Source organism: Dermacentor albipictus, chromosome 3, assembly GCF_038994185.2.
Source record: "Dermacentor albipictus isolate Rhodes 1998 colony chromosome 3, USDA_Dalb.pri_finalv2, whole genome shotgun sequence".
In the NCBI taxonomy this organism is placed as follows: Eukaryota; Metazoa; Arthropoda; class Arachnida; order Ixodida; family Ixodidae; genus Dermacentor; species Dermacentor albipictus.
In genome coordinates this window covers 146,225,245-146,332,091 of record NC_091823.1, presented here as the reverse complement: position 1 = coordinate 146,332,091, position 106,847 = coordinate 146,225,245, and the positions used below count along the sequence as shown (strand labels likewise).

Here is a 106,847-nt window from a genome sequence, read left to right as displayed (position 1 = left end):
CCTGTCGTTCAGAATCAAATTCACTGCCACAATATATAGCGAATTCTAAACACCTGAAAAGCTGCGCTCTAAATTCATATTAGCGAGTATGGTAATCATCGGTGAACTTGTTTTTCTGAAAGCGAGAAGACATACCTCATTGCTAACGGGAATGAATGTCTTGTATTATATTTTTTGCTCATTTGCTGTAACCCAGACCCCTCATTATTGCCTTTGGTCCTGAGGGTAATTACTAATAAATAAAGTATTTTTAATTTTTGAATTGGACCGGCCAGTAGCCTTCGCAGCTATCGGCACAAACAGTTTTTTGCAAAGAATTCATTTTTTTATTCAATGAAGGTTCAAATGAAATATAAATCCCTCCTCATGGGTACGTGCCATATTTTCAAATATATGGAAAATATTTTAAAAGCCGAAACAATGATTTCGTGCCCACTTAGTGCCACCCGAAACACACTCTAAATTGGCTTATCGTTCGCAGAGTGCAGGGACAGACCAAGAATTAGGCATTTCTCTCAGTTTTTATTGAAGACAGCATAGTAATTCTCCTCCTCCTCATCATCGTCGTCGCCATAATCATGTGCGTGGAAGAAGAAGACTGGCAACGGCTGGCAAGCAGTTACTGACGCCAAGCGTCAAGAGCCCTTCTCCGTCTTTCTTAAACCGAGGCCATGGCGATCAACGTCCCTGGCCTGGTGGCCATTGTGTTTTTCTACCTGGTCATCCTTGTCGTAGGCATCTGGGCAGGACGCAAAGGTGGCGGCCCGGAAAAGGACTCACAGAATGTCACCATTGGCGACCAGTCTAATATCATGCTCGCCGGAAGAAACATCGGCCTCTTTGTCGGCGTCTTCACAATGACAGGTGCGAATGAGCGATGCAGTGCTGCGATTTCGCAGCGTTGATTTGCGCTCGATTCTGCGCCACTCTTATCAGCCACCGTTCAAGGCCGGCATATCCGCCTGATAACACGGTCGGAAAATCGTTCTGATCACTGAAGAATAGCATAAACCGGGAAAAGCAATAGCGTCAGAAAAGGGATCGCTACAGAATCGCAACCACGCATCCTATATTTCAGCCCTTCCAAACTGTGACGTGTTTCAGTCACCTGAAACGATGCTTCCTTTTGCTGTTATCTAAAACCATCTGGCAGTATTGCATAGAGCGTGATGATGACCAAGGAAGCTTGCCGCTTACTGTCTACGTTCTGTACTAAAATAAGTAAAAGAAGTCTAATGTCTACGTATTCGCGGAATTGTGCCATGTTGCATTCAAGTAACCAGTAAACATATAGCGTTTTTTTCTGATTAAGATGCCTTGCTATTCTCAGGCCTAAAATCACTCGAACTTGAGTGGCTTTGACAACGCGCCTGTAGCAGACGAATAACACGGCGCGCGTGATGTGGAGGCATATAAATAATTAGCTATGCACAGTTACAAATAAAATCTTTCTGTAATTTTGCATACTGAAATTTTTTTCAAGGCACTACCTTCAAAGAAAAAGCAAAACAAAAAAAGCTTCTGCGCCCTCCACAACAAAAGTTAAACAAGGCAGGCTCGCTCTTTTGATCAGTCGCAACGCGCGTATTCGAATAAGCTTTGGTCACGTGATTGTTCCTCATTTCATGAGGAACAATTACGTGAGCACCATGCAAAAGATAAACATGATTTCTATGTGCTTCGATCATCTCTGTAAGACGCTGTATTTGTGGATGCGGTGTATGGAAATCGTAGACACATTCTTCTCTGCATGCTTGCGAATATATCGGGTCTAAAATCTCGCTGTCTCATTCAATGTGTCGCATCACATCGCTTCCCCCAGTCCCCAGCAGCTGCAAAGCAACTGACCACGGCGGCGGTCAGATCTGCGACGCAGCAGAGGGTGCTAAGAATCACTGGCTCCGCACAGGCGGCCGTTGGAATATGAACCTGGCAACGTTTAACGCTAGAACGTTATCTAGTGAGGCGAGTCTAGCAGTGCTATTGGAGGAATTAGAAGGCAGTAAATGGGATATAATAGGGCTCAGTGAAGTTAGGAGGCCAAAAGAAGCATATACAGTGCTAAATAGCGGGCACGTCCTGTGCTACCAGGGCTTAGCGGAGAGAAGAGAACTGGGAGTCGGATTCCCGGTTAATAAGAATATAGCTGGTAACATACAGGAATTCTATAGCATTAACGAGAGGGTGGCAGGTCTTGTTGTGAAACTTAATAAGAGGTACAAAAGGAAGATTGTACAGGTCTACGCCCCTACATCCAGTCATGATGACCAGGAAGTCGAAAGCTTCTATGAGGACGTGGAATCGGCGATGGGTAGAGTGAAAACTAAATACTCTATACTAATGGGCGACTTTAATGCCAAGGTAGGCAAGAAGCAGGCTGGAGACAAGGCAGTGGGCGAATATGGCATAGGCACGAGGAATAGCAGGGTAGAGTTATTAGTAGAGTTTGCGGAACAGAATAATTTGAGGATAATGAATACCTTCTTCCGCAAGCGGGATAGCCGAAAGTGGACGTGGAGGAGCCCGAACGGCGAGACTAGAAATGAAATAGACTTCATACTCTGCGCTAACCCTGGCATCATACAAGATGTGGACGTGCTCGGCAAGGTGCGCTGCAGTGACCACAGGATGGTAAGAACTCGAATTAGCCTAGACCTGAGGAGGGAACGGAAGAAACTGGTACATAAGAAGCCGATTAATCAGTTAGCGGTAAGAGGGAAAATAGAGGAATTCCAGATCAAGCTACAGAACAGGTATTCAGCTTTAACTCAGAAAGAGGGCCTTAGTGTTGAAGTATGAACGACAATCTTGCGGGCATCATTAAGGAGTGTGCAATGGAAGTTGGTGGTAACTCCGTTAGGCAGGGTACCAGCAAACAATCGCAGGAGACGAAAGATCTGATCAAGAAACGCCAATGTATGAAAGCATATAACCCTACAGCTAATATAGAACTGGCAGAACTTTCGAAGTTAATCAACAAGCGTAAGACAGCTGACATAAGGAAGTACAATATGGATAGAATTCAACATGCTCTCAGGAACGGAGGAAGCCTAAAAACAGTGAAGAAGAAACTAGGAATTGGCAAGAATCAGATGTATGCGTTAAGAGACAAAGCGGGCAATATCATTACTAATATGGATGAGATAGTTCAAGTGGCTGAGGAGTTCTATAGAGATTTATACAGTACCAGTGGCACCCACGACGATAATGGAAGAGAAAATAGTCTAGAGGAATTCGAAATCCCGAAGGTAACGCCGGAAGAAGTAAAGAAAGCCTTAGGAGATATGCAAAGGGGGAAGCCAGCTGGGGAGGGTCAGGTAGCAGCAGATTTGTTGAAGGATGGTGGACAGATTGCTCTAGAGAAACTGGCCACCCTGTATACACAATGCCTCATGACCTCGAGCGTACCGGAATCATGGAAGAACACTAACATAATCCTAATCCATAAGAAAGGGGACGCCAAAGACTTGAAAAATTATAGACCGATCAGCTTATTGTCCGTTGCCTACAAAGTATTTACTAAGGTAATTGCAAATAGAATCAGGAACACCTTAGACTTCTGTCAACCAAAGGACCAGGCAGGATTCCGTAAAGGCTACTCAACAATACACCATATTCACACTATCAATCAAGTGATAGAGAAATGTGCAGAATATAACCAACCCTTATATATAGCTTTCATTGATTACGAGAAAGCGTTTGCATCAGTCGAAACCTCAGCAGTCATGGAGGCATTACGGAATCAGGGTGTAGATGAGCCATATGTAAAAATACTGGAAGATATCTATAGCGGCTCCACAGCCACCGTAGTCCTCCATAAAGCAAGCAACAAAATCCCAATAAAGAAAGGCGTCAGGCAGGGAGATACGATATCTCCAATGCTATTGACAGCGTGTTTACAGGAGGTATTCAGAGACCTGGATTGGGAAGAATTGGGGATAAAAGTTAATGGAGAATACCTTAGTAACTTGCGATTCGCTGATGATATTGCCTTGCTTAGTAACTCAGGGGACCAATTGCAATTCATGCTCACTGACCTGGAGAGGCAAAGCAGAAGAGTGGGTCTAAAAACTAATCTGCAGAAAACTAAATTAATGCTTAACAGTCTCGGGAGAGAACAGCAATTTACAATAGGCAGCGAGGCACTGGAAGTCGTAAGGGAATACATCTACTTAGGGCAGGTAGTGACGGCGGATCCGGATCATGAGACGGAAATAATCAGAAGAATAATAATGGACTGGGGTGCGTTTGGCAGGCATTCCCAAATCATGAACAGCAGGTTGCCATTATCCCTCAAGAGAAAAGTATTTAATAGCTGTGTCTTACCAGTACTCACCTACGGGGCAGAAACCTGGAGGCTTACGAAAAGGGTTCTACTCAAATTGAGGACGACACAACGAGCTATGGAAAGAAGAATGATAGGTGTAACGTTAAGGGATAAGAAAAGAGCAGATTGGGTGAGGGAACAAACGCGAGTTAATGATATCTTAGTTGAAATCAAGAAAAAGAAATGGGCGTGGGCAGGACATGTAATAAGGAGGGAAGATAACCGATGGTCATTAAGGGTTACGGACTGGATCCCAAGGGAAGGGAAGCGTAGCAGCGGACGGCAGAAAGTTAGGTGGGCGGATGAGATTAAGAAGTTTGCAGGCACGGCACGGCCACAATTAGTACATGACCGGGGTTGTTGGAGAAGCATGGGAGAGGCCTTTGCCCTGCAGTGGGCGCAACCAGGCTGATGATGATGATGGTGATGATCACATCGCTTTATTTTCTTAAAGACCCCTCTAGGGGATATTACATAAAAGCGGGCTCACAATATAGCCACTTGCTGCCAATCGGAAAGAAAATCGGTTACGCTCTTCAAGAAGGTTGATGAACAAGTGATTGTTGCGATGTGGTGGGAAAGGTCGTTTCATTCGGGTGCTGCGCGTTAAAAAAAAAGATGAATACGAAAATGTAACTGGTGCGGGCACATGGGCGTGACGCTTGTGTATAAATATTTTTTGTGCACCTTAAAATTTTAGTAAGCAGATTTTGCTTTGCTTATTTGCTGCTAGCAATTTGACGTTTTGCGCACATGTAACATGTCGCAGGCGATTATGCATAGCCTGCACTGAGCTATACATAGGTCCACATTTCCTTCAATACAGCTAATGAAAAACATTTGCCAGCGAATGTCCACCTTACATATTTTAGAATTATGGATGCACACGTAAATGCCTTTGCGCCTAATCATATTTGTGCCGGCACAAAGCTGTGGCGTGCGGCGAACGTCTGACGTGACGACAACACAATCCTAGATATCCAGTTGTCCTTACAGTTGAATGAATGTCGCCACAGCTTGAATATTGGTAAGGAAAGTGCGACGTGTTGTGCTGCTAACATTTTATGTTTTGCGCAGCCACCTGGGTAGGCGGAGGGTACATCAATGGCACCGCCGAGATAATCTACGTGAGCGGCCTCGCCTGGTGCCAGGCTCCCTTCGGCTACGCCATCAGCCTTGCCATCGGTGAGGGAACCTCCATGTGTGTGGGCTCAGTGTGCGCAGAGAGACAGAGAGAGAGAGGGAGAGAGAAAGAAGGAGCAACCGTAGCACTCGCAATGAAAAGAAGAAGCGCTAGGGACCCTTTAGGCATTTATTTTACGCTGCATCTTCATAGAAACATTAAAAAGGGCAGGGGCGATCAAATATGCGCGCATAAAATTATGCAGGCAAGTAAGAGATTAAAACAGTAAGGTGGCCTTAGACAATCAGTATGTCGAAAAATACACCAATTACATAGAAACACATGCAACAATACGAGAACAGCACTGGAGAATGATGATTCACCATTTAATAAGAGATATTTATTATTGCGGTTTTGAAATGCTGGATAACCCTGAATGCTCGCGAAAGACTTTGGAAGCTGGTTGTATAGAAATGAGAACAGACACGAACTTCATTGTGTGTTTAAAATTGTATGCCTGACACAAATGGCTAACGGAAATAACGTTCACAAGCATGTTGTGGGTAAAATATTTGTACTTCCTGCTCAAAATATGCAGAAAATATTACGCTAGAAGTTCGTAATTAAGCCTCCCTAATCAAGCTTAGGAATAGAGCCGTACTGTTGCCAAGGCTCACATAACGAAGTAATTGCAAAAATAAACATACGGGGTATGCATCGTACACAGCTATATGTAGGTGAACTTCAGAGAATATTTTGATGCATATGACTTGAGGAGACGAGATTGCAAACATAACCAAAACTTTAGCTTACAGTTGAATCCAACCATACCGAACCCGGATCAATAGCATTATTCTCTATGCAGAACACTAGAACCTACTGCGCGATACTGATGTAAAATAACTCCATTATAATTAACTGGACATTGGATATGTCGAACTCTCCAGTGGCGCGCAGTGCCAGCAGCATCGAGGCGATGAATATCAGCTGCTGTTGCTAGTTATTTTTTTAATGATGGCCAGAAATACGATCTGATTTTGAGGTAGGCCGTAGTGGGAGACTCCTGATATTTAGACGACCCTATGTTCTTTAACGTGCACATAAACCTAAGCGCAGGGGTGTTTCCTAGTTTCGCCGTGATCGAAATGCGGCCACCATGACCGGCATGCGATCCCGCGACCTAGTGCTTAGCAGCTCAGCCGCATAGCTACTAAGCAACCACGATGGGTGCCATTTCTAGTCGAAACATGTTATTTTGTTCTTCAGCTAGTGGGTTTATCACAGCTGCAAACGGGGGGCGGGGAGGAGATGTTGCCAGAGAACACGAGCAACAACCAAGGAGTGCGAGACCATCGCAAGGCGCACTGACAACTGAAAGGTCACTTCCTGATCACACGCAGCACAGAACTTCTTGATTTCGTCGTATGATTGTTCTTTTTCTTGATACCCGTATAATTCCTGTCGGTGGTGGTGAAGAAGAAGAAGAAGAAGATGATGATGATGATGATGATGATGATGATGATGACGACGACGACGGCGACGACGACGACGACGATGATGATTTATTGCCATTCCCTTTGCACGGCGGTGGTGACGAACAGTCACTCGGCTTGCTTGAGTTTATCGGATATGCCATACAGCCATCGCGAGCGCACCACCCCAAGTCGCCAGAAAGCCAAGCGGACTCCTGAGAAAACCCCGGCCTCCCACACACGAGCGGAGACGCAGCAGTAAACCCAACGGCACCGCTAAGTCAGCCCGCCAGCATAATAATGTAATGCAAAGCAGTCTTCATTACTGGTTACTGGCCGCGACTACCACATGAAGGCAGCGGTGGGATAACCAAGGTAACAAGGTGCCCACGAGTACAGCCATCTCGACGTAGTAAGCCGCACACCGAAACGGGCGCCATGCAACAACGGCGTTTGACCCGCTTGCCGCAGACCTGCCGACAAAGCTCCACTTCCGCAAGCATGAAGATTGTACTCAATGGCATCGTAGGCGGGAAGGTTACTGTCTTTTTAAATATTCGGTCTCAAGAGCCCGGGCTAGATGACACAAACCAACACATTTATTTATTTATTTATTTATTTATTTATTTATTTATTTATTTATTTATTTACAAATAATGCTGTCTCAAAATTGAGACATAGCAGGAGTGGGTGAGTACATCAAGATAACATACAATCAACATGTCACATGTAAACGAACTTCGTCCACGAAACGCTCAAGTGACAATTCTCGTAGATTAGTATGTAGCGTGTTCCACAATTCAATGGTTAATGGCAAGAAAGAAAATTTAAAGCTATCTATGTGAGCTCTAAAGGGAACAATAATCAAGGGATTGGCTCTTCGCGTTACACGTGCCGAGGAGCCAACAAATGTCAAGTACGTCGACAGTGACAGAAGCATGTACAATTTTGTGCAACAATATAATCCTTTCACACGTGCGCCTATGTGCCAATGGCTCAAGTGATAGCAGGCCAGCATGCAGAGAAGGGGAGAAATTGCGATCGTATCGATTGTAAATAAATCTAATAGCTTTCTTCTGCACAGCCTCAATCTTTGATACATCATATACGCAGTTGGGTTACCAGACGACAGATGCATATTCTAGAGTGGGCCTCACGAGGGATCTGTAAGCTGCTAGTTTGCATTCCTTGGTTGCTGGTTTTAGTGTGCTTTTTAAATATGCAAGTCGTTTTAGAGCCCTGGAACAAATGAAGTCGACGTGTTTGTGCCATTTTAAGTTGTAAGAAAAAATTACACCAAGATATTTGAACTCGGTGACGGAAGTCAAAGTCTTCTCATCATTACTATAGGCAAACTTCAGGGGTTCCTTTTTGTTTGAAAAGGTCATTGATACTGTTTTATCGAAGTTGATTTCCATTTACCAGGTCTTGCTCCAGTTGCAGAAGGCATTGAACGTGTTATTCAGCAGCTCCTGAGAACTGGCGCTGGCGATGTTGCAGTACAAGACACAGTCGTCTGCGTACAAACGGACCTTAGCAGCAGAGTTAGTAACAACACTCTCGACATCATTAAGGTAAATAATGAATAAAAGTGGTCCCAGTACGGAGCCCTGTGGGACGCCGGAAGAAATACCTACTGAGGATGATTGCGCCTGATTAAATGAGACAAACTGGGACCGCAGATGCAAGTAGTCTCTTACCCAGCCAAGTAAGTGATTGCCGTGTATGCCTCTGAATAAAGAGTCAAGCTTCATGAGTAACTTAGCATGACATACCTTGTCAAACGCTTTGGAGTAGTCAACAAATATGGCGTCAATCTGGCCACGATTGTTAAGTGTAGTAGCAACGTCGTGAGTGAATTCAATTAGTTGCGTAACCGTGGAAAAACCCGATCTAAAATCATGCTGATGATGTGAAAGAATGTTGTTATTATTTAGGTACTGTATAATGTGTTTATGAATTATGTGTTCTAGTAGTTTACAACAAGTAGATAATAACGAGATTGGTCTATAATTGGAAATTGATTGCCTAATGCCAGATTTGTGTATCGGTACAATTTGAGCAACTTTCCAGACACGGGGAACAGTTTGCGATTCTACAGATTTTTGAAATATGATAGTGAGATACCGCGCACAGTATTCTGAGTATCTTTTTAAAAACGTGTTTGGAATGTTATCTGGTCCAGCACTTTTACTAGTATCAATATTTAACAAGAGGGCGTGAACTCTGCTAATCGTTAACTGAAGTTTTGGAAAACATGCTGAAGCACTATCACAGTGAAACTTAGGGATAATGCCGTTATCTTCAACAAAAACCGATTTAAAATATCTATTGAACGCTTCAGAGATCATAACAGCATTTGAACACGACTGTCTTTTGATGACCATAGAAGTTGAGTTGGGCACAGGAGGAACAATTGTTTTCCAGAATTTGGATGGGTTGTCTTTTAGGAATGTTGTTAGAGTGTTGTTATAGTAGTAGTCTCTAGCGTGCTGCATTTTAGTCTTAAGAGTTTGTCTAAGCGATGTTAGCACTGAGTTTTCTCGGACATTCCGAGTGCGAGAGCCACGGCGGAAGCGCTTTATCCGGCGAATCAACTGAATAATCTCTCTAGTGTACCAAGGGTGTTTCGAGTTTCGCTTTACACATTTTTTGGTACAAAATTAGCTACGCACTCTTTGACAATTTTCTGAAACATTTCAACTAACAAGTCAACACTTAAGGCATCACTCGAAAACATAAACTCATCAAAGTGTGATGCAAGCGAGGCGACGATAGAATTGTCGTCAGCTCGAGAAAAGTCATGGACAGTACTATACGTTGGTTTATTGGGCTCTAGAGCAATATCTAGGTGCACAATTACCGCCTTGTGATCGGAGATGCCCTCCACAACGTCACATTCGCTACACAGGAGCCCATCACTAAGCAAGACCAAATCCAAAATAGCAGATTCTCGGGTGCACGAGCTAACGACCTGTGTTAAATCATACGACACAGCAAGATTGATTAGAGCATCGCAGATCGGTCGATCACGTCCAGTAGAAGAAAGAGAACGCCAGTCAATGTAGGGGGCAATAAAATCGCCACATAATATTAACTGGCTTTTCTGTAGCCTGTTCACTGCAATATAATCCGAGACAGCATGGATAGAATTGACATCATTTGGCGGTCGGTATACAGCGCCAATCACAGTAGTAAAGCCACTAGCTAAGGTCAATCTTGCACCAAACCGATTCGCTGTCATGAAGCTTCGGCAGCAAAACGTATTTAATATCTTTAGAAATAAAAAGTGCTACGCCACCACCACGACCAACAGTCCTGTCATTTCTCAACACTGAGTAACCAGGTGGCAAAAATTCATTCTCAGAAATGGAGTCATTTAGCCAAGTCTCAGTAACACATATTATTGATGGTTTGTGACATTCTACAAGCCAGTTGAAACAAACATATTTGTTAACCAAGCTGCGCGCATTAAAGTTCAGAAGTGTCAGTTTCCTTTTATGTGGAAGTCAGTTGGTATTCCTGGGAGCGGTGTAATCAGCCGCCCTAACAACGCACTTTCTGGCGTCGCTCCACTCGTATCGAACACTGTCGATAATCAGGTGCTCTTGTTGTAACGGTACCTTCTTTGCAACTTTTCTGAGTTCCATTGAATTCTGCCATAGGCTTCTGCGCACCTGTCGCACGCGTGCAGAAAAGTCTTCACTGACGTAAATGTTCGAACCCTTCAGTTTGCGTGCGTTAGCTAAGATATCTATTTTAGTTCGAAAATCCAACAGTTTGATAATTATTGGTCTATCTTTACCTGTCCTTTTTTGCCCAAGTCTGTGGCAACGCTCGATGTTATCACACGTTACGTCAAGCTTTGACGTTAGCATGCTTAGTACTGAAGTAAGAACTGCCTCAGGTGTCTCATTCAGTGTTTCAGATAAACCATGAATAACCAAGTTATTCCGTCGCGACCGATTTTCAAGGTCGTCATTCTTACGCTCCAGCTTTTGGATCATATCTGAGAGACCAGAAACAGTATTTTCTAGTTCCTGCACGCGCTCACCGACATCTTTGGCCTTGGCGACAAATGACTCTAGTTTAGAGAGACGATCATCGAAACAGGCAATTTTAGAGGTTAGTGCAGATATTTCGTAGCTTATGCGAGCCTGTCCTGACAGCAATTCGGCGAACATTTTTTCAGTGACGGGACCCGGCTTAGTTTCTATGTCTCCTGAAAGAATCAACAGGCCTTTCAACATGTGCACAAGAGATACCACTTTTCGGGAAAAAGAACGTGGGAGGGTCCGGCAGCAGCAACAAGAAGCGATCATCATTTCTATAACATTTACAACCATACCAATTGCATACCTGTAAGTAGAAGTAGGCAAATTTGCAGCGCATGTTTGCGATGCTGCCACCAGACCCACTGAAGTGGAACCGCAGAGGCGTTCATCCTTTATCCTGTTGCGAGCCCGTAGATGTCGCCGAGGTGCCGGAGCATGCGCAGTACCGCCAGGTTAGTGCTGGCCAGCAGGGGAGGAAGCAGTCCACGCCGGCTGACACGTTTGCGTTTAGTGCCTTCATTGGCAACGGACTCGTGAAGCTTCCTGAGCAAGCGTCGCCCGTCCGGTGGGGCAGACCGACGAGCCGGTAATCCGAAGGATCACAACATTGAAGATTGTGGAAAAAGGTACTTGCAGCAATCTGTAACTAGAAGTAGGCAAATTTTCAGCGCATGTTTGCGATGCTGCCACCGGACCCACATTGTTCTGCACCTCGGGTGAAGAAGAGGTGGACCTGCTCATCTCCATGAAACTGACTGGCGAACAGATGCCATCGTATAATGTCGCAGTGAATGCTTTTGAAAAGTATTTTCTGTCCTGCAATAATTTCATACGAGCGAGCGAGATTCAAATCTCGGAAATGAGAGCCACATGAAAGCGCCGATGCGTTCGTTACTGAGCGTTTTGCAGAAAACTACGACTATATACGCAACTCTCAAAGACGAATTGATTCGGGATAGGCTCGTGGTTGGCTTGCATGACGAGAAAGTCAGTGAGAAGCTGCAGCTTGACGCAGAACTCACTCTGTAGAAAGCGATTATACAGCTGCCCGCAATTCAGAGGCCGCGAAACCTGAACGCAAAGAAATGCACTCCATTTAACAGCCGGCTCCTTGCGTAGAAGTGCGCGGCTAGGCCAGCAGTAAAGCCCACCGCAAGGTAAAAAAAGGCCCTTTCAGGCCGTCGTGCCCACGACGCGAAATGAAGCTGTAAGATGAACGCTGCACGTGGTGTGGCAGCGTGCGCGACCACACGAAGGCACAGTGCCCTACGGCGAACAAGACACGTAACCATTGTGGGACGAAAGGCCACTACGATTCCGCGCGCCTGTTGAACCCCAAAGGTGGAACCTCAGGCTCAGAAAACCAATAAGTTGTCTATAACTACATTTAGTGCACCCACATCCACCGTTACCCACTTGTGCAGATGCTGAAAAGGATGCTTAACATGGATGTCATCCAGAAAGTAGAGCGAACAACCCAATAGTGTTTTCCGATGGTCGTCGGAAGGAAAAAGAACGAGCTTCACATCTGCGTTGATATGCCCAGCTCATTCAGCAGATAATTCATGATCGCTTGCTTATGGCGACGAGTGTCTCGCAAAACTGGCATGTGTAACAGTGTTTAACCGCCTAGTTGGATACACGAGCAGGATACTGGCACGTTCTATTGCCCAAAAATTGTCGCGAATACACAACTCTCATCAGACCTATCGCAAGGTTTTATTTCTGGAGACTATTATTCGGAAATTCCACGGCAGCAGAGTTCTACCAACGCGACATGCTCCGAGCGCTGGAAGGACTAGCCGACGTGAGTTTTCTGCAAGAACACAGCATTCTGTCAAACGACAATTGAAGACCCGGATGCTAATCTACGGCGTGGGCTAAAGAAGCTGGTTGGTACAGCTGTTACCCTGAACATTGGCAAGCACATTTCGTCAAACCGAAGCCGCATTTCTAAGGAATGTGGTATCCACAACAGAAGTCAGTGCCAACACAGGGAAGGTCAAGGCCATGACAAAGCTTGCCTCACCTCTCTTGTCCGGTACAACTCAAGAGCAATTCATGTTTTGCCCTTGCAGCCACTGGTGTCACTGTGTCAACATGACGTCGCGGCCGACCGCCTTCGCGCCGCAGTCGTGAAAGGAAACAAAAACCGCATTCATCCGTGCTTACGGACTTTTGCGAAATGGGCTCCTCCACTCCTCGCGTCCAATTATCGGCGTCGTCAGTGAGACCGTGCTCTCTCAAGGTGCCTCCAGCAGTGTCGCGCAACATGCCCACCTAAAGAGGCCGTGAAACACATTGGGCGATTATCCAGCTTCCTCCACTCAGAAAGGTGGCGGCATCGGGAGTAAGAGCTCCTTTCTCGAAGAGACTTGCGGAATGTGGTTGGTGTTTCGAACACGAATAGATCAGACAGAGGGTAGTTCCAAATCAGCGACCTTCTGTGGAACCACAGCTTGAACGAAAGAAATCATACCCTTGTTGGCAGTCGAGACAATGGAGCTGGTGACATTACTTCTATTTCACGATGAACGATGCTTGTCAATGTGTCAGAAGCCGGCGATAGTGGGTGAGGACTCAGCAATGTAGACAGGATGCTGAACCGTCTTTTCTTTTTCACACAGCTTCTTGCCTGCCTCGGTCATCCGGTCCCACACGAGCATTCCGTGCAGAATTCGTTTTCTTATCTGGCAGCTGCCGCATCTTCGACTACCACAGTACATGCGCACATTTCGGATCCCTTGTGCAAAAGAACGCTTGTATCACCAGCGAATGGTAATCTTGGTTTGCTGGTCAGCCTGTCTGCCAAAAACCTGATGAACGAAAATGGACATGACGTTCACGTTTGTGACGTCAGCCACGAGCCTTTGTGTATAAAGGCGCCGGCAGCACATTCCTTTTTCAGTGGGCATGGCAGCAGCAACGTACGCGTGATAGACGCGATACGAAGAGCGCGTGGCGGCCGGCACTGCTTTCTGGCGCAATAAGTGCTGGAAGACACGCCACACCAAACCAACCACCCGTGGAAACGATGGCAGCACCCGGATCTCCAGTGGTGGGCCTCGCGCCCAATTTACGCTGCTTTGCATTAGTGATTCCATACGTTCGATTTCAGCTACAAATATGAGAATACCACGAGAATTGCGTATTCCTCAGGGAAAAGCTGCCTACCGCGAGCGTCAGTGAGAGTTGGCTCGTTAATGGACTCGTCATCGTAGGGCCGACGTCTTGCTGCGCGCCAGAGACGCATAGTTTAAACGGCAGTGCTGGGAGGCCGATCCCGAAGTGCGCGCGGGATACGTGGGAAAGAATGGTAAAATATTTGCAATATAGACTGCTTGTGAAGTTTGACTTGCATGATGTAACACTCGGTGCCAGTAACACCACATACCGAGGTGATGCCACCCTCTTTTTAAGAAGAAAGGATCACCTCCGGCGCCGCACACGTGCTCTCGTACCTCCGTGTGCGGTAACTCTCCCGCGGTGGTCTTACGCGTGAGAGGAGGCTGTGCTTCAGAGGATACGCGTCGGGGTTGCCCTCACTCCTGTCATGACTCGGAAGTGGCAGCGCTTTCACCAGTTATATCCACGCCCTAGGCGTCCGGTCTGCAAGTCACGCAGTGCCGAAGCCGACATGCCCCACATGCTGTGAGTTTGCCCTGCCTTGAAACTGACCATGCTCCGGCACCTCGCAGCAGCGGGACTTTCGCCGCATAATCCTAGCGACTGCACTGCTGGGACGCAGGGTCCGCATTATCGATCCCTCCTGAACTTCAATAGATCCACAAATCTTTTTTTATTCATTTACTCATAATTTTATTCATTATTCATTCGCCCGCACCCTATAAGCCTGTATGCCCTGAGGCATTAACCCTCACAAAAAAAAAAAAACTAGCACCGCTTCGCTCTTCCACCATCTTCACGAAGTGGAAGGGGCGGTGACTTTTACTTATGTCCTATTGCACTAAATTGCTTCAGCGATGTCTTTTTAATCGGGGCTATTGGACTAAATGCAGGCCCTCGCAATACTGCCAACAGTACGCGTCCTGGAAGTAACCTGAACCCCAATCAAACGAATGTCGCAGGAACAGGTTCTCTGAATGTTGATTGCTCTGCAGATAGCGTCATACTTTACATGCTGATAGATTGGCGAGGCTAATTGCTGACCAGGAACAAATGTCTTTTGATATTAAGTTACTCGGACAGCCTGTTAATTCGCCTCTCGAGGCGCTGGAATCTTGTGTGAATGCCATTGAATCTGCTCTGTCAGTAAAGCGTTGTGGGCAAATGGGAAATTGAACGTGTACTTTGACTGAGAAAGTTAACACTACCGTCTGAAGCATAAATGCTAAAGACAGCAGTTTCAGGATCACTTTACTGACACAGTTGGTTAGCTCGTTTTGAGCGTTGATTATTTCGAAAATAGTCGCGTAGAAATAAAGTGGTCTGGCATGGATTACCTGAAGTACAAGACTAAAACGACGACGTACTACTTTCGAGTGTATCCTTGTGGTTATCGGATGTGCTTAAAATGCAGTTCGCTAGCATTGAAAGATTTCACTATATAATACTGCATTGACCATTTTGTTCCTGTTAAAACGCAGTAAACAATAACTTGGATAAAGTATGGATGATAAGATATACTTTACTCTTGTTGCGACGTGTCAATAACTACGGCGCTCAGAGCTGAGTTGTGATCCCGCTAAATCAGCAATGTTCAACGAAGTTAAGGAGGAACTGCGAGCTAAACTTTAATCGGCCAAGGACTTCCATTTCAGAGTAACACTGCCTCGGCTTTTAAACAGCAATTCCAAAAAAATTGGCAATCCATTATACCTTGTCCAACTGATAATACCACTTTAGGTATTATAGGTGTTGCCTGCAGAACTAATGCACGTCCTGTGTTCATTAACTTCCTGGATTTGAATGAGAAAATACAGGTACTCAGGAATTCAAGCACAAAGACACTTGCTAAAGCATTCGGCAGGATTTTTCTAACCGAATATGTAAGCATCTATGGGATGCTACCACATGCTTTCGTTACACTGGGCCTTCTGTAAGGATACGCTTTGATAATAGGTTCGTCGATAACGTATGCTATAACTGGCATAAATACACCAATGATCTTGTCGAAGCATTCAACCGCAGGTCAGGCGCTGCCGCACACAATCCCGCCCATAAAACTAGATGAAATTATCTTACTTCACATAGTAACCTACAAGTTCTGAAAGTCAATGCCACGAACTTGCTTAACAAATTTAGTCACTTTTTCACACTCATTACTTGTCACGATGCTTGTATTATAGGCGTCACAGGGACGTGGCTACACGGTGATATATATGATGAAATAGCACCACCTGATGTCAACTTTGTTAGAGTTGACAGGCAACACGGCCGAGGAGGTGGTGCAGTCCTTTTCCTGAAATGTGACCATTATGTAATCCAAGCTCTGATCAAACTAGGGTCTGCTTGGCGTAAGGTATACCTTGAAAATAGATCAGTAATAATTGGCATCCTATATTGCTGCCCCGTTCACCTCATGGCGGCTTATCTAGTCTGAATATGTTTTCGCACGAGTGCAACATCCTATCTTCACACATACTGCTTATGGGGCATTTTAATGCTCCAGGTATATCAATGGTCGTCATTAGCCCTGCCTCGTCATGAGTTTCGCTCATCGAAGGAGTTTTCGGGAGCTGTCACAGTCGACTGGTCTTAAACAACAGCCAGCCTACCAGAAGTGAAGACCTTCTAGATCTAGACTTTCTCAGCGAATGCCTCGTGGAAGGCAGTTTTGAATGCGCAGTGACTAAAGATATTTGCGATTTCGGGTAGTTGCAGGTTGTATTGCTTTGCAGGCAAAAAAGCCACACATTTTGCACTCCTCGCTTCCCAACGTTTAATAATGTTTCCATTATTGAAACCCTGAGTGAAAATGTCAATAACTGTTTAAATGAGTGCCGATGATGATGTTAATCATTTAGTTTCTGTTTTCGAAAACCTTATTCCCTCATACATTCACCGTTTTGTCGCTCTTACAACGCAGTAAACCAACACTTAGCTGAAACATGGCTGACGAGAGGTGCTTTGCACTTGTCACGATGTGTCACGAGACCAAGTCGCTCAAAGCTGAGTAGTGATCCGGCTAAAACTGTAATGTTTAACGAAGTGAAGCAGGAACTTCGAGGTAAACTCAAATCGGGCAAAGATTTATATTTCAGAGTTATATTTCCTCAGCTTCTGAAAACCAATTTCCAAGAAATTTTTGCAGTCTATCTTGCCTTGCGCAAATTATATTACTACTTTTGTAATTATTGGGAAGCCTTCTAGTAACTCCAATAAAATGGCATCTGCCTTCAACTAATATTTTCAATTCGTTTCGATTTAAGACCACCTGAAACTCCCTGCTTTTCAATATTATATAGCTTCAACAATTAGTAACCTCTCTGTATTACTGTAAACTCGACAGTAAAAGGTCCTGTGGTCCTGGCGGCATTTGTAATGCTTTCATTGTTATTTACTTCCTTTGGTATAATAGTTATCTCACTGTTATGTTTAACAAATCATTAGCAACTGCCCTTGTTCCTTCTTCGTGGCGACGTGTTAAATGTCTGGTTTTTCACAAATCTGGCAATAAGATGATGACAACTAGCTACTGACCAATCTGCCTAACCTGTAATTCTGGCACACTACTCGAACATATAGTTTACAATATATCGTAGATTGCCTAGAATCCATTAACGTACTGATTGATTGCCAGCATGGTTTTCGTCGCGGTGTTTGCACCCGTAACTCATCTGGTTGAATTCATGCATGACATTGCTAAAGCACAAGACCATGGTGCACAGGTTGACGAAATTTTCATAGATCTGTCCACAGCGTCCGACACTGTGGTTCAGCATAATCTACTAGTTAAACTCAGCCTCATCCTAAATAATCCTAACTGCGTAGACTGGATTGCCAGTTTTCTGTCCGACTGTTCCCATTTTGCACGCTACAATACTTCTGACCCGCCTATTGATCATGTCTCCTCTGGCGCCCCGCAGGTGCATTGCCCGGTCCAATTCTGTTGCTATTTTACATAACTGACTTGCCACAAAACATAATTAACATGCGTCTCTATGCTGATGATTGCATCCTCTACCGCAATATTAACTCCCCTCAAGATGATACTGCTCTTAATTAGCATTCTTACACTTCTACGGATAGTGTAACACCTGGCAGATGAGTGTGAACTTCACCAAAGCCGTTTCATTCACATTCACTAGGCTTTTAACTGCTTCGTTTCTCTAGTACTTTTTCAGTGACTCCTTTCGTACCAAGAATACCCGAATATAAGTAATACGAACTCTTATTCAACCACAACTTAACTTGGAGCAAGCCTGCTGAAGTAATATATACTAATTCATCGAAAACATCGGCCATCTCCAACGCTCCCTTCGTGTGACTCCTCAAGAAAGCAAACTGGTAGCATACAAAACACTAATCTACCCTATCTTTCAATATGCATATATAGTTTGGAACCCTCTTGATAAAAAAATGATATTAGCAAGATTGAGTCCTTACAAACGAAATCTGTTCGTTTTATCTACTGTCGCTACGACAGGGATTTTTCACCTTCCTCTAACCTCACAGTGGAATACTCTCTTGACTCGTTTCGGCATCAGCCTGGGTGCGTGACACACAAGAGGCTGTGGCGCCCTCTTTTGACTAGTTTTGGTACCTACACCTAAGATACAAAAACATCAAGACGGCTTGGATTCGGAAATACACGTCCCTAGACACGAAATACAGCGAAAATTCAAAACAACACGACACCAAGACGGAGGCAGATTGGCGCAAGGCAGTCATCAAGGAAATCAATGAGGCTGAAAAAACGATCTGGCGCACGACAGTGGCAAAAAAGCAAAGCCTGGCACTATATTACCACCACAAGCCGGAACCATGCCCATCACCAGACTACCGAGGAGATAGAGGCAGCGCCCTGCTGTTTCAAGCCCGCACTGGCGCTCTCCTCACAAACCAACGCCGACACGAACTATTCGGCGTGGATCCGACGTGCCGCTTGTGCGGTGCACCAGAAGAAACCCTTCTTCACGTGCTACAACAATGTCCTAGACTTCCCGCAGTTCCCCGGCCGTGCCCCCTGGCTGAGAGCCTGGCGCTGACTGGTCTCACCGAGGAGGACCGAACTGCACGCGTCGAGACTACGAAGATCCGGCTAGAACAGTGGGAACGACTGAGCAGGCGAGCCGAATAGGTGAAGGAAACCCGCAGACAGACATCGCCCGGCTAGAGCCGCCCAGTCACAGCGAGTGGCCGCTGATGCCGACCACCTCAGCTACAAGAGCTCCTAAGAGAAACGGCAAACGAGGTAGCGACGCAGCTGGGACGCACTGACTTGAACCGGTATGGCTGGCGGATTGGATTGTTGTCGCTTTGGTGAAATCCGAGGCGACTGGAGCCTAGAATACAACAAACCGGACCAGCCAGACGGACTCGCAGACAGTGACAGTGACAAACCTGTGTTTTATGTTCTTTCTCTCCTTTCTTTCTTTCCTTCTTGTCCTCTGAACATCTCCTGTGGCGTTGACAAACGCCTGGCCTGAGTCAAAAGGGATCAGGACCACTTACTTACTTACTTACTTACCAGCCTAGGTGCTGTGGCGCCCGCTCCTGACTAGTTTCGGTACCAGCTTAGGTGCTGTGGCGCCCTGTCCTGACTAGTTTCGGTATCACCCTAGGTGCTGTGGCTCCTGACTGATGCTGTGGCTCTTGATTCGTTTCGGCATCAGCCTAGGTGCGTGACGCCCAAGACGCTGTGGCGCCCTCTCTTGACTAGTTACGGTATCGGCCTTGGTGCGCGACACCCAAGGACATTGGACGGACGATTTCCCGGATTCTGAAGTACTCCGCACTTAAAATGTGGCGCAAGAAACCTACATTTACAAATATTTACCAGAAACGCGAGTAGCCCAGGCGTAAGAACCGCCAAGACGGCGAAGACCAACCTCTACCTCTTATTCATCGGTGCCGGCTTAATGCTGCAGTCGTCTTCTCGCCCGCGAAAATTTGTTTATTTATTTATTTACAAGTACCTTACAGCCTTCGAGACGGCTTTGTGCTAAGGGGAAAATACAGTACCACATTCGTATAGGAATAGCGGAGAAAAAGCGGAAAATTATTACGATATTGCACATACAGCATGAAGACCAATAACAAAAAACAATAACATAACATACGAGCATTATAAATGTTTTTGCATGTATACAGTAATAGATACTGTAAGAAATGCAACAAATTAGAAGAACGCAAGACATGTTTGATTGTTGAAATGGCATACTGATTAATTATGAGATTGTGAAATGTCCTATGTATCAATTGGAAAGCGATGTTATTTGCGAGAGCGTTTCCTAAACGGACCGCACGGGGTAAAAGCTGAAAAATTGAAAGCGCGTGTGTTGCTGTAAATTCAAGTGTGGCTGAACTGATTGTTCAGTCGTTGTGACATCGAGGATCGTTTCTTCAGGTTGGATAAGGATAGGCCAACTATGTGAATGAATCTATAGAACAATAATAGAAGGGAAATATCGCGGTGAGTGGTTAGTGGATGCAACGAAAGTTCGACTTCTATTTGGGTTGCATTTGGCTGGTTACGATAACGTTTTCAAATGAAACGGCTCGCTCTATTCCGGATGTTCTCCAGGAGTTCGATAACGTATTTTGATGAAGTAACGATATACAAGAGGCGTGCTCAATTTGCAGCCGTAGAAAAGTTATTTAAGCTAGTGTTCGTAGGGGTGAAGGCGCAGTTAGGTTGCGGCTCAGAAATCCTAATGGTCTGGAGGCGTTAGCTGAAATAAAGGTGATGTGACGAAGTGATAATATATATATATATATATATATATATATATATATATATATATATATATATATATATGACTTTTCTTATTTGGCCTCTAACACAGTTGACCACAACACTGGATATAAGTACTTAGGAGTGCTCCTTGCAGAAAGACTTTCATGGATTAATCGCGTTACCTAACTAACGCCTCCAGATCATTAGGATTTCTGCGCCGAAACTTAAGATCTGCGCCTTCACCAGACCTATCTGCATAGGTATATGCGGCGATACTACCCCACACACATACAACACATCTGCATACTGACGCAGGTGGCAACCTCTTTGCGGTGAAGATGCGTAAAGCCGGCTACAAGACTATGCTGGACCCTTTCCAGAAGCATTTCGGAACCCGCATGGGTGGCCTGCTCTTCCTGCCGGCGCTCTGTGGCGAGGTGTTCTGGTCAGCCGCCATCTTAGCCGCCTTGGGTGAGCGATAAATTGCGCGTTGGGTAACATGGACGGTCGGGCGCATGCCGAGACGGAACTCTTACGTAGAGAGAAGGGGAAGTCATATGACAACGTTCTAGCCTCATGTTTGCAGACGTCGTAAGACTAGTGACTAATCATTAATGATTATGATGACACTTGCGTACAGTGTAATCTATTGGTAAAAAGGGACATGATCATATCCCGTGTGGATGTTTCCCGTTAGCGTTGTACAATTGCACTGATTTGCTGCAGATGCCTTGTGGCTGGCGGTGGCACCTTCCTACGCGGCTGTGTAGTGCATTGGCGCTTATTCATCCAGAATTTGCATCTAGCTCCTGCAAACTAACAATCACAAATTGTAGTTTTACCTTTAACAGGGAACCGCAGTCTACATGGTTACTCCGCACTATTGCAATTCTTAATGATATATTTTTAATGCTTTCTTTTTGAAACCGGTCGTTCGGCAGTTTCGTGTGCAGTACCACGCTCAGTATCATTGGGATATTTGTCTGTTGAAGATAGTGCTGTCGATAATAAAACATTCGGGAGGAATCACGTTTCACATTCTTAACTGGGAGTGTCCAGAACACATTTCCGACATGTGTATTGTTACGGGGAGATTATAATTAACAAAACACTTTTAAACATACTGTTAGTATGACAGCACCCGCACAGGGTGTGCGCCAAGACAGTGTCATCATCTTCACCGTGACACAAATCGCCCGACACACGAACCCCGACAGCAAATGCAGCGTCCTGGTTCATTCTACGGTAGATATCACGCAGTGGAGTACGTCTTGAGGCGGGAAACGTTTGCACTTTCAGCTGAATGGATTTCTATGGTTATGACATGCTCAAACTACGATTTGTCTATGAGGCTATGAGGCTATGAGGCATTGTGTATCGGGGGATAATGTATTAATATTGGCCACTAAAGGACAGTTAACGTGCTCCTAATGGAAGGACAAGGACATTTGTGCATTTGGCCTCCATCGAAATGAGAGCCCGCGTTTGAGTTTGCGACCGCGTAATCAGCAGCGCAGTACCATAGCCGCTATACCACTGCGGCGGGCGCAATTTCAGCTGCCGGTTCCGCAGATTCTGTGGAAGCCAGGAAGAAGAGTTCATATGTCACGTCCATGCCTTGCACAAGCAATTCGTGACACAGCAAATTGGTAAAATATGGTATCGCCCTGTTTTGCCTCCGTTTCGCCATAACAAAATCTTGTCAGCACTGCTTGCTGGATGCGGCTATGGATCAAGTCACCAGGCTAACCATGGCTGGTTATCCTGAACACATATTCAGGCTCACAGCGAAAAACTGGCGAAATTGTTAAAAAGCAGAGAAAGAGCTAGCGATCGAAGTGACATTGGTCATCGCAAAAGGCCAGCACTTATTGCTTATATACATAGGCTGGCACATGGCCTAAACAACGTCGGGAATCGTTATGGTTTCAAGAATTATTTCTATTTCCAAATAAATTATCCACTCTGTGCCAGTCTGTGTAAGCACGAGCAAAAGTGTCAGATTTAGTTGCGCACAATTCATGTAAAGCACAGACCTGAATTCGTGACTTGCTGCAATAATGTTGCGTACGAGATTACCTTGTCATGTGGCTCTTGTTACATCCGCCAAACGGGCAGGTGTATAAACAAAAGGTTGCAAGAACATTCTTACAGAATGAAGAACGCTGGTCTATTACATTTGAGCACCCATTGCACAGCTTGCAGTTGCAAGGCCATTTTTGAACGCACAAGTGTAATCTGGACAAACAAAAATGAAAAATACCCGCCTCATTTGAGAGGCCAACCTAATCAATAAATGTGGTGACAGGTGCGTAAGGCAGGCGTCACTCGCAATACAGAAGGAAAACTATTTTTAGAAGCATCTAATCGGGCAGGTTCACGTTGCAGCTCGGCCTCCTCTTTATAGAATTTGTCGAGCGATCAAATACATTGATAATAGCTGCATGTGATGACCCTAATATGGGGCAAAGGTTCGTGTACTCAATGGTTCGGTTCGTTCTCTAAGGCGGAGCCTCCGAGAACCCAATTGAGGACAAAGCCGTTGGTTTGAACACACACACAAAGATTTTTAATCAAACTAAAAAGAGGCATAAAGCAAATAGAAGGAAATATAAAGCATGCCTAACATAAACACTCAAGCAGACATTGCGGCAAGGAACACACATAGGGCTTGCATGAGGTTAACGAGTGCGTGAGTCCGGGTTGCAACGAGGGCAGTCTCGACGCTGCGACACGGCGACAAGCTGGCGAAAGGCGTGGCGCCGGGCTCACCATAGGTCGCGGCGTAAGCTGGCCGACCGGGCGACCGGAGCGCGCCAGCTCTGGCTAGGCGAGGTAAAGCGCGCGGCTTGGTGGCACGAGCAGACGGCGGCGGCGTTCTGGCCGGGTAGATGGGCATAGAGCTCGGGCCCGTAGCCCAACTGCTCTCGTCTGGCCCTCGGGCGCAGAAGCTCGAACGCCGGCCTAAGGCAGCAAGCGGCACGACAGACGGGGTGGCGTTTTGGACGGGCAGCTGGCGTAGAACTCGGGCCCGTAGCCCGACTTTTCTCGTCCTGCGCACTGGCGCTGAAGCTCACCGGCGTTGAGGAGGTGACGGCACGCTCGGGTAGACGGGCGACGCACAGGAACAGGATGGCAGGAGGCCCCGGTCGGGTGAAGTCCTGGTGGGTTCGGGTCCGGAACCCGACGGCCCGTCTTCAACGCCCGCTCCGGTGGTTGACCTCCTCCTGCCGTCGCTTCCTGGGACTCTCCTGGCGTCTCCCCTGCGTCTCCTCTGCGTCTCCTTGCGTGTCCCTTCCGTTCTGCCAGCGCACCACGCTTTTTCTTCTGGTCTCGCCGATTTCGCATTCTCGGATTGGCTGCCTGACGCCCCGTGGTCTTTTCTATTTGGTTGCTTTTCTTCTTTTTGTTGTTTTTCATGCGCTGCGCGTTCTCGCACCGGACGCTTTTCGGCGTCGTTGTCTTCGTTCTTCCACCTCGGCGCGCGTGCACTCAGCGTCGTCTGCTCCTGACCTTCCCGACCACCGCACCATGTCGCGCACCACACATCACACTGAATTACCACTGCCAAAAAATGCTACAAACGAATTATTGAACGCTACGCACTCTCAAGACAAGTAAAATATGTATTTTTTCATAAACGAATATACAAGCATGTCTCAAAAAATTGTGCCCGAAATAGCTGATATCAATGCTTCCATGTTTTCTGCCTTTTTAAAGGACGTATCACACGTAAAGGACGTATCACACGAAATTTGGAACTATATCAGTTGGAAACCAACAAAGCAGTGCATGCCACTTATATGAAAAATGCAAGGCCATGTATTGAGCAAGTTGAGGGCAAATATTTTAGTGCAGCTTTGCTAACCTCCCTGTCTTTCTCTCATTTGCATTTCTCTCTCTGTCATTGAAGAACCTTGTTTACATTTTTCGTACATAAGCAACAACCATGAAAAATCTCAATGACGCTATCCTTTGTTACAATGTATTGCGCAGGAGCAACTGGCACCGGTCGTGTATTGTGAGCAATTGCACCGAAATTATAGTGGCGACAGGAAGCACATATAAAAAGCAGGAGTTCTGCAAAATTTACGAGGGCGAGACAAATGAAAGTGAGCCACTACGAATATAATACAGATGGGGTACTTTATTCAAAGGTAGTCTCCATGAGCATTTAGGCACTTGTCCCACTGACTAACCTGTCGCGTGATTCCCGTATGATAAAAACTCCTTGGGTTGCTGTTTCAAAAAATTTACAACTCACTTTTTCACGTCATCGTCTGACACGAATCTAATTCCCTTGACCTGCTCTTTTTTTTCAAATGCACCAAAATGTGTAAGTTGCAAGGTGACAGGTCTGGGCTGTATGGAGGGCGTTGCAGCGTTTTTCATTTGAACCTTGCCAGTTTTGTATTAAACAAATCACCAAAGGGGGGACGGGCATTGTCGTGGATCAAGATGACCCCATTCCTCAATTCTCGATGTCATTTGTTTTTTATTGCGACATGCAGCCGATCCGACGTTTCGCAATATCGTGAGCGATTAATAGACTCTCCAGGTTTAGGAAATTTGATCAATAATGGCCCCTGACGATAAAAAAAAGTCAACAACACATTTCCGGCAGAAATGACTGCCTTTGCTTTCCTTTCGGTGGTGAATTCACATGTTTCCACTGTAAGTTTTGTCGTCCTGCTTCAGGCTAGTAGTAGCGGCACCATGTTTTGTCCCCGGTCACAATTGCAGACAAAAAAGTCGTCACCTTCATTGTTATGCTGGATTAGATGAGTCAAGGCAGGGCCAAACCTGTCGTTCTTGTGGTGGTGGTTCAAAGTGCTGGCCGTCCATCGCGCACACAAGAGCCGATAACGGAGATGTTCATGAATTATGGCGTGACCCGAACTTATCCTCCGTTCTTGTCTAGTCAGCCTTTGCAGTCGTGCTGGGCGTGAAAGCACGGTGGCTATGGCCCGGTCTCGGATCGTCTTTGCAACTTTCACGTCCTTATTTGAACCGTTTGTTACAATGGTTCACAGTGGCCAATTAAATGCAATGTTCAACGTACACGGCAGCCATACAGCGACTAATTTCTTTATGGGAAAGATCTTCAGCTGTCGAAATCTTCACGACACAATGCTGTTCAATTTTTTGAGAGTCTAATACGTCCCGCAGCCATGTTCAACCCACGGTATGAGAGCATTACAGACCCTTTATCGTCACACCTGCGTGTCACTTTTGTGAATGAGAGATGCCTCAGTGCTTCGCGCATACTTCGCACATAATGAACTGAACCATTCTTGCGTGGGGTATTTTGGTTCACTCTCATTTGACTCGCCCTCGTACATTAGAAATCCGAAGATAGACTGGAATATACAAATGTGAAGATACACCTTCGTAAAGGGCAAGAAAGTGTCACTGGAAACAAAGTTCACTGCGCGTATATACAAAACTTCGCAAGAAGATATCTAAATATATGTGTAAGTCTTTAATAAATGCGCTAATTTAAGAAAAAGTTACTTTATGTATTGCGTCAAACAAGGCAAATAAAAATGTTGCGCATCCACAAATTCACAGACCACAGAACCCTTTCTCTCTACTCCCCCTAGTGTATCGTGCAAGACAGGAAGCCGGGCACTATCTCCTCGCTTTTCTCCCTTGCGCACACATAACTGAGCCACCATCGTGGGCTCACCCGTGCCACGCCCCCCCCCCCCTATACTTTCACTCGCACATACGGCACGCAGCGCGCGGTCACCATGTTATCACCCTTGGATTTTATACGGAACGTGAGGGTGACAGCGACGGCAAGAACGCGCCTGGAGTGTCTACATAACTAATATGTGTCTATAGTGTCTATATAACTAACTAGTAGCAGTAATATAATCAAGGTATCTGGCAACTGAAGCGTCCCGCGGCCCACTACTTTCCGCAGAAGAAGAACAAGTACCAAAATCGAACTTTCACCATGCGAGAATTTGCTGCGCCTCAAGAATGTATGTTATTCTTTTGTGGGGCCGGTGCACGGAAATGAAAAAAAGCGGTAGGGAAAGCATGTCGGCCACAATGGAATGCCTACTTTCGGCACCTAATGTGGCTACTGAAGGAATATCGAAGAAAGCGTGAGATGCTTGGTGCACAGTGAACCATACGCATGCTGCTCGGTATCCTACACCGGCGGGACAAAATTTTCCGCAGACGTTGCGCGTAAGCGAACGCGTTGCAATTCGTCGAGTCCCCGAGTGATGGCAGCTAGCGACAACGCGTTGTTTCTTTTTCTTGTCTGCTAGCCAGAAAGCATCCAAACCTCTGCCAGACCAAGATCATCTCGGCCAGAGAAAAATGAACGCACACCGAAGTGCGCCGCGCGGTGGGCGTGGGCAGCGCGAGAAAAACGCATGCGCTCTGGCTGGTTCCAGCAGCCCGCGGGTAGCGAGAAAAAAAATGAATAGAATCAATGTGTCTTCGCGTATAAAAGTCAAAGTATAAAAATAAATGAGAACGTCATTACCCTTGCTGGTTTTAGTGTCTCGACATGAATGCTTTGACGCAAGTGCAAATAAAATGTTGACATTCTTTTCTGTTACATGACAGCACAAATGAACCACCACAATGCTTCAACTCATCGGACCTCGCTGCGTGGTTTGTCAAATTTCTGACAGAACGTTGATTTGGCTTGTCTCGTTGTATGGTCCGATGCACGACTTTAGAAAAGTCAATGCACATTTGGCGTGAAATGCAGACACACAGAATAGGACATCTGCTCGCCGTAATTTCGTTGCACAGGTCTAGAAACTCAATCGTGGCTTTATCGCCTGCAGTTTATTATTTGTTTCTGTGTCCCACATGCGTTGCCGGTGGTTTCACATTTTCTTTCGTAAGAAAGGCTTCAGATCTGTGACAGGGGCAGCAGCAGTAGGATTAACAGCATGTGATGCGATTGATGTGGCCATCTGGTCTGCCAGGACATAGCCTCGATTCCCCTACGGCCCGGTACCCAGAATATAATGATATGATGGCTAGCTAGATAAGCTTTACACAGCTCGGAATAGAGCTGAATAAGTACGGGATATTTATGCTTACGGATTGACATCAAGGCTTTCAGGACACTTCGACAGTCTGTATATCCTACTGCTTTTTGGAGTTTTGATTTCTTTATTTACGGTGCAAGAGGGAGTGAAACGAATGAGATAGTTACCTTGCAATGGCACACGGACGCGAGGCATACGCACATTACGACCCGCGCCCACTGGTAACATCAGTGTGAAATTTTGGCTTGTAACGTTATTGGGACTAGCTGTCTGCCGCTCAGGTGTAAAAAAATGGGGTATAAGATTTGCACACGAATCCGGTAATTGACAAATCCGCAGAGTGCAATGAAACTATCTATATTGCTTCCATAGATTCAGGAATATAACTAATGTTATTTGTTTCTAATGTTTAGTGTTTTCATATTTTAGTGTTATGCTCATCGCCTCATACTCATGGCAAAAAATCTCGGCCTATATTCGTGAAAAATCTAGCAATATTCATGAGCTAATGGTGATTCTTCAACGCGTAGGCCATCAAGTCTGTCTGGAGATTATCCAGACTGGCTTCAAGAAATGCTGCTATTCAATGAACTCGATGAGAATGAGTACGTTATTTGGGGTGTCGACGATGCCTGCGAACTATGCAATGAGGATTGCTTCTTTGGCAGTCCCAACAAGGATGTAGTTTAAGGCATTGACTACGAAGATTTAGAAACCGAACTTAAGGTAAAGAAAGGGGTGTCATGCTCGCAGTTCATAGTTCTCCTAAAAATAATATGAGTTCAATTTAGTCAATTTATTATTTCTTTACAACGAAATCAATGTATAGGAGTGAACCCATATACAAGTAAATAGGGCACTTGCATGAGTTTGCAATGAACTACAATAACGGATAAGAAAGTCTGTGGGCAAATATCCCTGAGGACTAAAAACATGCAGAATCTTTTTGCAAACGTGTTTTAAGATTATTATTATTTAAAAAATTATTAGTGGGTTTCCATAACCCTGCACACAGCGACATCTCATTCAGACTGAGTTTCAAAGCAAAATCATCATTAGGTGAAAGTTCACTCAATCCACATTGCTATAACACAACATGGAACAAATTTACCATTTCAGAAATATGACAATACAACACTGTTATACAAAGACAATGTACAGGCTTGCAAGTACACTATAATATGCACACTGTCACATGTCATGGTCTAATTCCTGGAAACGTTTTATCCTCCTCGTATGGTGCCTTCAACCATACATATTCTAGGACCACGTCCTTCCACCTGTAGCAATGTATACAAGCAAACTAAATGCTAGAGAGCTAACACGTTTCATTCTTTTAGCAGGGATTTCCTTGAGCTATTTCTGTGCCTGGTCACACTTCTTCACATTGGCAAACATTTAGGGACTATGTACACACTTCGTGCACTCAATCCTCATTTCGGCTTGCGTTAACGGCCAACAAACCATCACTCTGACAGTCTTTATAAAAACAAGCTTGCCAGCGAGCTGTTCATAACAAAGGCGATTTTGCTAATGCCGCTTGGGCATTGCCTAAGTCTGCTTCTCATATAATGCGAGTCTTGACACGCTGCAATGCAGTCGTAATGTGCACATCGGAATTGGCTGATAACAAAATCGAAATATAAGGACTTTACGAAATTTATGTGTTTAACTTTTTTTGTGGTGTGGTTTGCGTTGCCATCACAAAATTTTTTGCAGTGAGCCAGCGACAGAGTCACGAAAACGTGATAGTCCAGTAACACATGATTTAATAGTGGCACCATGCTCATATATAGTGGCATCATGCTCCTTTTCTCTCCACTCAAAAACATCCTGTGGACCTCTAGTACGAGCTCAACCGCTGTGACAATCAAGAGTTTTGTTTGTGCGCTTCTTTGCCCAACTCACTTTTTTTTGTTGTTGAAATTGACCTTGAAGATCAGATGGAACCAAAGCATGAATATCAAGTTACTTGCAAAATTGGCCATGTATGGAGAAACAATTCATCAAAAGTTGCAATACGTGCAATGAAATGGCGCCGTGAAGGAAAGGACTGTGTTGAAGGGAGTCCAGTATTTTGGGGGGAAGGCTTTGAAGACCCTAGGACGATGCAAGGTATGGATTTCCCTCCACCTCATGCGAAATGGAAACATTGGTTCTGTACGCTCTCTTGCGTTGCGTGACTGCCGAATGACTGCTAGAATGATGGCAGAAGCACTTATTTTGTGGAAAGTTGTATGTTCACCAGATAATGACATAACGTTTGCAAAAGGAACGTTTGCAACAAAATAATGTCAAAACTGATGATTCATGTGCAAAGGTTTGAGCATGAACACTGTTGCATTCACTGGAAGGATTAAGTTTACAGAATACATTTTGGTAAAGAGTTATCATCAGCAAAGAGAAGAACTTACAACTACACCAAGCTGAAGTGAAAAGGTTAAATAATAAAAGTCATGCTGATTGCGTTTCCATATTGCCATGTTATGGTGCACCTCCAATTTTAATGTTTAGCTCAAACAATCAATGCAGCTTTCGACATGCAGGCCCTGAAGCATCTGAGAAGTTTGTGTGTTAGCAAAAGGACCTTGCAGCCGGAAATATTACAAAGCACCTAAAACAAATGTGTTCACAATGGTCCCATACTTTCCACCCAGCCCATTCAATGCACTGTCTGGTGAACTACCACTACTGAACAGTTTGATGAGTAGACAGTATGAGCAAATGCACTCTTCTGTGGAAATCAGCAAGGGAGGCGGGGGAAGTTTCATGGAAGGGCCGTATTGCGTTATCCACCTGAAAGTAACCTAGAGCTACTAGGAAACCCATTTTTTTACAAATAAAGCTGCACAATTCCAAGAATATTCATCCTGGCCTCGGGATTGAATCTTGGACTACTACCGTTCTAGGACAAATGAATACATTGTTGCGCCAAAAAAAGAAAAAATAAAGAGTTGGGACGGAGAGCAAGGTAAATGTACCTGGTAGCGAAGCTTCCATAGGAGCATATACGTTCAAAACATGGTGGTCCATCGGCGGTGCATGGGGCTTAGCGCCATCTGTATGTGGTGGGAACACTTCCGGCAGAAGAAAAAATAATGTGATGCCATGTCCGTTAAAAGCCGAAGTCACGTCATTTTGTTTTCGAAGGGGCTAAATTTGTTTTGTTGTTCTTCCTTTGGAGCTATATATTCAAATGGCCTACCATTCGACTTGATGGGCGTTTCGAGCTTTCAGCGTGGAAAGCGATGTAGGAAAAGGCCAGCCGTACGGTTGTCGAAATCGCATTCCTGCACAGAACATACTTCCTTTGGAGGCCGACGAAAGCTTTAGGTGTAGAGTGCTGATCCTATTGTTGGATGCCAAGTCCGTCAGCCAGCGCGGTTGCACGAAAACAACTACACAATTATCTGGCGGCCGTAACTCACTACATTTGACTGAACAGATTAAGAAGCAATGAAGCTACCCACGTCACCAAATTCAGACAAACTTTGACAAGCAAGAAAGCACAAACTGTGAGGGGGGCGTATTTCAACAGGTGATACGAGTGCGCCTTTCTACCAATTTCAAGACGTGCATTGCATTGCGAGTGATAGTGGCGTCAACGCCCCCTGTAGCGATGGGCGCTCAAAAGAAATTCATTTATTATTAATGATACAATTAAACTTGTATTTTCTTCACTCGTCAAGAATGTATAAAATTGTCTGGGAATTTTATTTTCGTTGAATGAATCTAACTGCGTCTCGTTTGAATTAAAAAACGCGTTTTTCTTTCCCAATGTTTGTTCCCTCCAAGCAGCTGACGGGTCACTACGAGTTAAATTTTGGGGGGCGCATTATAGAAAATACGAAGTTCGTAAAATTTTTAGGCGTATGGTTTAACGAAAACCTGTATTGGTCCATTCATGTGGAGACCCTCAGAGCCGACATTCGTAGAGCGACGGGAATGATTAACAGGTTAAAGCATCTTATTCCAATGAATTTAAAGAAACAGCTATATTACACACTAATACACTCTCGTCTACACTATTCTCTTCTGGTCTGGGGAACTACTACCAAAACTAACCTTATGTCACTATATAGGCTGCAAAAAAGAGCCGTAAGGGCAGTTTGTAACCTACCTGTTCTTGCACACACTAAACCGTTTTTTGATAAGCTTGGCATACTCCATATAGATCGCCTATTTTTGCACAAGCTATCGCTCGAGGCGTTCCGTCTCCGTCAAGCTGATCACATACAATTTAATCAGACCTTCGCCACCAAAGAAACTCCGTATAATCTCAGACATGACCCAATCTCTATACCGCTTACTCGCACGAACTACGGGAAACAGGCATTACATTTTCAAATATCAACCTTACTAAACAATAATCCCACTATCCTGGAACAATTACAAACCTTGAAATCAAGCTTGAGGTTCAAGAAATCTGTTAAAACGTATTTTCTTCACTACTTTATTGTATAACTTCCTTATGTACCACAATATCATTGTTTTGTTTTCCTTGTTAACATGTACTGATTGAGATTCGAATTGTTAGTCGCTTTTGATATGTTATCATATTTCGAAAATTATAACTTGTTGTGCTGTTGTTTGCTTCAGAGTGTCAACATGCTTTGGGTGCTGCAGCCTTTGTCAGGCAAGAATACTGCCTTTTGCTGCAACACCTGAGACAGCTGTATGTCTCAAACAACAAATAAATGAAATGAAATGAAAAGCATGGCATGCTCCGGCGCTCGAGCAGATAGTGTTCCTGTATATGCGCCCTGCGGGACCATATACAGCGCCGCTTCCAAGCCTTTGCGAGCCTGCGCCGTTTAGCTTCAATGCTTGGCCACACTGCGCCATGTTCTTACTAATGGTGGTATGACCTTGGACACTAGCGCAAGACATGGACAGCAGCAGCAGCAGTTTAAAAGACGAGAGAAGAGGCAAAGAAATCTTAGTTTTAAAGTGATCGCTCAAAACAACAATGCCCACACCACATGAGAGGGATGCAAACACTATGGACACGCATTACGAGCAAAAGATTTTCATGGTCCCAAAGGACATGGAAAATGCGTCGATACAGATGCCTTTCGGCCGCCATTGCATAAAGTAGCTCATCAGCATATATGTACCTAATCCATCAGAAAATCTGTGCAATGGCGGCCTAATGCAACGTAACACCACGTCATATTAACATTTACGATGCGTCCATTTCTGTGACACTCCTGACGTAATATTCCTTCAGCAAATCAACAAGCTGACGTGGCGGCTATCTCGGACCACCACTACATATACGGGGAATGGCAGGTGCGTTAAACGGTATTCTGCACGCTACCGCTGTTCTTGTTTTTTAAGCGCAAACACCGCTGTATAGCTGCCAAGGAACAGAAAAATGTTTTACTAGAAGAAGCCCACAGCTCACGTCACGTTTCGTGATCTTGATGAAAGCGTAAAAAAAGTGTTTTTCAACACGTGTCGACAACAGAACCTCTGCTGATACCACCAATTCATAGTGTTTTAGCAGGATCATCAAGGTCCTCAAGCATGTGGTTATTGTAATATAGAAAAGTAATAATACTGCTACGTAACACGCTAACAGCTTTACAGCAGCAATACGAATTATGCTTGTGATTTTGACAACAAGAATCACCCGAACATGAATGTCACGAAAATATTTTCGTTAGTGGCCACTGGAACTTAGAAAGCCAATTCAATCCAAGACTAGCGGCATTCCATTAGGCCGATGGGTGTTTGCGGTTATTTTAGTCTTGAATAGCGCTGCGATTGTAGAGTGGTGCTTCGTAGTCCGGCCGCATTGGATAGCTACGCAGGATCTGGCGCGGATTCTCGGCACGACGTGTCAAGAAATTCGCGCTCTCATCATCCTCAAGAGGTGAGCCGAAGTTCTAGTATTTCTGAGAAGCGGGCAGAATATTCGCTGGACTTATTCTGTGGGCGCTTGCTTTGTTGCAAGTATGCTAAAATGTATGTTATCTTTCTTGGTTTGAAGCGTAACATGCGTAGCGACAGCGGTCTTCTTTCTTTGTCAAGAAAAATAGAGGGACGGTTTTAGCCGAAGGGCAGCCGAAGATATGTTTACATTCTTAGCGACACCCATTTATTTATATTTGGTACAAATGACTATGTAAGCGATGCGTAGAATGAGCTGGACGTCTTGGTAAAGTACGGCACATCAACTTGCCCTGCGAGAACCTATCGACATCCAGCAAGCGAATATATTGGGCTTTTTTTTTTAGCTGAGAACGCTGCCTATGGCGCCTGCACAAAGCGTCCGAAAAAAAATTTTCGCGTCTGCTACAGGTGTCGCCCCCGTAATGAATGCCGTAGCGATTTGTCTGTTACCGTTACTGCTGCTCTGTGAGGCGCAATTAGGGCCAGCAGCCGGTAACAGAGTTCAGACTCTATGAGATGAAACAAAGCATTCTCATTACGGGACTTATATGACAGTTTTTACGTGCCTCAGTTTTTCGGCTCGGTTTGCGGGCAGTCTACCCCAAAAGTTTAGTGACCACGTGAGCGTACACGTGAAGCGGCCCCTCCGCGAAAATTCTGGTGCACCAGCAAGCTAGGCTGCAAATGCCTCTTGTTGTCATAATATTTATTTTATATTTCTCTTGATTACGCGACCAATTCTTCGACAACCATGGCGACGCGTTTCTCTCTTAAAAGCAGTATCAATGGAAATGATATTGCTCATACCACCCACATGCTGCCGGGCTGATAACACTTATCAGAACTTATTAAACCCCTAAGAGACCCTCGCAGGATATTCTGGAGGGAGATGCAGTGTTGGAAAATGCTGGCATTCCGTCAGAATTCCAGTTGTTGCTATATAATATATTACTCTGACAACAACTCGATAAGTAAGCTCGATACAAAGTCACATATACAAGCTCTGACCTAGTCGCGGTGCGTAGAGAGTGCGGTAATGGCGGGGATGGTCGAGCCAATCAAGTAGAGGCGGCAAGGGCCTCTTCAATGTGTGTCCCCAACTGACTGCGCAGCGGCGAAGAGGAAACAATCCAGTCACCCTAGTTTGGCATGATCTGGTGTGGTCCGTAGACATTTGCTATCTGCTGTACAAACCACTGAAAAAGTAAAATCGCAGTGTGCTTTTTTTAGCGAAACGCTCTTGTTTCGCCTTGTTTTGGGGATGCCAGGATGCCTTGATAATCCCGACGTGATGTTCTTGTTATTTTATTCGCGCACAAAGCATAGGTTTGTGCTCGCCAACTAAGGAAAAAGCAAATCGACAAATATAGAGGAAAAGACCGCCGCATTTCACGCACTTTAGTCGTGAGCCGAGCATCCAGATCTACTCGGGCCTTTTTTAACTTAGCACACGTCGTTGATATCAGCTCACATTCTGCAATCAAATGAACTTCTCACTTTGTCTGAATCCTACCCGCCTAGACAATGTGCCAAATGCATAATTTATCTGTAGCTCATATTGATTTGATTTACGCAGGTCACACTGATCAATAAAACTTTGCATTTGGAGTGACTCGTAGCTCATAGTACTCTGCCATCGTTTACAAAAGGCCTTAGACGCAATGGAATCCTTGACGTAATATGCGCACACCACACGTATTCTGGACTGTTCCCCATTGCGCTTAGACGCGGAGCAATGGTCTAGTTTCAGAACATTTAAAATTTAATCCCCGAATCAGATGCTTTCGCAGTGACAGAGAACCTTGCCGAAGTGCTGCACAACACGCAGTCGCAGAACGCGTACGGCATCGCACCCATCGCCGCGAAAGTCATCGTGTGCGTCCTGTGAACTCGGGTTGCCGAAGCACAGTAAGCGGTGCAGCACGTTGTTGCACCACTTATGTTGCATTGTCACCAGACAGATTGAGCAGCTCCAAGCGCCGTTCTGCCGTCGCAGTCGGCGTCACTGTGAGGTCCCGTATGAAGTCCGAGAGTGCCAGTCGCCGTGCGTACTACGCTTATTTGCGAGTAAAATCATGCAAGGATAGCCGACGATCGCTCCTGAACCGAGAGAGGAAAGCCAGAAAGAAGCGTGCAGGCTTGCGGCGCGCGCGAGGGACCCAACGTTGCGAGGGAGTGGGGGGAAGGAAGGGAGGGCAAGCGGCATTCGCTTCCGACTGCAACAACGCTTGTGGCGGTGCACGTGGCCGCGCGGCCGTATCTTAAGAGCGATCTGCGTCGGTGGCTCATAGCTTTGGGCGTACTGTGTGTTCTCGGCGCTCATTTTGCGTTAAAGAAATAGAGCACGAATGTGACTTCGCTCGCTGCTTCTGCCGCGTTTCCTCACGCCAGCGTTTCGACAACTAGTTTCCGCGGTGATCGAGTGAGATGTTTGCTCGAGCGCGTGACACCATACTTGTTAATTTAGTACGCTTGCCTATGTCTGCAAGTTTATACGGCCGATAAAACTACTTATTTGCAATCGCAATCGATTATTTGCCTTTCGGGCGAAACTGCGATCTTTTTCTGCTTCCCGGTTATGCAATAAGCCACCGCTTTATGTAGTTCCATTGCCTCAGTGCATATTGTGGAGACTTGCACAGAACATTGGCGCACTAGAACGAATGGTGCAGCAGACTTTCATGGTTGATTTACGCACCGCTGCGTTTTTTTTATATCGAATGTCGACTAATTTCGGAGGCAATGTATGTGCTCTTGCTTTACAGCCCAGCTCTTAGGCCCACGTTCCTGCAATGAGCACCGCAGCGAACGACGAAAAAGAGAACCCGTAGTGTGATATGAAAGATGCCAGCAACTGTCATGTGCACCCACACTCAACCGCTCGATGCGTCCTCGTAACTGGTCTCAGCTGGACCAGTCCAGTATCCTACAATCGTCTGCTCGCGTCAGTTGTCGCTCGAGCTTGCTTGGTTTGCTCGGTTTGGCCTCGTTGGCGGCTTTTTCGATTATCATGGTTTGTGATTGTTTTGTAAGCTGCTTGTTTGCGCGACGCCAATTGTGTAGTACTTTATGGAAGCCACGCGGCACGAGCGATTACAATGGAACCTTCGACGAGTTATGTACAAAATGGACGCGCTCGACGCGCAGATCATTTTATACGATCGACGACTTTACCATATGTCTCTCTCAAATTCTGCCTCAATATATCGCGAAATAACACTATAGAGCTGTGCTCAAATTTCAAGTTAGGCAGTACCGTAATCGTCGGTGCATTGTTTTTTTCACGCAGCGTCGTTCCTCAGGATAGACCTCAGTCTCGTGCAATATCCGTGTCAAGAATGCAGTAAATGAAGTGATGATTTACCCCAACCAAATTCACCATATCAAATTTAAGAGCCAGACAACGTGCGATGCCAATTGCAGAAAACAAACACCTACAGGTTATATGTACCTGTTTTTTGTTGACGTATCCATAAATAAAGTGGGGCTTCTTTGAGTCCTGTAATGTTCATTATCTCCAGGGCAGTATTTACGGACAAGATGCACACACAGCGCTGTATGTATGCATTATGTTGTTCATGTCTAATGCGCTGGGAAAACATTAATTATGCAATTCCAACTATTCTAGCCCTCAGCATTGGTATCCTCTGATCATATCCACTTGCGTCTATTCTCCACCAGTGCAGCCAACAAAACAGCGGCACAAAAGGCTGAAAACGACCGTGTTTGCCATCCATCAAAACTGTGCAGATCTAACGCACTCATTTTATTCTATGTCCAACGAAAGTTAAGCGATATGGTAAATATATAATATAGAACTACGTCAAATGTGCACAATTCTGTATATTTTCAACCTATAGGCGTTCTGTAATCTGACGCAATATTTACGCTTAGGTAACGCATAGGTCACAACATCAATTTTGTGAAATGTTTGCGATTATGAAGTACACTGTTCGAAAAGTGTTTGCATGTTCGCCCACATCAATTCTGGAGAATTTAAACTTTCGGACGTCGACATAGCGATCTCAAGACCACGAAGGCGATGTCCCATACTCCTGAAAGGAAGAGTAGTTATGCGAGATGTGTAGAGGCACAAAGAAGCAGGGCACATCATTAAAGTATGTCTAAAGCTTCTATGACTTCGTGTCAGAATGGCGTTATACCCATGACAAATCTATCAAAGTTGAAAAAATTGGCCGCCACTTGGGTACTGTGAACAAGGGGGCAAGCGAAGCTCGGGATTCGTTGTCGTAGCGCCTCGGCTTCTCGCTACCTCACGACGAGGTCGGCACGTCGACGACAAGCCCTTTCTCGGGCGATTTCCCGACAACGTTCATCAAACGCCTCCTATTCTTCACCCGAGCGCACTATGCATGGATCGCTGATTTTCCTTCTACGCAGCCTGCTTTTCGGCAAAACGAATAACGTGGGGCCTCGCCATCTGATTGCGGTGCTTGAACTGGAGGGAAATGGCAGGCGCTGAGGCGAGTGGACGCGCAATCTCACCCCTTCCATCCTCTTCCTCCGGAGGGAGGGGAAGTCTGTGATTGCCTCACGCTTTGCGCTGTGCCTACTTCTTCAGGCATATAAAGTCCCGCTTTATAGGGCCCGTATGATGAGCCGACATTGTCTGCAAAGGAATAATGTCATGAACATCTGATGCAGACCGACAGTGGTCGGTCTGCATTGTATGTTCATGACATTTCCTCGAGAAAGGTTTGTTTATGAGAAACCTTCCCTCGAGAGCAACTTGGAGTTTTTACGGGTATAGAATGCTACGAACCAGGTACTTATACCAACAAATTACTAAGCATAACGATTCAGTTGGAAAGATTGATGCAGACAAGTACACAGTGGCGGTTACTCGTGCACGGGCCGAGAAGCTGCGGGCTGGGTAAGAGCCCACAAAACGTGAGTTATCGGAGTAAGAAACGATACGCTTCTAATAAGGAAATACGACAAATAGGAAGCGGGCATGATGGTTCGACGTGCGGTAATGTTATCGAGCGTGTCATTGTGGAATATTTCAATGAATTGATCGGTCAACCAAACACCATTATAGGGGGCTTTAAAGCAGAATTTGTTGTTAGTGCCTAAGCTGGATGAAGAAGAACGCTTCTGGAACAGCCGATTTCCACAAAAGAAATGGAGTACGCAATAGATGCGCTACCTGTTGGCAAGGCACCTGGCACTGACGGCCTAGGAGTAGGCAGTTTTTAAAACATTCAAAACAATATTAGCCTAGATTGTGTTCAGTTATCGCCGAATCGTATGAGCAAAAAGATAAACCACTGCGCTTCACAACTTAGCAGATCGTTCTCATCCCAAGAACTGAGGCACTCGAAAAACGTTCGTTAGGGGGGTCTTATCGCCCGATAAGCCTTACGAATGTCGACTGTAACATATTTATGAAGCTGTTGGCCAAACGATTGCCGGGTGTGATAACGAGGCTGGGTGGCACGCATGTGCTGCCTTCGCTAACATCGCCGATGAGCAGTACCGAGACCTATCGCTGCGAGCACTCATCGAGCGTCTGCGCTCTATACCAACCGTCACATCCGTTCGCCGATATGTCGTCCAGGGCGGCCTTCTGTACTGAAGGAACTTCCTCCCGGACGGATCTGATCTTCTTCTTGTCGTGCCAAAACACCTAAGACAGACCGTGCTCTTTGAGATGCATGACGCACCCATTGCACGACATCTTGGGGTAACCCGTAGGTACGACCGCGTCCGTCGCCGCTTCAAATGGCCTGGTCTTGCTCGCTCCGTCCGGCGCCATGTTGCTGCCTGTGATCCCTGCCAGCGTCGGAAAACACCTCAGGTGCCACCTACCGGTCATCTCCAGCCGATCACTGTCCCTGTGGAACCATTCTTTCTTGTTGTATTAGACCTCCTCGGTCCCTTTCCCACGTCGTCCTCTGGAAACAAATGGGTAGCCGTCGCAACTAATTACGCCACCCGATACGCTATCACGCGGGCTCTCTCTACCAGTTGCGCCACTGACGTCACGGACTTTCTTTTCCGTGACATTTTCTTGCTTCATGGTACCCCGCAACAGCTGCTTACTGACCATGGTCGTAACTTCCTCTCGAAAGTTATCGCCGAAATTGTGCGTTCCTGCTCCATTCGACACAAGCTGATTACCTCATACAATCTTCAAACCAATGGCCTGACAGAGCGGTTAAACCATAATCTTCACTGCTGTCCAAGTACGTTTCCAAGGACCACCACGACTGGTACATTGCCCTTGCTTACGTCACATTTGCATAGAATTCTTCCCGGTATGATGCCGCCGGATTTTCTCCATCTTATCTACTGTACGGTCGCGAACCGACATTGCCCCTTGACACGGCACTTCCTCCTGCTACGATCTCAACAAGGGAGTATGCGCGCGACGCCATCGCACTCGCCGACCATGCCCGCCAGCTTGCCCGTGCTCGACTGACGGCCTCGCAAACCACTCAGCAGCGTCAGTGCAACGCCTGCCACCATGACATAGAGTTTTCAACTGGTGCGATCGTGCTCCTGTGGTTGCCCTCTCCTCGCGTCGGACGTTTAGAGAAGCTCCTTTCGCCATACACAGGGCCCTACCGCGTGCTGCGCCAGCTGCAGTGTGCCGTACGAAATTCCTCCTGTGCGTTCAACCTTGTCCATTACTCTGGCATCTAGTGATGTTGTACACGTCAGTAGGCTCAAGGCCTACTACACTGCTTCCGAGTCCGGCGTTTAGTCGCTCCGGAACGGCGCTTTTGCCACCGGGGGTAGTGCTACGGAAAAGTATTCGCGATGACAAAGAGGTGGGCAGGGTGAAGACGACGACCACGATTAGAGGCTAGCCTGGGCTGTTTCCTCTTGGCCAAGTGCGGCGTATTTCCTTGTATATATACTTGTATATAGATTTTCGACAGCGTCTTTCTACGTTACAATGTTTATGAAGCTGTTGGCCAAACGATTGCCGGGTGTGATAAGGAGGCTGATAGGCACGCATCAGACCTGTGGTATAAAGGGTTGAAGCGTCGCCACAAACACGCAGCTTGAAATGTGCTAAATGTTGTAGTGTATTTGGGCAACGAGAGACTCTGGTGCAATTAGATCTCGCTAAGGCCTTCAACCGTGTTTCCTACAATCCTCTCTTCGCCATATTAGAGCATTCCAACGTAGGAAACGTAATAAGAGACCGTCTCAGAATGGCGTATGCTAACTGCTAAACACGGGTCCCTGTAAACGGGGACCTGCCTGACAGCAAGTGCGGGCTTTTGTTAGGCACGACTGTCCCCTGTCGCACCGGCTGTTCGCGGTCAACCTTGAGCCTCTGTACAAGGCCATCGAGAATAATGAACGTATAACTGGCGTGAGGTTACAGTCAACACATGTAAGAAGTTTGGCGTATGTCGATGACATCGCCATAATTTGTTCAAATACAGGTATTATTTGTCAGGCCGTAGAGGTAGTTCAAACCTTCTGCGAATACACCAGGGCGCAAATAAATTGGGCGATCAGTTATGGATTCTGGCATGGTGAATGGGATAAAGCGCCAGACTACTACTCTCGACTTCGGTGATCAACCCCTGCAACAACGTATCTAGGCATGTTTCCCGATACTTATCCCAACCAGGAGCCGAACTGAAAAAACAATGGGCGAGAGTACAGAAAAAAGGTTAAATCGTGGCAAGGGCGACAGCTGTCAAGGTTCTCGCGTGCAACAGTCTGTAAGCTATATCTTACCACCGCGATGTGGTATGCTCTGCTGTGTGCGTCGGGAATCAAGATCCAAAAAAATTCCCCGTGTTTTCACAATTTACATATGGGCGTGGATTTGAGGAATGAACCAGCCGCGCAAACTTTCTCTTGCCCGTAAAGAAAGGAGACCTTGGGTTGCCACATTTATTTGTGCGACAAGTTGTGCAGCGCCTTATGTACCTTCGCGATCAGAATTTGTTCCTTGGCACATCCGTGCAAGTGATTTTAGGTCGTCACGTTCCAGGATTTGTACGCACGTATGAAGCAATCCATGGTGCCGTTAAAGGTTACCTACGAGACGTCGTGCATGCGTACAGAATGTTGGATGTGCGGTTTTCAATGCATCTCACCACTATTACTAGGAAAAAACTATACCGACCCAATGGACACTATGCTCCCTGTACCGATGTCACACCCTGGATGCCCAGGAGATGTCATAAAATGGTTAAAAGAGTGCCTGTACACCCTTCAGTTAAAAATTTTTTTCATTATGCTACACACTAATACATTATCAGTTCTTGACAGGAAAGTACCGAGCGCAGCGTTTTCAAGCAAGGAAACTCAAGCAAGGCAGATGACGATTATTGATGTGTAGCAAGATACGACCGATAGTGTGTACAATTGTTGAGTGTAGTCGCATTTAACTCCCGCCCACATCTCTCCCGTATGTCATCTGCTCAAGCACCCGATCCACACGTTCACACTTCGTCGTTTGCCGCATATCAGTGTGTATAAAGGCTTGTAGCTTGCCTCAGCACCGCTTCAGACTCGCGCGTTATGCACGCTGAAGACGATCACGTTTGGTAAATGTTCACAGCACAAGCTGGTTACATTGCAATACGCCTAAGCTACATCATGAGTACTATGTCCACCTTATGTCTTTTGCACAAGGGTAGCGAACCTATGATCGCGCATATCTAATTACCTAGACATTCTCTGGGATTTTCGTGTGCATATCGTGGCAAAGCGTTTCTTCGAAGAAAAAAACCCAGTGCCCTTCCATTCTCTGAAGGGTGACCAACGAAGCTGTGTATGTGGGCTCCTTAATGGCGAACTGCACCGCCGCGGCAGGTCGGCCCGGCATTTCACCATCTTCGGGGTCGGCCCACCTATGGGGAGGGCCTAATGCCTGCGCGACCTCAGCACTCTCAGGGGTGTCTGCGTCAGCAGGCGTTAGGTGTGTTGCTACACCACGTGCCCGAGCGCCGGAGGGTTGGACCCTCGCACGTGTAGCAGTGTGCGGCTTAGTCGTGTCTAGGGAAAGGGGGATCCTGGCAGTTGAGCTGATGCCGGGTTTTCGAACCTTTAAGGTACCCCGGAAGAGACAACACACCCCTTCGGCCTCTGCTTCGCATGACACGGAGAGGCGAGAACTTGGAGTCGGGTTCCATATTAACAAGAATATAGCTTGTAACGTACAGGAATTCTATAGCATTAACGAGAGGGTGGCAGGTCTTGTTGTGAACCTTAATAAGAGGTACAAATTGAAGGTCGTACATGTGTACGCCCCTACATCCAGTCATGATGACCAGGAAGTCCAAAGCTTCTATGAAGACGTGGAATCGGCGATGGGTAAGGTCAAAACAAAGTACACTGTACTGATGGGCGACTTCAATGCCAAGATAAGCAAGAAGTAGGCTGGAGACAAGGCAGTGATGGAATACGGCCCATGCACTAGGATTAGCAGGGGGGAGTTATTAGTAGACTTTGCAGAGCAGAATAAGATGCGCATAATTATTACCTTCTTCCGCAAGCGGGATAGCCGAAAGTGGAGCTGGAGGAGCCCGAACGACGACGCTGGAAATGAAATAGACCTTATTCTCTGCGCTAGCCTTGGCATCATACAAGATGTGGACGTGCTCGGCAAGGTGCGCTGCAGTGACCATAGGAAGGTAAGAACTCGAATAAGCCTAGACATGAGGAAAGAACGGAAGAAACTGGCACATAAGAAGCCGATCAATGAGTTAGCAGTAAGAGGGAAAATAGAGGAATTCCGGATCAAGCTACAGAACAGGTATTCGGCTTCAACACAGGAAGAGGACCTTAGCGTTGAAAAAAATGAACGACAATCTTAGGGGTATCATTAAGGAGTCAGCAATAGAAGTCGATGGCAATTCCGTTAGACAGGATAACAGTAAACTATCGCAAGAGTCGAAAGATCTGATCAAAAAACGACAATGTATGAAAGCCTCTAACCCTACAGCTAGAATAGAACTGGGAGAACTATCCAAGGTAATGAACAAGCTTGAGACAGCTCACAGAAGGAAGTATAATATGGATAGAACTGAACATGTTCTCAGGAACGGAGGAAGCCTAAGAGCAGTGAAAAAGAAACTAGGAATAGGCAAGAATAAGATATATGAGTTAAGGGACAAAGCCGGCAGTATCATCACTAATATGGATGAGATCGTTCAAGTAGCTGAGAAGTTCTTTAGAGATTTATACAGTAACAGTGGCACCCACGATGATATCGTGAGAGAGAATAATCTAGAGGAATTTGAAATCCCACAAGTAACGCCGTAAGAAGTAAAGAACACCTTGGGAGCTATGCTGAGGAGGATCAGGTAACACATCTGTTGATGGATGGGGGGAGGGGGGAATTGTTCTAGAAAAACTGGCCACTCTGTATACACAATGCCTCAATAGCTCGAGGATACCGGAATCTTGGAAGAATGCTAACATAATCCTAATCCATAAGAAAGGGGAAGCCAAGGACTTGAAAAATTATAGACCGATCAGCTTACTGTTCATTGCCTACAAAGTATTTACTTATGTAGTTGCAAATAGAATCACTAACACCATAGCCTTCCGTCAAACAAAGGACCAAAGGCTACTCAACAATAGACCATATTCACACTATCAATCAGGTGATAGAGAAATGTGTGGAATATAACCAACCCTTATATAGAGCCTTCATTGATTACGAGAAAGCATTTCATTCACTCGAAACCTCAGCAGTCATGGAGGCATTGCGGAATCAGGGTGTAGACTACCCGTATGTAAGAATACTGAAATAGATCTACAGCGGCTCCACAGCCAGCGTAGTCCTCCATAAAGAAAGCAACAAAATCACCATAACGAAAGGCGTCAGGCATGGAGATACGATCTCTCCAATGCTATTCACAGCGTGTTTACAGGAGGTATTCAGAGACCTGGATTGCGAAGAAATGGGGATAAGAGTTAATGGAGAACGCCTTAGTAACTTGCGATTCGCTGGTGATATTGCCTTGCTTAGTAACTAAGGGCACCAACTGCAATGCGCGCTCACTGACCTGTAGAGGCAAAGCCAAAGGGTGGGTCTAAAATTAATCTGTAGAAAGCTAAAGTAATGTTCAACAGTCTCGGAAGAGAACACCAGTTTACGATAGGTAGTGAGGCACTGGAAGTGGAATAGATCTACTTAGGACAGGTAGTGACTGCGGATCCGGATCATGAGACTGAGATAATCAGAAGAATTGGCTGGGGTGCGTCTGGCAGGCATTCTCAATCAGATCATGAACAGCAGGTTGTCATTATCCCTCAAGAGGAAAGTATATAACAGCTGTGTCTTACCAGTACTCACGTACGGGGCAAAAACCTGGAGGCTTACGCAAAGGGTTCTACTTAAATTGAGGACAACGCAACGAGCTATGCAAAGAAGAGTGATAGTTGTAACGTTAAGGGATAAGAAAAGAACATATTGGGTGAGGGAACAAACGCGAGTTCATGATATCTTAGTATAAATCAAGAAAAAGAAATAGGCATGGGCAGGACATGTATTGAGGAGGGAAGATAACCGATGGTCATTGAGGGTTACGGACTGGACTCCAAGGAAAAGGAAACGTAGTAGAGGGCGGCAGAAATCTAGGTGAGCGGATGAGATTAAGAAGTTTTTAGGGACAACATGGCCACAATTAGTACATGACCCCGGTAGTTGGAGAAGTATGGGAGAGGCCTTTGCCCTGCAGTGGGCGTAACCCCGCTGATGATGAGGATGGTTGTGAATCCTGTGACATCCCCAGGTTTGGTTCTGAGTTGGGCAGCGCGCAGTAATGGTATCTATGGCTTCAAGTACCCCCCCCCCCTTCCTTATCACTAACTGATGAAACCCTCAACATTTTTATGAAACCAAAAGAAACATTTCCCATGTGCCATTCCTAACATAGTCAACAGAAACCAAGACAGTCCGTTCATTATCTCCATACGCTGTCGCCATATGTCTGACTGAAGCAATCGGCTCTGGTTACAAAGTAACTAACTTAGATGGGATGCGGCGACCTTCTGGATGTACGTCATAGGCATCAATACAATAAACAGAGAAAAATTGTTCCGTTTGGTGCCCTTCCTGTCTCTGTGGGTCCCCACAGGGCAATGAACACTGTGCGCAGTGTCATTTCCAATTATGGCCTCGTTGAAGTCAGTGAAAGCGAGCTGCTGGATATGTGGGAAGACCGGAAAGTAGTAAAGGTGCAACGAATTAAGGCGCGATGGCAAGGGCATTCCAACCTCCACGTAATAATTACATTTGGAACAAGTGAACTCCCTGATTCAATAGAGACCCAATATTGTAGACTTCGCGTACGACCGTACATTCTCCATCCGCGACGAGTCTTGACGTGTAAGAGTTTTGGGCATGGGTCTCAGAGCTGCCGAGGGCACGCTACTTGGGTAAAGTATGCACCTATATAGCAAGCCTTATACATCTGTACTTTTACAAACCACTGTGCTAACTGTGACGGAGATCACCCCGCTTATTTGTGATCGTGCCCGTTATGGAAGAAAGAAAAAGAAATTGAACTCAAGGTCAAACTAAACATTTTCTTCCCAGCAGCGCGCAAGCATTTTTCTGTTCACAGTCAATCGAATCCGTCCTACAGTCACGTGGTGCGCCGGGGGCAACGCCACATCCTCCGTCTGCCGACCGAGTCACACGGGGTGTGACGGTGGTCCCACCGTCAGCTCGTCCGGCAGGAGGAGCCCAGTGCTGTTCTGTGCCCTGGAATGAGGGGCAGCAGAGCTCCGAGCCTGCCGGTCCCAGGGTCACCACGCGTGCAGATAGCCACCCCCCCTTCCAAAGAAATCCTAATGTTCATGTCGAGTGGGCGTCGTGCCAGCACCTCTAAAGAGGCGTTGGATGGAAGCAGCACTAGTCAGGCACCTCAGACACCTAAGAAACGGCGCAGCTGCGTGGAGCGCAGCTGCGCAGGGGACCTGGAAAGGGACCTGGAAAGGTCCCGTGGCATAAATTTATTTACCTTTACACACAGCACAACACACTTCCAATACGGCTACACAAATAATACACCGGAATTTGTGAGGTCTGATACATAATCTTCATCACATTGAGAAAATGCTACATAAGTTATATACAAGGGTGCTCTCTGTTCAAGAGACACACCTCAATCCGTCACACACTTTCTCTGACAATATGCCCTCTATCGCAAAGACCGCAACGATGCCCGTGCCTAGTCGTGTGGTGTGGCCATAATGGTGGATAATGGTGTCACCTGCCAGAATTTGAAGCTGCAAACTACCTTTCAGGCAGTTGCAATCACAACCGTGTTGTTTGATAAGCAAATCACCGTTAGTTTTCTATACATTCGTCCTAGTTATCAACTTTCCAAACCGGGATTCAGGAGCTTTACCACAGCTTCCCGAACCCTACGTTGTAGTAGACGATTTTAATACACATGCCACCATCTGGGGAGACCCTCGATGTAATGCGAGAGGTCGATTATTAGAGAAGTTCTTCTCCACAAGCGCTTGCTTACTACACAAGAAAGAGCCCACATTCTACAGCGTGGCAAAGAAAAAACGTTTCCATTTATAGATTTAAGCACTGCATTAAGTACACTTTTGCCATACTTGGACTGGAACGTGATCAGAAATCCATACGGGAGGGGCAATTTTCCACTTGCCTTGAAATGAAGAAAAAGCGATGAGTGTTCTCCAATTCTGTCCCATTGAAATGTCCACTGTGCCGACTGAAAACGGTACAGAAAGCTGACACATATGACCTGGGTAGACATCTTTACTCGCCTTATCGATGATATAGTGTCATATTTGACAGCGTTTATGACTGATGCTGCAACAAGATGCATCCTGGAAACGAAGTGGTCACCCTCTAAACGACATATTCTCTGGTGGAAGGAGGAGTGGAAGGAAGCCCTCAAAAAATCAAAGTAAGGCTTGGAGTCACCTTAGCGAATCCAACTACCGATAATTTGATAAGCTTCAAGAAAATAAAGTCTGAAGGTGGGAAAACAGGCCGCCGTGCCAAAAGAGAAAGCTGACAAAAAAATGACAATGGAAATTCCACTGCGACTGACTGAATGACTGTTACTGTTATTTTCTCTCCTTATCTGTTCTTCCCTTTTCCCCCTCCCAAAGTGTAGTTAGCCAACCAGGCAGGTCCTTCGTTAAACTTCCTGCCTTTCGCTCTTCGTTTCTCTCTGGCAAAAATACTTATCTAGCATTAATTCATATACAGTCTAAACAAAACCTGGAACAGGGAAAACATAATAAAACGCCGCGAAACTCATCCTCTGCGATTAATAAACACAAAAGGTGACACACATATTGACCAAGCTGATTCTATAGGGGCACATTTTGAAATGATTTCCAGCTCATCCCAATACTCAGATACATTTATCAGATACCTGCAACAAGCGAAGTAACTGCCCCTGGATCCGAAAGGAACTAGAAATAAGCTGGACAACCGTCCGTTCAACATGTACGAATTTCAGGATGCACTAAACGGTTCTAACAAGTCCGCTTCAGAAACCAATAGAATAGTGTATGAAATTATCGCACCTACACCCTGAAAGCCACAAAACACTACTGTCACTCTCCTACTCCGTGTTCTCTGCCGGCTGCATTCCCTCCGCCTAGAAAGAAGCAATAATTAACTTCGGTCAACAGTTATAGGCGTATAGCCTTGACAAGTTGCTTATATAAACGGTTTGACAAAATGGTTCCCTCGTGTCTGCTTAATTTTCTGGAAAGTAACAAACTATTAGACCCACTACAGTGTTGTTTCAGGGGACGTAGATCCGCAACTAATCACCTTGTCCGCATCGAGAGGAATATTCGCGATGTTTTTGTGCATAAGCAGTTATTTCTGTGAGTATTTATTTATATGAAGGCATACTGCAGCACGTGGCGTTTCGGAATTCTCCTTGACCCGGCTGAAACAGGAATCCCAGGCGATTTGCGTAATTTCATGCAAATTTACGGGTCTAACGGCACGTTCCGTGTTAGGGTCGGTGATGTGCTATCTCGTCTAATTGCACAGGAAGCAGGTGTACCACCAGGTAGTGTGCGTAGCTGCACTCTATTTGTTGCAAAATGAACTCTCTCCATAATATCATACCATGTACAGTATATTTTATTCTGTGTATGGGGATGACGTACAAGTAGGTTTTAAATCGTGTAGCATTCCTGTCTTTGATGAACATGTACAGCTTGGGCCTAATAAATTGTGTATCGGGGCTGGCGAGAATGGGTTTAAAGTAAACCAGTAAAAAAGCATGTCTGTTCTCTTCTGGAAAAGAAGGGCACATTACGTGACCTCTCTATTTATCTTAATCGACAATCAATGAGCATAAAGTTTGGGCCTCATTTTGGACTATAAATTTACATTTATCCCCCACTTCAACTATCTGAAAGCGATGTGTATGAAGATAGCGAATATACTGAAGGTCTTGTCCCGCAAACCCTGGGGAATTGACAGAAGGTGCCCACATCTACAAAGGACATTTTACCTTTCGGCTACGCCCTGAAAATCAAATCAGATATTCAGCATCCATGTAAATTTACTATTCGCGACATGTCCACTTTCAGGCTGTTCTGTAACCGTCCAGCCATCCAGCCTCCTCTGTCCCTCCAGTTGTAAGCACTCTGAGAAACAACAGGAGTCCCTCGTTTATAGAATGTCATAATGGCTCCTACTCGGCTTCCACCGGCTTGGGAGTGGCAGAATATTCGCTGCGACATCTCCTTCGTAGAAATATCAAAACGAGCACCTCAGGCTCGTTTTGATACGAACAACGAACATCGAAGCGCTCATTGCCAAGCCCCGCGCGACGAAAGCGGCCCCGTCAAAATTACCGCGGCTTACTTAGGCTTATACGGGAGTGTCCCCATTAGATTATACGGTAGCATGATGTCACAGACCAAGATGCGCGGAATTGTGCTATCTAGGAGGCGCTAGTCAACAGTCTCAACGGGCTCGCTTGCCTTCAAGGAGTTCATAAATCGAAGGACCGGTCAGTGACGTTCAATTGGTCATTTGTGCTTTCGCATTCACAACGGATAAGAAGCGCATAGGTGTCCTCGAAGTTTTTTCTATTCACGGTTTCTTGGACTATGCACTGTGACGGTGTAGTTATGGGTTCGATAGTTCAATCGTACGGAAGATTATAGAAGAAAAATAAATAAACTATCATTGAAACATGGCATTTCCTCAAAAGATATGTTGGGAGTTCCGAGCGCGCCCATACTGGTCTAAATGAGGCACAAACAATTTGTACGTAGTCTCTCAAAGAGGTCGCTGTAATGAAGAAAAATATTTGCCCACCTATCATTGCCGCGATTGCTAAACAATTTCAGCGAGATATTTCGTGCTTGTTATCCACGAAACTATAAGCTCCTATAACTTTCAAAACCAGTATATTTTAGACTTACTTCGATGCTTCTATATTTCGGTGTTTTATATTTTCGCAGGAAGTGATGGAACGACCACAGGTCTCGAACGCTTTTCTGGACGACGATTTTTACATGGAGCTACTGAACTCGGAAGTAGAGGATGTATCTGCACTAGCCAGAAGACTAGTGGACTTCGGAACAGAGGCCAGCGTGTCAAGCCAGCTGCTGCCTGTTCACTGCACCGACAGCCAGACGAGGACCTGCCACCTTCTCAAGCAGCTTTCAGCACTGAATGAACTGCTGTACTACATAGGGGCTGATTTGACTGAAGTCGGGCCGGGAAAAATTGCTGTCCGCTGCTACACAAGCTTCAACAATGATGAACAAATCAAGAGAGACCCCCACATGGTGACAGCGATCATATTCCTCCACTGCATCGTCACTAGGCACCGCTGCGTCGACATACTTCAGGTATGCTTACAAGATTATTGTTACATTGAGGTTCCCGCACATAATATAAAGAACGTTGGCCCTGTAATTCCAGCACAGTGATCCACATCATGTAATATTCGGAGCAAATATTTCATCAGTATTTTTTTCCACTGAGAGTTCGTCTCTACAGGAAAGAAGTTACGTACTCAACAACGCAATATAGTAAATAAATATTTAGAACTTTGTCTTCTAAGCTCTCCGCCATAAACGTCGTTACAGCTCGTTAGCAGTCGTACTATCGGTTCTTGGTTAACTTTCTTTTCCATAAGGTGATGACTAACAATGCCGCAATCTCACTGCAGCCATTGAAAGAATATATCATGTCGTGGCCAATGGCGCTGGCCTATGTGGCCAGGCTGGAGCACCGACACTCCTTATACGTTTATCGAGAGTAAACGCTGCAAAACGGATTCGCAATCTCGCTCTTGCTACCGCGTTCATTTACTGGCCATCACTGAAACAGCCTCGACCCATCACTGAAACTTACATTACCGGCAAACCTTTCACAAAGTGTCGCAAAAATTCAGTATCGGCTGTATGTATGAGTAGCATTCGCTGACTCCTTCAACTGTCGTATTGGAAAAGCGGACTCGCCGATGCGTTCTAAGTGCAAGTTTGAAGAGACCATAAGTCGTCTTCTGTGCCACTGTTCTCGCTTCGATGATCAATGTCAGACTCTCCAGTGTACCTTGAACAGACGAGACGATAGGACATTTGCAGAAGCAAATGTCTTGGGAGCCTGGCCTCGCATTTCATCAGCCAAGAAAGCCATTCGAGTGCTTCTTCAGTACCTGAAGGCAACGGACGAGTGTCGGAATGCATGCATGCTGCATCTAACTTAGTGCATGTGGAAGTGCGGTTAGACGGAATATCCTCTCTCCTTCACTCTCCCACCTTCTTCTCCATGCGTAGGGTGGCAAACTGGACTTAGTCTGGTTAATTTCCCTGCGTTTTCTTGCTCCCTGCTCTCTCTATCTCCCTTCCTTAAATCATAATCTTGGGATGCCATTCTGCTGCTGAGCACGACGTCATGGGTTTAATTCCCGACTTTTTAGCCCTTTAAATCTGAACTTCGACGTTAATCCGGCCCATTTCGCTTTCAGAAATGCTAACAGAAAAAGAAATGCAAAAAAAATGGCCAGGTCCCGCGCACTGTTGGAATCAGTTTTATGCGAAGCAATGTGCTGGTACCTGATTACTCAGCCTTGCTTCTGCAAATTACCAGGCGGACCAATGTGTTGGTGTAAATCCATTTGCTGTGTGTGTGTATCGCGGACGAACGAGTGTTTGACGTCTACAGCACGACGACGATCATGTTGAAGCCAATCGTATGGCGGCAATCGCACGATTTCTGCGGTAGAAATTAACTCAAATTTAAACTTGCGAGTTGTAGGGTTCGACACCGGAACTCAACGGCAGTTAGGGAAAGACTGTGACATGATTTGCAACTGAGTGTTTTGAAATCGTACGTGCCCATGTGTATGTCATGTGGTGTATGTTAGCACAATGATGGTGCTTCTACTGCGGGGAAGAATCGTTAAAGCGTAATTAACTTGGCCTGATGAAACCGGCAAGGCGTCGCACAGCTTTTACATGTCCTTGTCTACTACGAGGAGAGTACTGGGGTATGTGGCTGATCGCGGAGATCGTACATAATAAGAAAGCACCCTAAAACGTCGTATGCCACGAAGAAACAAGAGACAGGGCATAGGGACTCACTAGCAAAATGTTTCAAGGAGTTGGCAGGCTTTTGACAGAAATGTGGGCGTGGGATTGTGGCCTAGTGGTAAGTTGTGGACTGTTGCTTTGGATGAGCTTCAATTCGACTATTGGTCACACCGTAATTTTCTTTTCGTTAAAACGAGGTCAGACGTAAATCTACCTACCTACCTACAGAAATGTGGCTAGGATGAGGCAAGAAATGGTTTGTGTCTGAAATCTCCACAGGCTTATCTCTTTGATTTTATTCAATGCGTAGCTGTACCATGTCGTAGTTATGTTCGCATGCCGAAGTTCACATGTTCATCGCATGTGAACTGTGTCTGTTACGGTTGCCTGCCCCTCTCCAGCATTGTCGGTCACTTACTGCAGCATATTTTTTAGTGACTTCTTTGGTCGGCACCCATAAACCTAAGAGACGAAGAAGAGAGCAAACTGGAAATAGCCACCAGGAGGGACACTATGCATGTCGGCACTAGAATACGAAACGTACGTAGAAAAAGAATAACGAGCGACGAACAGGAGAAACAATTGGAAGGAGTATAAATATCGTAAAATGAGAGGGATAGGTGAGGATGTGAAGAATGCAAGCGTGAAACATGCATGCTCGTTACCAACTCATCAGGCGTGGCTTACGTGTGGCAAATGATTTGCATATGAACACACTAATTGGAGCAAGATGGGAGGTTATCATCGGGATTAGATATTTGTCACAATGAAAAAAAAAATTATAGAATGGCTCTTCACGCTTAACCAATATATGCCTAGTGTCCTACATGTAGTACAGTTATCCCGTTGGCAGTAACTCCTAACATTTCTTGTGTAAAAGCTTGCATTTGACAGCCGTTATCTAGGAGGTCATATCTCTTCTCTGTGCAAACTTTGGTAAGTGTGTGCTAAATTGTTTCTACGTAATGGGCCTCGCAACGTCGTGAACATTGGGACTTCGTGAAGTCACCACCTCATGGTAAAAACGTTACCCATAAGAATTGAAATGTAATTGATTGATTGTTGGCAAGAACATGACTACATGTCCATATGGGACGAAATGTACGTGCGGCAGACTATCTATTCTCTGTAGTTACGATTTCGTGACTTGCAGCATTTGAACCAGCATTGACCTATATGCAGGAGATTAGGCAGATTAGATGCGGTTTCGGGAACCTATAGTAATGGGGCATCAAACATCCTACCGCAGATAAACTAAAGCAACCGTGATTTGTTTTCATCCTCTTAGGAGGGCAGATAATTTTTGATAAGGCTATCGCAAACAAAAACCGCCTGCCCGCGAAAGGCTGAAGATAATTTTCAACCATTGACCCTTGTGATAAGGTGCACGCAGCACTCTCCCTTATTCCGCCTGGAAGTATGCCGTAGCAGTAAGAGAGAAGCAAAGCAGTAATGAATAGGCTACGGGCACGAACTATTCGCCGGACAGCACTCTTATGGGTAAAGAAGTAGGCACAACTTAGAACCGTGTGGCTACTTGTTTGTCACTGAAGCACCAGTAAAATGTCAAAGTATGCAGAGAGTAGGCGCTACCATGACCTGAACGTGTTCTCTGAGCACTTAGTCCTGCAACACGCTAATGCATCAAGATGCATATCTGTCTGGAATAGATACATTCACAGTTTCTCGTAGATGAAGTGGTCACTTTTCTTGCACATAACGCCAACTTCTATGGCCACCAGTGTAATATGTACTTGGAATGTGCATGAAATGTGCTTTCAGGTGCTCTGTTTTGTGCGTGTTTCCTAAGCTACGGCAGTCTTAGTGAACTTTGTTGAAGCAATTTTAAAATTATGGGCACAAGGTTTTGGTTACCGAGTTGTGAGTCTGTTGCAATCGTCTCTCACTGCAAATGCCACAGTACTGCTGCAGTCACGTCTAACACTCAGTGTGGGGAGCCCAAGCACGTGGTAATAAGAGATTAGATAGAAAGTTACTTAAATGTCGTGGTCAGGAATCGACGCCTTTCAGAATCAACCAGTATAATCTAACAAGGATGGAGTCTTGAGGCTTAACTAAACCATTGCAACATACTGCGCCGTTGTAAGAGCAAGAAGCAGTATTATTCGATACTTGCATGCCTTCTTTATGTGTGTGAATGCGTATTAGCACTACCGCGTAGAAAGGGATGACGCTGACCTGCTCACATTTGAAGAGCCGATTGAGGAGTCATTGCGTTCAGGGAGCGAACAATATTTGCTGAAAACACCAAATAGGTTGCCCCGATTGGACAAAATTGTGATTCTACACGACAGGCTAGCTATCTGTTGCCAGTGTCATAAGAAAACTACAGTGCGTTGTGAGAAATGCGACACCACAGATCGAAATAAATAGCCTAAACCCTTGCACTCTGATAAGCAGAGTGCTTGACTAGTGGCCTGCATGTTAGAAATGAGTCCCCGAAAGTCTTTCAACAAAGTTCTTTAAGCAGAAATCACCCTCGAGCACTGGACGATTAACGCACGGCAGAGACACGCGCCACGCTGGCACGGAGCACACTTTGTTGGCCTCGAGTGCCGCCAACTCATATCGTGGTTTTGGCACGTAAAGCCCCGTGGTTTAGTTACTTCTAAAGTGTAGCCAATATATATTCTTTCAAAGGACGTTCTGAAGCTTATTAATTATACTATTGAGAAGATCAGTTTAACAGTGGCGCTCAAGTGTTGCGCATTTCGTAAGGGGAAGCCATAGCTCTTCATATCTTACGTACCTCCCGAGCTTTTTCGTCCTTAGGAGCGCTCTACACTCACCATGGTTGAGTGGTCGCTTTGACATTGCGCTGCTAAGCATGAGGTTTCGAATTCTGGCGGCGGCAGCCATATTTCGATGTGAGCTAAATGCAACAATGGCCTTGTTTGGAGCATTGGCTGCACAGCGAAGAATCCCAGGTGGGCAAAATAAATTCGGAGTCCTCCAATACGGCGTGTCTTGTAATCTTACCGGGATTTTGGCATGTAAAACTCGAGAAATAAATCTTTAACGTTACATACTTCTTGGATTTCTCATTGATTTAGATGCTGTGCTCTAATTTTATGAACTCTTCCTGAATGGGCAATGTTTACGTTCGAGAAGACACGTGTGTGCTCAACGATTTCGTTCATTTGAGACATATTTATTCGTAATAATAATAATATTTGGGGTTTTACGTGCCAAAACCACTTTCTGATTATGAGGCACGCCGTAGTGGAGGACTCCGGAAATTTTGACCACCTGGGGTTCTTTAACGTGCACCTAAATCTAAGCACACGGGTGTTTTCGCATTTCGCCCCCATCGAAATGCGGCCGCCGTGGCCGGGATTCGATCCCGCGACCTCGTGCTCAGCAGCCCAACACCATAGCCACTGAGCAACCACGGCGGGTTATTCGTAATGGCAATCTAATTTTAAGATTGCATTTATTAGTCATTTGCAGTCTCCGAACCCAGTTTATTCATGTTTTTCTGGAAAATTCCCTACAAATTTCGAACGTGTCTCTAGATTTGGCAGTTCTTCAGGATACCTCACTTTTCATTTCTCATGTTACCTTAGAAACTACAGCATCCACTCACCATCGGCAAATCTCTTCTTCAACGCATCCAGTGATTTTCAACAAACCTTTTATAAAACCTCCCGACACTATATTCAATGCTGCTTGCTACAAACACTAAAATTTACCTGTTCCCAGTTCGGAAATTATGTTGCCATTGGAGTAGTGGTTCCAGCCTTAATAAAAGTTGGCGTTCTACATGTGTCCATTCGAAAAGGAAAATTGGAGTTAGCGCTGCGTTACAGCTTCCTCTTAAGTGGCAGTTTTAGTCTGGGTCTCCTATGTAAGCTGATAAGAGTGGAGAAATTTTTTTTGCTGGAAACCATTTCCTTGTATTAAGAAGTATTTTAATGACTGGAAAATGTAGAGAGGTCGGCCGTATAATGGAGCATCCGGCCTGCTACTCTACGTAAGGGAAGGCGAAGAGGGGAAGAACTAGGGTCACAATGAGGGATGATAATAGGAGGAACGAGGTGAAGGACACATTACACAACTGGTATCACAGGCGTGTTAAATTCGAACGAGAAAATTATAATCTATTCTCTACATAAGCAGCCCTATCTGTCCCTTTCTCGCGTCCTGTTATACTGCGTTGTTAGTATTCAAGTTAAGGTCGTCAATGTCTTGATAAATTAAAAGTTATTGAATTTAAAGCAAAATTCATTATTGGCCCTTACTGGTCATTACTAAGCATGTTTAGACATTTGTAACGAATTGTATTTGTTACAAGTTGTCGTTAGACATATTGGTCATTTGGAGTCGTTACTAGCCATTACAAGTCATTTCAGTCATTAGTAGTCATTACTGCTCACTACTAAGCATTTTTAGTCATTTGTAGTCAATCGTGGTCCATTACAAGCCGTCGTTAAACATGTTCGTCATGTCATAGTCATCAGTAGACATCACAGGTCACTGAAGTAATTCTTAGTCATTACTCGGCACTAAGCATTTCTATTCATTTCTAATCAATTGTATTCATTACAATTCGTCGATAGACATATTGGTATTTTCCTAGTCTTTAATAGTAATTAATAAGTCATTAATAGTCAATGTTGGTCATTTCTAGTATTATTAACCTCTACCAATCTCTATTATAACGTTATCATTCACTAACTGTCATTCTCAATCGTTTTTAATTCTTTAATCTGTCTTTAAACTGTCTTCGTATGGCGTGATGACGCTTCGGCGGACACTCCGGTGGTCAGGTCTGCTGACACAAACTTCACCACGAGTCTAGAAAATATTTCGCCTGACAATGCTTGAAAGGACACCAGATGGAAAAGGAGCAGGCGCTGACAAATTTGAACTGGAAGAAAGCCGAAGAGCAAATTCATAAGTGCACAGCTGTACTACTATACGAGGTTGCCGTTAGGTTGATTAATGAACTATGGTAAAAGTGTAAGTGAGCTCTGTTGAAAGCAGCGGAAAAAAACGTTAGAAGACGTACGAATGCCAGACAATTGGCGACGAAGTAGAATGAATTCAAGTTATAAAGATAGGGGGAAAAATAGAGAATTTGTTAATATAGACGCTGACCCCTACATCGGTAATATAACGGTTAGCAGTGCAAGCTATCAAATCGAAGCTGCAAGCATGGGCAGAACATACTGACATATTGGGAGAACTTCAGGATGGCTTCAGAGTTGGTAGGCGTCTGGATGACAACTTATTTGTCCTTATTCAGTGTATTGAAATATCCTGAGTACGAAGGAGGCCATTATATATGTTTTTTTTAGACATTACAGGAGCATGTGACAACGTAGGCGGGGACATTTTGTGGAATATTCTGGAAGGGGAAAGCTTAGCTGACGATTATATACAGATTTTGAGATATTTACTTAGAAAATACAGTTTGTGTTGAATGGAAGCGAGGGGAAAGTTGATATCAACAAGGGAGTGAGGCAGGGGTGCGCTTTATCCCCACTGCTGTTTACGATGTACATGGTGTGGACGGAAAGGGCGCTAGAAGGAGGTAATACTAGGTTTAATCTTTTATACAAACAGGCGGGTACAGTAGTAGAAGAGCAACTTGCAGGTTTGCTTTATGCGGGCAACATTGTGTTCATAGCAAAGAAGCAGTGATAGGCAGTGTTTGGCTAATATCTTTGGACAGCAAGGCGATAAGTTACTTCTTAAATTTAGCGTTCAGAAATGTGCTGTTGTGGTACTGAATAAAAACAACGACCATACAGTGACAATACAGGGCTAGGGAATGCCTCGCGGTAACGAATATAAATACGTTGTTATATGCATAAAAGATGGAAATAGATATATGGAAACACAGAAAAAATGCAATAACAGTTAAGGGGAAGAGAAATGCGGCCATACTGAAACACAGGGCTATGGGGATACAATGGGTACGAGGTGCGCCGGAGTATGTGGAAAGGTGTAAGGGTTCCAGAACTTTTATTTCGAAACACGACTGCTTGCTTGAAGTGAGGGTTAAAATCTGGACTCGATGACCACCAGAGGAAAGTAGGACGCCTCGCATTGGGTGCTCACGGCAAGACTACAAATGAAGTTGTAAAATTCAAACAGCGCTAGACGACAGGACCAGAAAGAGGTCCTCTCGTCTAGCGCTGTTTGAATTTTACTCTTACCATGGAACACGAACTCGCCCAATCCGCTGCCCTTCTACAAATGAAGCTACCGAGGCTGAAATCGGCTGGACAAGTTTTGAAGGGAGGGAAGCTGTAAGTAAAATTGATTGTTAAGAATGACTGAGGAATAAGGAAGTAAATGGGCTGGGAGAGTGTTCAGATATTTGTACAGGAGAAACATTGATTCACAGTAGAGGAAAATAACTAGGAAGCTTGCCAGCAATTCCTAGACGGGTATGGTGAGCAACAAAGAACGTCATGCGGAAACTCGGAGAGGCTACGGCAATCTCATGGGTGTCGGCAATGTAACATAAACTTGCTACGAGTAACTACATAAGAGCAAGAAATGAAATCGGGAAAGAAGCAATTATTGTTAGCTTAAAGGGAGACTCATTACTAATTAAATAGAGATCAGGATGCCTTAGAACACGCACTTATAAGCCGAAATACAAGGAAGAAGCATAGGCTTCCTGTGGTAGAGCTAGGAAAACAATGGAGCATGTTTTATTAGAATATGAAGATATCTGCCCAGCGGTCTATTTAGGCACCACTGGCCTCATTGAAGCCGCTGGGTTCAGCGAGAGCATGGGGAAAGCAAACATGTACCCAGTAGATTAGTACGAGGCTTTTGGAAGATTGGTGGCAGAAAAGTAGGGAAAGGACAAATAATGGAGATGTACAAAAACAAAGTTCCCAAATGTGGTTCAGAAAGGTGTGTGAAGGGAATTCTTTGGGGTTACCTTTTCTTTCGTTTTATTTAAAATAAGTGAGACATTAAGCTATATACTAACACGAGCTTGGAGGTGCAACCTACGGCCACCAGTTTAAAGGGGACGCTCAAAGGGTATATCCTGCTTGAATAGCCGGCGGACCACTCACGTGGTGATGCTTGTACAAGATTGGCGATTGGCGTACCGGTGGACCATATACTGAAAACCACTCGATGGTGTTCGGGCTGTATATGTTTGGGGCTGCGTATCGAGGAATGGAAAACGTGGTGCAGTTGCCCCGACCAAGCGTTCCGGACTCGCGGTGCTACAAACCATCGGCTCTGCCGATATAGGGTCACCCGGTGTGTTACTGTTCCACCTTGCATTTCTATGGGTAATTTCTTGTAAGAAATTGTAAATACAAGTTACATCTGTCTGCTTTTATCCACCTTAGGTTTCCAGTCAACCTATCGCCGCTTTACTTAGAGGCAGTATTCTTCACTTGCGGATACCGTCTCTGGCAGTCCGTCTCGGACGCCCAAGAAGAAAAAGAATACTCTCTATTTTTGAGATGGAGGAAGAAGCTGTTCCCTTACTGTAGCGTAACCAACAAACTTTCTAACCTAAAATAGGCCGATTGAGCTCTGTTCAATATCGAGGTAGAATGTGGTATTGTTTCGTTAGGAAACGACAACGCTTGCATTTAACTTTGCATTTGTCGTTGTTGCCACTACTAGAACGCAGATGTTTCAACTGTTGGATAATACAGATGCCTCTACTGAAGGCGGGGGTTTACATAATGTATTTTTTTCTTGTTATTCTTGTCGCAGTTAAGACTTCAGCCACGGGAACAACGTAACCTCGATTCACTGATGTGCAACACCGTGAAGCGGATCTCTTCGCTGAGCAGCTTTTGCCTGATTGATTCAGATTTAACTAATACAGCGATCACAGTTGCGCTCTTCTCAGCTGTCACTCATCTGTTGCGGTCGCGACTCACGGAACTCTCTCTGGAGCACCTGCGACTGACCAATCTTTCCAAGGAAGCGTGTGCTTCGCTGGATGCTTTCATGACGGCACTTTCGGAGACAAGTGCACTCAAGTGGCTCAGAGTCGTCAATACGCTCTTCCCAAACGAGGTAACTTGCGCGCGTGCGTGCCTCTGTATGTGTGCCTGTGTGTGTGCGTGTGCGCTAAGAAATGTGATGCAGTTGACTAGTGATAGGGTAGCCCTGAAGTGAGTGCAGTTTTTAAATCTCTGCAAGCGGAAGAATAGAGCTGCACAGAAATACTTCTTAAGCACCCTCTTTTATCCCTGCGTTATGTGCTGTTGTTAAAAGTGAAAATAATAAAATAAGCTCTTGCGTTTGATTTCCCACAGCCACAGGGTGCGCCTCAGTTGAGGGCTCAGGAATATTTTCGAAATTTTGAGCGATAATTTTTTTGCAGCAAAGCTGTATTGGCCACCTCACAATGGGTCTGTCGTGTTCGCAGGCAAAAAACACGGGAGGCGCGCGCCGCTGGGGTTCTTGCAGCACCAGCAGATGGCGCTCGCCTCCATGGCGTTGACGGCGCCGGTCGTGGGGGGTAAATATAGAAGAAACAGAAGTATCGCCTTCGCGCATAGCGTTCGCCGCACGCGTTTCCCAGTAAAGAATGCGGCTGTATTCTTTGCAATGGCCGGGAAGCGGCAAGTGTAGCATACGAAGAAGGGAGCGATGTAACTACACCTTCATGCTTAAAAGAACCCGCCTAGGAATTGATTTGTGTTGGGACGGTGCCACGGGCAAGGCCGCGTATAGTGAGTACTTCCGATGTCCAGCGTGCATACGAAGCGCGGTGAAAGTGCGGCTGAGTGCATTTCTAATCAGTCTGGTCCACTCTTTGTTGGTGCACGAAGTAGCGGCGCAAGCCAACTCGCGAGCCGTTGAACCGTTACAGCCTAACAATTAGGTAACGTGCGTGTGAATGTCGCTGTGTGACTAATATGAGACTACGTCTCAATGGGTAATCGTTCTAGTTATTCACAGCTCCACTGTCGAACCACATTAACAGCGTGGATTAGAAACATTTTTTTTTCTTAGTGTATCAAATGTCCCTATACGAGGGGATTTATATTCCTTCCGCGTGCACACGTGGGCATACAGTCGGGGATGAAACCAGACCGCGGACGAAGGAAAACGTTACGGCCTGTGATCCCAACGCTTTTCAGGAAAATTTACAGACACCACGCCAGATGGTCATAAATTTATCCAGTGCACCCTACCACATCGGTAAAGATATGATTGCGGTGTGCGCAGGGTAGTGTACTAATTAATGATCAATTTTCGGTCGATGTGTAACTTCTTCGGTAAAGACCGAGAAAGCTAGCAAACTTCAGCAAGTCCTCCTTCTTGTAATGCTTGTAATTAATTCGCCGGGTGTCGCACTAAACGAGTTGGAAAACGCTAACTTTTTCTCCTTTCAATAAACTCAAAGAATCCTAAAACACCTTGTCATAACTAGACACCGGTTCCTCAGACACTAAATATCGCTGTTTTTAGTCGCCTTTAACTGGCAGTATAGTTGCTACTTACGCATTTGTAGGCGCCAAAAACCGATAATTAGCCGTGTATAGGCTAAAATAATTTCTCCTGTCCATCTGAGGATAACTTATGATTTTGCGAGAAATAAAACCCATTAAATGCATGTTTCGTGAAATTCATTTATTTTCTCAATACAATAAAAGGAGGCTGCACGATTTATCTGAAATATAGTGTGCCTAGACATACAACCGCGGGAGAAGTTGTGAAAGCAGTCACAAACACGCACCACCTCGAGATCTTCGTGTTTCAAGTTGTGCCTATTTTTGCTTGGTATCGGTTTATGAGGGCAAACACTCAACATCCACCGAAGTTACCGGCACATACTTCTCGTTCGGTACGTTTGATGATCTATTGCCCTATGGGATTGCAAAATGTTCGCTGGTCAAAACCTGCAACAGTTCTTTCAATACCTAACAGCTGATACTTTTGTACCGCGTAGTTTGAAGCTTTTAAATAGCTTGAACAACAGCAGGTTCATTAGGGATGGCAACGAACCTTTTCTTAAACTTCCATGTTAGCCCCATACTCGTGGTCAGAGTCGCAACTAGGCATTCAAGTTTCCAGATGACGTCAGCTGAAGATATCAATTCAGCCCACAAGTAGGTTAAGACACCTCCGAGTGTATCTTCGCGTATAGCAGTTTCAGCCCTTCTCACAGAAGCGCACTAGCCAGCCGCAAATCTGTTAATAAGAGCCTTAACACCGGCAAAGCATTCGCGGTAACAATCGGCTGCCTTCAGTCCAGTTCCCCAGTGAGTTATAACATTCTATACAAGGCAAGGCTAGCACAAAACTCTTAAACATTTGTAGGCTCTCAAAATCGAATGTAGGCAGTAACATCGAACTAGTCATTCAAATACCCGATAATGACGCCAATAAAATGTTTCTAGCCATAGTAAGTGTTTATATGCTAAATAGGCGCGATAAGGAGGTAAGAAATAAATGAGCATTCTGCCTGAAGTTCTGGTTCCTAGTTATACGTGATCAAAATGAATAACAGCTCTATGAAAACAATAAGCTACACGATCGGAGATCGTTGTTCCAAAAGTGCGTTCAGTTTGCGTTCACTTTCACCTCACGCGGTTGGCCGAGGCCGCGCTGAGTCGACGGCTAACGACTCGGCGCAGCCTATATGCGTGAGCTGAAACTGAACGTGCGTTTCGAAGAACGATCTCCGATCGCACCCCAGGTCAACACATTCTAAAGCCCTGTTCACACTTAGAGATTTTCGGGTGCTGATCTGGTCGGCGACAGGAAAACATGCTTTGCGCCACGCAAAAATTTCGCGTCTTACCATTCAGTCCGGGAACGATATCTGTCCCCGAAAAAAAAAACGCTGCGCTTGTTTCAAGCCATGGAACACAATGCGCATCTTTTTTTCGTACAGTGAACAGTATTAGTTCAGTGGGGCGCATTTCTACAGGGTCGATCACGTCGCGTTCTATAATGGCTTCTAGTGGATCTAGCGGCTTCTAGCTGGTTCTAGCGGCTTCTAGCTGGTTCTAGTGGCTTAGCACGTTCTATAATGCCTAGTAAAATTTCTGCTACCTGTTTAAGGTTCATCCTGGTGACTCAGGGATGCATCTGTCTCCAAAATCTTCAGCGCCCATCTCCTCGTGCTGCGTAATTTTGCCTTGCTTGCTCATGTTTCCCGTTTCCCGAAGCGTGTGGGGTTTGTATAATTTTTCTGCGAGCCTGTGACCGCATGCGCCTAAGTAACATAGGGTCTACGTTTGTTGTTTGTGCAGTGTATCTAATCTTTTTCGGTTACTTGTGCAGATAAGCGAAATACTTTTGCACTAGCCGTGAATTCGTAACTGACCTGCGAGAAGAGAGTAGCGAACTTAGTCCATGCACAGCCCCTCTCTTGAGAGCTAGTGAATCGCGACAGACATTTCTTCACGCACGACGACAACTTTGTCGGGAACGTGACCATTTCTTCATCGATAAGATACCGCCAACTCGCGTGATGGAAAGCTCTCCAGTTTGAACGCGCTTGCATGGGCAACTTCTTTGGAGGTAACAAGAATAGTAGACCATCTTACTCTTTCACTTACGTGTCTCTTAGTGGCACTCGCACCTCGGCATTGGTGTTCTTTTGGTTAAGCGGGCGAACGTCTATCCCTGGCACGATAACCGGGCGAGGAGGAAGCGCAGCGCGCGTCACCCGGCGAGGCGTAACCCCCCAGCGAACGGCGTACGAAGCGCACATTACAGTGCTTACGTCACAGCTTGTAAAGAGCGCGCGCGCGCAGCTGTTGCGAGCAAGCAGTTGAGCGCCGCGAGAGAGGAGAGAGTGACGTCACATCCACTATGCTAGGCAGGTGTTCAGTCTGTGCGAGGCAACGCTTTTCCATTAATTAGCCGGTTAAATATCAGGCCACCTTCTTGTGTGTGATTTCATCAGTGACGCCATTACTTCCGCTTTCTACTTTCGTGTTTCCAGGAATTTCGCCAAAGTCGTGCTCACGTGGTGGGTCTCTAAAGTCTACGATTGTGTGCTATGGTGTGCGGTAATCACTAATTTCTAATTGTATTAATTCCACACACTTCGGTAACTCAACTTGTAACTAAAATTATGTTCTGATATCAAACCTACAACGAAACGCGCGAATATTGTACTGTACTATTTTATTGCTTCTTTTCTGATTTTATATTTAATTTAGTCTCCGGCCGTCTCAGGAGGTGAACCGGAAGCTCTGCGCAAGAACTAAGAGTGTCGCTTGATGCTCGTACCACTAAAAAGCTTAAGAGGAACCAAAATAACTGATAGAATTAAACCACGTCTACTGCAAGACACATTTGCAGCAGATAAGACGCGCACGAAAGACACATGTGTGACGACAAGGCTTGCAAATACTAACTCAAAGCAAATGCGAACTAGTCCCAGAAGCAGCGTTCTTTGAAACCCACATAGCCGATGGCGTTAAATGTCGAGAAGGCGGAATAATGCGGGGTCGTAACCGTGAGTAAACAAGGAAATTCAATCTGAATAAATTACAGAGATTGAATTTGAGGCTCGATCTTGTAATCTTGAGACCACGAGATCGAATGCGCGTCAGGTCATTGTTGTTGGACAATAATACCGAGACGCGGTTCTGTACGTAATATCATTTGTGGACTAAAAATTTATTCATCAAAAAGTAATGTACAGCACGCAGGACAAGGGCTGTGAGAGACGACATACACAGCGCTGCTTCCAACAATATCTAGCTGCGTTACCCCATCGTGTGTATATGTACTAGAGGCAGCATGCGCAAAAAATAAAAGGCCGTCATAAGGGGTGTTTTAACAGCAAGTGACTGTACTAAAAGCATGGTCCCTTGAAAAAAAAAACCATTGCGGTTTCTATCTGTTTAGATACGTGACTTCACTAGGGGTCAGCGCCATAGAGGGAGCACTAACGCACATACTACCGAGTTCTCTAAAGATATTGACACGTGTACTTGTTTGACATTCGGTGCCATCCGGTGACATTCGGTGTGTACTTGTTTGACACTCGGTGCCATCCTAGTCCAGAGAAAAAACGTACTTGTACGCATGATAGCTTACGCTAGCTGGACGTTGTCAAAAGCGGAAGGCAATTATTCTACAACCAAAAGGAAAATCTCGCCATTGTTTGGGCTACAGCGAAATTTCGCCCTTACCTCTATGGCAGGCCATTCAAAGTCGTCAGCGACCATCACGCCTTGTGTTCGCTAGGAAATTTAAACGCACCTTCAGGACGGCTGGAGCAGTGGAGCCTAAGACTGCAAGAATATGATATTACTGTAACCTGCAAGTCCGGACGAAAAGTCTGATGCCGATTGCCTTTCACGCGGCCCCATTGACTCGCCGCCGCAGAATGACGAGGATGACGACGCCTTTCTCGGAATAATAGGCACAGAAGACTTCACTAAACAGCAACGAGCAGACCCGGAGCTAAAAGGCCTCGTCGAGTATTTGGAAGGGAACGCGACGTAGTACTTAGGGCATTAAAGCGCGGATTGTCTTCGTTCACATTACAAAACAACCTGCTCGTAAAGAACTTCTCACCAGTTCGCGCCAGCTACCTTCTTGCTGTTCCGTCAGCGCTGCGTCCAGAAATACTGTGTGCCCTACATGACGAGCCAACCGCTGGGCACCTCGGATTCTCCCGAACGCTGTCGAGGATACAGGAAAGGTACTACTGGCGTCGTCTGACCGCCGACGTCGCCCGTTACGTCAAGGCATGCCGAGACTGTCAGCGACGCAAGACACCACCGATAAGACCAGCAGGATTACTACAGGGCATCAAACCTCCTTTTCAACCATTTCAGCAGATCGGGATGGATTTTCTGGGACCGTTTCCGGCAGCAACATCCGGAAATTAGTTAATCATCGTGGCGACGGACTATATCACCCGCTTCGCTGAAACTGAAACTCTACCGAAAGGCAGCGCAGCCGAAGTGGCGAAATTTTTTTTCGTCCAGAACATTCTGCAGTGACATGGCGCCCCAGAAAGCCTCATCATCGACAGAGCAACAGCGTTTACAGCAGAACTCACCCATGCCATTCTGCAGTACAGCCATACAAGCCACAAGAGGACAATTGCCTACGACCCACAGACGAGTAGTCCTATAGAGCGCCTGAAAAAGAGCCACGCCGACATGCTGGCAATGTACGTCGACGTCGAACACAAGACCTGGGATGCCGTCCTGCCGTACCTAACATTCGCTTACAACACGGCAGTGCAGGAAACAACAGAGATCACGCCGTTTAAGCTGGTTTACGGTAGGAACCCGATGATGATGCTCGACGCCATGCTGCCGCACATCACTGACGAAGAGAATCTTGGCGTCGATACCTATCTCCAGCGTGCCGAAGAAGCTCGACAGCTCGCCCGCCTACGGATCAAGAACCAGCAGCGTACCGGCCGTCGACACTACAACCTCCGACGACGCTTCCTCGAGTACCAGCCCGGCGACCGTGTTTGGGGTTGGATCCCGATACGCCGATGAGAACTGAGTGAGAAACTATTGCTACGCTATTTCGGACTCTACAAGGTGATTCGACGTATTGGCGCATTGGACTATGAGGTCATATCAGACGACATTTCGCCTTCACAGCAGCGCCGCGCGTGATCTGAAGGGGTCCACGTGGTGCATCTTAAACCATTTTACGGACGCTGAGGAACTTCCTTATTTTGTTGTTCTTTTTGCTACGACTGTTTTTTTTATCACTTTCATTTGCAGCATCGGGTCGATGCTTGTTAAGACAGGGACATTGACACGTGTACTTGTCTTCATCGGGTGACATGTTTCACCGCCTAACAAATGTTATCGCGAAGCGCAGGAAGCGCCTACAGGCATCTGAAGTTTCTCGAATGTTATCAATGCTTACATCCCCTGTCTGTGACCGAACCTTGTGTAATCTGAGCGCTTGTGTGCACGACGCGAACAGTGTAGAACTTTGTGGGAGGCACCCGGGTCCCATCGATTACTCTGAAACATTCGACGAGTGATGTATCAAAGCCGACGCGCTTGAACCACTGATCAGATTTTCGACGATCGCCATCTGTGTTCGCCGCTGTCGCCGTTCTTTGAGTGTTGCCTGTTCTTGAGGGCAGAAGCTCGCCCAACAAAACGCTAGTTTCAACTTTCTTAGTTTGGCTGCTTTCTTCACCGTCAATACCACGTGACAATATCAGCTTACGCAATTTGCCGGGTGAGCTATGAGCTGTGTCTCGCTAAAACTTCAGTATCTTCAAAGACTGGCACGCAGCCACAGTCCCGTCAATGGATGCCCAAGTGACCTTGTACAGTGCTGTGGACGTTGTTAGAGTGCTTGAGCATGAGGTAGCGGGATCGAATCCTGGTCACGGCGGCCGCAATTTGATGGGGGCGAAATGCGAAAAAGCCTGTACTTAGATTTAGGTGCACGTTAAAGAACCCCAGGTGGTCGAAATTTCCAGAGTCCTCCACTACAGCTTGCCTCATGATCAGAAAGGGGTTTTTTCACGTAAAACCCCGTAATTTATATTTTTGTTACAGTGCTCTCTTAGACGATCGTTTGAGCACCTAACAGTCTCTCCAGCATATTTAATGCCGCAAGACGGGGAAATTCGGTAGACTACATTTGTTGTGCACTTCACAAAACGTTTTCTGTGCCCGAAAGAGCAACAACTCTGATGTGATTTAGGCGTGTTTACACGCTTACAGCGCCTTGCCAACTTTTCGGGGCTGATAAAACGACTGGTTCTTGCACCCTGCCCAATTTTCTTTAGCCTATGGGAGACATCATGCACATACGGTGGCACTGCAAACCTGCGTCTTTCAGCCAGCTGGTTCCTTGACTAAGCGGGCTCATAACGTTTTGTGCGCCTCAGAAGGTGTTCCGCTATGGCTGAAATTAAGGCCGAAGGGTAGCCAGCCCAAGAAAGGCGATCAACCTGTGCAGCAAGACTATGTTACATCTCATGTGGGCAAGATTTATTGAGGCTGTTAACGAGAGAGAACTTTATAATACCTCGTTTAACGAGCTTTGAGTGTGCTAAGTTGAAGAGCAAGAGTGGCTTCTTACTTCTTGGTTCGAAGCACCAGCGCACATGTTTGTTAGCAAGGCACAGCCTGAGATCTAGAAAGCGCAACGAGTCATCAATGTGGACATCATGCGTAAGTTCTAGAGGCTCCAGCTCTTTCTTGAAGACATCCAAGACTTCAAAACAGCAGGCTGAAAAGCGTGATCAGTACATTCAATAAATATCGGGTAGTCGTCCAGAAACCTGCACACTTCGACAACAGGGGACGCGGCTAGTTGACCATGAATATTGCGATCGTGATGAGCTAGATAAATATCGCTTAGTACCGGCGCTACGCATGATCCTATACAAACACTGTTCCTTTGTATGTAATTTTGTTCATTCCATGAGGCGTAAGTTGATTTCAAGTAGAAGTTTAGCCATTCAAGAAAGCCGCTAATAGAAACACCTGCAGCATTCTGTAAGCCAACTGATCCAAAGTCATCAATGTATTCTTCAACAACCAGTAGCATTTTGTGACGTGGAAGTGAATGGTACAGATGTTTAATGTCGATCGAGAACATCTTGAGTCCCTTTTCATTCTCTCCTAAACTAATACCTTCAACAGAATCTCTAACAAGAAAATGATCGTCAATGATTATAAAGTTTAGTTTATCTGGCAAAAACAAGCCAACAGCTTTCTGCCAAGTCGCCGTATTAGTTACGGTAACCCGCAGAGGGCAGTAATTCTGATGCGTCTTAGCTGAAAAGAAAATATCTTAGCTTGGCTTTTTAGTTTTTTCTATTACTTTTGCTAGCTTTCCCTGCAAATCCCTTTTGCTAAGGGATTTGCATAGTTTTCTTGCTTTTAATTTCACGTTTGCACGGGAAATTCTGTCATCACTTTTAAAAACTAAATCAACGGCAAGGGTGGCCTTCGCATTGAAGTCACCCAGCGGCAGGACAACGAAACCATCTTTATCAGAGGGTAAAAGTTATAACGAGTTCGCTTTCAGAAACGATGAAACACATCCGATCGGGAGTACCTTTGTGGAAGGCTTGCAACGCGTTAAAACATCCACACCGCCTGCAACACACCTTTCAGATTTGATGTCAGGGGCCTGTCCAGCGACATTTCTTATTTAGAACCTGCTTTTGAAAATTTTCACATAATACGTATGACGGGTAAGTTGCTCAGATAACATAACTGTAACTAAACAGTCGTTCACTTTATATACCTGAGTTGACTGCATCCAAAACCTTGTAGCAAATCAGGTACTCACGTGACCTGAACTAGTATTTGTGGTGAGAAAACAAGTGGTGGCATTTTCCTAAGTTTGGTTTCGCTCACTGTAAACGCAGGTTTCTTGTGCCTTATTGGAGACTTTTCTATCCGTGAAAATTTTCCACGCTCCATTTTTTCCAAAATATAGACGTCGCGGCAACGTTTCGTGCTTGCCTGTATGCAACGTCACTTGCATACCGTCAAGTGGTCAGTGAGACTAAATGCCCCACTGGAAAGCGAATTACCTTTGATGTTCCTCAATTCGGAAGCACACATCATGAGTTGCAAGCGCTAACAATTAGTTCCCTTTCATATTGATGACGAGCTTACACACAGAACATATTCTCAACTTTTCTAAGATGCCTTACAAGCAGAATTTCACCAGGTTCATAGGCATCTAGATTTTAATCGAATGGCCACATTCATTTACCTGAAATCATTGACTACATATTTTAGAAGAATATCGACGTAGTTTACTATGCTACTTTGCTATCCTTCCATATATTGGTCAGCTAATGTGTTTTAATCCTTAATTTTTTTCCTTTCCGTGTTTCCTCCACTTCACATTCCTTCTTTCCCGTAAAATCATTCATATTCAACCTTTCTGCTCATTTCCCGCGAATATGTTTTCCATCTACTGTATCATTGCCCCGTCTCTTTCGTATTACTAGCACAAACGCGGGACGTATGCAATGAAACCCAGGCAATTTTTGGTGGTGGTTTAGATTATGTTTAATAACGCTTCGGTTTCTGCTCTATCAAACTTTGAAATGTGCCCTTCTTTACCATCTCTCAAATGACTTTGGCAACTGTTAAGCGAAGGCTTCTACAACTGACTTACGATTACCCCTTATTTCGAATTCACTACCGTCCGCGAAGGCGTCTTCTTTCCTCATTGACAGCCGATTCGTTACTTGGAAGGTTCTCAGCTGCACGCTTTGCCGAACTTTGTTTGCTAAATATTGGTCTTTGTTGCGAATAACAGATTTGTCGTATTTAGAATCACCCCCCTACTTCGTTTACCAACTTCAATTCTAACGCTTTATGCGACGCCTCTTGTTCTTTTTTTTCTCCTTATATTTTTTTGTTCGCGTTATCTTTTTTTGAATGTCCACGTTTATCTTCCTTCCTAACCTAACACTTTATCTTCGTCTGCACCCGCTCAACAACGCCTGGTAAGCACCGTTATCGTTCAAATTAGCCCCCGTATGTTACAAGTGCTAAAATGCACGCATTTTATTCTTTTCCTTTTCAAGAACAACGATACGTTGCCGTTTATAATTAAAAATTCCGACCGCATGCGCTTTCATTTCTAATCACCAGCAGGTTTGCTGCACACGGACCGTGGTCCTTGTTATTGCAACGCGAGTGTCATGCACTCTCGATTGTTCAGTTTCGTTGCGTGGCTTTATGATGATTCTGCAATCACGAGAGAGCGCTGGCGCGGTGCGATAAAACGCATACATCCAAAACGCTGTCGTACTATTACTAAAGGTAATACTTGCCTCTTTGTAGGTGCGCTAATAGATGATTGCGATACGCTTTATATACTCAAACTCTTAGTCCCGAGCGCGTATAAAGGACACAATGTTCCACGCATGAAAGAGGCGAACCGTAAGCACTGGCACACGATTTTGCCGCAACCAACCGCACCTGCTGCTACCACCGCCCCAGAATCATATTTACTTTGTTTGAAGGCACAAGTATGGCCAATAAAGTTCTCGCAGTTTAGTCGTGCTCGCCGCGCTGACTGTTTACCTGCGCTCACTGGACTGTGCGTCACAATATCTTCGCCTAAACTGGCACTTCTATGCAGCTTCACGAGACTGATGGCTAGTCTGGAACTCTTCTTCTTTTATCAGTCTATATCATTACCTATTTGCGTGCATGTATTTTGAAATACTGGCTTGTGGTCTGTAGACAGTCGTCATTATGCTGCGTACGTTGTGGTTTATTAAGGTTCATACATTTGATCCCCTAAACGGCCCTTAATATTTTTAGACGTTTGGGCTTCCTGGTTCGCCAATATGACAAATCATGGCGCTGAAATGCATAAATTTATTAGAAAAATACATTTGTTCATGGTTAGTGCTCATCTGTCGTCTCAGTTTGTCCTTCTCTGCGCTCTTGCGTCTCTGTCGTGGTGTAACTCTCAATATTGTCCAGTTCATATCATTTATCACACCTTGAAAGTCCCAAAGTTGCACAAAGTAACTGTCATACTCAGGTCGATGGTAGCTTAGATTTTCTTTTTGGCTACCCTCCATGATCCTTCATAATTGGCCTTCGGAAATATTTGTAGCAAGCATACAGTTTAACAGATTTTGTCTTCGTCGGCAAACACTTATTTATTTATTTATTTATTTATTTATTTATTTATTTATTCATACAATACTGCAGGCCCAAATGGGAGCCCAAGCAGGAGGGGCAGAATACATAAATATATAAACATTTACATATACACATATAACATATACATACACTTATGAAAAAAATACATTAGCAATGCAACGTAGGTAAATATAAAAAAATGAAAGCCACGACTAAGTAAGATTAAGAGAAGGTACATACATTCAAGGAAGACAGCTTGACAAACATTAGATCAGTATCACACGCATATATGAGCACTTGCAACCACTATCGCGAGAGGGGGGAAATATAGTACCAGAAGTTGAACAAGCGACTATTGCAAAATACTGAAAATAGAGTAAGGAAGATGTGGAAAGTATCAAACAAAATTCACATGTAAAAGAGGAAAACGAAAACAGTAACAAGCCTTGCCGCAATTGCAATACCGTTAATATTGAAGACACATGCGTTCAGTAGAATCGGTGTTTATGAATTGTGATAATCGCAGGGTGTTCCAATCTGTTACAGTGCGCGGGAAGAAGGAAACCTTAGAGGTTAGTTCGGTTGTTATAAGATGGTAAAGAATCAGCGTGACGATGCCGTGTTCGACGCGCTGTGAGTGGTTTAACATAAGCCTGTGGTTGGAGGGACAAACAGTTGTTCTTAGCTGATATTTCGCTTCTAAGTATTATAAAAGCTGTAGAATCGGTAGATGTGTAGTGAGGTGTTCAGTGGTGTTTCTTCAATGCTTTCTTTACAATCCTGTGCATTGCGTGTACCTAAGGTGGTCGTCTGCATTCCCTCAATAAATTCTATTTTTATCTCAATTACGTGACTAGAGAAGAACAAGTTTTAACGGTGTTGGATCTGGAGGCCGATCCCAATTGCTGTCCCCCCGATTTTTGGGCTTTGCCCTTGGGTGTGGGAGTTTGCCGAGGTTGAAGAGGACGTCGAGGAGAAAACTGGAAGTTTATTTACATTATTCACAGTGAGAGGACCAAGAAATTAAGTCATAGTGACTACGGGCCGGCAGCAACTCGGACGCTGCGGCCCATGGCAAGATTCTCGAAAGAGATGAATGAAGGAATGCTCTCTTGCTGCTCCCAGACTCTGGCTTTAAGCCCTTCAGTGTCTCGAAGTCACGTCACGTTCGGCCAATCGGCGAGCCCGCTCAGGTGACGCCATTTTCGGCCAGTCGGCGAGCCCGCTCAGGTGTCGTCATTTTCGGCCAACGGTAGGCGCCCATGCGATTGTGTCACACCCGGCGGAGAGTGTCGCTTCCTGGGCCCCAATTGTCCGAGGACTTACTTCTCTCTGCGGTATTGCCTTCCCGGTCTGCAACTACCGTCACCAAGGCGGACGGGGGGGGGGGGATTACTACCAGGGCTTCACGGTGCATTACAGCCGTCTTGCCTCGGGACCCACGTTACCTGGAACAGTACCAGGCTCTCGCTTCACTTTCGGGAAGAGTCAAGTAGTGAATAGCTCCAACTGCGGCACACGAGCTGGGGGACGCCAACTCGTTTGCACGTGCCGTGCCTCGAGAACGGGGTAGATGTGCTTCTGCGCTCCTTAATTTTCTGTGACGCGATTCGATGTGGTCTGGTGAACTCGGAGGCTCAGGAATAGGTCCCGTATCTAACAACGGTATCCTTGAGACGAAGCATAGTCAGCGGTCTTGTTCATATAAAGTAGAATATATTTGTACGAATACTAATACTAGTGGCTGCACGTAGCATTGATGATTTTATAAATTGCGTCTGTCATGCGCTTTTTCCTAAAGTACACTAGCAATTTACCATTTGAGCAATAAGAAACGCAGTTATCGTTAACACCTCTGCTTGAAACGCAGCTTTTGATGGGGGCGAAATGCACTGATACACTATCAACTGCACTGCACTGACACTGCACTGACACTGCACTGGCACCGCACTGGCACAGCGCCGACACTGTGCCGAAACTGGGCTGATACTGGGCTGGAACTGCTCTGAGGCTGCTCTGATACCGCACCGAGGCTGCACTGCACCTGCACTAACACTGCTATAACTGCGGTAACGCTCCTGTAACTGCTCTAACACTGCTGTAACACTGCTGTAACACCTGACTAGCACTGCACTAACCCTGCAAAAACATACCCGCCGTGGTGAAAAAGGGGCGAAATGCGAAAGCACAGGTGTACTTAGATTGAGGTTCATGTTAGATGCCCAGGTGGTCTAAATTTCCGGAGCCCCCACTACAGCGTGCCTCGTAATCAATTATTGTTTTGGCAGGTAAAACCCCATAATTTATTTCTTAAGTAATCTAAGAATTTACGATTTGAGCAATAAGAAATGTCGTTTTGCAAAAAAAAATGTCGGCGAAATGCAAAACACACCAGTGTATTAGCTGTAAGTCCATGTTCAATAAACCGCGGTGGTCAAAATTAACCCGGAGTCGCCCACTTCGGTGTGCCTTATAATGAGCTCGTGCTTTTCTCACACAGAACTCCACATAATTATTTTTTCTCTAAATAATCACATAATAAACAGTGAGGCCCCGGTTACTTGCGAGCAGAATAGCAGCATGCTCAGTCATTATGAACTAAATGTCGGGTTATTCCTGCAGCGTCGCAGTTTAGTGTAAAATTACAGGTGCATGCAACGTAACGCTCTACGCCTTGGAAGCAAAAATAAAGCTTGGAAAGAATTTGTCCGCTTGCAGAGGAACAGTGAGGTTATGGCAAAGTATTCTGCAAGCATTTTTTTCTGCTGTATGACTAGTTTTTCTTGCTCACGTGAACGGTCACATTGCAATGAGCAGCTCAGCATATTCACTGACTGGAGGCTGCTGATCGCACCTTTCATGAAAAGGCGTGATGCTTTTGTAGAAGTAATTTTACTGTTTTCACTTGCCATGTACGCCTGTTTCTGTCTAGGTGTTCGACTTCGTCGGAAAGCTGCTGCAGGCCCTTGAAAAGAGCACCGACATCTCTTGCCTAATCTTGGGTGCCTCCTTTTCATCTCACCGGTGCGGTTCAAGCTTCAAGCGAATGCTTGCCAGACCTTCGGCTCCTCCCGACGTGACTGTAATTTGCCACAACCACACTTACCGCACCAAGGCAAACATTGTGTTCGGAGCCCTCATTACCAACAAAACAGTGACCAAGCTCACCATTGAGGGCTTCAAATTGGGTGTCCAGGATTCTAAGTCAATCTCGAAGTTCCTTGCCACCAACAATACCATTCAGGAGATGGCACTCGTTAGTATTGAGTGGGACTTGAGGAAACAGAAAACTCAGGTGAGGAAGACTTCCGCCAGTTTTGAACTTGTTGAGTAGCACAAGCTAGAAGTTCCTATGGTGTCAGCACAATTCAAAATTTCCATCGCGTGATGTCTTCATAGATGCAAACTAAGGATAATACTTTCTTTCTTATATTGATGACTAGAGTTTTGAATATGCGGACATTATAATTTTAAAGTAATTATATAAAAGTGGCTAAAAAAGGAGAGCAATTTTTCTCACTGTCAATGTTCATTTTGTGGGAGAAACTTTCTCAAAAAAGTGTTTCTTCAATGACCTTCGGTAGTTAATCAGTGCCGCAAAATATTTTAGGCCCTCGTATTCCCGCTGCTGCGCCTATATATTGTCCCATCTGTGCCCTTCGGTTTTTCTTGCGGTTTGGTGGCCCTATCAACCGGTTAATCAGTGCCCAAGAACACGTCAAATAAAGGAATAAGACCAATGCTCACAATGGTCTTCAAATTCAACTACTTGAAACACCAAGACGTGGGCTCATTCACGCGCAAAACTACCATATGCGTTGGCGTCGCCTTAATGTACACGAGTAACTTCTATAATGAAGCTTATCTAGCTTACCACGATTGCTGATATGCTATGATGTGGTCACTTGCATCTACAATGTGAATATCGTGCCCCTGCTGTCCTATTGCCTTACTGAAGGTATAAGCGCAGCCTACTAGTGTCTCCAAGATGCTGGAAGGCTGCTCCTATAATATCGGTCAGCCACTATCTCTGGCACGAATGACAATATTCTCTCCTTGAGGCGAAAGAGACCAAATTTGAACGACTGCATTTCAAAGAACGTTTTGAAAGACCTCATTTGTGACCAGACGTTTATGCAAGAGAACCTTTAGAAATTCCATATTCGGCGTTTCTTCCATTAAGTGTTTGACGAAAAGGAGTCTTCTTCACGAGAATAACTGTCATTGAATGAAAATTGTAAGAATAAATTTCAGTGTTAAAGACAACCTCCGCTTTAAAATACACAGTCACTCTTGCAGCAACGGCGCAACGCGCTAGCTGCTCTTCCGCTCGGCTTTTGCTAAGACGTTTTATGACTGGAAGTGATTTTATGACCTTTTTGACGTGATCAAACTTGTTGCTATGGTATCTTTCGAGGTATCTCGAAATGAGGTGGTAGAACATGTCTTAGAAAAAGTAATAGTGAGGATCTGTCGGAATGGACTTTATTTTTACCAAGCCTCTATTTTCGCAATGCAAGTCATTGTGCACTCCTTTTTTGACTGCAGTTTAGTGACATTTACAAGATTGGTACGCATCTTGATTTCAGTTTAAACTGCGTTTGCTGCCATTATCATCTATTAATCCAATGGTCCGCCCTTTTCAAACACTTCTACTTGGACGACACTGGTTGGTACTCGCCGGCTGCGGAGACAATAAGCCTTGTCAATGAATAAGTCTTGTGAGTCAATAAGTATTGTCAATAAAAAAGTCATGTCAGACAATCAGTCTTGTCAGACATAAGACTATAAGTCAATTTGGGCATGAATTCGTTATCCAGGCTAACTGTTGTTACAGATGTGGATAAATACCACCAAAATATCAATTTCTAATAGACTATGAAGGTTCTGCAAGTCGCTTATCCTACTGAAACTACACCATACATGTAATTACAGCAATGAAAAGGGAGCCTTACCAATCGGTGATATTCTGGCTGCACAGGCAACAGATGCAAGCGGACATGTTAGGAGCTGAAAGAACCCACAACAGCTGCTACTTATGCTCATCGAACACAACAATATAAGTCGCAAACTTTCTAAATACCATGTGTGCGAAAGCTGACAGAAAATTTAAAGACTTTGTAAGATATCCGTAATTTGCGAATGCAAATCACGAACATCCCGAATTAAAACACGTTTTCTCAAAACGCAAGACATATGTAAACTTCTACAACATATGTGAGGGATTTATTTCGCTACTTTTCATTCTTGATTTCTAGGTTTGCTATGGGTTCATGAAGGTTAACGTTTGTTACAGATAGTTTCCGGCATGATGAATATTCCGAAATATGTATTCTGCCTATATGCGAGAATGCCTTTACAAAATTTTTTATCGGTCATCTGAGTTTTTTTTTTTGAAGTACACATGCAAGGCTTTGTGGACTCTGTAAATGGAATGCACTTCACAGCTGCGTGTTTGTGTTGTAAGAGAGTAGAGTTGAGCCTCAGCATGCAGCTTTTGCTCAGCTACTCGCATTCCTAGAACAAATGTACTACGTCTGATAATTTATAGAGATGCATCAAGAACTAATTCTTCTGTCTAACATTTTGTATTCCGACAAGCAGAAGATCAGGTGGCACGCTGACCATTTGGCAGGTGGCCTCAGACAAGCAAAGTCACTCCGGCGCCTCGCTCTGGGATCTGACTTTTCTGCTGCCGAGATTCGTTGTATCATCGAAGCCACTCAAGTATGTGAGTCTCTGAAAGAGTTGCACTTTTCGGTTATCCTTGAGGACGATGTTGAGCCGATATCTGCTGCGCGTCAGGAGATGACCAACAACTGGAAGATCACAATTGGACAGTGAGTAATTTGATTACTTCTCTACGTTATCGAGATTGCATAGCCTGCAAGGGGATTCCGGTGCTCAGAGTAAAAAAGCTTGTGTATGCTGTTTGCCTGAAGCAATACGAGCAGCAAGTGTATGAATGAACCGCTCAGTTATTGTTGGCTATATTAATTTAGAAATAGTCTGTACATAAACAGACGAATTAGAACTACAATTTTTACCATGTTACGATAGAAAGAAATCTTAACTTATGTGGAAGCTTTGAAGTTGAATGTTTCATTGAAGCGATATTATTGAAGCCAGTGTCATACTCGCGTGTCATCGACGTTGGCGCAGAACAGCAGCACTGGCAACGCACAGTTTGTTTTCTTGTTATCATAGATTCCTGATAACCTTAAGCTCATGGCCCGCATTCAAAGCACACTGTGTGCCATCATTCATTAGGTAACTGTTATTCTCCAGAACCTTATCGGCTTGCGTTGTGACAGTGTTCAAGACATACGCATAGGCTGTGCAGAAAATCATGCCTTTCTGTGCATCAAAAAAGGGGTCTATTAAGCCTAAACTATAACGAGACTCCGTAAGTAGCTGCTGTTGCGCGTGGTCCGAGGTACGAGAACGCGCCATCTCCTTCTTTGTCGTTCTAGTTCCAAAAAAACTACCCCGCTCGCAGAAGTTACTGAAAAGTTTGGTTCCAGCACCTACAGGTGTTGAACGGCCCGTTTAACCGCAGATCCACCCGGTACTCTAAAGGTATATGATCTTGTCTTGCCGATCCTTCCTCTATGGAGCACCTCTATTCAAACAAAATTCTATAGTTGCGAGGGCTTGTTTGACTGTTGTAGAAGGACGAGGTCACTTTTCTTAATTCTGTCGAACGAGGTCGCTGACTTGGGGCTGGGCATTGTTAACACAGAAAGGTATTCATTTACCAATGCTCCAAGGAAGTTCGCGTTCTGAGCAGCGGAGCTGTTTCGAGTTGAGCCTTCGCCGTCCATTGTCCGGTGTAACGCACGGGGGCAGGTTCCGGAGTTCATGTTTTCTCCCAAACACGGGGCGCATGCCCACTATGGTGGATTCGCCAAGAGGCACCTCAGTCCCTACTACTCTATCGGTCTCCTTACCATTCTCTTTCTCTTCTTTGCTCTTGGCGGTTTCCGGTACTGTTTATATATGCACGCCCGCGCACACGTGCACGTGCATATACACATACACACATATATACATATATATATATATATATATATATATATATATATTTATAAATATATATATATATATATATATATATATATATATATATATATATATATTAGTAATATTATAAGAAGCCAACAAACACTGACACCAAGGTCAACATAGGGGAAATTACTTGTGCTTAATAAATGAAATAAAGAAACGATAGATACATGGAAATTAAAGTGGATGCACGCGAAATGCGAAGGTTGTGGGTTCGGTTCCCACCTGCGGTAATTTGTTTTTTCATCCACCTTAATTTCCCTTAATCTATCGTTTCTTCATTTCATTTATTAAGCACAAGTAATTTCCCCTATGTTGTCCTTGGTGTCAGTGTTTGTTGGCTTCTTATAATATGACTAATAAAAATCGGGCCCCTCGGTTAACCCCCTTTCTCTTCTCGTTCATTACATAACGAAGGTCTCGAATCCGGCTACATTGACGCCTTCAGGTAGCATATGTGGGTTTATTGACCAGCTGCCTTCGCCCTGAAAGATCACGTTCTCGTGACGCCTGCGGCAAGAAGACGTTCCACGTCCGCCGCCAAGGTTTGTGAGTGGTGGCGCTGGCTAACACTCCCAGGGTTCTACTAGGACACATAAATACCCAAGAAAGTGGATGGGAAAACAGCGCCGCGGTAGCTCAATTGGTAAAGCATCGCACGCGAAATGCGAAGGTTGTGGGTTCGGTTCCCACCTGCGGTAAGTTGTTTTTTCATCCACTTTAATTTCCATTAATCTATTGTTTCTTTATTTCATTTATTAGGCACAAGTAATTTCCCCTATGTTGTACTTGGTGTCAGTGTTTGTTGGCTTCTTATAATATGACTGATAAAAATCGGGCCCCTCGGTTAACCCCCTTTCTCTTCTCGTATATATATTTATATATATATGTATGTATGTATGTATATGTATGTATATATATATATATATATATATGTATGGATATATGTATGTATGTATATATGTATGTATATATGTATATATATATATATTATTGTAATGAAGCAGACGCGCCCCTGTGTATGTGCCGTCTGAAGAGGACGATGAACGGCCAGGCCGCGATCGCGAGGGAGCCCCGTGCTACGGACAGCCCTTGCAGTGCATTGATTTACCCAGGGTTGCACAACGTTGTGAACGACAATAAACCTCATTCGCATTTGGTGGAGGTTGCTGCGGTCCTTCGCCTCGTCCTGGAGCTTCGCACTCGAAAGCTGCCAGCAAGGTCGCCTTGCACTATGCCTGATCCCGCCACCTCGTTGCCTGCACCACCGGTTGACACTGTCATCTGCGCCGGCGTCCCTTGTCAACGCGACGCACCCATTTTCAGTGGGTCCACCGAACAGGACGTGGAAAACTGGCTGTCATTGTACGAACGTGTAAGTGCCCATAACAAATGGGATGACCAGTCTAAGCTGACCCACGTGCCAATATACCTAGACGACGTAGCCAAAGTTTGATTCTTCAACAACGAATCAGACTTTACAAGCTGGTCCGCGTTTAAGACTGTGTTTGCTGAAGTGTTTGATAGCCCACCTGTGCGTAAGCTACGCGGTGTACAGCGTCTACGCCAGCACGCACAGCAGCCTGGAGAGACATTCCACAGCTACATCGAGGAAGTTCTCGATTTGTGCAAGCGGGTAAATCCGAACATGTCAGAGGATGAAAAGATCAAACACATCCTCAAGGGCATCGAGGACAGCGCATTCCAGATGTTGCTGGCCAAAAGCCCAAGTAGCGTATCCGTCCTCATTAACCTCTGCCAGAGCTTTGACGAGCTGCACCACCAATGCTCCATCGCCCACCAGAACATTCAGCACGCCGATTCCGTCACGAGCATCACGGTTTCTGCCGAAATAACCAACTCGATCCTCTCGCAGCATATCAAAGTGTTTATTCGTGAAGAGGTGGCCAGGCAGCTCTCGCTGCTGCATCACAGTGACACGCCTACGGCAGCTTTGCCTCCAACGCTGCAGCAAGCCATCTGAACTCAGATATCTGAAGCGCTTCCTCCAGATCCTACAGCCCCCCCCCCCCTCCCCCCCCCCCCGCCACGCTATCCTATGGGTGCTCCGCCAGCGCATACCAACTTTACCACTCCCCCTACGTCACTGCCTCTCAGTTATGCAGCCGTGCTTGCACGGCCACCTGCGCAGACAGCTTCCTTTTCATCGTCCATGCATCCGGATTCCTTTCCGGTTGCCCGACCGCCACCAGAGATTTTTCGTCCCACCGTCCCACAACGCCATCGACCCTGCTTTTTCCCCATCTCATCGCCGCCAACTTCTCGCTCTCCTTCACAAGTTTGTCTCTTCTTTCGACTGTCATCAGACATCGCTGGGCCGTGCCACCATTTTCTCACTCCATAGACACCGCTTCCCACTCCCCCTTGCGACAGCACCCGTATCATGTCTCCACAGAAGAGCGCCGAATCATCACAGAGCAAGTGGACGACATGTTCAAACGTGAAGTCATCCGTAGCTCTCTAAATCCTTGGTCTTCACCTGCCCTATTGCTGAGAAAAATGATGGCTCAATTCGCTTTTGTGTCGACGACGGACGCCTAAACAAGATAACGAGGAAAAACTTTTATCCTCTGCCTCGAATTGATAACGCTCTAGACTGTTTACAAGGCGCAGAATACTTCAGTTCCTTGGATCTGCACTCCGGGTACTGTCAAGTTCCAATGGCTGAGCCTGAACGTCCGAAAACCGCATTCGCTACACCCGATGGCCTCTACAAGTTTAAAATCGTGCCCTTCGGGTTGTGCAACGCGCCTGCTACGTTTGAGCGTATAATCTGCACCATCCTTCGTGGCCACAAATGGAAGACCTGTATATGTTACCTAGACGATATCGTCTTCTCAACCGATTTTCCGACACACCTCGCTCGCCTGCATGACGTTCTGACCTGTCTCAAATCTGCCGGCCTACAGCTTAACCTCAATAAGTGCCGTTTTGCTGCAAGAAAGCTAACCATATTGGGTCACGTAATCTGAAAAGACGACGTCCTCCCGTACCCAAACAAGCTCCACGCCATTGCAGACTTCCCGACGCCCACGTTTATCAAAACCCTCAGAAGTTTTATTTGCTTATGTTCCTATTTTCATCGCTTCGTACGCAATTTCGCACCCATCATGGCGCCTTTGACAAGTTTACTTTTCGCCAGTAACGGCATATCAGCGTGGTCACCTGAATGTGATGCAGCGTTTCAGCAGTTGCACCACTTGTTGACCTCACCACCGATACTTCGCCACTACGACCCTGACGCTCCCACGGTAATACATACTGACGCCTGCATAGTTGATTTTGGCGCGGTCTTAGCGCAACGGAAAGCTGGCTATGATGAATACGTCGTCGCTTAAGCGAGCCGTACTCTAAAGAAAGCAGAAATAAATTACTCCTTCACAGAAAGAGTGTCTAGCGATCATCTGGGCGCTAAACAAGTTTCGCCCGTATCTTTACGGCCGTTCTTTCGCCGTTGTTACTGACCACCATGCCCTTTGTTGGCTTTCTTCCCTCAAAGACCCGTCTGGACGCTTAGAACATTGGGCGATTCGCTTGCAAGAGTACGATATCCGCGTCATGCACCGCTCCGGTCACAAGCACGCCGACGCTGATGCGCTCTCTCGCTCCCCACTGACGCCTGATTTGGCGTCTTTGTCAGCTTCCTCATCCACCCTGTCTCCGTTCACTATCACTGACGTGCTCACAGAGCAGCGCGAGGACCCAACCCTTGCATTGTTACTTGACTACCTTGCAGGAAGACAAAGGGCTGTGCCGTGATCGCGAGTGAGCCCCGTGCTACGGACAGCCCTTGCAGTGTCTTGATTTACCAATCGTTCCAGAACGTTGTGAACGACAATAGACCTCGTCGCAATATACATATATACATATATATTGCAGGGCGTAATGTGCATGTAGCACAGTTGCTGAGATCAACAGCCACCGCTGCGGCGCGAGACCCGAGCTCGGGCTGTTGATGCGAAGCGCTAGGACTCATGATCTAGAGCTGCCTGCGATCCCTCGAACGAGCTGCAATAAACCACATTTCATTTGTTGGTGCTGCGGGGTAACCTTGAAAACTGGAGCTCCGAAGCCGGACGCTACCGACTGCTGCGACCATGTTTGACGAAACCACCCAGGAAGATGCACCACAGCCTCCGACGGTGGTAGTTTCCGGTGCATTGCGCCAGCGTGGTCCTGCCATCTTTAGCGGCACCAATGATCATGACCTGGAGGATTGGTCGTCATCTTACGAACGGGTGAGCCAGCATAACAAGTGGGACGACGTCACCAAGTTGCACAACGTGCTGTTTTACTTAACCGGCATCGCGAACCTCTGGTTCCGAAACCACGAACACGATTTCACAACGTGGAGCAGATTCAAGACAAGTTTAACAGAAGTGTTCGGGTGCCCCGCTGTGCGCAAGCTTCACGCAGAACAACGCTGACGGGGGCGCGCGCAACCTCATGGTGAAACGTCCACAAGTTACATCGAAGACGTCATTGACCTGTGTAACCGCGTGAATCCGTCAACGGCGGAACAGGACAAGATAAAACACATTATGAAAGGCATTGATTAGGACGCATTTCAAATGTTGTAAGCGAAGCATCCGCGTACCGTGGCCGAAGTTATCGATTTGTGCCAAAGTTTTGACGAGCTACGAAAACAACGCATCTTAGCTCGGTGCTCACCGCCTATGGAAGATTCGTAAGCAGCATTGGTTATTGGCGACAGCCACACAACTTTGCTGACGCAAATAAAAGAATTTGTGCGCGAGGAGGTCGCGCGACAGCTCTCGATTTTGCCGACCACGGAGAAGCCTTCTCAATATTTGGCTCCAGCGATCCGACAGGTAATTCAAGAGCATGTGACCGAAGCTCTCCCACCTCCGTGTCAGCCTGCTCCCGTGGCCGCACCTCTGACGTATGCTGAAGCCGCTGCACGGGGGCCTCGTCTGCCAGGATTCTCTCCTGCGCCTTCAGCGCCTCTCCAGCCGGTGTTCTCTCATCCGCCTTCGCCTCGCCAGCTGGTGGCTCCCTTTTTCAGCGCACAGCAGCAAGGTACAAATCCTTGGCGTACTCCTGACAACCGCCCAATATGCTATGCCTGCGGCACGCCGGGACATGTAGCGCGCTTCTGCCGCCGGCGCTTGCGGGCCTTCGTGGGCACCGCGCGACCACCCAGTCCGGCTTCCGACCATTCCGTATGCCTCAGCGACCACCACTGGATGTCTACGCTCTGATTACGTACCAGCACCGCAGTCACAGCTCTACAGTACTCGTCGCTCGCCTTCCCCTCGTCGGCGCTCACTCTCACCCATGCGTCGTAGCCCCAGTGCCAGTACTACTGGGGTGAAAAACTGATTTCCGCAGTTCCTGAGGCACGAACTGCGTCATCGTCGGAAAATCAAAGTCCTCGTTTTTCCCCCGCTAACGTTATTGAAGTGTCCGTTGATGGCATCAAATGTCTTGCGCTCGTCGATACAGGTGCTGCTGTATCCGTAATTAGTGAGAACTTTGCCGTGAATTACGGTAAGTGACCATGATGCCTGCGGTACTATTGCTTAGAACAGCCAGTGCACAACAAGTTCAGCCAGTCGCTATGTGCACTGCCAGGGTGCTGATTCGAGACATATTGTATTCGACTGATTTCTTTGTGTTAACTTGTTGCTCCCACAATGTGATTCTCGGTTGGGATTTTCTGTGGCGCCATCACGCCGTCTTTGACTGCGCACGTGCTGAGGTTCAGTTCTCCGTTCTGTGCGATTTGCCATCTCACGACTTTCAAGTTCATGATGTTACCAGGATCTGTGTAGCTTCAGATACTGACCTTCCCCCTCACAGCGCGGTATTCGTCCCTCTTTCATCCGCATCGCTTGCCGAAGCGACGGTCATGTTTTCACCTGCTGCCGTCTTCATTCACCGCCAGCCTATATTGTTGCCATACGCCCTCCTCATGGTTCACCATGGGGCTGCAGAAATACTGATTTCGAACCCAAATTCGTACACTTTGGCTTTGCACTGTGGCGAGACTATTGGTACCATCCAGCCTGTGGACGCTGACCTTATTGTGCATTTCCCTGCTCCCGACTACGTGGATACTGCCAACGTACAGCACTGGCACCCCATGTGCCATCTAACCGAGTATCACTGGATGTTTTTTGTCGCTCTATTGCCGATGACCTCGAGCCGACACAACGCGAGCGGCTTATTACTCTTTTAAATGATTTTCACGCCTCTTTTTACTGCAACCAAGCATCATTAGGCCGCACAAGTACCGTCTCTCACCACATTGATACGGGACATCACGCACCATTATGCCAGCGTCCGCACCACGTGTCATCCACCGAGCGTCGTGTCATCGCCGAGCAGGTTGAACACATGCTTGAACGTGGTGTTATCAAGCCATCCTGCAGCCCTTGGTCGTCTCCTTTAGTACTCATTAAGAAAAAAGATGGCTCGATTCGTTTCTGTGTGGGTTATCGTCGCCTCAACAAGATTACACGAAAAGATGTCTATCCTTTACAGCGCATAGATGACGCCCTGGATTGTCTTCATGGTGCCGAATTCTTTTCTTCTTTGGACTTGCGTCCGGCTATTGGCAAGTGCCAGTGGATGAATCCGACCGCTCGAAGACAGCTTTCATTATGCCTGATGGCCTGTATGAGTTTAAAGTAATGCCATTCGGCCTCTGCAATGCACCCGCGACATTCGAAAGGATGATGGACAATACTCTACAAGGCCTCAAACGGAAGACGTGCTTGTGTTATTTAGACCACGTGGTAGTTTTCTCCCCTGATTTCACCACTCACCTCTCTCGTCTACGCGAAGTCCTTACTTGCCTTACCACCGCCGGCGTTCAACTCAACTTGAAAAAGTGCCGCTTCGGAGCCCGCCAGCTGACCATACTTGGCCATGTCGTGTCCAAAGACGGCGTCCATCCCAACCATGACAAACTTCGTGCTGTCGCAGAATTTCCGCGGCTGACTACAGTGAAAGATCCGAAGTTTTATCGGTCTTTGCTCTTATTTTCGACGCTTTGTACGCAATTTTACCTGCATCATCGCTCCCCTGACGAAGCTCCTGGCTGGCCCTGGTGACCTTTGCGACTGGACTCTGGCATGTGACCAAGCCTTCACGACTTTGCCTCGTCGGCTTACCTCACCGCCTGTTCTACGCCACTACGACCCGAGTGCACCGACTGAAGTTCATACCAACGCCAGCGGCGTTGGTCTTGTAGCCGTCCTTGCACAACGGAAGCGTGGCTTTCCAGAATATGTGGTTGCATATGCGAGTCATGCTCTCACGAAGGCAAAATCCAATTATTCTGTCGCGGAAAAAGAATGTTTGGCTATAGTTTGGGCCTCAAACAAATTTCGCCCTTACTTGTATGGCCGCCCATTCGACGTTGTGACAGACCACCACGCGCTCTGCTGGCTTGAGTCACTGAAAGACCCGTCGGGGCGCATTGGACGTTGGGCTCTTTGGCTCCAAGAATTTGACATTCGCGTCATATTGGCGGCGAGGAGTTACGGAGTCTCCATCTAGCGAAAGCGCCTCGCTGGCATAGTATGAGGGATCATGCGGCGCGCTCCTCATAGGTTTTGCTGTCAGCGCTCACTGAAAACACCACGCGCGAGCTCTCCCGGACTTTTCTGTAAGTACTTTCGAAACGAGAGAAGTTTTTTACTGTCGAAATAATAATCTTGGGCAAAATGAAAGCACACAATCGTTTACAGACGCTATCTCTTTACCGAGTACGTACAATGAACGCCACTGCGCGCAGTCACCGCGATGGAGTCTCCCGAAGCGGCTTCTTGCGTGAAAGGTAGGTAAACGCTGAGAGCAAGCTATGTGAAATATGTTCTTATAGTGTTTGTATAACTAAATGGAGCGTAATAGAACGAAGCCTCAATGCAGCGATCACGCAGATTCCCAGCGACCGGCGCGTCTGGATGCTTGTCCGCGCACTGTTTCGCTTTCTCCGGGCGCGCGTTTTCGCACCGTGCCATGAGCTGTAGGCCGCAGAATATGAGCATTTGACAGTATACAAGCAACCATTGTTCAAAAATAAGCTTTTCAAATAAGCTGTTCAATAAATAAGCTGTTCAAAAATAACTTTATTGTAGAGACTTCGACGCCTATGGGGACTGTGATGTGCCATCGCGACGATTCAATCTTTTTTTTTCTAAATTCTTTGAGCTTTCTGTATTATTTCTCGAGTTGCGTCGCACTGTATGTTTATCGGTGTTCTCAGCGTGCAATTTCCCGCTGCTCCTTTTTTGTATTCGAGTGCATGCATTAATCCATAACACAAACATGACCATATGCCATGCTTACTTTAATGTGCTTCTTACCACTCCCTTTCCACTCCAGTGAACTTGCCAGTATCTATAGCATCGAAAAGTTCATAGACCAAATTGTCATGACATTAGTCGGGCAGCGGACTCGGGCGAGCGTCTCTGCGCGTTTTCAGAGCATTGCGGACCGGGCGCCGTAGCAGAAATCTTCCTCGCGTCTGTGCTTGCTGCATACCCGAGTTGTAGCCGATGTTTGCCGGTTTTATGTTTCGCGAGCCAAACTTCACGCAGCTTGTCCTGCGGCTACGTGTGAATAAGGCTGACTGCAGGCTACGTTCCGTACATCCGGCATTGTCGCACCGAGCAGTAGCCTACCATGTTGCGCGCCTTCAAAGGCAGCCACTACCTATTGTAGTGCATTTAAGCGTTGTAAAGGAGACACTCGTAGCGGGAACATTTCGCCACTAAATGAGGACCGCAGCGTACGAGGGAATTTAAACTCTCGTTTTCAGCTCGCTTCGGCGCTCCCGAAGCGGCCGACGGGGCCGCTATGTCCACGTTATCCCTCCTAGCACGTCACGCCGACGGTGGCGCCAGCTTTTCCAGTGGTGGAGCTCGAGGCCAATACCGATTCGGGCACCAACATTCTGATGCAGGTGCGCTCTACCGTTCGCCCATGCGATCCGACGAAACGCCACCTTCATCCATAGAGTTCTCGGTTACTACGCTTGCTGTTACTGACATGCCGTCTGAATAGAGACGAGATCCGTGGATTGTGTCTCTCATTGACATTCTTAGCAGTTCTTCAACGCCCACATGCCCTCGAGCCCTTCGTTGCCAAGCCACCCACTTCGTAATACGGCACGCCATCTTGTACCGCGGAAACTATCAGCAAGACTGTCGCAAGTGGCTTCTAGTCACCCCTCGCCATTTGCGTTGCGACGTATTTATTTTTTATTTTATTTTATTTATTTTATTTGCATATTAATAAGGTTACAAATGGGGATTACACATACATACAGAGGGAGGTCCCATAGTCAACAGACTGTACAGGGGACCTCCCGTCAATACGTGATACCGCAATACGTATGCACGTATTTCCATGCAGACGCACATCAAGCTCATGCTGGCGTCCTGAAAACCTATATATACGAGTGGCTCCGCCAGTGGTGCTACTGGCGCGGCATGTATTCTTATGTTCGCAAATACATTCGGTCATGTGCAGCCTGTCAGCGACGCAAGACATCTCATACGACAGGCCCTCTGCAACCTTTACCGTGTCCTGCACGTCCTCTTGATCGGGTTGGCATTGACCTTTATGGGCCTCTTCCATGCAGTGCTAACGGAAATCGTTGGATAATTGTCGCAGTAGACCACCTGACAAGATATGCTGAAGCTGCTGCACTTGCTTCGGCTGCTACTCGCGACGTCGCCACGTTAATCTTACGGCATTTCGTCCTACGGCACGGCGCACCGCGAGAACTGCTCAGTGACCGAGGCCGTGTCTTCTTGTACGAAGTTATTAATGAGCTACACGCCGCGTGCCGCACTATTCACCGCACCACTACGGCGTATCACCCACAGACTAACGGTCTAACGGAACGATTCAACCACAGGGCATGCTGACCATGTATGTTGCGTCTGATCATTCCAATTGGGACGATGTCCTCCCTTTTGTGACGTACGCATACAATACCGCCGTTCAGGCTACCACAGGCTTCTCACCATGTTCACGTCCTTCTTTATGGACGTGAACCATCCACTACCCTCGACACCATTATACCATATCACCCGGATGCCTCTGAATTCACCCCTCTTTCCGAAGTTGCTCGCCATGCTGAAGAGTGCCGCCAACTGGCTCGCTCGTTCACGTTGGATACCCAAGGAATCCACAAAGATCGCCACGACAACGATCAGCCCACACAGTCCTTTGCCGTGGACCCTCACGTCTGGCTTCGGCTGCCCTTCCAAGCTCTAGGCCTTAGCCCAAAGCTTGCTCCGAAATATCAAGGTCCGTACCGGATCGTCGCGTGTACTTCGCTTGTGAATTATGTGGTCGAACCGGTGACGCCATCTTCGGACAAACGCCGCCGTGGCCACGAGACCGTTCACGTCAGTCGCCTGAAGCTGTACCACGACCCCCTTATCATGTCATCACCTTAGGTCGCCAGGATGGCTCCTCTTCGCCGCGAGGGAAGTTGTAGTGGATAATATGCATGCTGCACAGTGGGGACTGCCACCGCTGCGGCGCGAGACCCGAGCTCGGGCTGTTCATGCGAAGCGCTAGGACTCGTGATCTAGAGCTACCTGCGATCCCTCGAACGAGCTGCAATAAACCCCATTACAATATATATATATATATATATATATATATATATATATATATATATATATATATCAGCACCAAATACAATATATACACCAAATACAATACACCAAATACAACAAAGGGGAAATTGCATGTGCTTAATAAATGAAATAAAGTAATGCTAAATTAATGGAAATTAAAGTGGATGAAAAAACAACTTGCTGCAGGTGGGAACCGAACCCACAACCTTCGCATGTCGCGTGCGATGCTCTACCAATTGAGCTACCGCGGCGGCGTTTCCCCATCCACTTTTTTGGGTATTTAAGTGTACAAGTAGAACCCTGGGAGTGTTAACCAGCGCCCCCACTCACAGACCTTGGCGGCGGACGTGGAACGTCTTTTTTTTTGCCGCAGGCGTCACGAGAACGTGATCTTTTCGGGTGAAGGCAACTGGTCAATAAACCCACATATGCTACCTGAAGGCATCAATGTTGCCGGATTCGAGACCCGGATTCGAGTATACATATAAATATATATATATATATATATATATATATATATATATATATATATATATATATATATATATATATATATATATATGTGTGTGTGTGTATATATGTGTATCACCTGTCATCACCTTATATATATATATGTGTGTCACACACACATATATATATATATATATATGTGTGTGTGTGTGTATATATGTATATATATATATATATATGTGTGTGTGTGTGTGTATATATATATATATGTATATGTGTGTGTGTGTATATATATATATATATGTATGTATATGTGTGTATGTATATATATATGTATGTATATGTGTGTGTGTGTATGTATATATATATATGTATGTACATATGTGTGTGTGTATGTATATATATATATATGTATGTACATATGTGTGTGTGTATGTATATATATATATATATGTGTGTGTGTGTGTATATATTGCTGAGATATTTATTAACAACGGGTGCGAGTGGATGGCCACCAATCACAAGCGTTCTGCCAAGGATTGCAACTCCGAGCTCACACTGCTCGCGATGTTGCTGAGTTGCACGCTACTCTTGTTCGTTACCACTGCCCTCCGCAGAAAAAGGCGCCATCCCGGTATCTTTGATAGGTTTGCAGAGAAGCTGGTTGTGGTAGCGGATACCCGAAGCCAGACGAGAGAGCTACGCGAAAAAGTTGCTGCAGAACGTTCGGCAGGTTGACGGGATTGCTGCTGCCACTGGTCCTCGGTGGATAAAGAGCGGGCAAGCTGGCGTCATTCCTCGGCATATGTAGCAGCTTCAGATAGCGGAGTACTTTCGGATGCGTCAAGTTTACATGAAAAAGTGGTATCGAACGTATTAGATCGTTCTCTTCCGTATAGGAGAATGGAAGGGGAAAATCCAGTAGTTGTGCGTCACGAAAGGAAGAACTTGGTCCCAATTTCTATGATCAGAGGCAACGTACATCGAAAGCATAACGCCCAGAGTACGGTAGAAGCGCTCGGTCATGCCGTTAGCTTGAGGATGGTACGCTGTGCTGGTGCGGTGGACGATTGGGAATTCGTCGAGTAGTACCCTCGAAGCATCAGAAAGGCGTGGCCTCTATCGCTCAGAAGTTGGCGAGGGGCACCATGGCGAAGTACGGAATGTCATAACAGAAACGATGCAACGTCTCGGGCGGTGGCAGTCAGCAGAGCGGCTGTTCAGCATAGCGGGTCAAGTGATGCAGTGCAACACTAATCCAGCGGATGCTTGCTGCAGTGGATGGCAGCGGTCCGTATATGTCAATACCAACAGGATCGAAGGGCCGACTAGGGCAGGGAAAGGTTGTGGAGGGTACACTTGTCCCGGAGGTAATTTTCGGGTTGACATTGAGCAGAGGGCCGAATGAAATTTCGGACGTAGTAATACGTGGAGTGCCAATAAAATCGAAGGCGTAGTGGAGCGTAGGTCTTGAAGGGGCCGTCATGCGTGCACTGAGGGTCTGCGTGGAAAGCGTTTCAGATAGTCAAGGATATGGCGGGGTATCACAAGAAGCCACTTGCGACCATAAGGAAGGTAGTTACGGCGATAAAGAAGGCCGTCGTGAATGCAGAAGTGGGTAGCCTGGTGGCGAAGAAGTGTGAGGTGGTGAAGAGGTGGAAGGATGATAAAGGATGCTGATGAGACCACTGATCCAGGCATCCTTGTGCTGCTCCGACGGAATGTTGCGCAGCGCATGAGATGTAGGTGTGTGCGTAAGGGAAGATAGACAAGCGCTGTCAGTGGAGACCGGTGAGCGAGAAAGGGCTTTAGTGTCCGTGTTTTTCCGGCCGGAACGGTAGAGAGCACGGATGTCGTACTACTGTAGCTTAAGGGGCTCAGCGAGCAAGTCGGCCAGATGGGTCCTTAAGGGTGGACAGTCTACAAAGGACGTGGTGGTCAGTGACGACATCGAAAGGGTGACCATATAAATAAGGACCGAATCATCTAAGGGCCGAAATAAAGGCTAAATATTCGTTCTCTATAACACAGTAATTAGCCTCGGCCTTTGTCGGATTTCGGCTCGTGTAGGCGCTGACATATTCGTCGAACCGCGCTTTTAGATGCACGAGTACAGCGCTGAGTCCGACGTCACTGGCATCGGTGTGGACCTCGGGGGGCAGGGGGCTGCAGGACTGCAGCTGCAGGCGGAGGATAGGTGGCGAGGTTAGCAGATGGCCTAATTTCGTGAAGGCGTCATCGCAGGCGGGTCAGTTAGCGATAAGAGGGAAAATAGAGGAATTCCTCATCAAGCTACAGAACAGGTATTCGGCTTTAACACAGAAAGAGGACCTTAGTGTTGGAAAAATGAACGACAATCTTAGGGGCATCTATAAGGAGTCTGCAATAGAAGTCGGTGGCAACTCCGTTACACAGGATAACAGTAAACTATCGCAGGAGACGAAAGATCTGATCAAGAAACGACAATGTATGAAAGCCTCTAACCCTACAGCTAGAATAGAACTGGGAGAACTATCCAAGGTAATGAACAAGCGTGAGACAGCTCACATAAGGAAGTATAATATGGACAGAACTGAACATCTCTGAGGAACCAAGTAAGCCGAAAAGCAGTGAAGACGAAACTAGGAATAGGCAAGAATCAGATATATGAGTTAAGGGACAAAGCCGGCAATATCATAACTAATATGGATGAGATCGTTCAAGTAGCTGAGAAGTTCAATAGAGATATATACAGTAACAGTGGCACCCACGATGATATCGTGAGAGAGAATAGTCTAGAGGAATCTGAAATCCCACAAGTAACGCTGGAAGAAGTAAAGAACGCCTTGGGAGCTATGCTGAGGAGGATCAGGTAACACATTTGTTGAAGGATGGGGGGGGGGGGGCATATTGTTCTAGAAAAACTGGCCAACCTGTATACACAATGCCTCAAGAGCTCGAGCGTACCGGAATCTTAGAAGAATGCTAACATAATCCTAATCCATGAGAAAGGGGACGCCAAGGACTTGAAAAATTATAAACAGATAAGTTTGCTGTCCGTTGCCTACTATGTATTTACTACGGTAATCGCAAATAGAATCAGGAACACCTTCGGCTTTTGCCAACGAAAGGACCAGGCAGGATTCTGTAAAGGCTACTCAACAATAGACCATATTCGCACTATCAATCAGGTGATCGAGAAATGTGCGGAATATAACCAACCTTTATATATAGCTTTCATTGATTAAGAAAAAAAAAACGTCTCATTCAGTCGAAACCTCAGCAATCATGGAAGCAAATAAGGAATTAAGGTGTAGAGAAGCCATATTTAAAATCCTGAAAGATATCTATAGCGGCTCCACAGCCTCCGAAGTCCTCCATAAAGAAAGTAACAAAATACCGATAAAGAAAGGCGTCAGGCAGGGAGATACGATCTCTCCAATGCTATTACCAGCGTGTTTACAGGAGGTCTTCAGAGACCTGGAGTGGGAAGAATCGGGGATAAGAGGTCATGGAGAATACCTTAGTAACTTGCGATGCGCTCATGATATTGCCTTGCTTAATAACTCAGGGGACAAGCTGCAATGCATGCTCACTGACCTGGAGAGGCAAAGCAGAAGGGTGGGTCTAAAAATTAATCTGCAGAAACTCAAAGTAATGTTCAACAGTCTCGGAAGAGAACAGCAGTTTGCGATAGATAGTGAGGCACTGGAAGTTGTAAGAGAATACATCTACTTAGGACAGGTAGTGACGGCGGTTCCGGATCACGAGATTGAATTAATCAGAGGAATAAGAATGGGCTGGGGTGCGTGTGGTAGGCATTCTCAAATCACGAACAGCAGGTTGCCACTATCCCTCAAGAGAAAAGTATATAACAGCTGTTTCTTACCGGTACTCACGTATACAGCAGAAACCTGGAGGCGTACGAAAACGGTTCTGCTTAAATTGAGGACGATGCAACGAGCTATGGAAAGAAGAATGATGGATGTAACCATAAGGAATAAAAAAGAGCAGATTCGATGAGGGAACGTACGCGAGGTAATGACAACTTAGTTGAAATCAAGAAAAAGAAATGGGCATGGGCAGGACATGTATTGAGGAGGGAAGATAACCGATAGTCATTAAGGGTTACGGACTGGATTCCAAGGGACGGGAAGCTTAGCAGGGGGCGGTAGAAAGTTAGGTGGGCGGATCTGATTAAGAAATTTGCAGGGACAACATGGCCTCACTTAGTTCATGACTGGGGTAGTCGGAGTAGAATGGGAGTTGCGTTCGCCCTGCAGTGGGCGTAACTAGGCTGATATACTTCTTTGGTTGTAGAAAGTCGGTAAGAACACGGAGCTTGGCTCGATCCGGAAGCATGCCATCTGGTGATACAACATTGCCAAGAATAGTGAGCTTTTAGGCACCGAAACGACATTTTTTCAAGTTGAGTTGAAGTCCTGCGTTAGTGAGGCATTTCAGAACATGCTCGAGACGGCTGAGATGTGTTCGGAAACGAACGGAAAAGACAACTACGTCATCCAGCTAGCATAGACATGTGTTGCATTTGAGTCCGCTTAAAACATTATCCGTGAGCCCCTCAAATGTGGCTGAAGCGTTACACAGGCCAAAAGGCATTACAATGATTTCGTATAATCCGTCAGGTATTAAAAATGTCGTTTTAGGTAGATGAGATGTTGCAAAAGGAATTTGCGGGTATCCGGAACGTAAATCTAACGACCGACAATGCCAGCAAACAATCGAGGGCGTCATCGATGCGCGGTAACGTGTAAACCTCCTTGCGCGATATCTTGTTCAAATGTCGGTAGTCAACGCAGAACCGAATAGAGCAATCGTTTTAATGAGAACGAATGGTGACACCCAGGTAACTGTTTGAAGGCTGCACAACGACACGCTTGGGCATGTCTGCAGCCTGGTCATCAATGACACGGCACTCAGAGGTGGATACTCGGTAAGGGCGGTGCCGTAGAGGTGCACGACTGCCGGTATTTATCTGGTGAAGAAAGTTTGATGTGCGGCCCAAATCAGAAGAACGGCTGTCGAAAGAAGCGCGGAACTTCTGCGGGAGAACGAGAAGCTGGCTTAGTTCTGAAGAGGATGTTTCATCGTCGATGGAGCTGTGGGAAACGTCGAGGAGTGACTGATCAACCGCAGGGTCAAAAGCAAGTGCGCTAAGGTCCGTAGAAGTCGAAGCGGCAGAACCGTCAAAGATGCAAAAAGTGTCGACCAGTTGACCATGGCCTCGGCATTCACCATGATATAAAGATTAAGGGTACGCCGTGGGATTGTCGACGACCATTTTCGCGACGCCACTGCGAAGAGTAAGGAGAGCAAGCGGTAGCGGAGAAGATTTGCGGATAATTAACGCTTCAGGGGGCGTAAAGAGAAGAGTGCCATCAGAAATAGCGGCGCATGACACAGGCACAAGCATGGAAAGCACGGAAGGTCGGCGTTGTCAACGGACGCAGTTTATCACTAGAAAGGCGGTTTTCGATAGTCTCAAGGTTAAGAAGTGCAGAAAGTTAGTTTGTCGTGACAACAGTCAATAACGGCGTTATTATTTGCCAGGAGGTCCCAGCCTAACATAACGTCTTGGTAGCACGAGCGCATCACGACGATTTCGACGTTAAACAGTAGTTTTTTAATGAAGACGAGAGCAGTACAGGCAGTGAGATGCGTAACATTTTGAGTGCTCTAGGTTCGAAAGTAGAAGTCGGAGAGAGTCGTCAAAACCTTGCGTAGTGTGTGACAGAGTTCCGCGGGAATTAGGAACACAGAAGCTCCTGTATCCAGAAGTGCCAGGACGGTGATTCCTTCGACAGACATGTCAAATACATTGGCTGGAGAGGGACGAGGACTTGGGCATTGCGGCGTGGATGGAGCTCGTGCCACGGGAACTGCAGCCATCAGTTGTCCGGCTTAGTGGACACGGTGCTGCACCGCATCGGAGAAAGCAAATGGCGACGTGGAGATGTGAGCGGCGGGTAGACGAGGTTGGACGGTCCGAAAAAAAAGGAAGGCGTAAGAACGTTAGAAGGTAAAGAGGAAAACTGAGCGTAGAAGGATGGCGCTCGCCAGATCTTCGGGAACGGAAGCATTCAACGACGACAATGGCGTGCCACGTAACCAGCATCACCACAAGCAAAACATATTGGACGGTCATCGAAGGTGCACCACTGGTCGGGGTAAGGTCCGAGGCGGGGCTGAGGAGTCGCAAAATGCTGTCGGCCTGGTAACGCGATATGAGGAAAATGCTATAGGTCTGGAAGTGACATAGCAGGAAAATGCTGTCTCAAATGCGGTCCATGGATGGGGGCCGCAAAATCATTTGTGGACGAGATCAGGCAACTGCTTCAGCGTACGTGAGAGGTGCACTGACTGGTCTCACGGCAAGTCAGTGACAAGTGCTCACGGGTTGGAAGAACGGCTTGAGAAACTTGCTCTTGAATGCAATCGCGCACCGTAAGTGGCAAAACGGGTGGTGCCTTAGAGATCTAATACATCAAAGATTTCTTGCGAGTGACCTCTGCTCGAGCGAACGCCTGACTTTTCAGGAACACAGAAGCATGGTTGTCGACTCCGCGACTTGACAGAGTCTACGCGCGTAGTGGGACCGTGGGTGTGAAGTTGTTGCCTGTGCAACTCGTTGTAAATCTAACACAATTGGATGACTTTGATGAGAGTGTGATGACTCTTCAATAAAAACATATTGCTACGGCATGAGCCGGGCTAGGAGAAGAGGAAGAAGAGGTTAGCTGGTGCAGCTTCGGGACGCCATCTTGACTTCACCATCAATCTCGTCCCTTAAATAAAGCCGGTTTAAAGTTAACCGTAACAGTTTTGTGGCGGTGGTGAGGGGTACTTCGACCAAGACGACAGAGCTGCTGCAGCAAGTGCCACGCCGGAGCCGACGCCTCGCTCGACTGCCTGCAACACCGCTTGAGATTCCGATGTCCCACAGCGGCGACCAACAGCCTTCTTTGGCTGCTCCAGTGCGAACAACCGGCGCCTGGATGCATCAGATGGAGCCCCGCCCTTTCTCAGAAAAATTCGGTGAGGACGTGGAGGAATGACTCACCTGCTACAAGCGTGTGAGCAAGTACAACGGCTGGAACTCCACGGCTCAGTTCGACAATGTGGTTCTGTTCCTCACAGACACTGCACTAGTGTGGTTCGAGAACTATGAAGATACCTGTACGACGTGGGACAGCTTCGTTACTCACCTCACAGAGTGCTTCGGCGATTCCACCACAAAAGGAAGCGGGCGGAGCACACTTTGCTTCAGCGCGCTCAAGTACCAGGTGAGAGCTGTACTACGTACATAGAGGCAATCCTGAAGCTTTGCAGAATGGTCAATCCTCGAATGTCCGAAGAGGACAAGGTTGGACACCTTTTCAAAGGCATAGCCGAGGATGTTTATAAATATTTAATCGGAAAGGAGAGTCTCGCTTCGGTCACCGACCTCATCAAGCATTGCCGCATATTTGAGGCCTTGAAGCTGCGCCGTATCACGCCAAAGTTTGGCAGGTTAGCAAATCTCACAACGGTGGCAAGCGTTGACGAAAGCGACAATTACGGTTTTCAATTTGACCTTGCGGCAACTATAAGGCAAATTGTCCGCGAAGAACTTGAACGACACACCAAAGGGGCGGATGTCGAACAGCTTGGCTGCGCTTCCAACCAACCTCAAGAACATGCATCTGCTGTGTCCGCATTGTCTGCCATGCCAGGCATTGCAGACTGTCGAATTGATCAGCTGCGACAGCACCGGCGTTCCTTTCCCAACGACATGACGCACGATCAACGAACTCGTCGAGCTACGGCCACGCATAGGAATTCGGAAGATCGCGTTTATTATTCGCAGCGACCCAGGGTTGACCCCCAGGCTTACAACGTCGGTCGCGCATCGCCTGTTTGTTACAGCTGTGGCGCCTCAGGACACATTGCTCGTTTTTGTCGCTGGCGCAGACAGACAACAACATATGGTCCACCACCAACTAGGCCCAATTTTGAACGTGACAGTTATGACGACCTTTGGCCGACAGACACTGATACGGCCAACACCATAGGCACGCCACCCCGGAGTACCTTCTGTCAATATAGTAGGAGTGGCTCGCCAGCTTCAGACCACAGCCTGACGCCCCCAACCAGTCGCCAACGCCGTTCACCGTCACCACGGCGACGTGCTACGTCTCCACCACCGTCGGAAAACTAGCCAGCGCGGCCGATGGAGGTAAGGTCGCCGGACAGTCTGCGTCTCTGCGAAATACTCCTCTGCCTATTATGATGGTGCAGAACAAAGTGCGTGTGTTAATTGATAGTATACCTGCTACAGCATTAGTGGATACTGGTGCTACCGTTTCCGTCATCAGTGTGACTTTCAAAGAGAGGCTGGGTCGGAAAGTCATGTTCCCGTGGAATGATGGTGTGACGTTTCGTGGTGTCAGTGGAGAGTGCCTAGTCCCTCTTGGTATTTGTGTTGCAAGTGTTTTATTCGGAGGAGATCTAAACATAATTTCTCGTACTACCGCGGTGTACTCATGATGTGATTTTCGGGATTGACTTTCTTCAGTAATGTGGTGCATCCGTTAACTGTGGCCAGGCGAGATTACATTGAATAGCGCGCTTCTCGCCACCCTTGCTGACAAATACTTACCAGTGAAAAACTATTGCATTGTTTCGAATGATTTGCTGCTACCGCCTTGGTCACTGTCACGTATCCCGGTCAATTTCGCTGCTGCCGACCTTTCGTCGTTTGACGCGCTAGTGCAGCCACTTACGTCGAGCTGCGCAAAAAAAGATGTACTTGTACCACGCTCTGTCGTGAGAGTAGTGAATGGCGCCTCAAATTTGAGGGCTTTCAATTGTTCTTGCGTCCCTGCCGTTCTCCCGCGTGATGTGAAGCTCGCTGAATTTGACGAGATTATTTACAGCTCCATCACAGTTCTAAGCGAGGAGGAGCAGTGTCATACTAGCGATCCCCACCGAAGCACTTCTGAAGAGCAGATCCTACGGATGATCAACAAGGCGCTACCCTCACATGAGCTTCACGCTCTCGCACAAGTTTTGTGGCCACACCTTTCTGTGTTTGATTTTACACAAGGCGACAAGCAGGCTTCACTCCCGCGTTCTCGTGCTCACCATAGAATTGACACCGGATCTGTGCACCCCATTCGGCAAAAGCCTTACCGTGTTTCTTCAACAGAGAGGAGAGTTATTGCTGAACAGGTGAAATACATGCTGCGGAAAACTGTTGTTCAAGAGTCCTCTAGTCTGTGGGCAGCACCAGTAATCTTAGTAAAGAAGGATGGATCGTGGCGGTTTTGCGTGGGTTACAGGAAAGTGAATGCGGTCACCAAAAAGAATGCGTATCCGCTTCCTAGAATTGATGATGTCATCGATTGTCTACATTCCGCTGCCTACTTTTCATTACTGGATTTGTGATCAGGGTATTGGCAGATACCCGCACACAGACAATAAGGAGAAAACGGCCTTCGTGACACCAGACGGTCTTTATGAATTTAACGTTATGCCGTTCGGCCTTTCTAACGCGCCAGCAACATTCGAATGATTCATGGATACTATCCTCCGAGGACTTAAATGGGAAATTTGTTTGTGCTACCTCGATGATGTGGTGGTTTTTGGCAACACGTTGAGTGAGCATAAGAGCCGTCTCAGTCTTGTTCTGGATTGTGTCAAACAAGCCGGCTTGATCCTAAATTCCAAGAAATATCATTTCGGGGAAACCGAGACGTTAGTACTTGGGCATCTGGCCGACAAAAATGGTGTGAGGCCAGATCTACGGAAGATAGAGGCAGTCAGCTCCTTCGAAGCACCGCAGTCAGTGCGGGAGTTAGGGAGTTTCTTGGGCCTGTGCTCGTATTTTCGTCGCTTCGTCCCAAGATCCGCCAACGTGGTGTACCCCCTAACATGTCTTCTCCAAAAAGTCGTCCCTTTCAACTGGACATCGGCTTGCGACGACGCGTTTCACCAGATAAAATTTCTGCTAACATTAGGGCCCATACTGCGTCACTTCGATGCATCCGCACCTACGGAAGTACGCGCTGATGCCACTGGCATCGGCATCAGTGATTTACTAGTGCAACGTCATCAAGGAGCTGAACACATTGTGGCTTATGCTAGCCGCTCTTTGACCAAGGCGGAACGCAATTACACTGTGACCGAGCAAGAATGCTTGGCAGCTGTTTTCGCTGTCCACAAATTTCGGCCTTGTATCTACGGACGCCCGTTCACTATCATTACTGACAACCACGCGTTATGCTGGCTGGTGAATCTCCGCGACGCGAGTGGATGACTGGCACGTTGGGCTCTTCAACTGCATGAGTACGACTTCGTTATTTCCTACAAGTCCGCGCGTCGCCACGCAGATACGGACCGTCTCTCCCGCCTTCCTCTGACGACGATGGAATGTGACGAAGACAATTTTGATGACTGTTTTGCTCCCATTTCTTCATTCCCAGACTCGATGACTTTCAAAGCACAGCAGGAAAATGATATTAGTTTGGAACCTCTATTTGTAGCAGCATCGCGTCCTGGAGCCACTGGTGGATTTCGTATCCGTGACGGCCTGCTTTACAAGACCAACTATTCGGCTAAAGGCGCACGCTTCCTTCTGTTGGTGCAGCAGAGTCTGCGAACGGACATACTGCGAGCCATGCACGACGATGTGACCTCTGGCCATCTAGGATTCATCAGAACTTTGAACCAGACACAGGAGCATTTTTACTGGCCCAGAATGCGGGACACAGTCAAGCACTACGTCGCCAGTTGCGAACAATGTCAACGCTACAAGCGCCCTACGACCGCTCCACCAGGTCTTCTCCAGCCTCTGCCGCCGCCTCGCCTGCCATTTGAACAAGTGGGTATCGATCTTCTGGGCCCATTTCCCCGATCATCTAACGACAACCGATGGGTGATTGTATGTGTCGACCATCTTAACCGTTACGCGCAAACGGCGCCCGTACCATCTTCAACAGCTGCGTCCGTTGCAACGTTTTTGCTTCGATTCATTAATCTTCGACATGGTCTCCCCCGTGTCATCATTAGCGATCGCGGTCGTCAGTTCGTTGCGGACGCCGTAGAAGAAGTGCTTGGTCTCTGCAGTTCGCAGTTCCGTCATTCAACGCCTTATCACCCTCAGACAAATGGGCTTGTAGAACGTACGAACAGAACTCTAACGAACATGCTGGCCATGTACGTATCTTCCGATCACAAGGACTGGGATGACGTACTCCCCTTCATCACCTATGCTTATAATGCTGCAAATCATGAGACGACCGATTACAGTCCTTTTTATCTCCTTTACGCACGTTCACCGCTAAACTGCATTGACACCATACTACCGTTTGGCTTTCACAGTGAGTACTCTGTTGCCAAGATGCTTTGTCTTGCCGAAGAAGCCCGGCGTATCGTTTGTCTTCGTACTGTGGCATCGCAACACCGATCGAAAGAGCGCTATGAGAGCCGACACCATTCCGTCTCGTATGCTAAAGGAGTCTTTGTGTGGTTGTAGACTCCGGAACGTAAACGTGGCTTATGTGAAAAGTGTTTACCCTAGTGCACGGGCCCATTCGTCATTGTAGATCGCTTGAGTGACTTGACGTACGTGGTGGCACGCTTGACGTCCGCTGGTCGTCGGTCTAGCCGGACCCAGTTGGCACATGTTGCCCGTCTTACGTGGTTTCACCTTACGCTTTTCGGGTGATTTGGACTTGCCCAGCGGGCTTCGTCTGGCAACCGGGGATTGCTGCGGCATGAGCCGGGCGAGAAGAAGAGGAAGAAGAGGTTAGCTGGTGCAGCCTCGGGACGCTATCTTGACTACACCATCAATTCCGTCCCCTAAATAAAGCCGGTTTAACGTTAACCGTAACAATATAAAACACGTCGTCCTTAATACCCTTCATTATATGTTTGATCAACACTTCCTCTGACAAGAACACGTTACACTTGTTTGCAAATGTCAACAATGTTCTCAATATAGCTCGTGAAATTTCTCTGACCTCTAGGGATCGTGTACACAAACACTGTCCTGCACGAAGCTTTCGTACTGCTGGCCGACCGAAAACTTGTCTGAAGCTTGTCCTGAAGACCAACACGAAGTGAGGTCAGCTTCATGGTTTAGAAACCATAGTTTTCCAACGTCCGTAAGATAGAATGCGACGTTTCTCAACTTGGTATCATCGTCCCACTGTTTACGGGCACTCACTCTGCTCATACGAGGAAACCCAATCATCAACTTTGTCATCTGTGCCGGAGAAGATAATGGGATCTCGCTGAGGCATGGCACCGGCACAAACCAGGATGGGCGGCGCCATCGGAGGAGGGCATGCATTGTCAGGCACGATGGGGGGTAGCATGCGCCTCCGAATTTCCAGGGTGGTCGAAACTTAGCACTTCCACCGCTTGATAATAGATTTATTACCAGCGGTCGCAGGCAAATGGGCGACACTCACCAGCGTTCTGCCGTGGACAGCCACCACGAGCTCATACCGTTCGCGATGCTGCGGAGGCACAGGCCTCTTTCCTTTGTTACAGTGTGTGTGTGTGTGTCCGTGTGTGTGTGTGTGTGAGAGAGAGAGAGAGAGATCAGAATATGGGCTTGCGTTTACTCTGAGCCCAGGAGACACGCCGAAGCAGCCTTGGCACAGTCCACGTTTATGTTGCGCCCGCACACACTTGATGATGATACTATGCAGATGATCGAGTGCACAATAAATGCCGAAGCTCGCACGAGAGCGGCAGCGCCGACGTCGAGCAAATCCCGAGCTTCGAGAGCGAGAAGCGCAATGTAAGCGCTAGCGGACAGCAGCCGCTACCGCCGAGGATCGAGAACGGGGAACGCAAGCCAAGCGCCGGTGGAGGCAAGCCGACCCCCAGCTTCGAGAGTAGGAGACCAAGCAGAGCCGTCGAAGCAGAGAGATTCCTCCCACGGAGGGTGCCGATGGACGGTTCAAGAGCGCACTCCTCGACCGTGAGTGCGGCCATAGCTGCAAGCTGTGTGATGGACTGCGGTTCGATCATAACCTAACACAAGTCAAGGGTGTGCAATTCAGAACCGAAGCTGGAATCTAGCGAAATGAGGGCAGCGAGACAAAATAATTTCATGAAAACCGCGCTCAACACGAGTTCAAACTTGAGAAAACGACCACCAGTTTCACTGTTTTAACAGGGTTCACTGCGTGGAACTGGCTTTACCTTTCTCTCATTGTTCCCACATGGGTAGCATACGACGACTATTTACTGTAATCTCACTGAGTGTTAGGTAGGCAAGTGCAGATATTCGCCTTCCAATGAGAAAGTGAGACGGGAAGAGAGTGTCCAGATCTTGGCAGTCGCTATAAACGTGTGTGATTGACCTGGAACTGATCACAGCTGCTACTTCAGCTAGGGTTATTTGCTGCGGTTCTCCGTAAGAAATGCCTTGCCGATGCGTTTCGTCAATGTCAGCTTGACAGACCTGATAAATTTCTCGCAGAAATCGCCCGCCATGGTGCGTGATCGGCGATAAATCTCCATCTTATATTATGGTTAGCGGTGTAGTGATAAACTTAGTTTCTGAATGATTTACGCTATATCGAAAGCTCTCTCGCTCTTTATGAACGCCACAGCATTTTCTGAATATATAAAAGAAGGAACTACCCGCGATGACACAGAGGGTCGGAGAGCGTTGAGAAAATTGTTGCGGTGATGTCTTCGACTAGCTCGAGGTGAACAGCTCTAATCACGGCACACGTGAACAAGCAAATACACTTTGGCGCAGCCATCTAGATGTTTAACGTAGAGGGGACCAGCGAAATCTAGTCTGAGGACTTGAAAGGGCTCCGATCTTTCAGGTTAGAACGGTGCAGTTGCTTCAGAGAAAGGTCTGACGTTGTGGCATTGGCACACGATGAATCCTCTGATGGCATTATCAACTACCTACCATCCCCGTAATATGCATAAGCTTACCCTTGTTATTATTAATAAGTTTTCCCTTATTTGTACAAGTGTATCAGGAACTCCGGCATGAAGGTGTCGATGGTGTCACACGACGAGGGCAGCTTACAGTAGTAGTGGTCCATTCGTTGGATATTGTTCATGGCAAGATTTCTTGCTGAGTTGAAGGCGTCTTGCGACTCGTAGAACTCCCTTGTCGAGAAAGCAGGTCAGGTCTCGAAGGGGTAAATTCAGTATGGTTGGACGGCTTGCGATTCTTTGGCATTCAGTGCTCCCCGGGAAACTTCTCCAGCTTCGAGGCAAATCATAGTATACAAGCTCAAACACGGTGCTGTTGTAATTTGTATTGGTGCTGTATTTGTGAATATCCATGATTAGTGGTTCGGTTTGCATGGCGGTTTGCAAAGATTATGCCCGATAAGGACTTTCCTATGTGACACTTGGTGATGGATAGGTAGAGTTTCGCCTAGGGTGTGCTGGGCATCCATTCTCCTAACAATTAAGGCAGTGGTGTCTTGCCCACAGGACATTGTTGTCAATTTATGAGCGGAGACGTCGCTCGTAAAAAAAAATTTGCAGGATTATGCTCTCCATGGCAATGCCTCCACAATGTGATATTTCTTCTGCTCTGAATCTCCGTTATGCAATGCCGAATGAAGTTTTTTCATTGGTTAGGATCCCCGGTGATTCAGTACGATGCAGTAATTGAATTAGTCCAAAACTGCGCTGATGTGCCCTCAGCTAGGTCTTGACGCACATACTGGTACAATCGTTCAAAGACGAGAATGGCTAGCAGTTCGAGTCTGGGAAGGCTTGTCTCCTTGATTGGCGCCAGCCTGTACTTGCACAAGACTATAGTTGAGCTGTTTGTATTTTCTGCTGTCCAACTGTAGCAAACGGTGCCGCTGGCTGACAATTACTGGCGTCAGCAAAGAAAAGCACTACGTATTTGTCGCCAAGTCCATGTATGCCCTGTTGGTATAACCGGAGAATTTCAGTATCCCAGAGCTGTGGAAGTTTATTGCAGCGATTCTTCCAATCGTGTAGAGCGTCCAGTGGCAGTTCTTCTTCCCAGTCAACTGCTTTCCTCTTAAGATTTTCGGAAAAGATTTTGATCCTTATTGTGGAAAGGGTCGGCATGCTTAGGGTGTCGTATAGGCTAGAAGTCGTCTTTAGTATAAACCACTTGGTATCGGTTCTTTCTTGAACGAACTCCATAGCGCTTCCGGGCCTAAACGAAAATACGTCGGGGTGAAAATGTTATACAATTCACAGGACTTTCAGTATTCCTGTAAGTTGTCTGAGAAAGAACTCCGGAGGCTGCATCGATTGTGTGCTGAGAACGCGTTCGTCGTTCGAAGCCCATTTTCGGAGCTTCATGGATGCACTTGCGAATGGCTCAGTAGCTTCTGACCGCAGCTTGGACGTGTTTACGACGGAATCCACTTCTGTTAACACGTCGTCAAGATATATAGGACCCCACAGTCTTTCTGTATTTTTGGAGTAGCCGACAATATTTGCTCAAGATGATGACGGTTGGTCGCCGCCCAAAAAGGACTAAAGGTCGTGCCGAATAGTAATCTGGCCATGCGCCTTATGCGAACGTTAGAGAACGCTTGACCTGGCCTGTGCTCTTTCTCCAATCGCAGGTATCGTAAAGCTTCTTGGTCTGTGCTGGTGACGCTTCTTTGCAGAAGCACGTTTTTGATGTCTGCTACTAAAGCAATGCAATGTTTTCTGAAGTGAAGTAGGAACCCTATGAGATCAGCAGTGCGGCTTGGTCGGCACTACAGGCTGCTGTTAAGCGAAAGTTCCCGTTTTCCATGGGAGGAAGCATCGAAGAACACTCTTACGCTTATTGTATGATCCTCGCGGATTACTGCATGGGGTGGCATGTAATACACTGTGGCTTTTTTTTTGTTCATTTCCATTCTAGGCTACACCATCGTTAGTGTATTTGCGTATGACAGGATTACATTCTCGCAGAAGCTGAGGGTATCGCCGAAGTTCTCGAAGTTGAGTTAAACGCTTCCGCGAGTTGGCTGGAATGTTGTGGTTGCGGATGTTCTGTTTCCATGTAAGCGAAACTACGCAATGACGGTTTTTCACATTTACTCCGCTGTTGAATAAATACAGAATAGGGTGTGTGTTTCCCGGGTCTTGTTATGGCCATCGGATATTATCCACATAATTTTAGGTCGCAGTAGCTAACTGTGGTCATCTAATGGTACGTCACTGCCGCTTTTAGTACAGTTGTCTCGGTGAAATGCGCAACTGTATAATGCCAGAGGCTACTCGTCTGTGCAGAGTCCAGCCTAATGAAGTCTCAGCGGCTTTGACTCCGTTGTCGAGCTTCCGTGCGTTTCCCGTGGCAAATGACCAGCAACAGTCAAAGCCAATTAATACGTCGATAGCTTTTGGGCTTTACGCTTGATCGATGTCAATGAATTCGTGATGTCAGTGCTCGCAGTTGTCGACAAAGTCTCTACTCGGACATGGAATGGATTGGTCGCAGATCTTGGTCGAGACGAGAGCTTCGATTCGCAGTGACTTTCAACTATGTACTGAACTCAGTTACAAGCACGCGCCGGAAAGTATTCTCGTCATGATGCCCTCAAAAATGTCCACTGTATGACGCTAGTGATTGAGTACTTGACAATTTACGTAGTTTCTCAGTCAATTACTCAGTCATAAAACAGCACTGGCTCACTCCATCCAATAAAACGCGAACTAGCAATTTTGGGTCCATCTGCCCATGCAACAGCTGTTTGGAGGTATACGAACCGTTTGGAAGTGCCCGTACCAGTCAGCTCGAGTTGTTTCTGGTGAGGTAATGGCGGAGTCCAGCGGTGTATTTCCTCAACTTATAATCGCAAATTGTTTT

The 106,847-nt window shown here is 46.3% G+C and overlaps 1 protein-coding gene across 1 annotated transcript; it reads left to right on the top strand.

Moving 5' to 3' along the window:
* The first annotated feature begins 620 nt into the window (after nucleotides 1–620).
* LOC139057609 (high-affinity choline transporter 1-like) lies at nucleotides 621–74,932 on the top strand. Its single transcript, XM_070536138.1, has 5 exons — nucleotides 621–864; nucleotides 5,405–5,512; nucleotides 21,155–21,310; nucleotides 50,206–50,598; nucleotides 74,794–74,932. The coding sequence occupies exons 1-4, from the start codon at nucleotides 672–674 to the stop codon at nucleotides 50,421–50,423; spliced, it is 675 nt and encodes a 224-aa protein (XP_070392239.1). The 5' UTR covers nucleotides 621–671; the 3' UTR covers nucleotides 50,424–50,598; nucleotides 74,794–74,932.
* Nucleotides 74,933–106,847: the final 31,915 nt, after the last annotated feature.

Excerpts from the sequence above, each read along its gene's own strand:
- LOC139057609 (XM_070536138.1), top strand. The coding sequence starts at position 672 with ATGGCGATCAACGTCCCTGGCCTGGTGGCCATTGTGTTTTTCTACCTG. Across the intron at positions 865-5,404 it reads CGGCGTCTTCACAATGACAG|CCACCTGGGTAGGCGGAGGG; the intron begins GTGCGAATGAGC and ends TGTTTTGCGCAG. Across the intron at positions 5,513-21,154 it reads CGCCATCAGCCTTGCCATCG|GTGGCAACCTCTTTGCGGTG; the intron begins GTGAGGGAACCT and ends ATACTGACGCAG.